The sequence below is a fragment of the Gorilla gorilla genome, chromosome X (genome assembly GCF_029281585.2).
Source record: "Gorilla gorilla gorilla isolate KB3781 chromosome X, NHGRI_mGorGor1-v2.1_pri, whole genome shotgun sequence".
Lineage (NCBI taxonomy): Eukaryota > Metazoa > Chordata > Mammalia > Primates > Hominidae > Gorilla > Gorilla gorilla.
In genome coordinates this window covers 158,821,490-158,965,668 of record NC_073247.2, presented here as the reverse complement: position 1 = coordinate 158,965,668, position 144,179 = coordinate 158,821,490, and the positions used below count along the sequence as shown (strand labels likewise).

At 38.7% G+C, this 144,179-nt stretch overlaps 1 long non-coding RNA gene and 2 other non-coding genes across 4 annotated transcripts; 2 read left to right on the top strand and 1 right to left on the bottom strand.

The window, feature by feature from the left end:
- Window positions 1-51,560: 51,560 nt before the first annotated feature.
- Window positions 51,561-139,036, bottom strand: LOC109024697 (uncharacterized). 2 transcript variants are annotated; one of them, XR_002004185.4, is made up of 6 exons: window positions 138,762-139,036; window positions 106,023-106,230; window positions 101,577-101,651; window positions 94,943-95,100; window positions 54,444-54,544; window positions 51,561-52,655 (listed from the first exon to the last, which is right to left on the bottom strand). It is a non-coding gene; the product is annotated as an uncharacterized lncRNA (long non-coding RNA). The 2 variants fall into 2 exon arrangements; XR_008675442.2 differs by lacking the exon at window positions 94,943-95,100.
- MIR509 (microRNA mir-509) lies at window positions 63,847-63,958 on the top strand. The gene has a single exon (NR_106447.1). It is a non-coding gene; the product is annotated as a microRNA mir-509 (primary transcript).
- Window positions 86,527-86,637, top strand: MIR508 (microRNA mir-508). Its single transcript, NR_106498.2, has one exon. It is a non-coding gene; the product is annotated as a microRNA mir-508 (primary transcript).
- Window positions 139,037-144,179: the final 5,143 nt, after the last annotated feature.

The following is a 144,179-nucleotide window of genomic DNA, read 5'->3' as shown; positions in this document are numbered from 1 at the left end:
GAGAGAATATTACAGGAATGTATTATTTAAAAATAGAGGCTGGGCACAGTGGCTCACGCCTGTAATCCTAGCACTTGGGGAGGCCAGGGTGAGTGGATCACCTGAGGTCAGGAGATTGAGACCAGCCTGGCCAATACGGCAAAACCCCGTCTCTACTAGAAATACTAAAATTAGCTGGGCGTGGTAGCACATGCCTGTAATCCCAGCTACTTGGGAGGCTGAGGCAGGAGAATTCGCTTGAACCCAGGAGGCGGAGGTTGCAGTGAGCCGAGATGGTGCCACTGCACTCTAGCCTGGGTGACAGAGTGAGACTCTGTCTCAAAAACAAAAAAAAAATAATAAGAATAGAATAATACATTTATGTGTAATACATAAACAGAATAATATCAGTATAGGCAATAAAAGCTTTCATAGAAAGGCACATCCACAAAACAAATATGTTACCTAAGATTTCAAAACAAGGTAAAAGGAATTAACAAAATAATATAAGATACATAACGTAAATGTGAATTGCACAAATTTAGAATGATGTGATTATACCGTGAAAATAATTATTAAGTAATTTTAGAAATAAAGATTATATTAAAAGGATTACAAGATTAATTAAACATGGAATAATGCTTCTTAAGGAAAATAAAATTTGAAAAGAATAAACTTTAAAACGAAGCAAAGAAAAAGATAAAAAAGATTCAGAAGAAAGTTCAGCTGGTTAGTTTGGAGAGTTAATAGGACCCTGACTGCTTTATTCATTTCTGACCTTAAAACAAGCTCCTTGAACTTACCCACAAAGTGGATTGTGCAAAAATCCCTTCTAGTTTCAGCTGCTGTTTGCAAATAGACTCTGCATATTTCCCAAGCTACTTCAGGATTTGCCTTTTCTTAGGTATTAGGAAATATGCTTAGCAAAGAGCCCCTCACTTTCTTCTGTCTCCTTTGACTCGATATAAAATTCTTGATTCATATTTCTTGAGTTTTTAAAATTAGTTGCTCCATTGTCTTCTGATATAAAATTTTGCTACTGAAAATATACATACAATAAAATCCCAAAGGAAAAATTAAAATTGCAGGCCAGGCGAGGTGGCTCATGCCTGTAATTCCAGCACTTTGGGAGGCTGAGGCAGGCGGATCACTTAAGGTCAGGAGTTTGAGACCGCTTATACTTACTAAGTAACATAAAAGACCTAAGCTATGTTATCAATAGAGTAGAAATTCATTTATATATAGCACTTAGAACTCCATTAACAGGAGTTCACTTTACTTTCAACTAATGTAGACATTGTCTACAACTGACTATATCTGAAGCCAAAAAGAAAACCCCAATAAATTAAAAAATATATATAAATTATATATCATAATTCTCTCACCATAATGCAATAGAATTAGAAATTAATAACAAATCAGAAAATAATCCATCTGGAAATTTTAAAACATATTCCTAAATTACTAAGTATCAAAAACAATGTTAAATAGTAGTGTAGATAGTGGGCTTCTCATCTTGTTCCTGACTTTAGTGAAAAAGTTTCTGATTTTTTTCCCCAGTGATAAGTAAGATGTTGGACAAATATGTATATGTACATGTATTATATGAGTGTTATGCACACACACGTATATATATACACATATATACATATATGCATGTCTGTATGTATATATACACATAGGTATCGTTGATATATATGAAAATATATAGGTTAATGTATAGGTTTCCCTTCTATCTCATCTTTTTTATTGCAATCCCATCCATTGCTCTTTTACTGACAGCTTTCAAAATGAATGGGTGTATCAAAACCATTCATGTATCTATGGTGATTATATATTTTTTTCATTAGCTGTTTTAAAATGCTGTGTTCTCTTAATGTATTTTCTAATATTGAATTATTAATATATTTACATATCTGCAATAATACCTGTTTGGAAATGATGTATTTTTTTAATGTGCAGAACTAGTGAATTCTTTGTTGTGTTATTTGCCTGGCTAATGTTAAAACACATCAGAAAACAAATTTGGAAGTTTTTCTTCTTTTATAAACTCCGGAATATTTTTAATAATGTTGGAATAATCTAACCATTAAATGTTTGATAGAATTTCCCTGTAAAAACATCTTGTTTTCATGCTGGAGAAACTCTTTTGATACTTTCTCCATTTCCTCTGTGGTAGTTGGTTTGTTTAGATTTTCTGTTCCTACTGAGACCAATTTTAAAAACTTTCATTTTCCTAGAAACATACCCACATAATCTAGTTTTTCGAATTATTTGCACAGGGTTTTTCAAAGTAGCCTCTTAGGATCTTTAAAATGTCCTCCATTTCAACACCCTTGTAATTGTTCTCAGATGGCAAGTTGATGTGAATTAGTCAGCCATTACCAGATTCCCAGCCAGTAGATGCTATTTTCTAAAGGAAAGTGTAAAGGATGTAAATCGATACAACCCTTTTGGAAATTTGTACATTTCCCTTTTGGAAAGGCTCGTATTGATTTAAATAATTGTAGTTATATAATGTATAACTATAATTATGTATGTAACTTAAAGTTATATAAATTAACGTATATAACTTCAAATTTTATTTTTATTATAGAACGCTTTAAACATACACAAAAATAAAGAGAATAATAGAATGAACTCAAATGCAACCATAACCCAGCTTCAATGCGTAACAGTTTATGACCAATCTTGTTTAATCTATAATCTCACCTATTTCTCTGCCCCACATGGTATTTTGAAGAAAAATCTCTAAATTGTATAATGTTACCCATAAGTGTCTCAGTAAATGCCTTTATGGAGATAAACCCTCCTTTTCTTAGTAAACTTTTTTATTTTGCAATAATTTTTGATTTACAAAAAAGATGACAAATAGTACATAGATTTTCTGTATACTAACTCAGTTTCTTACATTGTTAACATTTTATATTACCGTAACGCAGTTGTCAAAACTGAGAAGCTAACATTAATACATTACTCCTAAACTCCGGACTTTGGATTCGACTAGATTTTTACTTTTGTGTTCCACGATGCCACATCACATTTAGTTAACACTTTTTATAAACATAACTGCAATACGATTATCATACTTTAAAGTAATAATTCCTTAATATCATTAAATACCCACTTAGGATCCAAATTGAAACTTTTCTCACAAATGGCATGTGTTTTTGAAGTGTTTATTTGAATCAGGATCCAAAGAAGATCCGCAACTGTGGTTGGCTAATACCTCTTACGTGTGCTTTAATGTATAAGTTTCACTTCCATCTCCTTTTTATTGTAATGTATTTATTTTAAAAATTGAGTCATTTGTCCTGCAGAGTTTCTTAAAATTTGAGTATTGCTGATGTATTCTCCATGGAGACATGGAGTCCCTCTGTCATACATGTTATGACAGAGGAGATCCCTCTGTCATACATGTTTACATATAGAAGTCTGACCCACGATTAAAAATACCCACACATTTGAGGGCAAAATTTTGAAATAAAAAAGTGTAAAAAATCAAGAGAAAATGAAAGACATTAGATCATTGGAGAATCCAGAGGAAAACACAAAGATGCTCCTCACAATTGTCTGGCCACGTTTTCTTAGAGCATCTGCGATGTGCTAGGGCTCCACGTCGGCCCCCAGTTGCCTCGGAAACTCTGAAGCCAGAAGGCTGTTATGGTTAAGTCGTGCAAACAGCCAAGATGGCAGCCCACCCCTCCCTCTGGGAGCTCTGTCCCAGGGAATCCTGAAACCTTTGTCAACGGGTGAACACTGGTGGGGTTAGCCGGAGACCCCAGTTGGGATGCTGCACCCAGTGATGAGGAAGGAGATCAGGAATCTGCTTCAAAAGGCTGTCTGGCCACGTTTCATAGGGCAGTTTTGCTGTGCTGGGGTACCACTTCTGCCCCCAGTCTGCTTGGACTCTCCAGAGCCCAAAGGCTAGAACAGCTAAGTCGCCCAAACAGCAAAGCTGGCAGCCCGCCATCTGATAAAATTCTGAGCTCTGTTCCATGGAGTTTTCATACAACCGACGGGTGGAGAACACTGGTAGGGTGGCTAGAGGCTCTGTTTGGGATGTTCTGCCCAGTGAGGAGGAACGGGATCAGGGACTCACTTAAAGAAGTAGTCTCACCACGTTTTTGTAGAGTAGCTGTGCTATGCTGGGGGATTGCTTTCACCCCCAATTGGTTAGGACTCTCCCAAACAGCAGAGGTGGTGGTCTGCCCCTCTCCCCAGCAGCTTTGTCCCAGGAAGGTGCAACACTGCTACTGGTTACTGGCTGGAATTCGAAGCCAGTGGTTCTTATCCTGTGAGATGCCATGAAAGTGGGGCCCAGAGATCGTCACTGCTCAGCCCTCTGGATTCAGCCTTTTTCATAGGGGTATGGACAGGGATCTAACCTCCCGCTTCTCCAGAGTTGCAGTTACTTTTGCTAGGACTCCCAGAAAGCCAGGGTATCTAAAGCTCCTGGATCTCTGTGCACTCCTGAGCAGCTGCTCTGTGAAGACTCCGTGTAGCTCTGTGTGTCAGACTGAAGGCCCTCGTGGAATGGGTTCATGAGGCGATCTCCTGACCCAAGGTTGTAAAAATCTATTGGGAAAGCGTGGGATCCTGGAGTCACACATTCTCTCACAGGTTCTATGGGTGGAGGAGCTTCCCTTGGCTCCGTGTCACTCTTGGGTGGGCTGTCATCCTGCCTTGCTTTTCTCCTTTCTTCATGGTTTGAGTTGTTTCCTTGATTAGTCCAAATGTGAGTACCTGGATGTTTTAGTTGAAGGTGCTGTATTTACTCGCCCCTTCGCTTCCTCTCTGTAAGAACCATGCATATTAGCTGCTTCTAGTCAGCAATCTTGGCCGCTCTTCGCATGCTTAGTTTTAAAAGAAATTGCCAAACTGTTTTCCAGAGTGGCTGTAACATTTTATATTTCTTCCAATTTATTGGCATGCTGTTGCTCATAGTAGCCACTAATGATCTTTTCAGTTTCTTCAATATCAGTTGTAATGTCTCTTTTTTAATTTCTGATTTTATTTATGTGAGTCTTCTCTCTTTTTTTTTTCTTAGTCTGGCTAAGGGTTTGTCAATTTTATTTATCTTTTCAAAAAGCCAACTATTGTTTCATTGATCTTTTGTATCATTCATTTGAAATTTACTTATTTCTGATCTGATCCTTATTATTTCTTTTCTTCTCTTAACGTTGGGTTCGGTTTGCTCTTGCTTTTCTGTTTCTTTAAGATGCATCATGAGGTCATTTATTTGAGGTTTTTCTTCTTTTATAATGTAGACAATAATAGCTATACATTTCCTTAGTACTGCTTTCACTGTATACCACAAGTTGATACATACTGTGTTTTCATTATCATTTGTTTCAAGTCGTTTTTCAATTTTCTTCTTGATTCCCTCATTGACCCTCTGCTTTTTGGTAGTCTTTTTTGGGTTGAGTCTGCTTGATGTTCTATAACCTCCTCGTCCTTGAATGTTGATGCCTGAAGATGTTTCTTGGTATCTGGGCATTGAAGAGTTAAGTATTTATTACAGTCTTCACAGCCTGGGCTTGTTTGTGCCTGTCCTTCTTGAGAAGGTTTTCCAGGTATTTGAAGGGAGTTGGGCCTCAAGCCTAATATCTCTGTGGGTTTTGCAGACTCATAGATGTACCACCTTGGTGGTCTCGAATTAGATCCAAAAGAATTCTTTGAATTATCAGCATATACTCTTGTTCTTTTCTCTTACTTCTCTTAAACAAATGACGTATCTTTCTCTGTGCTGAGCCACCTGGAGTTGGAAGTGTGGTGACGCAAGCAACACTGTGGCCACCACAACTGGGACTGTACTGGGTCAGACCTGAAGCCAGCACAACACTGGGTCTTGCCCAAGGCCCTTGCCTTTAGGATGTCAGTTTCCCTCATTCCCCAGGCATGTCCAGAGATGCTGTCTGGGAGCCAGTGATTGGAGTAAAAAAACCACAGCAGTTTACCTGATGTTCTATTCTACTGTGGCTAAGCTGACACACACCACAATACAAAGTCTTTCCTGCTCTTCCCTCCACATTTCACAGGCAGAAGAACCTCTCTCTTTGGCAACTACCACCACCAGTCCACAGGTTTTCTGCCAGGCCACTTCTGATGTTCACTTAAAGTCCAAGAGTTCTTCTGTCAGCTCGTGGTGGATGCTGCCAGGCCTAGGACTTACCCTTTAAGGCAGTGTGCTCCCCTCTGGCCCAGGGCAGGTGCAGAAATGCTATCCAAGGGCCTAGGCTTGGACTCATGGACCCTACGGGCCTGCTTGTTGCTCTACCCTACTGTGGTTGAGCTGTGACATAGTTTGGATATTTGTCCCCAGCCAAATATCATGTTGAATTGTAATCTCCAATGTTGGAAGTTTCAGTAATGGGGGCAGATCCTTCATGGCTTGGTACTATCTTTGTGATAGTGAGTGAGTTCTCAGGATGTTACAGGACCCCACCACTTACCCATAGGTAGCTGTTGGGTCAGGGTTTTCACACTATAGTCCCTTCTGTTGTTTGCCAGAGATATGTTACAGGAAAGGGGTCCTGATCAAGACCCCAAGGGTGGGTTCTTGGATCTCACGCAAGAATGAATTCAGGGAGAGTCTGCAGTGCAAAGTAAAAGCAAGTTTATTAAGAGTAAAGTAGTGAAACAATAGCTACTCCATAGACAGAGTAGGACGTTCCCGAAAGTAAGAGGAGGAACGCGTCCACCCTAGGTACAATGCTTGTACATATTGGGAGTTGTGCTCTGCTACAAGGGTTTGTGATAAAGCATAAATTTTCTTAATTACTATATTTTGCAAGAATTGATATTATTATCTTTACGGCAAAATGAGGAATGCCTTTGTTCTCCAGATATCAGAATATCTGGACACTCCCAAGTCTGGGTCTGTTGAGTAAACATTTTTAATTTGTTCCCTTAACCATAAACATCTAGAGGCTAAGAATGCCTGCCTTTCTGAGAATGCAGCCAGGCAAGTCCCAGCCTCATTTTCCTAGCCCTCACTCAGGATGGAGTCGCTCTGGTTCAGACACCTCTGACAATGAGCTTTGGTGTTTAAAAGTGTGTGGCGCCTCCCCTTCACCCAACTCTTTCTCTCACTTGCTCCTGCTTTGCTGATTTACCGTGTAACATGGTTTTTCCCTCTTTGCCTTGCCCCATGATTGAAAGCTCACTGAGGCTTCACCAGAAACCAGGCAGATGCCAGCAGCATGGCTTCCTATAAAGCCTGAAGACCTGTGAGCCAGTTAAACCACCTATCTTTTTAAATTACCCAGTCTTAGGTATTTCTTTATAACAATGCAAAAATGGCCTAATACAAAAAAATTGGTACCAGTAGTGGAGTATTGCTGTAAAGTTACCTGAAAATGAGGAAGCAACTTTGGAACCAGGTAATGAGCAGAGTTTGGAAGAGTTTGGAGGGGTCAGAAGCAGACATGAAGATAAAGGAAAGTTTAGATTTTCTTCAAGACTGCTGAAATGGTTGTGTCCAACATGCACATACTGATATAGACAGTGAAGTCCAGGCTGAAGAGATCTCAGATGGAAATAAGGGACCCATTGGGAACTGGAGAAAAGGTCACGTGTTTTATACAGACAAAGTGCTTGGCTGCATTCTGTTCATGCCCTAGGGGTTTGTGGAAGTATGAACTTTATAATGTTAATTTAGAGTATCTGATAGAAGAAATTTCTAGACAGCAAAGCATTGAAGATGTGGTCTGGCAACTTCTAACAGCCTACACTCAGATGTGAGAGCATCTCACTTAATGACTTAAGTTTGGAACTTATAATTAAAAGAGAAGCAGAGCATAAAAGTTTGAAAAATTTGCAACCTAGCCATATGGCAGAGAAAGAAAAAGCTTTTTGGGGAGAGGAATTCAAGCAAGCTATGGAGCAACCAGTTGCTAGATAAATTTGAATAATAAAAAAGAACTAAGTGCTAATATCCAAGACAATAGGGAAAAAGCCTCCTAGGTGTTTCAGAGACCTTCACAGCAGCCACTCCCATCACAGACGTGGAGGCCTATGAGGGAAGAATGGTTTCATGGCCCAGGCTCAGGTCCCCACTGTTCTGCACAGCCTTGGAAGACTGCTCCCCACATCCCAGCAACTCTGGCTCCAGCCTTAGCTCAAGGGCCCCAGATACTGCTCATGCCACCACATTGGTGGTCACAAGCTGTAAGCCTTGGCAGCTTCCACATGGTGTTAAGCCTGTAGGTACACAGAAGACAAGAGTGAATGAGGCTTGGCAGCCAATGCCTAAATTTCAGAGGATGTATGAGAAGGCCTGAGTTCCCAAGCAGAAGGGAACTCTCTTGCTTCTTTCTGCTTTCACTATGTGACGTGCCTGTTCTCTCTTCACTTTCTGTCATGACTGAAATCTCCCTGATGCTTCCCCAGGGAAGGCTGTGAAGAGGGGATTTGTGGGTTTGGAGCCCCCACATAGAGTCCTTATTTGGGACAGTTCCTCATGGAGCTGTGAGAAGGGAGACACCATTCTCCAGACCCCAGAATGGTAGATCCACCAGACTTGCAACCTCAGTGTGGAAAAGCCACAAACTCTCAACCTGCAAGAGCAGCCATGGAACCTGAACCCTGAAAAGCTGTAAGAGTGGAGCTGCCCAAGGCCTTGGGAGCCCACCCCTTGCACCAGTGTGTCCTGGATGTGGGACATGGAAACAAAAGTGATTATATTTTGAAGATTTAATATGTAATGACTGCCCTGCTGAGATTCAGACATGCATGGGGCCTGTATCCCCCCCCCCCCCCCAACTTCTTTTTATCCAATTTATCCCTTTCAGAATGAGAATCCTTACCCAATGCTAATACCCCCATAAACAACTTGTTTTGATTTTATAGGCTCATAGGTGAAATAACTCATTTCCAGATATGACTTCAGATTTGGAACTTGGGACTTTTGAGTTAATGCTGGAATGAGTTAAGACTTTAAAGGGACTGTTGAGAAAGCATGATTGTATTTTTTTAATGTGAGAGGGGAATGAGATTTAGGAGCAGCCAGGGCAGAATGATATAGTGTGGATATCTGTCACTGCCCAAATCCCGTGATGAATTCTAATCCTCAGTGTTGGAGGTGGGACTTGGTGGTAGATGTTAGGGTCATGGGGGAGGATCTCTAACGGTTTGGTACTGTTTTTGTGATAGTGAATGAGTTTTTGCAAGACTGGGTCATTTAAAAGTGTGAGGCACCTTCCCCCTCAACTCTCTCTTGCTTGTTTCTGCTTTCGCTATGTGACGTGCCTGTTTTCTCTTCACTGTCTGCCATGACTGAAAGCTCTCTGAGGCTTCACCAGAAACCAAGCAGATGCCAGCTCCATGCTTCCTGTAAAGTCCGCAGAACCATGAGCCAATTAAACTGTATTTTCTTTATAAATTACCTAGTCTCACACATTTTTTTTATAGCAACGCAAGAACAGCCTAATACAAGCTGGTAACTAAGGTACAAGACAAATCTTCTTTACTTTTTCCTGTGCTTTTCTCAATCAGATGGAGTCTTTGACCATAACTTCCTCAGCTGGGAATGTGCTTGGTCATACTTGAAGCTACCATGCTTCAGAAGCCAAGGTCCACAGAATGCTCCTTGGGTATCACTCCTGGTTATTAGGGCCTAAGGGCCCTTCAGTTAGCAGGTGAGGAATGCTGGCAGGACTGGGTCTTTTCCTTCAAGGCAGTAGGTTCCCTTCTGGCCCAGGGTGCGTCTAGAAATGTCATCTTCGAGGTAGAGCTCAGAATGGGGCCCTCACAACTCTGCCCAGTGCCCTATCCTACTGTGGCTGAGCTGGCATCCAAGATGCAAGACAAAGTCCTCTTTATTCTTCCCTCTCCTCTCTTCAAGTAGAAGGAAAGGGTAACTTTTTTATTGCTGTGAGCGTCACTGCCTGGGGTTGGGGAAGGGATGGCACAAGAACTCCCTCAGCTGCCTATCTGGTGTCTCCCTAGGTCAAATGCCACCCTGGCTCTTAGCCCAACTCAGCACTAGGATTTTCCTAAGAGTTGCAACCCTTGTGTCCTAGGCTGTCTTTCAAGTTTACCTAGAACCCAAGAACACTTCAGCCCACTGTGGCAAGGCATCCTGAGAAATTTGAGTTCTGACTGATGGGGGTGGGCTATTCTCCTCTGGCTAGGTCTGGTCCAAATGCTTCTTTTGTACATGGGCCCTGGCTGCATCCAGCATGGCTTTATTCTCGGCTGTGACAGGGAAGCACTGAGTTCACTGTAAAGGCCCCAAGTCACTGCACTATCCTTCCCCAAGTGCACAGCTGTTGCTGGAGGATGAGGGAGGGGTGGCATCAGCAATTCAAGACTGTCTCTCCTACCCTCCTTAATGCCTTTTTCTGTGATACAGATTTAAAACTAGGTACTGTGATTGCTCATCTGATTTTTGGTTCTTGTGATGGTGCTTTCCTACATGCAGATAGGTGTTAAAATGTGGTGTTCGGCAGGGGGGATGAACAGTGTAAGCTTCTATTCCATCATCTTGCTCCACCTCCTTCTGTTGATTTTTGATAATTCTTTATATATTCTATACACAGGTATTTGTTGAATATACAGTTTGCAGGTATTTTCTCCCAGTTTCTAGCTTGCGTTTTCATCCTCTTCAAATAAACTTTCAGAGAGAAAAATATGCTTTTTAAAAATTTTTGATAAGTTCCAATTTATTTACTTTGCATTTTATGAATTACTCTTTTGACATCAAGCCTATTAACTCTTTTGCCTTGTCTTAAATCTCAAAGATTTTCTCCTAAGTTAGATATATATATTTTAAATATGGTTTTGCGTGGTATATTGAAGGCTGTGATCTATTGTAGGTTAAATATGTGAGGTACTGCTCAGCTAATCCTTGGGAGGTGGTTTGTGGGTGTCCAATTACTCCAGCATCATTTGTTGAAAAGACTTCCTCAGTTGAATTGCCCTTGCAACTTTGTCTAAAATTTGTGGGGTACATTTGTGTGAGCCTACTTCTGGGTTCTCTATTCTGCTCTATTGATCTATGTGTCTATCCCTCTGCCAATACCACACTGTCTTGGTTAATGTATCTGTAAAATAATCTTTAATATGATAGACTGATTCTTCTCAGTTTATGCTGCTTTATTAGATAGCTATTGGAGGACCTATGTTTTCTCACATTAATTTTAGAATATGCTTATAGATATCTACAACAGGGGTGTCCAATCTTTTGGCTTCCCTGGGCCACATTGAAAGAATTGTCTTGGGCCACACATAAAATACACTAATGCTAACAATAGCTGATGAACTAAAAAAAAAAAAAAAAAAAAAAAAAAAAAAAAAATCACCAATCTCATAATGTTTTTAAAAAGCTTATAAATTTGTGTTGGGCCACATTCAAAGCTGTCCCGGGCTGCCTGTGGCCTGTGGCCTGTGGCCTGTGGCCTGTGGGTTGGACAAGGTTGATCTACAGCAAACCTTGCTTTGATTTGGATAGAAATTTAAGCCTTTAAGTAAATGTGGAGAAAGGTAATGTCCTTACTTGGTTGTCTTACAATTCATAAACACAGTGTACCACCTCTCCACTTGTTCATGTTTTCTTTGACTTCTTTCATTAACATATGTAATTTTTAGCATTCAGATGTGCACGTTTGCTAAATGTCATTGTAAAAGATACCATGTTTTACATTTCAGCTTATAAATATTCCTTGTTAGTATATAGAAAAATGATTGATCCTTAGGTGTTGAACTTGTATCCTGCAACCCTGCTGAACTAATTTTTTACATTTAGGATTTTTAAATTTTATTTTCTTTTTGTTTTGTTTTGTAGATTCCCTAGGATTTTCTACCTTGGCAATCATGTTATCTGTGAATAGAAATCATTTCATTTATTCCTTTCCAGTTTGTATGCCTTTTGTTTATTTTTCTTGCCTTATTGCAATGGCAGAATCTTTTAGAGCTATGTTGAGTACGAGTGGTGAGAGTTGACATCTTTGCCTTGTTCCCAATTTTAAAGTGTTTACTTTCTCACCATTAAGTATGAAATTAGGTAGAAGATTTTTGAAGATGCTTTTGTATCAAGTTGAGGTAATTCCTCTTTACCCCTAGCTTGATAAGAGTCTTTATCATGAGCATGTATTGGATTTTTAAAAAAAATTTTTCTGTATAAATTCATATGATTATATTATTTTTGTTTAATTGTTAATGCAGTATATTATATTAATTTTAAAATATTGAACCAGACAAATCTGGAATGAAACCACTTAGTCATGATCATACTGTATAATTATTTTTGTACATTGATTTTATTTGCTAAAATTAGGTAAAGGGTTTTCTAATCCAAGTTCATGAGATTTATTGGTCTCCAGTCTTATCCCTTTATGCATTGCATTGGTCTGGATTAGGTATCAGAGTAATACTGATCTCATAAAATGAGTTGGGAAGAAAATTGTAGTTTTTTTTTTTAAAGTGAGAAATGACATTATCTGATCTTTGAAGTAACAATTCTGGAAACAAGGTAGAAGTTGGAACAAAAGGGCTAGATGTTGTTAAGGAATCCAAATGGAAACTATTAGATAAAAGCAATAAATGATGGCATTACATAAATAGCACCAAAATTAGGAAGAGAAAACTAGATCTGTGAGGTGTGTAAATTTGGAACATGTATATTTAAAGAAAGTATGAAGAAAAGTAGAGCTGATGAAAAATGCTAAAATGGAAGAGTTGGTGCATTAGTTATTTACTGTTATGCAACAGTGTTACCACAAACTTGGTGACTAAAATATCACACTTCTGTAATGTTTGGATGGCACATGGCAGAGTACATGTATAAGTGCCCAAGGCAAAGCCTTGCACACAGTAGGTGCTCAGTAATTATTTGATGCAGAAATGGATGAAAATGAATAAGCAAATGAATAAAATTATAAAAGTCTAGAGTTCAGGAAAGAAGCAGGACTGGTATTTGTCAGTAAATATATATGAGAATCAGGCCTATGACATAAGAAAGAATTTTTTATCTTCACAAGAGAATGCTTTCTTCTGAGAGAAAACTAGTCAAAGGATCAAGTCTTCTTAAAAAAAGATATTGGCTGGGTGCGGTGGCTCATGCCTGTAATCCCAGCACTTTAGGAGGCCAAGACAGGTGGATCATGAGGTCAGGAGTTTGAGACCAGCCTGGCCAACATGGTGAAAACCCGTCTCTACTAAAAACACACACACACACAAAAATTAGCTGGACATGGTGGCGGGTGCCTATAATCCCAGCTACTCAGGAGGCTGAGACAGGAGAATCACTTGAACCCAGGAAGGCAGAGGTTGCACTGAGCCAAGATTGCCCCACTGCACTCCAACCTGGGCAATAAGAGCAAGAATCCATCTCAAAACAACAACAACAACAACAACAACAGAACAGATATGTCAACTACATATCTAGTTGGAAAAATCTGACAGTAGGAATTGCATATCCATGGGGTTGTTAATAATTTCTCATTAATTAGAGGTAATATATTGTAATTTCTTGCATAATTCCAACAAATGAGATGACTATTCCCTATTTCCAAGTACAGGTTTATTCTTAGCTATAATCTAAACTCTTCTAATATGCTGAGATCTGATTGGTGTTGACCTAAAGCCATTTTGTTATTGTTAATGTAAGTTTATTACCGTATTTAGAGTTTGTGTCAAAAAAAACCTTGCAAATAATATTCCTGCTACCTTTGTATCTTGAAGTGCAGAAAAAAAAATAGCCATCATTATTCTTGTGACTTTTCTCAGTGGCTTCAATATATACTACATAACAGGCACATGAGCCATGTCATTGGTTAGGTTAAGTAAACTTTCATTTAATCAAATCAACAAATATTTAGTGAGAGTCTGCCATGTGTAATGCACTGTAACAGCTTTGTGTAATTTTTTCTTCAATTTTCTAATACTCTCCTCTCTTCTAAATGGTGTTCTAGTTTGATCTGGGGAAACTTAGCAGGACAAATAAGGCTTTATGTAAAGCTTTGAGTTAATTTGCATGTATCTACAATAGTGTTCCCATGATGTACCTCAAAAAGGATTTATCATCTCTTAAAAAATGGAAAAAATAAATTCCACCATGATATATATGATGTAAACCAGGTATCTAAATATAATGTATATTGCTATTACAAGTCTGCATAAAGTATAAAACCAAACAAAAACAATTGCAGATGAAAATAAGATAAATAAAAGGATAATTTTAGAATAGTAATATGTAGAGAATAATTCCTCAATTCAAATTGTTAGTTTATTATATTTTCTTGTCTGCATATATGCACTGGCATTAACTATGTGTCCACTTTTATCAGTGAATTATAACTGAAATGAATTTCAGATAATAAAGTCAGAAACATCTGGATTTTGCAGCACACGGTCTGCTGGATTTTGAATATGAAATGATCTTGATTTGATTTCCAGTAATAAAAGGAAACAGGATAGAATGAGATAATTTCTGGTATTGTACTGCTGAGAAATGGTCTCACTTACACAATTGTTTACAATCTCCTTTATGGTCACATACTGTTCCATGTCTTCAGTGCCCTTGAGAACTGAGTTATATCAGTTTCTATAGGACAGTGGTTGGCACACAATAGGCACTCAATAATATTTTTACGAATGAAAGAATAAATTGCAATGTGTAACATTTCAGCATCAAATTTGAGAACCTACTTCAGGCAAATATTGAGAATTCATCAACATCATCTTAACATCATTTTCATAGTCACAGACTTATAAAATAAGTAAAGCGACAAAACTGCCAACAATACTTACCCTTACCCACAGACAGATACAGACCAGCCAAAGATAAAAACATACTAAATGTTTACAATTCTAGTGCCGGTGACCGAGAGTGCAGGTGAGTGAGAAGGCCCAGATCATAGTGGTATAGCCTAGATCTAGTTCACACAGCTGTTAAAGTACTGGAATAGTGGATGGCAGGATAGGAAAGATAGAATCCCTGCTCTTCCAAAGCTGCCAGCAATATCAATAAATAATTTCAAGAACCCTCCTTCTGTATGTAATTTGTATAGCCTTGCTGTATCATCAGTGTTTTGCATGCCGTAGGCACTCAATGAAAATTTGCCAAGAAATACATAAATCAGAGGAGTTTGACAGAGTTATGAAGGCCAAGAGCAGCAATGACAGGAATCCTAGATTTCAAGGATGGCCAAAATGGCATGACACAATTGGTATGCAAAAACAGGTTCAAAATGTCTATTGAGGGATGAAAGGACATAGGAAGTGGATTCCTGGCAAACGAAGGGGAACGTTTCAGAGAGGATCAAAATTGCCCCAATTACTGGGGTTCCCAGTGAGGTGAGGAGAGAATTAGGTTTGAATTGCAAAGGAATATTTAGTCCCAAATTTTGTTAATGGATGATGATTTGCACATAGATACCTACTAGGAATTGCATGTCTATTTGCTGTCTACATGCTTAAGGCTGAATCGGTGTCATATACTATGTTAATTAAAATTATAAAAATAACATCATTTTTTCCTGTTTTACATATTGCTAGAGGTTTAAGAAATGAAAACATAACTCCTTAATGCAATTTACCTAAGAAAATTCGTGAAAATATGCACAAGGGGATATACTACATATACACATTCCTATTTTTTCTTTATTGCATTTTAATCTAAACAGTTATTTTCTGTCTATACTTTTGGGATATTTCACTTTAATTAGTAGTAACTCTAATAAGTACATGTAAGAAAATATTCGATACTGGTCAAACCAATAGAATTTTGACCATACAGACAATATTTTAAATCTTTTATGTGCCACTTACTTGAGAAAAATGGTCCCCTGCTATCAAGAAACTTAAAAGCTGGTGGAGGGAAGACATAAAGTGTACGATACATAACATCATCCACATAAAGATATATTATAAAGATAATAAGAGTTCTATGATACTGAGTTATGGAGAAATGAGATGCTTTAAATAAAGATGATCAAGGGATATCTCCCTAAGGAGTGAATATTTGAGTTGAGATTTGAATGACCTGAGGGGACAGCCGTGCTGAAGTCTGAGGAGAGCATTCCAAGCAGAGGGAAAGATAGTATAATTGCCTTGAAACAGAAATTGTTTGTCATATTCTAGGAACAATAACAAAAAGGGGGCCAGTGTGGTTAGAACAGGGTGAACAAGGGGTATAGTACAAGATGACATGGAAAAAAGCATTGACAGGAAAAAAAAAGAGAGAGAGAACTCATAGAGCCATTGTAGGCCAGAGTTAGTGTTTTCAATTTTGTTCCATGTGTAAAAAAAAGTTGGTGAGGAGTGATATGTTTTGATTTTTGTTTGTAAAAGATTACTCTGTTTATTCTGTGGATATGAGTAGAAAGAGAAAACATGGTAAGTAAGATACCTTGTTTAGAGGGTGTTGTAGAAGTTCAGGTAACAGACAGCACCTCCTTGAATGAGAATGGTAGTGGTGGAGATGGAGAGAAGTAGATACATTGAGCTTTAATTTGGAAATAGAGATAAAAGAACTTGCTTATGGATTGGATATGTCTGTCAGTCAAGGTGACACAAATAGAAGATTCAAGAATGACTCCTAGTTTCTCTGAATGACTGAATAATGTTGTTGCCATTTACTGCAGCTGGGAAAGTGGGTAGGGAACATGTTTTAGTAGAACGTGAGGTGGAGGGGATAGACTAAAAGTTTTCTTTGGAAATAACTCCCAGAGCAGACATCATGATGGAGATCTGGGAAAGGAACAAGAAAATTAAAAAAAAACAGGAAGACAGCATATAGTATCTAAAGAGGATTTATATAACATTTTAAAACATGCTAAGAACTCCAAAAATGATTGGAGGTTTCTTTTGTATGTGAAGAGCTGTGGTCTCATAATAGTGGGTAATAGACCTCTCTTTCCCCAATTCTGTTCTGTGTGTGTGTATATATAGTATATACATAGTTTTTGAGACAGGGTCTCACTGTCACCCAGGCTGGAGTGCAGTGGCACAATCATGGCTCACTGCAGCCTCAACCTCCCTGGGTTCAGGTGATTCGCCCACCTCAGCCTCCCAAGTAGTTGGGACCATAGGCATGTGTTGCCTCACCTGCCTAATTTTTTGCTTTTTTGTGTGTGTATGTGTGTGTATAGAGATGGGATTTTACCATGTTGTCCAGGCTGGCCTTGAACTCCTGAGCCCAAGTGATTCTCCTGCCTCGACCTCCCAAAGTCCTGGGATTACAGGTATGAGCTACCACACCCAGCAGAATTAATATTTGAAATAGTAGTAGCAGACAAATGAAATAACGAAGTGAAAACATTTTACACAGGTATATACTTGGAGACAATAAAAAGTAGGACAGGTTTAACAAATATAGACAATATGCATTCTGTGTCCTTTACAGACATAACTAATCAAAAAAGTACCTTTTTGAAGTCATTATATGAAAAAGATACTTGCACACATGTGTTTATAGCAGCACAATTCACAATTGCTCAGATGTGGAACCAACCTAAGTGCCCATCAAGTAATGAGTGGCTAAAGAAAATGTGGTGTGTGTATACCGTGGAATACTACTTATCCTTTAAAAGGAACAAAATAATGTATTTTTGCAGCAACTTGGATGGAGCTAAAGGCCATTATTTTAAGTGAAGTAGCACAGGAGTGTAAAACCAAAAGCTGTATTTTCTCACTTGTAAGTGGGAGTTAAGCTATGAGTATGCAAAGGCATAGAGAATGATATACTAGACTTTAGAGACTTTGGGGGAGGGTGGGAGGGAGACTCTGGATAAAAAAACTACACATTATATACAATGTATACTACTCAGGTGACAGGTGCACTAAGATCTCAGAATTCCCCACCATAGAATTCATTTATAACAACAATCTACTTGTACCCCAAAAGCGATTGAAATAAGAATTTTAAAAATAAAAAATACTTTTTTTTTCTTCTAAGTTTGAACACATCATCAGATATTTTGAACTGAACATTGCAGAGAAGCAGTTTAAAATCACTGGGGGACTTTGGAGTTAAGTAGTTGTAGTGGAACCGTGGGAAGAAACCTAATTGAAGTCAGTAGTTTTGAATAAAATGGAGACAGCAAATATAGACAATGTTTTCAAGAAGTTTGGCTATCAAGGCTGGGAGAAATAGAGACATATACTGGAGGATGACTTGTGTTGTCTTTTTCTGATTTGGTTTTAAGGCCTCTGTCTGCGAAGGGAGTATAAATTCTAGCCCTTCCCTGACAGGACTCCAGAGGATTTGGGCGTAGATGCTTACACTGTGACTTCCATGGAATAATTCTTTATCCTGGTATATCGTCTAATGCTTAAGTGTCCAACGTGTTTCCCTCTTGCAGGCAACTTGTTTACACTGGCAGATGCTCTCGTGTCTCTTGTCTGACACACGACCAGGTTAATCCTGCCAAGATAGGCGCTCTCTTTGCCGGGGAGGAAAGTTAGGTCTGGGTGTGTCAGTTGGGTAAGTCACAAAAAAGACAACACAACAAAAACACAGGAAATAACAGGAGCACTTCATTTCTCGTAGATCCAAAACAGGGGGTACCGATGAGGGCTGATGTGAAGGTTGCAGGGGCTATGTGCTTAACCCACAGGTGGGCAGCCAGAGAAAGGGATGGTCCTGTGGCCTCAGGCTTTGATTGGGGTCCAGGATGTTACCCAAGCAGGTTTCCCGTAGGGAATTCTAATTGATGGGGTTAGAGGAAGCAGGTGTGACTTCTGTGGGGTCACTCTGTGACTGAGAGGTGGTCATTGGAGCATATCTCTACCATATCCGCAACATCCATGCAGGATGAGGGGGTCACTGGGGTGAGTCAAGTAGGTTGTATTTATATGTCCCAAAGAGAGCTCGTCATCAGAATGCAGTTTTATAAGGCAGATGCCTGGAGAGACCACATTGAGAAACTGGGAGGAGATGGAGAACTGGAAACGGGGGCAAAGGGGCCTAAGCCTTGCTTCTGATTTTGGAAAGTTAAACTTATATTCAAAAAGAACGGTGAGGCAACATAAAATTTTAAGAATAACTACAACATTAGATCAATTACAATTTATTAGATAGGAAATTCGAACATACAAGTTTTCAGAAATGAGTCATTAAAACGTGACAATTATTGAACGTTCACTCGGTGATAAACACTGTCCTTTGTAGTTTATATATATGTGCTGATTAGTTCAACTCATAATAAGGGCATGAGCATCTTACTTCAGACGAGAAAAATGAGGAAGTTGGAACAGGGCAAGAGGGTTATAGAATTTGTCCAAAATCTTTCAGCTAGTAAATAGCTGAATGTGTACAAGTTTATGAGTCCATCCTCTAAATCACTGCACTGTCATACGGCTTCTTACTAAGCATTGAGCTAAAGGGTGGAAATAGTGGAAAGAGAAAAGAGCATGTATAACATGCAGTTGCTGGGGACCTAGGTGAATTCTGAATGGTCTCTGATCATGAGAGCTTTAGTACATGGCAGAAAAAGTAGTTTCCACTGCAAAAGATATGGGGGTAAGATAATCCTTGGAGGAAAGCCAGGTATCAGTTATTATGGGAATAAGAGGCAGCGACTGGTAAAATGGAACAGGATCTAGAGAATTTTACTGCTAACAGAGAAGAAACAGAGGGCACAGGGGTTAGGAGAGAGATGATAATCATCAGTTGGGTACAAGGAAAGGAATTACAGATAATTATACTAATAAAAATGTGCAAGAGGAAAGATAACCAATGTAATGTTCTTGGACCTGTGTGTTAGAACATGTGGCTTTGAGGCATGGTTAGACTAATGAGTGGTAAGTTGGTGGGGACTTACTTCTTAAGATATCAGCCATAAGACTAGGAGGTGATACAGAGAAGGAGGTTTCAGCGTGGTGTAAATAATGCCCAAAATGTCTCCCAGAAGCTAGTTGAAGAATTTCTTCATCCTGTATTTCTTTTGATTCTGATTCTCTGTTTTCTTTATGCTACCTGTGTCTTCATAGCGACCGTAATTTATTGAGCCCATAGTAGGTATCAACACTATACTAGGCACTGTATGTCTTATTGAATCCTATATATTATTTCTTGAAATAATGATTCCCTGTATATTATGAGGTATATTAATTTTCTTTTTCGGGAAGTTTCCTTTTCCTTTATTTTTATTGCAATAAAAACACAAGTTATTCCATAACTTTTACCATGCTGTATTATTTTGTTTCATATTAATATAATATAAATGGTCATGATTTAAAGAGCTACTGTTATTCCCTCCTTCTTGACAAGTACTTTCCTTTTTCATTTGAATTAGAAATCTCTAGCTTTATTGAAAGTCAACAGAGTTAAATGCAAAGAAAGCTGTCATTCACTGGCTTCTTTGATTTTTACTGTTTGGCAGACATTGTGGTAGGATCTATAAATACAGCAGTGAAGAAAATCAAGTCACTGCCCTCATGAGATTCACATTCTGCACACTATTAAATATTTCAGTAGAAAGCATCTCATCCACTCAAATCTTGGTGGCAAAGACTTTGATGAAACATGCAAAAGTGTCCTATTTTATACATAATTATTTTCAGAAGACTGTTGATATTTTGTTTTTAATTACTTTCCCATAGTATATTAATATTGATTCAAGGACCTTAACTCAGTTTGCTCAGAAAGGCAAAACAATCATATGAATATAGCTCTGGTAAACAGATGATTTCATAAACCTTCTTTGAGATGATAGAATTACCTATAATTTTACATAAAAGTCGTTAAAGAAGCATTTGAATTTCTCTTTTTCTTGAGTGTATGAGCTCAAAGTCAGGTAAACACCGCACTTAGGTTTGAACCCCACTAAGTCTGTACATATTAATAAATGTCAGTAATTTTCATTTAACTGAATTGTACTGAAGGTCAAAAATATACTTCTTCTGACTAATGGTTAATGAAAGGCTTAGAGAGTAAAAAGTATGTGTAAGGCAATGTTTATAAGGCATGAGGTTAACAATAAGTTTATATTTTCCTCAAATGTAAAGACAGGAAAACTTCAAGATTAATTTCCTAGGAAAAGGTATAACAAAAGTATATCCCTATTTGAACCAAAATATAATAGCTAAAGTAGCCTAAACACTGCCCATTTTTGGGTGCTATTGTAAGTGGCCTTATTTTTCACATTTTCAACTGTTCATTGCCAGCACGGAAGAATGCAAGTGATTTTTCTATACTTTCTATTCTGCAAACACGATAAAGTCACTTGCTAGTTCTAGTAACTTTTTGGTACATGCCCTAGGTTTTCCACGTGGACTATTCATGCCATCTCCAAATACAGCTTTACTTCCTCCTCAATCATTTATGTACCTTTATTAATAAATTTATTTATTTTGAATTATTACTCTAGCTAAGACCTACAGTATAATATTAAATGTAATCAACCAGTCTGGCCAACATGGTGAAAACCCATCTCTATTGAAAATACAAAAAATTAGCTGGGCATGGTGGCATGCACCTGTAATCCCAGCTACTCAGGAGGTTCAGGCAGGAGAATTCTTGAACCCGGGAGGTGGAGGTTGCAGTGAGCCAAGATCGTGACACTGGACTCCAGCCTGGGCAACAGAGTGAGACTCCATTTCAAAAAAATAATAATAAGTACATAAAAAATAAATGTAATCAATGAGTGCAGGTGTCTTTATTTTCTCTCAAATACTAAGGAAGAGAACATTTTTTTTCTACCACAAAGTAGGATATTTGCATTGTTTTGTTGTTAGTTTTGTTTTTTGTTGTTCTCCTTTATCAGGAAGAAGTTACCTCTTATAGTTTACTGAGGAATTTATTCATAGGGGCTGATTTTTTCAAATACTTTTCCGTATCATTCAAGATGATTATCTGGCTTTTGTCATTTTTTTAATGAGGTAAATTGCATCAGTATTTGGATGTTATACCTGCCCTACATTCCTGGAACAAACCTCATTGGACTATAATGCATTATCCTTTTATATATTGCTTGATTGGTTTGCTATAAATTGTTTTTAAAAAGATGTGTGCTGATATTTATGGAAAATATCAATTTGTGGTTCACTTTTCTTTTGAGTCAGTTGTCTGGTTTCAGAAACAAGATAATAGAAGCTTCAAAAATGAGTTGAAAATGTTATTTCTCTTTATTGTCTGTAAGAGATTGAGTAGATTTGATATTATTTCTTTAATGTATGGTAGAATATTGCTAGTGGAGCTATATGGGTCCTGTAGGACATATATATTATATTAATAAAATTGTTTCAGGGAATATAAGTAGTGTGTGTGTGTGTGTGTGTGTGTGTGTGTGCGCGTGTGTGTGTGTGTGTTGCAAAGAATTGACTTATGCAGTAGCTGGAGATAATTAGACAAGTCTGAAATTCATAGGCCGAGTCATCAGGAAGGGCATGCTGTAACCCTTGGACCCAAGCTGAAGCTAATATCCATAGGTAGAATTTCTTCTTCTTCATGCAGTCATCGGCTCTGCTCTTAAAAAATTCTATTGATGCATCTAGTCCATCCAGATTACTTAGGATAATCTCCCTTACTAAACTCAACTCTTACAAACTTTAGTCACATCTACAAAATATTTTCAAAACAATGCCTAGATTAGCATATGAATATCTGGAAACTGTAAGCTAGCCAAGTTTATACATCAAAAAGACCATCATAGGCAAAAAGTTTGTTTTGTTGGAAGGTTACCTTTTTCCCCAAAGACTCTATATCTTTAATAAAAAAGAACTATTCAGATTATCTTTTTTTCCTGATCTTTGGTTTTTATTTCAAAGAATTTGTATATTTTATGCAAGATGTCAAATTTAATAGCATATTCATAAAATCATTGTATTATCTTTTTAAGTAAAAATATATGTGTATGCTAACCCATGTACATACAGGTGTCTATATGTTGTTTACAATAGATCTTTTACTTTTTCTTATGAAGTTTAAAATCAATTTGGTGATACATGCAAGATAGTTTCTATATGTGATTATCTCTTTCCATGTTAAGCTAAACACAAGTTCATAGTGATATCTCCATCTCTGGAAATATGGAGAATGGACACCAACACTGAGATGAATCCTATGTTACCTGAGGGTTAATGGCTACTATGTATAATTTTACATGATGTTATGTCTGCTATTATATATCTGGTATTACTGTATTTTAAAAAAAATTATCATTACTTTGTGCTAGACAATCCTTATTACTTGAATCTCCACGTTCAGTTAATAATTCATTGTATCAGATATTTCCTATTCAAATGACTGTGTTGTTTCTCTCCTCTGGTTGGATCCTGCATATTATGGAAATGGAGAATAGTTGTGTTTTGGGGGCTTCTCTGAGCCCTTAGGTTCAGCACCCTCTTATGTATACCATGCTGTGGTCATGATTCCTTTGAAGTTAATCAAAAGAGGAGACAGGGGAAGAGAAGAAGAACTAGCACTTGGGTTGGTGGTTGACAGATAGAGACATTTGTTTTATTATTGGGTATTTGGATTTAATTGGGGTGATTGATGTGGTAGTTGAAGGAAGAACTTTGGCATGTTCTTGTATATCCTGCATGTCCCTCAACATTGACAGTGTTGGGATATTGATTGAATCGCCATGGTGAAAGGGGTTGGAGTTTGGGTTCTTAGTATAGTAGAACAAACCTCTCAAGTCACCCATCATATCTACATATTGCAGGCCAGAAAAAGCTCTACCGGAAGACAGCTGAACAGAATTCTCTGCTTATTCCCAACTTGAATATTCCTCATACTATTACATGGGCCTGACTTGGGCATCCTCTGGCCATGTGCTTCATTTAAGAGAGCAAGAAAATTTCTCTCTTCTATTCATTCCCATGTCCATGTTTACAATGTTGGGTTATACAGGATTTACAAGAATTGCATGTTTGGCATGTTTGGGTTCTTCTTTCAATAGAAAGAGAAGGTAGTATATTTAAATGTTATGGTATAATGCAACTTTGATTCCTTTAATTAATATTAAGAAATTCAACTGAAGGATTTGAAATTTTTGAATAATTTTATTGGCTAGACAACGTTTACTTGACAATGTTTTAATTCTAAATTCTATTTTGAAGTTGTCAAAGCAACCTGCTGGACTGATGGAGTCTGGACATGGGAATGAATAGAAGAGAGAAACTTTCTTGCTCTCTTAAATGAAGTACATGGCCAGAGGATGCCCAAGTCAGGCCCATGTAATAGTATGAGGAATATTCAAGTTGGGAATAAGCAGAGGAGAACTCTGTTCAGCTGTCTTCCGGTAGAGCTTTTTCTGGCCTACAATATGTAGATGTGATGGATGAGTTGAGAGGTTTGTTCTACTTAATAACTGACTTCTGGGAAATGCAAACTAGTTTTTCATGTGTCAGCTATATTAAGTTTAAACTTAATAGAATAATGTAGGCAGATACTGTAAGTACCAAAGGAAGAAGGAAGTTGAGGAAAGTTTATTCTCTTTAAGTCCTAAAATCTGTCTCATTACATACACAGCAGGTAGAAGGTACACACTCAGGAAATGGTGAAAGATAGAGGGAAGTGGGATGATTGTTTTCCGTGTGGTTTGAGTATATCCTGCAGATCCCTCACACATTGGCAGTCTTGGGATATTGATTGAAACGGCATGGTGAAGGGTGTTGGGGTTTGGGTAGGACTGATATTTTAGCCATGCTGTATGCATTACCTCATCCCAGCAAGTGCCAACTGTGTGGCTAAAAAACATAATATGCACCTCTTAGAGTGAGGTAATGTGCAACAGGTACAACATCAGTAGTGGCCCTGGGGGAAGAAGTATGGCAATCTCCTCACAGCTGCCCTTCCTTGAGTCAAGGCGCCAAACTTTTAGTGCTGACACACATCAGGGGACCCTAATAAGTGCCTTCTAAGGAATTAGGTATAGAGAATGAGGGCCCATAGGAAAATGTTTATGTACATGTTCTTCAGGGATTTATATCACTTTTTGAAAAGGGGTCTGAGCAGGTGAGACTACAGCATGAGGTTTGGTTAACATGCCTCTGTCTGTCTTCCCACTGATTTTCCTCTGTTTAGCACCAAAATTTCCTCTTTTTAAGACTCACCTTGAATCATGTTTTAAGTCATCAAATTATTAAGAGTTAAGCATGGTTAAGCTAGATGATACTCTTACACAGTTTCAATTCCTATTTATTAATGTATTATTAGCCTGTATTACCTATCACTTACTTTTTAGTTATTATGTCAATGATGCATGGGCAAGAAGAACCACAGTTCAGAACTTTGGGTAATGATAAAATATTATATTGCCTTTTCCCCCCCCCTTATTTACCTTTGGATTTTTATTCTTAACTCCGTACACTGAAGGACAGAGAGAAGATAGCCAACTGTTGAAGATTTTCTGAGGAACTGAAGCAGTGCTTGGGAAGCAAGCTGTAAGTTTTGCATTCTTTTGTGGGAACTAGGCAGAATCGTATTGCTCCCACCAGGAAAGCCCCCTTTAACCAAATTATTGATTGTGGAAAATTAGGCTTTCTGGTATTCCTTCATCTCAGACCATCACAGATTACATCCCTACTTCAATCCTTGGTGAAAATTTCAGTTGTGATCAAAACAAAGGAAGTTTCTATTTTATCTCCAAACATTACTTGTCATGAACAGTCTGTGTCTACTGCACAGGTTGTCTTCTCTCCTTCTTCATAAGCTCTAATGTTTGCACTGGACAAAAGGTCTCACTACTCCAGATATGCATAGCCAATAGCAGTGACATCATTAAAGATCGTTCTCAAATTTAATTGTATATTTAATTCTGAAAAGGTGGAGAGAGAGAGAGAGAGAGAGAGTGAGAGAGTGTGTGTGTGTGTGTGTGTGTGTGTGTGTGTGTGTAATTATTCTGGAATATGTTGAGATTCTGATTTGAGGCCAATGTGGCCTTAGATGGTTTTCAGGAGACTTTGTCTCATGAAAGATATGTGGAGAAAGCTGACGTACATGATATACTCATTCCAAGCATGGCTACAGTACAGCTTCTAAGTAGAATTATGTGCCAGGCAATGAGAAAAATTTACTGCTGAACATTGCTTTTCGATATGATCATGGACCACAATATCTTAGAAATCATCTCAGTTTGATTGGAAGTAGGTTCTGGAGGCAATAACCCATTTTAAAGGACCCATTGAGAAAAGGATCCAATTTTAATTATTTAAAAAATATTTTAGAGACTTAGCTATCGAGTGGCCTCTGTGATTCATTTAGGGGCAGCAGAGGGATCATTTGAGAGGAAGAGTAAGTGAGCACATAGGGAAGGAGTAGGGAATGGATTTCTCATGAGTGAAAGGGCAATGGGGATGTGTGTTTAGGGAAATGCTACTTAGTTCTACATTTACCACATCATAAAGACATTAAACCACAAGTGAGGCGTATAACAGACATAGTCTGGTTCTTGTGGACACCATTTCAGAAAAGTCAAAGATGAGAGCTAGCTAGGGTCAACAGTGGGTTTGAGAGGTACAGGTAGGCACCCTTTGACTCCACAAAGACGAGGGGAATAGTTAGTCCAGGGACTTAGAAACCCATCAATGTATTACTTTAGTCTTTCATCCTATGTCTTTAAAAGACCCCAAGCAACCAAGTCTATGATACAGTTGAGTTTAGTTCTTAACTGCCCACTTCAAGTAACCCTCTGAGTTCATACTTTGCTTCCTAAAGGCAAACATGAAGAGATACAACTGTCTTTTTCTTTGTTCTCCAGGTAGGAGATTTCTCTCTGCCCCATTACACTTCCATACAATTGGCTGCAGGATACAGCTGAAGTAGAAATGAGTACCAGTCAGAAGACTGTCAGACTAAAAAAAAAAAAAAAAAAAAAAAAAAAAAAAAAAAAAGTATGAAGATTTTGCCCATAGCAAACTTCTTATAGATTAGATACTTGGATCACAGATGGCTCAGGCATACTTACTGAATTGGTGAAAGTTCTAACAGTTTTATGAGATGAGAACTTTACTTGTTTTTTTTTTAGCCTATTGAAAGAAAAAATGACTTAGGGAAGTCTGGTTTAAACGTTTCAACCTTGAGCCTTTCTTTCTCCATGGCAAGTAACATAGCCAAGACGTGTGTTTCCAAATCCATTTTTTTTTCTCTCTCTGCAGAATTTTGCATAATCCTGTTCCTATTCTGCTTGACTATGACTGATTTGTAACCTCTATCTCCTTCGCACACTCTCTTTCATCTTCTATCAGGTTCAGCTGGTCATAGAAAAGTTAGACTGTTGATGGCCAGTGTCGCAGAGTGGAAAAACATATTGTCAACAGCTAGACTTCTGATCAAGGGCTGAGAGGAGAAAAAGAAGACAACTCTTGGATTTAAGCTCATCTCTCTCTCTCTCTTGGAATTGAACAGTCATAAATTTAAAAGTTAGTTTCCTTTCGATAGATTCAGGAAATGGGGTTTATGCCCACTCAATATTTGCACCCTTTGACTAATCTTTCTTCTTAAATGTCTTAGTGTGTTTTGACTACTTTTATGTAGATTTGAAATGAATGAATTTTGGAGTACTAAGTATGGGATTATGTTGGAAATATTTTGTTGTTGCTGTTTTGTTTTCTTTTGGTTGGGTTTGGTTTACTTTGTGGTAAAGCAAATATTTTCAATGCTTACTTCCTAATAATTTGTAAAACAACAAGTTAGAGAGGAAGAATATATTTATTACATGAGGAAGAAGAAACAGAAAGAGGTTTATTCTTTCTTGGGCATGAAAATTGTACAAGAATTCAAAGAGCAAGCGAGGGGACTTTTACTCAGGGACAAGTGAAAGTGGGAGGGCAATAGAGTGGGCAATGCCATGTCTTAAGAAAAAATGATGAATGTCATGCCACGGATTGGGGGGATTGGGTAGGAACAAGAAGTAGCTTGGATTGGCCAGAGAAGCAACCTTGGTTATGCTGTGTGCAGTGTCCTAACTTAGGAAAGTACCATTCACATACACTGAGTTACGAACTGTACTTTTCTGAGTATAGTAATGCTCAACAAGTAAAACTTTTGTAGTGATTGAAGTCCTTAAGGAAAATTTGTCCCAAATAATACCTTTAGTGGTCTATAACACTTTAGTCTAAGGAGGTGTGGCCAAAGAGTGGCAGACTTGCACTGGAGATACAGCCTTTCTTAAATTTGGCAAAGTGAAACTCCAATTTAGACAATATTGAGACTCTGTCAAGTTAGCACTTTCTATACTCAGCAAGTTGAATCCCATGTGCTTCACAGGAGCATCAGAGTTCCATCGTGGACTCTGTTGGGATTTCAACATGATTTTAGACAGGTCGTCTGAAAACTCCAGATTATACATGAAACTAACAGCTGAGAGTAGATGAAATATCCACTGATTCGTTCAACAGAAAATCATGAAGCACATCATACTGTATATCAGTGCCGCAAATACAGTAGTGTAACGGGAGAGGCAAAACTTTCTGTCTTCAAAAAGCTGATATGCTATTGGTACAAATATACGAGAAGTAATAACTGAATAGAATGTTAACTGTGTGTTATAGCTTTAAGTACTATAGAGAAACAAGAAAACGAATTGAGGTTTGAGCAGTACGGCAGAGACGAAGAGGTGTGCAATTTCAAACGAGGTGGTCAGAGAAGACTACTCTAGGAAAGCACTATGGAGCAAAGTTTTGTATTAAGTTAAGGAGTCGAACCAATCTCTAATCTCTCAATGCTTCTAAGACATTCCTTCTTCCCTGGCAATGAAAGGGAATCTCAGTTTTTCCTGTCTATCTTTTTTGATGTCCATACCCATCCGCAGCCCACTACAGTGGCATCCTGTTCCAAGGGATTTTATGTCACAAATTCAGGGGACTGTTGAGGCACTTTGGTTTTAGAGGTGAAAAGGAAAGAACAACATACAGACCAAGACTCTGTCAAGCTGTGTAGTATAATCCCAAGGCAGTGGAATATGAGGTGAAGAGAATAAGAAGACAATGGCTGTTGCCATGATGTTTTAGGTGGAGGGGGTTTTCTCTCCCTGGGAGGTTTCCAAAAAATGCCAGTAAGAAATTGAAGATACTTTAATGTATTCTTTTGCCAGCACTGAATATCCTTGACCACGAGGAAAACGGATCAGAGACTGAAACATGAGTTTCTTGTCTTAAAAAGTTGCAGCTGCCTGTTAAACTGATTGTGGCTGTGCACAGGTATGTCTGAAAGGATGAATCTAAATTCTTGTCCTCTATCAGCCTAAAGCCAGCACATGGCTATGATGACTGATGTATGTGCTTCTGCATGTTTACTGGATGGAATAGAGAATGGCCCAGCACAAGACAACGTGGTGGCAAGAGAAGAGAGAAGGGTGAATTGGACAGGCAGATTACAGTCAAGCTCTCTGATAACAAAACTTATCAGTGTCCACAGGAGATTGGGGCTTCCTCTACTATAACCTGTTTTCTCTCCCTTGAGAAATGGAGGGGAAGGTGGTGTTTCTTCATTTTTGGTAAGCTTCACAGAGAAAATAGAGGCAAAAAGTGGCCAGTGGGCCTTAAGGCATTCAGTTAAGGTGAGGAATATGGGGGTTAATAATGCTGAGAAGAGTTGACATCTTCTTAGAAATACTAGTACTTTTTGGAAAAATGCTGGGCTTCCTGCAGCTATAAATATAGGCTTCGTATTTTTCATATTAAAGAAGGAAGATTTCAAGATGTTCAGGCATTGAGATGATTTCCTTTAGTATTCATTGTTGTTTCAATAAAAACTTATAAACTAGGGATGATGTTTCTCAAACTTTCCCACTTCCATATTTAAAAATACTTTCAGCCTGTAGCTGCTAAGTTCTAAAACAAACTCCAATTTAAGGCTGTGAATCTTTTTACTTGAATTTCCTTCTGACCCCTTAATGCCAATTACATATATACATGTAGTTAACATGTAAATACATATGCATATACATAACATAGATGTAATTACATATATATGTAATTAACATGCATATACATAATACAGCTCCTTTTTGGTGCACACTTGTGTGAGTTTAGATGCATATGAAATTTGTATAACAATAAAAATTCAATTTTTAATAAGCCTACAGGATGTGCTGGAGTTAAAACTTCTTCCAGTCCCTGGAGTCTAGAAATATTTGTTCTTCTGTAATTTGTTGTACCAGGTTCAGCAGTCCTAGGGAAATGCAGACACCAAATAGCATGTGTGTTAGATAAAAAAAATGCAAAACCATGCTCTAAACAACCTTGCTCCAGGAATAGACTAAGAAAATTTCTAAGTTGCGAGTTATATAAGGGCATCTCTAGACCACAAGCTCATATCTGTCTTATAGATCACTTCCAGTAAGTAAAATGGGCTTCTTTTTACTCCAGAGTCTAAGAAAGAAAATAAATTTCTATTATCTCCACCACAGCAATCACAGATTATTTTCCTTCTTTTTGCTTTCAGGATCTTGTGTGTTTTCACCACTTACTTTGTGGTTCCAGAGTAGAGGTAAGTAACTTAGGTAAAGGGCCTCAGATCTTTTAAGACTGCAGTTAAGCATTTTCTGCTTAACTATTGGATCTGAGGACTGCATACTGCTGATTCATTGCAAGAAAAGCATGCAAGAATACTTCTTTCATGAGCAAGAGAACCTAGACAAAAAGTTCTGAAAACTGCCATGTAAAACCCATGACACATGAGGGGATAGCACTCAAGAGGGATGAATGAAGAAAGACAAGTGGAGTGGGTATTGCATAGGTTATTTGGACAACTGTCAGCATCTACTCACAGCCTGAAAGCATTGAGAAGTTGTTTCAAAAGTGCACAAATGGGTGCTTAGGGAGGGCTTCCATCCTTAAACATGTTGTCTGTGGTACCCTACTCTGGAAAGTGACAATCACGTATAATTAAATTTGATTGACACTTCTGTGAGTAGAGTAACGCATGACACGTACGACAGACAATGGCACTGTGGGTGCATTGAGGGTGTTTTATTGTACACAGAGGGAAGCTTTCTCTAAAGTGCAGGTAGAACACCTCTTCAAACCCCTAGTGCTGGCCTCCCTCAAGGGAAGCCTCTTAAGTGCCTTTCAGAGGCCACCGATTTGTTCAACAGAAAATCATGAAGCACATCATACTGTATATCAGTGCCGCAAATACAGTAGCGTAACGGGAGAGGCAAAACTTTCTGTCTTCAAAAAGCTGATATGCTATTGGTACAAATATACGAGAAGTAATAACTGAATAGAATGTTAACTGTGTGTTATAGCTTTAAGTACTATAGAGAAACAAGAAAACGAATTGAGGTTTGAGCAGTACGGCAGAGAGGAAGAGGTGTGCAATTTCAAATGAGGTGGTCAGAGAAGACTACTCTAGGAAAGCACTATGGAGCAAAGTTTTGTATTAAGTTAAGGAGTCGAACCAATCTCTAATCTCTCAATGCTTCTAAGACATTCCTTCTTCCCTGGCAATGAAAGGGAATCTCAGTTTTTCCTGTCTATCTTTCTTGATGTCCATACCCATCCGCAGCCCACTACAGTTGCATCCTGTTCCAAGGGATTTTATGTCACAAATTCAGGGGACTGTTGAGGCACTTTGGTTTTAGTGGTGAAAAGGAAAGAACAACATACAGACCAAGACTCTGTCAAGGTGAGTAGTATAATCCCAAGACAGTGGAATATGAGGTGAAGGGAATAAGAAGATAATGGCTGTTGCCATGATGTTTTAGGTGGAGGGGGTTTTCTCTCCCTGGGAGGTTTCCAAAAAATGCCAGTAAGAAATTGAAGATACTTTAATGTATTCTTTTGCCAGCACTGAATATCCTTGACCACGAGGAAAACGGATCAGAGACTGAAACATGAGTTTCTTGTCTTAAAAAGTTGCAGCTGCCTGTTAAACTGATTGTGGCTGTGCACAGGTATGTCTGAAAGGATGAATCTAAATTCTTGTCCTCTATCAGCCTAAAGCCAGCACATGGCTATGATGACTGATGTATGTGCTTCTGCATGTTTACTGGATGGAATAGAGAATGGCCCAGCACAAGACAACGTGGTGGCAAGAGAAGAGAGAAGGGTGAATTGGACAGGCAGATTACAGTCAAGCTCTCTGATAACAAAACTTATCAGTGTCCACAGGAGATTGGGGCTTCCTCTACTATAACCTGTTTTCTCTCCCTTGAGAAATGGAGGGGAAGGTGGTGTTTCTTCATTTTTGGTAAGCTTCACAGAGAAAATAGAGGCAAAAAGTGGCCAGTGGGCCTTAAGGCATTCAGTTAAGGTGAGGAATATGGGGGTTAATAATGCTGAGAAGAGTTGACATCTTCTTAGAAATACTAGTACTTTTTGGAAAAATGCTGGGCTTCCTGCAGCTATAAATATAGGCTTCGTATTTTTCATATTAAAGAAGGAAGATTTCAAGATGTTCAGGCATTGAGATGATTTCCTTTAGTATTCATTGTTGTTTCAATAAAAACTTATAAACTAGGGATGATGTTTCTCAAACTTTCCCACTTCCATATTTAAAAATACTTTCAGCCTGTAGCTGCTAAGTTCTAAAACAAACTCCAATTTAAGGCTGTGAATCTTTTTACTTGAATTTCCTTCTGACCCCTTAATGCCAATTACATATATACATGTAGTTAACATGTAAATACATATGCATATACATAACATAGATGTAATTACATATATATGTAATTAACATGCATATACATAATACAGCTCCTTTTTGGTGCACACTTGTGTGAGTTTAGATGCATATGAAATTTGTATAACAATAAAAATTCAATTTTTAATAAGCCTACAGGATGTGCTGGAGTTAAAACTTCTTCCAGTCCCTGGAGTCTAGAAATATTTGTTCTTCTGTAATTTGTTGTACCAGGTTCAGCAGTCCTAGGGAAATGCAGACACCAAATAGCATGTGTGTTAGATAAAAAAAATGCAAAACCATGCTCTAAACAACCTTGCTCCAGGAATAGACTAAGAAAATTTCTAAGTTGCGAGTTATATAAGGGCATCTCTAGACCACAAGCTCATATCTGTCTTATAGATCACTTCCAGTAAGTAAAATGGGCTTCTTTTTACTCCAGAGTCTAAGAAAGAAAATAAATTTCTATTATCTCCACCACAGCAATCACAGATTATTTTCCTTCTTTTTGCTTTCAGGATCTTGTGTGTTTTCACCACTTACTTTGTGGTTCCAGAGTAGAGGTAAGTAACTTAGGTAAAGGGCCTCAGATCTTTTAAGACTGCAGTTAAGCATTTTCTGCTTAACTATTGGATCTGAGGACTGCATACTGCTGATTCATTGCAAGAAAAGCATGCAAGAATACTTCTTTCATGAGCAAGAGAACCTAGACAAAAAGTTCTGAAAACTGCCATGTAAAACCCATGACACATGAGGGGATAGCACTCAAGAGGGATGAATGAAGAAAGACAAGTGGAGTGGGTATTGCATAGGTTATTTGGACAACTGTCAGCATCTACTCACAGCCTGAAAGCATTGAGAAGTTGTTTCAAAAGTGCACAAATGGGTGCTTAGGGAGGGCTTCCATCCTTAAACATGTTGTCTGTGGTACCCTACTCTGGAAAGTGACAATCACGTATAATTAAATTTGATTGACACTTCTGTGAGTAGAGTAACGCATGACACGTACGACAGACAATGGCACTGTGGGTGCATTGAGGGTGTTTTATTGTACACAGAGGGAAGCTTTCTCTAAAGTGCAGGTAGAACACCTCTTCAAACCCCTAGTGCTGGCCTCCCTCAAGGGAAGCCTCTTAAGTGCCTTTCAGAGGCCACCGATTTGTTCAACAGAAAATCATGAAGCACATCATACTGTATATCAGTGCCGCAAATACAGTAGCGTAACGGGAGAGGCAAAACTTTCTGTCTTCAAAAAGCTGATATGCTATTGGTACAAATATACGAGAAGTAATAACTGAATAGAATGTTAACTGTGTGTTATAGCTTTAAGTACTATAGAGAAACAAGAAAACGAATTGAGGTTTGAGCAGTACGGCAGAGACGAAGAGGTGTGCAGTTTCAAATGAGGTGGTCAGAGAAGACTACTCTAGGAAAGCACTATGGAGCAAAGTTTTGTATTAAGTTAAGGAGTCGAACCAATCTCTAATCTCTCAATGCTTCTAAGACATTCCTTCTTCCCTGGCAATGAAAGGGAATCTCAGTTTTTCCTGTCTATCTTTCTTGATGTCCATACCCATCCGCAGCCCACTACAGTTGCATCCTGTTCCAAGGGATTTTATGTCACAAATTCAGGGGACTGTTGAGGCACTTTGGTTTTAGTGGTGAAAAGGAAAGAACAACATACAGACCAAGACTCTGTCAAGGTGAGTAGTATAATCCCAAGACAGTGGAATATGAGGTGAAGGGAATAAGAAGATAATGGCTGTTGCCATGATGTTTTAGGTGGAGGGGGTTTTCTCTCCCTGGGAGGTTTCCAAAAAATGCCAGTAAGAAATTGAAGATACTTTAATGTATTCTTTTGCCAGCACTGAATATCCTTGACCACGAGGAAAACGGATCAGAGACTGAAACATGAGTTTCTTGTCTTAAAAAGTTGCAGCTGCCTGTTAAACTGATTGTGGCTGTGCACAGGTATGTCTGAAAGGATGAATCTAAATTCTTGTCCTCTATCAGCCTAAAGCCAGCACATGGCTATGATGACTGATGTATGTGCTTCTGCATGTTTACTGGATGGAATAGAGAATGGCCCAGCACAAGACAACGTGGTGGCAAGAGAAGAGAGAAGGGTGAATTGGACAGGCAGATTACAGTCAAGCTCTCTGATAACAAAACTTATCAGTGTCCACAGGAGATTGGGGCTTCCTCTACTATAACCTGTTTTCTCTCCCTTGAGAAATGGAGGGGAAGGTGGTGTTTCTTCATTTTTGGTAAGCTTCACAGAGAAAATAGAGGCAAAAAGTGGCCAGTGGGCCTTAAGGCATTCAGTTAAGGTGAGGAATATGGGGGTTAATAATGCTGAGAAGAGTTGACATCTTCTTAGAAATACTAGTACTTTTTGGAAAAATGCTGGGCTTCCTGCAGCTATAAATATAGGCTTCGTATTTTTCATATTAAAGAAGGAAGATTTCAAGATGTTCAGGCATTGAGATGATTTCCTTTAGTATTCATTGTTGTTTCAATAAAAACTTATAAACTAGGGATGATGTTTCTCAAACTTTCCCACTTCCATATTTAAAAATACTTTCAGCCTGTAGCTGCTAAGTTCTAAAACAAACTCCAATTTAAGGCTGTGAATCTTTTTACTTGAATTTCCTTCTGACCCCTTAATGCCAATTACATATATACATGTAGTTAACATGTAAATACATATGCATATACATAACATAGATGTAATTACATATATATGTAATTAACATGCATATACATAATACAGCTCCTTTTTGGTGCACACTTGTGTGAGTTTAGATGCATATGAAATTTGTATAACAATAAAAATTCAATTTTTAATAAGCCTACAGGATGTGCTGGAGTTAAAACTTCTTCCAGTCCCTGGAGTCTAGAAATATTTGTTCTTCTGTAATTTGTTGTACCAGGTTCAGCAGTCCTAGGGAAATGCAGACACCAAATAGCATGTGTGTTAGATAAAAAAAAAGCAAAACCATGCTCTAAACAACCTTGCTCCAGGAATAGACTAAGAAAATTTCTAAGTTGCGAGTTATATAAGGGCATCTCTAGACCACAAGCTCATATCTGTCTTATAGATCACTTCCAGTAAGTAAAATGGGCTTCTTTTTACTCCAGAGTCTAAGAAAGAAAATAAATTTCTATTATCTCCACCACAGCAATCACAGATTATTTTCCTTCTTTTTGCTTTCAGGATCTTGTGTGTTTTCACCACTTACTTTGTGGTTCCAGAGTAGAGGTAAGTAACTTAGGTAAAGGGCCTCAGATCTTTTAAGACTGCAGTTAAGCATTTTCTGCTTAACTATTGGATCTGAGGACTGCATACTGCTGATTCATTGCAAGAAAAGCATGCAAGAATACTTCTTTCATGAGCAAGAGAACCTAGACAAAAAGTTCTGAAAACTGCCATGTAAAACCCATGACACATGAGGGGATAGCACTCAAGAGGGATGAATGAAGAAAGACAAGTGGAGTGGGTATTGCATAGGTTATTTGGACAACTGTCAGCATCTACTCACAGCCTGAAAGCATTGAGAAGTTGTTTCAAAAGTGCACAAATGGGTGCTTAGGGAGGGCTTCCATCCTTAAACATGTTGTCTGTGGTACCCTACTCTGGAAAGTGACAATCACGTATAATTAAATTTGATTGACACTTCTGTGAGTAGAGTAACGCATGACACGTACGACAGACAATGGCACTGTGGGTGCATTGAGGGTGTTTTATTGTACACAGAGGGAAGCTTTCTCTAAAGTGCAGGTAGAACACCTCTTCAAACCCCTAGTGCTGGCCTCCCTCAAGGGAAGCCTCTTAAGTGCCTTTCAGAGGCCACCGATTTGTTCAACAGAAAATCATGAAGCACATCATACTGTATATCAGTGCCGCAAATACAGTAGCGTAACGGGAGAGGCAAAACTTTCTGTCTTCAAAAAGCTGATATGCTATTGGTACAAATATACGAGAAGTAATAACTGAATAGAATGTTAACTGTGTGTTATAGCTTTAAGTACTATAGAGAAACAAGAAAACGAATTGAGGTTTGAGCAGTACGGCAGAGACGAAGAGGTGTGCAGTTTCAAATGAGGTGGTCAGAGAAGACTACTCTAGGAAAGCACTATGGAGCAAAGTTTTGTATTAAGTTAAGGAGTCGAACCAATCTCTAATCTCTCAATGCTTCTAAGACATTCCTTCTTCCCTGGCAATGAAAGGGAATCTCAGTTTTTCCTGTCTATCTTTCTTGATGTCCATACCCATCCGCAGCCCACTACAGTTGCATCCTGTTCCAAGGGATTTTATGTCACAAATTCAGGGGACTGTTGAGGCACTTTGGTTTTAGTGGTGAAAAGGAAAGAACAACATACAGACCAAGACTCTGTCAAGGTGAGTAGTATAATCCCAAGACAGTGGAATATGAGGTGAAGGGAATAAGAAGATAATGGCTGTTGCCATGATGTTTTAGGTGGAGGGGGTTTTCTCTCCCTGGGAGGTTTCCAAAAAATGCCAGTAAGAAATTGAAGATACTTTAATGTATTCTTTTGCCAGCACTGAATATCCTTGACCACGAGGAAAACGGATCAGAGACTGAAACATGAGTTTCTTGTCTTAAAAAGTTGCAGCTGCCTGTTAAACTGATTGTGGCTGTGCACAGGTATGTCTGAAAGGATGAATCTAAATTCTTGTCCTCTATCAGCCTAAAGCCAGCACATGGCTATGATGACTGATGTATGTGCTTCTGCATGTTTACTGGATGGAATAGAGAATGGCCCAGCACAAGACAACGTGGTGGCAAGAGAAGAGAGAAGGGTGAATTGGACAGGCAGATTACAGTCAAGCTCTCTGATAACAAAACTTATCAGTGTCCACAGGAGATTGGGGCTTCCTCTACTATAACCTGTTTTCTCTCCCTTGAGAAATGGAGGGGAAGGTGGTGTTTCTTCATTTTTGGTAAGCTTCACAGAGAAAATAGAGGCAAAAAGTGGCCAGTGGGCCTTAAGGCATTCAGTTAAGGTGAGGAATATGGGGGTTAATAATGCTGAGAAGAGTTGACATCTTCTTAGAAATACTAGTACTTTTTGGAAAAATGCTGGGCTTCCTGCAGCTATAAATATAGGCTTCGTATTTTTCATATTAAAGAAGGAAGATTTCAAGATGTTCAGGCATTGAGATGATTTCCTTTAGTATTCATTGTTGTTTCAATAAAAACTTATAAACTAGGGATGATGTTTCTCAAACTTTCCCACTTCCATATTTAAAAATACTTTCAGCCTGTAGCTGCTAAGTTCTAAAACAAACTCCAATTTAAGGCTGTGAATCTTTTTACTTGAATTTCCTTCTGACCCCTTAATGCCAATTACATATATACATGTAGTTAACATGTAAATACATATGCATATACATAACATAGATGTAATTACATATATATGTAATTAACATGCATATACATAATACAGCTCCTTTTTGGTGCACACTTGTGTGAGTTTAGATGCATATGAAATTTGTATAACAATAAAAATTCAATTTTTAATAAGCCTACAGGATGTGCTGGAGTTAAAACTTCTTCCAGTCCCTGGAGTCTAGAAATATTTGTTCTTCTGTAATTTGTTGTACCAGGTTCAGCAGTCCTAGGGAAATGCAGACACCAAATAGCATGTGTGTTAGATAAAAAAAATGCAAAACCATGCTCTAAACAACCTTGCTCCAGGAATAGACTAAGAAAATTTCTAAGTTGCGAGTTATATAAGGGCATCTCTAGACCACAAGCTCATATCTGTCTTATAGATCACTTCCAGTAAGTAAAATGGGCTTCTTTTTACTCCAGAGTCTAAGAAAGAAAATAAATTTCTATTATCTCCACCACAGCAATCACAGATTATTTTCCTTCTTTTTGCTTTCAGGATCTTGTGTGTTTTCACCACTTACTTTGTGGTTCCAGAGTAGAGGTAAGTAACTTAGGTAAAGGGCCTCAGATCTTTTAAGACTGCAGTTAAGCATTTTCTGCTTAACTATTGGATCTGAGGACTGCATACTGCTGATTCATTGCAAGAAAAGCATGCAAGAATACTTCTTTCATGAGCAAGAGAACCTAGACAAAAAGTTCTGAAAACTGCCATGTAAAACCCATGACACATGAGGGGATAGCACTCAAGAGGGATGAATGAAGAAAGACAAGTGGAGTGGGTATTGCATAGGTTATTTGGACAACTGTCAGCATCTACTCACAGCCTGAAAGCATTGAGAAGTTGTTTCAAAAGTGCACAAATGGGTGCTTAGGGAGGGCTTCCATCCTTAAACATGTTGTCTGTGGTACCCTACTCTGGAAAGTGACAATCACGTATAATTAAATTTGATTGACACTTCTGTGAGTAGAGTAACGCATGACACGTACGACAGACAATGGCACTGTGGGTGCATTGAGGGTGTTTTATTGTACACAGAGGGAAGCTTTCTCTAAAGTGCAGGTAGAACACCTCTTCAAACCCCTAGTGCTGGCCTCCCTCAAGGGAAGCCTCTTAAGTGCCTTTCAGAGGCCACCGATTTGTTCAACAGAAAATCATGAAGCACATCATACTGTATATCAGTGCCGCAAATACAGTAGTGTAACGGGAGAGGCAAAACTTTCTGTCTTCAAAAAGCTGATATGCTATTGGTACAAATATACGAGAAGTAATAACTGAATAGAATGTTAACTGTGTGTTATAGCTTTAAGTACTATAGAGAAACAAGAAAACGAATTGAGGTTTGAGCAGTACGGCAGAGAGGAAGAGGTGTGCAGTTTCAAATGAGGTGGTCAGAGAAGACTACTCTAGGAAAGCACTATGGAGCAAAGTTTTGTATTAAGTTAAGGAGTCGAACCAATCTCTAATCTCTCAATGTTTCTAAGACATTCCTTCTTCCCTGGCAATGAAAGGGAATCTCAGTTTTTCCTGTCTATCTTTCTTGATGTCCATACCCATCCGCAGCCCACTACAGTTGCATCCTGTTCCAAGGGATTTTATGTCACAAATTCAGGGGACTGTTGAGGCACTTTGGTTTTAGAGGTGAAAAGGAAAGAACAACATACAGACCAAGACTCTGTCAAGGTGAGTAGTATAATCCCAAGGCAGTGGAATATGAGGTGAAGAGAATAAGAAGACAATGGCTGTTGCCATGATGTTTTAGGTGGAGGGGGTTTTCTCTCCCTGGGAGGTTTCCAAAAAATGCCAGTAAGAAATTGAAGATACTTTAATGTATTCTTTTGCCAGCACTGAATATCCTTGACCACGAGGAAAACGGATCAGAGACTGAAACATGAGTTTCTTGTCTTAAAAAGTTGCAGCTGCCTGTTAAACTGATTGTGGCTGTGCACAGGTATGTCTGAAAGGATGAATCTAAATTCTTGTCCTCTATCAGCCTAAAGCCAGCACATGGCTATGATGACTGATGTATGTGCTTCTGCATGTTTACTGGATGGAATAGAGAATGGCCCAGCACAAGACAACGTGGTGGCAAGAGAAGAGAGAAGGGTGAATTGGACAGGCAGATTACAGTCAAGCTCTCTGATAACAAAACTTATCAGTGTCCACAGGAGATTGGGGCTTCCTCTACTATAACCTGTTTTCTCTCCCTTGAGAAATGGAGGGGAAGGTGGTGTTTCTTCATTTTTGGTAAGCTTCACAGAGAAAATAGAGGCAAAAAGTGGCCAGTGGGCCTTAAGGCATTCAGTTAAGGTGAGGAATATGGGGGTTAATAATGCTGAGAAGAGTTGACATCTTCTTAGAAATACTAGTACTTTTTGGAAAAATGCTGGGCTTCCTGCAGCTATAAATATAGGCTTCGTATTTTTCATATTAAAGAAGGAAGATTTCAAGATGTTCAGGCATTGAGATGATTTCCTTTAGTATTCATTGTTGTTTCAATAAAAACTTATAAACTAGGGATGATGTTTCTCAAACTTTCCCACTTCCATATTTAAAAATACTTTCAGCCTGTAGCTGCTAAGTTCTAAAACAAACTCCAATTTAAGGCTGTGAATCTTTTTACTTGAATTTCCTTCTGACCCCTTAATGCCAATTACATATATACATGTAGTTAACATGTAAATACATATGCATATACATAACATAGATGTAATTACATATATATGTAATTAACATGCATATACATAATACAGCTCCTTTTTGGTGCACACTTGTGTGAGTTTAGATGCATATGAAATTTGTATAACAATAAAAATTCAATTTTTAATAAGCCTACAGGATGTGCTGGAGTTAAAACTTCTTCCAGTCCCTGGAGTCTAGAAATATTTGTTCTTCTGTAATTTGTTGTACCAGGTTCAGCAGTCCTAGGGAAATGCAGACACCAAATAGCATGTGTGTTAGATAAAAAAAAAGCAAAACCATGCTCTAAACAACCTTGCTCCAGGAATAGACTAAGAAAATTTCTAAGTTGCGAGTTATATAAGGGCATCTCTAGACCACAAGCTCATATCTGTCTTATAGATCACTTCCAGTAAGTAAAATGGGCTTCTTTTTACTCCAGAGTCTAAGAAAGAAAATAAATTTCTATTATCTCCACCACAGCAATCACAGATTATTTTCCTTCTTTTTGCTTTCAGGATCTTGTGTGTTTTCATCACTTACTTTGTGGTTCCAGAGTAGAGGTAAGTAACTTAGGTAAAGGGCCTCAGATCTTTTAAGACTGCAGTTAAGCATTTTCTGCTTAACTATTGGATCTGAGGACTGCATACTGCTGATTCATTGCAAGAAAAGCATGCAAGAATACTTCTTTCATGAGCAAGAGAACCTAGACAAAAAGTTCTGAAAACTGCCATGTAAAACCCATGACACATGAGGGGATAGCACTCAAGAGGGATGAATGAAGAAAGACAAGTGGAGTGGGTATTGCATAGGTTATTTGGACAACTGTCAGCATCTACTCACAGCCTGAAAGCATTGAGAAGTTGTTTCAAAAGTGCACAAATGGGTGCTTAGGGAGGGCTTCCATCCTTAAACATGTTGTCTGTGGTACCCTACTCTGGAAAGTGACAATCACGTATAATTAAATTTGATTGACACTTCTGTGAGTAGAGTAACGCATGACACGTACGACAGACAATGGCACTGTGGGTGCATTGAGGGTGTTTTATTGTACACAGAGGGAAGCTTTCTCTAAAGTGCAGGTAGAACACCTCTTCAAACCCCTGGTGCTGGCCTCCCTCAAGGGAAGCCTCTTAAGTGCCTTTCAGAGGCCACCGATTTGTTCAACAGAAAATCATGAAGCACATCATACTGTATATCAGTGCCGCAAATACAGTAGTGTAACGGGAGAGGCAAAACTTTCTGTCTTCAAAAAGCTGATATGCTATTGGTACAAATATACGAGAAGTAATAACTGAATAGAATGTTAACTGTGTGTTATAGCTTTAAGTACTATAGAGAAACAAGAAAACGAATTGAGGTTTGAGCAGTACGGCAGAGACGAAGAGGTGTGCAGTTTCAAATGAGGTGGTCAGAGAAGACTACTCTAGGAAAGCACTATGGAGCAAAGTTTTGTATTAAGTTAAGGAGTCGAACCAATCTCTAATCTCTCAATGCTTCTAAGACATTCCTTCTTCCCTGGCAATGAAAGGGAATCTCAGTTTTTCCTGTCTATCTTTCTTGATGTCCATACCCATCCGCAGCCCACTACAGTTGCATCCTGTTCCAAGGGATTTTATGTCACAAATTCAGGGGACTGTTGAGGCACTTTGGTTTTAGTGGTGAAAAGGAAAGAACAACATACAGACCAAGACTCTGTCAAGGTGAGTAGTATAATCCCAAGACAGTGGAATATGAGGTGAAGGGAATAAGAAGATAATGGCTGTTGCCATGATGTTTTAGGTGGAGGGGGTTTTCTCTCCCTGGGAGGTTTCCAAAAAATGCCAGTAAGAAATTGAAGATACTTTAATGTATTCTTTTGCCAGCACTGAATATCCTTGACCACGAGGAAAACGGATCAGAGACTGAAACATGAGTTTCTTGTCTTAAAAAGTTGCAGCTGCCTGTTAAACTGATTGTGGCTGTGCACAGGTATGTCTGAAAGGATGAATCTAAATTCTTGTCCTCTATCAGCCTAAAGCCAGCACATGGCTATGATGACTGATGTATGTGCTTCTGCATGTTTACTGGATGGAATAGAGAATGGCCCAGCACAAGACAACGTGGTGGCAAGAGAAGAGAGAAGGGTGAATTGGACAGGCAGATTACAGTCAAGCTCTCTGATAACAAAACTTATCAGTGTCCACAGGAGATTGGGGCTTCCTCTACTATAACCTGTTTTCTCTCCCTTGAGAAATGGAGGGGAAGGTGGTGTTTCTTCATTTTTGGTAAGCTTCACAGAGAAAATAGAGGCAAAAAGTGGCCAGTGGGCCTTAAGGCATTCAGTTAAGGTGAGGAATATGGGGGTTAATAATGCTGAGAAGAGTTGACATCTTCTTAGAAATACTAGTACTTTTTGGAAAAATGCTGGGCTTCCTGCAGCTATAAATATAGGCTTCGTATTTTTCATATTAAAGAAGGAAGATTTCAAGATGTTCAGGCATTGAGATGATTTCCTTTAGTATTCATTGTTGTTTCAATAAAAACTTATAAACTAGGGATGATGTTTCTCAAACTTTCCCACTTCCATATTTAAAAATACTTTCAGCCTGTAGCTGCTAAGTTCTAAAACAAACTCCAATTTAAGGCTGTGAATCTTTTTACTTGAATTTCCTTCTGACCCCTTAATGCCAATTACATATATACATGTAGTTAACATGTAAATACATATGCATATACATAACATAGATGTAATTACATATATATGTAATTAACATGCATATACATAATACAGCTCCTTTTTGGTGCACACTTGTGTGAGTTTAGATGCATATGAAATTTGTATAACAATAAAAATTCAATTTTTAATAAGCCTACAGGATGTGCTGGAGTTAAAACTTCTTCCAGTCCCTGGAGTCTAGAAATATTTGTTCTTCTGTAATTTGTTGTACCAGGTTCAGTAGTCCTAGGGAAATGCAGACACCAAATAGCATGTGTGTTAGATAAAAAAAAAGCAAAACCATGCTCTAAACAACCTTGCTCCAGGAATAGACTAAGAAAATTTCTAAGCTGCGAGTTATATAAGGGCATCTCTAGACCACAAGCTCATATCTGTCTTATAGATCACTTCCAGTAAGTAAAATGGGCTTCTTTTTACTCCAGAGTCTAAGAAAGAAAATAAATTTCTATTATCTCCACCACAGCAATCACAGATTATTTTCCTTCTTTTTGCTTTCAGGATCTTGTGTGTTTTCACCACTTACTTTGTGGTTCCAGAGTAGAGGTAAGTAACTTAGGTAAAGGGCCTCAGATCTTTTAAGACTGCAGTTAAGCATTTTCTGCTTAACTATTGGATCTGAGGACTGCATACTGCTGATTCATTGCAAGAAAAGCATGCAAGAATACTTCTTTCATGAGCAAGAGAACCTAGACAAAAAGTTCTGAAAACTGCCATGTAAAACCCATGACACATGAGGGGATAGCACTCAAGAGGGATGAATGAAGAAAGACAAGTGGAGTGGGTATTGCATAGGTTATTTGGACAACTGTCAGCATCTACTCACAGCCTGAAAGCATTGAGAAGTTGTTTCAAAAGTGCACAAATGGGTGCTTAGGGAGGGCTTCCATCCTTAAACATGTTGTCTGTGGTACCCTACTCTGGAAAGTGACAATCACGTATAATTAAATTTGATTGACACTTCTGTGAGTAGAGTAACGCATGACACGTACGACAGACAATGGCACTGTGGGTGCATTGAGGGTGTTTTATTGTACACAGAGGGAAGCTTTCTCTAAAGTGCAGGTAGAACACCTCTTCAAACCCCTGGTGCTGGCCTCCCTCAAGGGAAGCCTCTTAAGTGCCTTTCAGAGGCAAGTCCTAGGAACTCCCATGGTTCTTTTGTGAGTCATATTCCTTTTCCCAAGTTGCTTGATGGAAATGAGAAAAAGACTTTCAGTGTGATGACAGTGTGCCTCGTTGCCTTTGTGGTAGATTTTTGTTTTTGTTTTTCTTTTTCTTTTTGTAAAAGCTTTTGCCTATGTTATCCCTCAAATCCTTTAACCTGTTCTCCCATAACAGTTCCCCTGATGATTTTAAAGTCTTCTCCTTTAGCCCTCCCCAAATGGCCTCCCACTTTTTAGTTTTCTACTCTGCCGAAGCTCAGTTTTTTGACTTTCTGATGTTGAATCTGCTTTCTGTGTGGGCCCAAAAGATGGTAGTTTTTTCGAAAATATCTTTGAATCCTCTACAGGTCATCAGTTTATTAGGGCTTATGCATAGTACCCAAATAATTTTGCTGTTTGATATAATTTTATTTATTTCTTCACAAAAAGTTCAATATCTTTTGGTTTTCTACAGAGAGAGTTGGGGATGCTAAGTACCATAGGCTTGGGTGCTGTTAGCTGGACTGGAAAAGTGTCTAAGGATCAAGACACAAGTCTTACTTTTTCGTGTTGGACAAAAGAAAATAAGGTGGTGTATCTTTCCTTTAATTCTGATCAGGGAGTTGAGTTGGAAATGGCTCTTTGTGATATTTTGTCTGCATCAATAAGGCATATGTATCACCATACTTCAATCCTTTGTGAACATTTACTTACCAAGACAGGATAAATTTCTCTTTAATTTCTTATCATGGCCACACTGCAAATATCTTCTGATCACTGTTCATTAATTGTGATCAGATTTTGTGTTGTTTTCTTTCATTTATTGTCTTCTGATTTATTTTTTGCTATGTGTTATTGGGGACACAAAGTTTTTTGGGTGTTTTATGTATGGCTTTTGGTGAAATTTTTAAAATGTGTTTTTTTTATTTAGTTGCTGTTGATTTCTCTGATCTTTAAAACATGTAGGACATAAAATGTCCCATGCCCTGATGCTATCCCTGAATTCCAGAGCGTGTCAGAGAGAGAATTCTGTTCTTGGGACACTGATTGTGAGAAATAAGCATTTAAAAAAAATAAGACTCTTCAGTGGTCGTGGGGTGTTCTATGGGTTTTAAAAAAATACTTGTAGTTCTGTATCTATTACTATGATCATGATAGAGAAAAGTTACATTGCCCCAAAAATTACCTCATTCTGCCTTTTGGGTAGTAAATCCCCAGCCCAGCCTAACATCTGGTAACCACTGCTCTGTTTTCCACCTTTATAGTCTGTCTTTTTCCAGACTGCATAATTGCAGTCTCATGCTGTGTTGGTCTTTGGTCTGGTTCCTTTCACTTAAAATGCATTCAAAATTCATCCATGTTTCTGTAGGAACTAATATTCTGTTGTAATTGCTAAGTAGTATTACAGTCAAATGTGAATGAAATGAGTTGTTTCCAGTTGTTGCTGATTATGCATAAAGCTACTGTAAAGTTTGCATACAGACATATGTGAGAAGACAAGTTTCATTTCACATTTATAAATAGCTAGAGTGGGATTGCTAGGTCTATGAAAAGTTTGTTTAAACTGATTTTTTTAAAAAACATAAAAAGACTATTTTCCAGAATTGCTTTACGTTTTGTGTTTCTGTGAACAATGCATCATAGTTACAGTTGCCCAAATCATCAGCAAAACTTGGTATTGACAAATATTCATAACCATTCTCTATGGCTTATTGACTTATTATATTGTTGTTCAAACTTGCATTTTTTTATTATACTTTAAGTTTTAGGGTACATGTGCACAACGTGCAGGTTTGTTACATATGTATACATGTGCCATGTTGGTGTGCTGCACCCATTAACTCATCATTTAACATTAGGTATATCTCCTAATGCTACTTGCATTTTTTTAATTGACTAATGATGTTGATAAATTTTTCATGTGCTTATTGGCCATCCACAGTCTTCTATGATTAAGTGTCTATTCAGATTTTTTTTTTATTTTATTGGATTTTTTGATTTCTTATTGTGGAATTTTTTGTTTATTGTGTATTCTGATTACAAATCCTTTGGCAGAAATGTGATTTGTATATATTTTCTCCCAGTCTCTAATTTCTTGTTTGAATTCTCTCAAGTTTGTCTTTATTTACAGAGCAAATACTTTCAATACTGGTAGTGAAATGCTGTGTATGGTACCTTGCTCCAGACAGTGATAATCATGCATAATTAAATATGATTGACACCTCTACAAGTGGAGTAATACACATCATGTACAACATACGTGATGACACTGTGGGTGAATTTAGAGGTATTTAGTTGCATGCAGAGAGATGGTTTCCCTAGAGTACATATATGCCACCCCATATACCTCTCTGTCCCTCTTGCTGGTCTACTTTAGATAAACCAGTTAAGTGAATTCTCTGAGGCAAGTCTGAGGACTACAAGAAACTGAGAAAAAATTCTCCTGTTGAGGTTTGTTGTTGTTGTTGTTGTTGTTTTGCTTGTTTTTTTTTGTTTGTTTTTATTTCCGCCCCCCGGGATTTGTACACATTTTTCCAAAATTGCCTGACTAAAATAGGAACAGTCTTTCAGTGTGGTTATGTGATTCTTCTCTTCATAAAGAGTACGATTAATTTTGCACAACCTATTTCCTGCGCCTACATCCAGGTCTGTTAACCCATTCTCACTTTTCAGTTGCCCTCATTATCTTCAAAGCTTCTCCATGGTTCTTCCCAAATTCCTTCCTGCTTCCCAGGTCCTAATCTGCTTGAAGCCCAGTGTCTTTTATTGGGCTTTTTCAGGGACCTGGAAAATGCTCATTCTTTTGAAAGCATGCTTGAATATAATGAAAATTACCAATTTATTACAGTTTGTGTATCACACTGAGAAATTTATACTCTTTGATTTTGTCACTTTTTGTTTTAAAAGGGTTGTAGTTATATTTTCCTTTTGGTGTCCCTTCCTAGTGCAGTGAGGTGAGAGAGAGATGGAGTCAAACAGAGACAGAGAGACATACATAGAGGGAGAAGGACATAGAGAAAGACAGAAAAACAGAGGGAGGAGTCAGGAAGAGAATCAATAGCCTGCTTATTTTTATTACTGAATAGAATATTAGTCATAAGTGAAGGACATCTGGGTTGTTTCCAATTGTTAGTGATTATGAATAATGCTAGGGTATATGTTTGCATACAGATATATGTGCAAACACAAGTTTTATTTTGTGTTAATAGCTCAAAGTGGGATTTATGTTAAGTATGTTAACTCTAAGTTAAATTTAAGAGAAATAGAAAAAATCTCTTCAAGAATGGCATTAATTACTATGTTGTACTGTCATGAACAATGTATCAGTGATCCACTTACCCAAATACTTATCTGCACTTGGTATGAGCATGGTTTTTGAGTGTTTTTATTTTTATGGGCTATTCTAATACGTGTGTTTTGTCAATATAGTTTCAGCTTGCATCTCTTTGTTGACTGAAATGTTAAGCATCTCTTCATATACTTATTTGCCATTCATATATCTGCTTTGTTGAATTGTCTGTTAAGGTATTTTCCCCATATTTATTGAGTGGAGAGTTTTTATGCATTCTGAATTCAATTTATTTGTCAGATATGTGATTTTTTTCTTTCTTTCTTTCTTTCTTTTTTTTCTGAGACGGAGTCTCACTCTGTCACCAGGCTGGAGTGCAGTGGAACGATCTCAGCTCACTGCAACCTCTGACTCCCTGGTTCAAGTGAGTCTCCTGCCTCAGCCTCCCGACTAGCTGGGATTACAGGCACGTGCCACCATGCACAGCTAATTTTTTGTATTTTTAGTAGAGACAGGGTTTCACCATGTTGGCCAGGATGGTCTCAATCTCCTGACCTCATGATCCGCCTGCCTTGGCCTCCCAACGTGCTGGGATTACAGGCGTGAGCCACCGTCCCCGGCCCAGATATGTGATTTTCAAATATTTTTTCTTAGTCTGTGGTTTACTTTTGCATTCCCTTAACCATGTGTTGTACAGAGCAAACTTTTTTTTTTGTATTTTCATAAAGGATGATTCACCATTTGTTATTTTATGGTTTACATTTTAATGCCATATCTTAAGAGTGTCTAAATTTAGGTACGTGATTCTTGGTTGACTGTTTTCCTTTTAGCACTATAAATGTTATTCCAGTGTCTTCTGGCCTCTATGGTTTCTAATGAAAAGTCAGCAAAATATATTGTAGAGGATCCCTTGTATGCATTAAGTTTATTTTTTCTAGTAGATTTCAATATTCTCTTTTTTTGTCACCAAAAAGTAGATATGTCTCTCAGCTTGGGTTTCTTTTATGCTACCAGTAGTGTTTTGCACTTCTTAGGTATAATAAAAAATGTTTTCCATCAAATTTAGATATTCACAGCCATTTTTAAAAAATACTTTTTTGCTCCTTTCTGTCTTTCACTTCTGCTACCCTATTATGCGTATTTTGGTGTGCATGCTGGTGTTCTGCCTTTCTCTGAGGCACTGTTCATTTTCTTCACTCATTTTATTCTTTTATTTTTATAGAATTATCACTTTCAAGGCATCTTAAAGTTCACTGATTCTTTTTTCTCCTGAGCCCTTCTAGTGAATTTTTCACTTCAATTATTTTACTTTTATACTCCATAAATTCCTTTTCTTTAAATATTTCTACCTCTTTATTGCTAGACTCTTTTGATGAGGCATTGTCAACATAGCTGCCTTTACTCTTCCAAGCACCATTTGTTTAGTGTTTTGAAAATACAGTGGATGCTTTAAGGTTGTTGTTAAGTATAACATTAGGCTCTGTTGCCAGCATTTTCTGTAATCTACTTTTGTCCTGTGTGTTATATTTTTATTTTCTCTGTATGTCTGAGAATGTCCAGTTGAGAACTGGATATTTTATTAATATATTATAGAAATTTCGGATGCAGATCTTGCTTCTGGGGATTGTTGGTGTCTGATTTTTTTATCTGTTGATTTACTTGGCTGTGCTGTTTTAGTAAAATCTATATTCTTTTTATTGTGAAAACCTAATGTTGTTCCTTGCAAGGCATAACTTTGGATATGTACACAGTCACTCTAAACTGTCGTGATTTTAGTAGAGTTCTTTGTTCTTTTGCTGATCTTTCTGTTAAGCTGCCTGCCTCTGCGGTATCACACACAGGTAATAAGCTTCAGTGTTTGCAGGTGGATTATTTTGTAGCTTTTGAGAATACCATGGGCAAAAATTGCTTTAGAGTCTGATCCGAATACTTTGCAGGTAGTTTTTGGGGCAGGTCTCTAAAGGCTGTTCTCCTACCAGAAAGGCTCTTATTAGCTGTCTGTTTCCTGATTCCAGTTCCATCCTAATTACTTGGCACCACAATCTACATTATTTGTGAGACCTTTCTCATCTTCTGTTACAACCGAAGTCATTTTCTTTTGAGAAGGAAAGCTTTTATGCTTTTTCTCTTAGGGCTAGCCTCTCTCAATGGACAAATCCCTGAGCAATTGCCCCAAGCTGAGAATAAGGCAGTGTCCTGCTTCTTGTACACTGACACCCCTGCTTTACAACCAGGGTGATGAGTGAGAGCAGTGGATTCTAGTGTTCTGGTTTGCCTCACCCAAAGTGGAAGCTCCCCCTGATGATTGAGCTGAGATGAGGAGTATTACGTACTGAATTATCTCCGCCAGCCAGCTGCACCTGGTATAGAGCCCAAACCCTATGATGAAGAATGGCTATAGTAGCAGGCCCCTGACCTCTAACCTCACAAGCCTAGTATTTAGCCTCTCAAACACTAAACTGGGTTTGTGGAGTGGATGAGAAATTCTGGAGGCTTCTTAAACCCACAAGTATATTGTTGCTCTTGATTAGGAGATAGGGGAACAGGTAATTTTGTAAGCCACAGTCACCTTAAATTCTCAGTTCTCAGTCTCTGAAATCCAGTCACCAAAATTGTGTCCATATTTTTTTGTGTGCTAATTTTAGTTTTGCAGGGAAACACAGTCACCTAGTAGCATGTGTCTCAGATTGGAAAAATGCAAACACATGCTAAAAAGAACCTTGCTCCCAGAAAAGACGAAGAAAACCCAGAAACTGAAAAATCTCTAGGAGTGTCTGGGTGCCTAGCACAATTTCTGTTTTGTAGATCACTCCTGGTAAGTAAAATGGGATTTTTTTTTTCACTTCAAAATTTGATGAGGATAAAAGAAATTCTACTCTCTCCATCTTACCACTCACTGATTATTCTCTCTTCTTTGCTTCCAGGATCCTGTGTGATGTCCTTGCTTATTCTGTAGTGAGAAGTTGTAGTAAGGAACTCAGGTAGAAGAACTCAGATCTTTGGATGACAGGCACAGATTGGTGAGATAGAGTGTAATGTCTGGGTAGCTACTGAATCTGGGGAATGCAATCTACTCATTAATGCTTTATATAAAACAATGGGAAAAGAAATAGAATAAGGCATCCAATGAGATTTTTCCCGTTAGCAGGAGAGCCTAGCAGGAAGGTTCTTAGTCCTGAAAACTGCCATGTGAAAACTCCAAACCATGAGTGGACAACACTCAAGGGGGAATGAGTGAATAAAAAATGATGTAGGTTCTTCAGGAATCATTTAAATAAATGCCAATGGCCACTTACAGACTGAAAACATTTGAGAGGTTGTTTAAAAAGTGTGTGATTGAGTATTTAGGCTGTGCTCCAATTTTCAGGAATGCTGTGTATGTGTGTGGTGTCCTACTCAGGAGAGTGGCAATCACATATAATTAGGTGTGATTGAAACCTCTAAGAGTGGAGTAACACATGTACTACATATGCAATGATATTGCAGATATTTAGTTGCATGCACTGGTATGCTTTTCTTAGCACATAGATAGTCCATCTGGTACCCTCCTCAATACTAAACTAGCTGGGGAGTTTCTAGATAAACTTCTGAAGACAAGACATAGGAAATAAAGGTTTTGGGAAAAAGTGTTTCACTGATTTCTTATGGGCTTCATATCCTTCTTTACAAACTTGCAAGACTAAAATGGGAAAAAAGCCTTTTAGTATGGTCATGGTGTTCCTATCTGCCTGTGAATTTTTTTTTTCTTTTTTTCTTTTTTTTTTTTTGATAACCCTTACCTGCCGGGTCCATCCCACAGACCCTGGCCAAGCAACGGATGAAAGGAGTACTCAGACACAAGCATGCAGTGTAAGAGCAGCTACAGGAATGCCCAGCACTAATGGCTGAAGAGTGAGCAGTCTCGAACAGCTGGAGCTGCTTGCTTTTATTCAGTACAGACAAAATAATGAAAGCCTGGAGCCAACACAATCTGTGGGTAATTAACATTATTATTCCCCCTTTCAGGGAGCAGTCTCCTGCGCTGATGATCAAAGGTCGGTTTCGGGACAATGTAAGTAAACAAGCCTGTTTATGCCAAATTCCCCTACACTTCCTTGTACCTACCCCTTGCCCTCTGCCTCAGGGTAAGAGAACAGCTGCCTTCAGCTTATTCATCCCTGAAGCTATCCAGAGCCTTCCCACCTTTCAGGAGGTCTGTTCCTTTCCCTATGCCTTCTCCTACCACTCTGACCAATCTCCCGCGTCTCCCCCTTTTCTGTTTTTAGCATCGGGTTTTGTTGATTGAATAGTACAGATGTGTGCAGTGACAGGTTTGACAGACGCAGCGGTTACAGCTCGTGTTCCGGCTTTGCATCCTAGAATTAGTAAATAACATAAGTCAAACATTAGTATAGTCACTATTATTCTTTTCCAATCAAGGAGAGAGATGTAGTGTTACTTGGCACCTCAGTTCAATGTGTGCCATTATTAAGGAACCCCACTGGGGGCATGTCAACCCCTCCCAGCTAAGCAGTTACATTATTAGAGGATGGGAAGGGGGTGTCTGCCAAGGTAACAGGTTGGAAGAAAGGCAGATCTAGAAGATGGGCCCAATAGAATGTAGCAGGTATGAGTTGCAGGCAAAGTGAGAGAATAAGAAAGGTGAATACCCTATGAGAGTTGCAAGGTACAGCAGAGAGCATAGCAAGGAACAGATTATCTGGAGTGAATGGTGGCTGTGTCCAGAGAAGGATTCACTCAGCCTCCTGAGTTGTCTTCTTCAGCTTCCCCCAGGTAATGTCTGGGGCCTGTGTCATCGGAGGAAGCCACATCATCTGGGGCTGCGGGTCCTGCAGCGTCGTTTCCTTTATTTTTGATACCAGCTTGGGTCTTAGCCACGCCATGGTATGGTTTGATGTGTCTGTCACACTGGAATACAAAGAGGACCTGAGGGGGTGTGAACACAAGCATATTCTCCTCCCCAGGTCAGCAAATCATTTGGACCACACCATACATTACTATTAACATCTTTCCATAAAACCATGGGTTTTATGTCTTGAGGGGCTTTTGCAAAATGCTTTTCTATGGCTGATTGAAATGTATCTAAATTAAAAAAATTAAGGGTAAATAAGGCTTATGCTAGTAGTGTTGCAGCATCCTTACTCATATTCCCCCTTGTTTTCTGAGCATATTTTTAAGGGTGGAATGGGCATGTTCTACTATGACTTGTCCTTGGGATTTGTACGGGATGCCTGTGGATGTCACACATTGGACATCCATGTGTGACAAAATTGGTGAAATTGTGAGCTGGTGTAAGCTGGACCATTATTGGTTTTAATTTTTGTGGGCCGCCCCATAAACGCAAAACTTAAGAGAATATGTTTAATGACATACTGGGCAAACTCTCCGGGAAGAGCATGAGTGCTAATTAGGTGGGAATTGGTATCAATGGATATATGTACATATTTTAGTTTTCCAAATTCAGGGATGTGCATAACGTCTGTTTGCCATAACTGATTAGGTTCTAGTCCTCTAGGGTTAACACGTGTTGATGGAGGGGACATGCCTCTGAGCTGGCCTTTCATTAATGATAGCTGGTATTGTAAATGCAAATTTTTCTCTGTCCTGTTTTGCAAGGGGAATAGTGTAAAAGCACTCTTTAAAGTCAATAAAGCAGTCTTTTGAGTCAATATGGGCCAACCTTGAGGAATCACCACGGGGGAAGGGATCCCCTGTTGAAGGGGCCCCATAGGTTGCAAATTAGCATTGATAGCATGTAAGTCATGCAAAAGTTTCCATCTAGCAGACCTTTTGGGAATGATGAAAATGAGTGATTCCAAGGGCCGTTTGATGGTTCTATATGGCCGGCTTTTAATTGTTCTTCAACTAATTCATGGGCTGTTTGTGATTTCTCTCCCTTTAAAGGCCACTGTTCAACCCAAATAGGATCTTGAAAGAGCCATGTCAGGGGTAGGGGAAGAATAACAACAGTGGCCATTATTAGAAAGGGGCCATATGGAAGTTGTTTGCTATGGCCTCAATTAATCCTCTTGTAAATGGGCTAGCGGCTCTGTTTTCTCTAATGCTTTTTTGTTATTTCTTTATAAGTGTTGAAACTAATGGGTTCACGTACCCAGTTGCCTTGTTGATCTTGCATCACCGGGCAGGCCAAGAGTTCCCCTTCTAATGCCACTTGCCTAGGACTGTAGTGTATCCTTTGTCGTTTTTGCAATTTATTGGGGTGGGGGTGGGGGGTGCTCAGGGAAAATCTGTGTCTCCTCTCTGGCAGCTTTACCTGGTAATAGTGGGGCTGAGGGAGGAGGAGGAGGCGGTAAGTTAGGTGATGGTTCCTCCTCCCTTCCCTTTTTAGGCTCTTCTGTGCAGAGAGGGGTCAAAGCAGCCCTGACTAAGGCCCATAATGTTAAAGATGTTACTGGGACCCGTTGCCCTTGTGCGTGATGTTGTTTATGATTTCCCCCAACTTGTTCCCAGAGCTCTATGTCTAGTGTGCCTTCTTCCAGGAACCATGGGTTATGGGAAGCAGCAGTTTGCATTAGGTCCCTTAACTGAGCCTATGAAACCAAGGCTCTGCTAGCTTTAAGCAGCTGTTTCAATACTTTTATATACTGTTGAGCTGATAACTGTTGTCCCATGATGAAACCCTAGCTTGAAAATTCCCTCGAACTTGGAAATCCCGAGGGGGCACCAATGACTTACTGACTGCACAGTCTCTTCACCTTCGTTTTCGAGGGTTCTGTCGCAATCTGTTGCAGCGTTCCTCACACAGGGCACCAGCTGCCGAGTCCATCCTGCAGACCCTGGCCAAGCAACGGATGAAAGGAGTACTCAGACACAGGTATGCAGTATAAGAGCAGCTAGGGACTGCCCTAATGGCTGAAGAGTGAGCAGTCTCGAACAGTTGGAGCTGCTTGCTTTTATTTAGTACAGACAAAATAATGAAAGCCTGGAGCCAACACAGTCTGTGGGTAATTAACATTGTTCCCAGTTTCAGGGAGCAGTCTCCTGTCCTGATGATCAAAGGTCGGTTCCAGACAACATAAGTAAACCAGCCTGTTTAAGCCAAATTCCCCTACACTTCCTTGTACCAACTCCTTGCCCTCTGCCTCAGGGTAAGAGAAGAGCTGCCTTCAGCTTATTCATTCCTGAAGCAATACAGAGCCTTCTGATCTTTCAGAAGGCCTGCTCCTTTCCCTATACCTTCTCCCACAACTCTGACTGATCTCCCACCACTCTGACTGATCTCCCACACTTACCTTACCCCAGACTCCAAATGTGATAAAACGTTCTCACATATTAGCTCCTCTCACCATTTTCAAGGCTTCTTCATTAGGCCTTCTCAAATACCCTCCTAAATCTCTTACCATAATGAATTTCAAATGTTTTACTCTCATTTATTGAAGGCCTTTCTTTTATTCACTGACCTAGAAGGTATTCATTCTTTAGGAAAATAGTTTTCTCATTCTTCAGTTGTGTTTTTGCCCAGTTGATTGTTTCCTTTGCTGTGCAGAAAGTTTTTATTTTGATGTAATCTAATTTGTCTATTTCTGCTTTTGCTGCCCATGCTTTTGAGGTGATATCTAAATATGTTTTTGCCCAAAACAATGTAATGGAGCTTTCCCTCTATGCTTTCTTCTAGTAGTTTCATAGTTTGGGGTCTTACCTTTAAGCCTTTAATCCATTTTGAGTTGATTTTTGTATATGGCATGAAATAAGGGTCCAATTTCATTCCTCTGCATGTAGGTATTCAGTTTTCCTACTACTATTGAAGAGTCTGTCTTTAACCCATTGTGTCTTCTTGACACCTTTGTTAGAAATCAGTTGGGTATAGATATGTGGATTTATTTCTGGTCTCTCTAGTCTGTTTTACTAGTCTATACTTCTGTTTTTATTCCAGTACCATGCTATTTTAATTCCTATTGCTTTGTAATATATTTTGTAATGAGGTAGTGCTGTGCCTCCAGCTTCATTCTTTTTGCTAAAGTTTACTCTGGCTATCTGAGGTCATTTGTATTTCCATATGAATTTTAAGATCATTTTTTCTATTTCCTTTTGTTTTAGAGTGAGGCAGGGTCTCACTCTGTCATCCAGGATGGAATGCAGTGGTGCAATCATAGTTCACTGAAGCCTTGACCTCCTGGGCTCAAGTGATCCTCCCACCTCAGCCTCACAAATAGCTGGGACTACAGGCATGAGCCACCATGCCTGGCTAATTTTCTAAGTTTTTTTTTTTTTTTCTTTTTTTTGGTAAAGCAGAAGTCTCCTGATGTTGCCCAGGCTGGTCTCAAGCTTTTGGGCTCAAGCAATCCTCAGGCCTCTGCCTCCCAAAGTGCTAGGATTACAAAAGTGTGATCCACCTGTTTTTGGATTTATATGAAGAATGTCATTGGCATTTTGATAAGGATTGCATGGAACCTGTAAATTGTTTTTGGGAAGCATGGAAATGTTAAATATATATTCATTGAGACAGAGTCTGGTTCTGTTGCCCAAGCTGTAGTGCAGTGGGGCAATCTCAGCTTACTGCAACTTCTGCCTCCCAGGCTCAAGCCATGCTCCCACTTCAGCCTCATGAGTTGCTGGGACTACAGGTGCATGCCACTACATGCGGCTAATTTTTGTATTAATGTTTTTTGTAGTGATGTGATGGGGTCTCACTTTGTTGCCCAGGCTGGTCTCATACTTGTGAGTGCAAGTAATTCACCCACCTCAGCCTCCCAAAGTGCTGGGACTACAGGCATGAGCCACCACATGCAAAAACAATGTATTTCTTAAAATTCATGAACACGGGATGTCTTTCCATTTATTTGTGTCTTTTTCAATTTCTTTCATCAGTATTTCATGATCTCACTCATATGTGGAATCTAAAAATGTTGATCTCATAGAAATAGAGAATAGAATGGGGATTACCAGAGGCTGAGGTGTTCAGGGTGAATGAAAGGATAAGGAAATGTTGGTCAAATAATACATAATTAGAGATAGATAGTAGTAATAAGTTCAAGAGATCTATTGCACAGCATGGTGACTATAATTAATAATGATATATTGTATTCTTGAAAAATCCAAAGATGGTAAATGTTTAGTGTTCTCACTACAAAAAAAGATAACTATGTGAGGTAACACATTTGTTAATTAGCTAGATTTAACTATTGCACTATGTATATATTCTTCAAAACATCATGTTGTACATGGTAAGTACATACCATTTTATCTACTAGTTTTAAAGACAACTAAATACAAAAGAAAGGAAAAAAAAAGACATTTATAAGAACTGTTTTCCAGAATGGCTTTAATATTTTATGCTGCCATGAACAATGTGGCAGAGTTCCAGTTAACCAAATCCCTACCAGCACTTGGTATCAGCAGTTTTGTGGCTTATTTTTTATTAGCTGTTTTAGTACACACAGTCGTGGTTTTAGTTTGCATCTCCTCATTGTCTGAAAATGTTGGAAATTGCCTCATATACTTACTTGCCATTCACATATCTTCTCTGGCAAACTGTCCGTGGAGATGTGGATACTTTTTCCATTTTTATTGAGTTGTTTGATTTACTATTATTGAGTTTAAGAGTTTTTATTGTATTCATACTTTCAATCATTTTACAGAAATGTCAATCGCATATATTTTCATAGGGTGTCTTTGTTTTTCACTCTATTAGCATTGTGCTACACAGAACAAAGGTTATTACATTTATTTTGATATATTGTGATTGGTAATTCTTTTTCCTTTCTGAATTGTGCTTTTAATGTCTCATCTAAGAGCTTTTAGTCTTAGATATAAGAATCTTGGTTGACATATTATTTTTTGAGCACTTTGAATATGTCATCTCACTGTCTTCTGGCCTCCATGGTTTCTGATGAAATGTTCAGTGTTAATCTTAGTGAGGATTTATTTTATGCAATGAACTGTTTTTCTGTTATAGCTTTCAAAATTCCTTTTATCATCACCTACAGATTAAATATAATATCTGTCCATTTGGACCTCCTTATGTTTATTCTACTTTGAATTTGTTGCATGTCTTTGATGTGTAGGTTACTGTTTTTTATTACATTTGGGAAATTTTTAACCATTATTTTAAAGATTTTTTACTGCTCTTTTTCCTTTTCTCTCTCCTTCTGTTACTCCCAATACATATTTTATTGTTTCTTCTCCTGTTCCACTTTTATCTAAGGCTCTGCTTTTTACTCTCATTCATTTTATTGTATGTTCTTTGTAAAGAATAATCATTATCAATCTGTTTTCTAGTCTTTCTTCTGCTAGTTCAAATCTACTGTTGAACCTCTCTGTTGATTTTTTTCATTTCAGATATTGTGCTTTTAAACTCCAGAATATTCTATTTAAAACATTTTCTACCTCTTTTTTGATATATGTTTCTGATGAGACATTGTCACAATAACTTCCTTTATTTCTCAAATAATGGTTTATATCTTTGTAAATATTTATACTTGCTTTAACGTATTTATCCATGACTGTGATATTTGGACCTCATCACAGGAATACTTTGGATTCTAGTGTCTGTTTTTCTCCTGTGTATAGGATACATTTTCCTTTTCTTTTCATGTCTTAGAAATTTTATTGAAAGCTAGACATTTTAGATGATTTACTGTAGCAATTCCAGATAATATTCTCCCCTCCTAGAGATTGTTTTGTTTTTGTCTTTTGTTTAATGGCATATTAAATTTAAAATACTGTACTAGTAAAGATTTGTCTGCAGCATGAAGCCTCTTATGTTGCTCTTCGTAGGGCATAGCCTTCAATATGCACTCAGTCATTCAAAGAAGACAGCAGGGGTTTTTCGTTTGCTTTTTTGTGTGTATTTATTTTGTAGAGATGGGGCCTTACTGTGTTGCCCAGGCTGGTCTTGAACTCCTAGCCTCAAGCAATCCTCCCACCTCAGCCTCTCAATGTACTGGGATTATAGGTGAGAGCCATCATGCCCAACCAAAGACAGCAGTTTTATTGGGGTTCTTTTTGACTGTTTTTGTTCCTGCTCTCTTTGTCAAGCTGTCTGCCTTTGGGTGGATTACACAGAGCCCTTAGGCTCCCTAATTTTAGATAATTATTATATATTTCTTAAATGCTATGGACAAAAACTGTTCCAGAGTTTTATTCAAATAATTTAGGTGCTTTTCCATAGGTAGTTTTTGAGGAATGTTTTTAAGTTTTTACGGAAACCAACAGGGCTTTCATTATTTATCTCTTTCCCTGGTTCGCTCTGGTTTCTTGCTCTCAGGGAGCATCATCTTATTTGCTAATCACCAAAATCTACATTGCTTTTGAGAATGTATTAGGATTGACCTTTCCCATACTCTGTTACAAAAAAAGTCAGATTCTTTAGGGCAGTGGTCGCCAACCTTCCTGGCACCAGGGACTGGTTTTGTGGAAAAATTGTCTTCCATGAAGACAATTCATGGAAGACAATTTTTCCACAGACCAGGTTGGAGGGGATGGTTTTGGGATGAGACTGTTTCATCTCAGATCATCAGGCATTAGATTCTCATAAGCAGTGTGCAACCTAGATCTTTGACATGGGCAGGTCACAATAGGGTTCTTGCTTCTATGAGAATCTAATGCTACCACTGAACTGACAGTAGGTGGAGGTCAGGCAGTAATGCTGGCTTGCTTGCCCACCACTCACCTCCTGCAGTGTGGCCTGGTTCCTAACAGGTCATGGACTGGTACTGGTCCACAGCCTGGGGGTTGGGAACCCCTACTTTAGGGAGAGCTTTAATATTCTATATTAGGCCAGCATCTCACACTAGGCAAAATCTTAGAATCACTGAGCTGGAGCTGGCATTAAGGGCAGTGGCTTCCTTCCCTCACAGGGACACTTCTGCTTTATGAGCATGTTGCTTATCAGTGGTTGTAGACCACGTTTTCATATGCTGCATCTGCAGTACACTCTAGAATAGTGGTCTGAGCATTGGAAGAGTGCCCCTGACTTCTTACCACATACACATGGTGTTTTGTCTCCGAGCCATTAAGCTGGGTGTGTGGGATGCTTGAGAAATGCCGAAGGCCTATAACTTCCATGAATATACCATAGCACTTATTGGGTGCTGGAGAGGAAATTCCTTTTGTAGGCCACAGTCACCTAAAGTCCTCAATCCTCATCCTCTGGCATTCATTCATCATATTTGTATACCCATAGCTTGATGTACCAGGTTCAGTTTTTCCAGGGAGATGCATACACTATGTAGTATATCTCAGAATGGAAAAATACAATAGCATGCTCAAAACAAACTTGTTCCAAGAAGAGACCCTGAAAACCTAGGAAAGAATTTGAGGGCATCCTTAGGCAACAGGTATAGTTTTAATCTTGTAGATTACTCCCGATAAGTAAAATGGGCTTTTTACACATTACTTGCTGAGGAAGAAAGGAAACTTCTGCTCTCTTTATCTCATCATTCACTGATTATTCTCCTATTCTTTAATTCCAGGATCATGTGTGTTTTTCTTGTTTATTCTGTGTCTCAGTAGTTGAGGTGCATAACTCAAGACTTAGAGGGACTCATATCTTCAGGTGACAGATATGGTGTATTAATCAGTTTTCACGCTGCTGATAAAGACATACCCAAGACTAAGCAATTTACAAAGGAAAGAGGTTTAATGGAGAACTCACAGTTCCATGTGGCTGGGGGAACCTCACAATCATGGCAGAAGGCAAGGAGGAACAAGTCACATCTTACATGGATGGTGGCAGGCCAAGAGAGAGAGAGCTTGCACTAGAATACTCCCATTTTTAAAACCATCAGATCTTGTGAAACTTAGTCACAGTCACAAGAACGGCACAGGGAAGACCCGCCCCCATGATTCAGTCTTCCACTGGGTCCCTCCCACAACACATGGGAAGCATGGGAGCTACAAGATGAGATCTGGGTGGGGACACAGAGCCAAACCATATCATTCCACTCAGACCCCTCCAAAATCTCATGTTCTCATATTTCAAAACACAATCATTCCTTCCCAACAGTCCCCCAAAGTCTTAACTCATTTCAGCATTAACTAAAAAGTCCACAATCCAAGGTCTTGTCTGAGACAAGGCAAGTCCCTTCAACCTAAGAGCCTGTAAAATCAAAAGCAGGTTAGTTACTTCCTACATAGAGTTGGGGGTACAGGCACTGGGAAGATACAGCCAATTCAAATGGAAGAAATTGGCCAAAACAAACGGGCTACAGGCCCCATGCAAGTCCAAAATCTGGTGGGGCAGTCAAATCTTAAAGCCCCAAAGTGATCTCCTTTGACTCCATTTCTCACATCCAGGTCATGCTGATGCAAGAGGTAGGTTCCCAAGGTCTTGGGCAACTCTTCCCCTGTGGCTTTGCAGGGTACAGCCTCCTTCTTGGCTGTCTTCATGGGCCAGTGTTGAGTGTCTGTGGCTTTTGTAGGCACACAGTACAAGCTGTCAGTGGATCTACCATTCTGGGGTCTGGTGGATGGTGGCCTTCTCACAGCTCTACTAGGCAGTGCCTCAGTAGGGACTCTGTGTCGGGGCTGTGGTCTCAGATTTTCCTTCTGCACTGCCCTAGCAGAGGTTCTCCGTGAGATCCTTGCCTTTCCAGCAAACTTCTGCCTGGAGATCCAGGCATTTCTATTCATCCTCTGAAATCTAGGTGGAGGTTCCCAAACCTCAGTTCTTGACTTCTGTGAACCCACAGGCTCAACAGCTTATGGAAGCTGCCAAGGCTTGGGGCTTGCACCCTCCAAAGCCACAGCCTGAGCTATACCTTGACCCCTTTTAGCCACAGTTGGAGTGGATGGGACACAGGGCACCAAGTCCCTAGACTGCACACAGCACAGGAACCCTGGGCCTGGCCCTCAAAGCAACATTATCCCCCTAGGCCTCCAGGCCTGTGATGGGAGGGGCTGCCACGAAGACCTCCAACATGCCATGGAGATACTTTCCCCATTGTCTTGGGGACTAACATTTGGCTCTTCATTACTTACGCAAATTTCTGCAGCTGGCTTGGATTTTCCTCAGAAAGTGGGTTTTTCTTTTCTATAGCATTGTCAGGCTGCACATTTTCCAAACTTTTATGCTCTGCCTCCCTTATAAAATGGAATGCCTTTAACTGCATGCAAGTTATCTCTTGAATGCTTTGCTGCTTAGAAATTTCTTCTGCCAGGTACCCTAAATCATCTCTCTCAAGTTCAAAGTTCCACAGATCTCTAGGGCAGGGGCAAGATGCTGCCAGTCTCTTTGCTAAAACATAAAGAGTCACCTTTGCTGCAGTTTCTAACAAGTTCCTCATCTCCATCTGAGACTACCTTAACCTGGATTTCATTGTCCATATCATTATCAGCATTTTGGGCAAAGCCATTCAACAAGTCAAGTCTCTAGGGAGTTCCAAACTTTCCTACATTTTCCTGTCTTCTTCTGAGCTCTCCAAAGTGTTTCAACCCGTGCCTGTTACCCAGTTCCAAAGTTGCTTCCACATTTTCAGGTATCTTTTCAGCAGTGTCCCACTCTACTGGTACCAATTTACTGTATTAGTCCATTTTCACACTGCTGATAAAGACATACCCAAGACTGGGCAATTTACAAAGGAAAGAGGTTTAATGGAGAACTCATAGTTCCATGTGGCTCGGGAAGCCTCACAATCATGTTAGAAGGCAAGGAGGAGCATGTCACATCTTACATGGATGGCGACAGGCAAAGATAGAGAGCTTGTGCGGGAAAACGCCCATATTTAAAACCATCAGATCTCATGAGACTTAGTCACTATTATGAGAACAGCACAGGAAAGACCTGCCCCCATGATTCAATCATCTTCCACTGGGTCCCTCCCACAGCATATGGGAATCATGGGAGCTACAAGATGAAATTTAGGTGGGGACACAGAGCCAAACCTTATCATATGAGATTGATGAGATGGAGGATTATTTACTACTTAATTAATGGATATGGAGAATGCAAACTGGTAGTTAATGCTTTGCAAGTAGCAATGTGAAAAGGAACAGGATAAGACATGCAAGGATATTTCTTCTGTGAGTAACAGAACCTAACAGAAATGTTTAATATTTCTCAGTTCTGAAAACTGTCATGTGAAAGCTGCAACATGGGAGTGGACAGCACTCAAAGCAGGAAACATAAGGAAAGATAGTGGATTGGATTCTACAGAAGTCCTTTGTCCAAATTCCAATGGCCACCCACAGCTTGTAAATATTGAATGGCTGTTTTAAAGGTGAATGGGTGGGTATTAAGGCAAGGCTGCCATCCTCAGACATGCTGTGTGTGGTACCCTACTGCAGACAGTGGGAATCATGTATAATTAAAAATGATTGGTACGTCTGTGGGTAGAGTACTGCATGACACATGCAACATACATGATGACACTGTGTGTGTGTTGGAGGCATTTAGTTGCATGCAGAGGGATGCTTTCCTTACAGTGCAGGTATTTTACCCTCACAAACCCTCCACTTCCATGCTGGACTACCTCAGAAAACTCTCTCAGGTGCCTGACCAGACGCGTGATCTAGAAATTTAAGGTCCTTGCAACAAGCCTCCCACTGAGTTCTTCTGAGATTGATTTCCATTTCTATGATGTTGCCTGATTGAATCAAGGTTTATCTTGCCATTTTATAGTTTCTTTCTGCCTTAAGAGTATTATTCATTTTGCAGAAACTATTTCGTACTCCAACATCCAAATCTATTAACGGTTAGCTTCCTTTGTAATTTTCAAGTCTTCTTAAGCCTTCCAAAATTCCCTCCTGCTTCTTAAACACTTAACTTTCTGAAAATCAAAATATTTTCTGTCTCAGATATACAAAGTCCTCTTTCTTCATGTGCTAATAAAGTACATATTCATTCTTTTGTAAATATATTTTAATATAAGGAACAGGATAAGACATGCAAGGATATTTCTTCTGTGAGTAACAGAAACTAGCAGAAATGTTTGATATTTCTCAGTTCTGAAAACTGTCATGTGAAAGCTGCAACATGGGAGTGGACAGCACTCAAAGCAGGAAACATAAGGAAAGATAGTGGATTGGATTCTACAGAAGTCCTTTGTCCAAATTCCAATGGTCACTCACAGGTTGTAAATATTGAATGGTTGTTTCAAAGGTGAATGGGTGGGTATTAAGGCAAGGCTGCCATCCTCAGACATGCTGTGTGTGGTACCCTACTGCAGACGTGGCAATCATGTATAATTAAAAATGATTGGTACGTCTGTGGGTAGAGTACTGCATGACACATGCAACATACATGATGACACTGTGTGTGTGTTGGAGGCATTTAGTTGCATGCAGAGGGATGCTTTCCCTATAGTGCAGGTATTTTAACCTCGCAAACCCTCCACTTCCATGCTGGACTACCTCAAAAAACTCTCTTAGGTGCCTAATCAGACACATGGTCTAGAAATTTAAGGTCCTTGCAACAAGCCTCCCACTGAGTTCTTCTGAGATTGATTTCCATTTCTATGATGCTGCCTGATTGAATCAAGGTTTATTGTGCTATTATACAGTTTCTTTCCGCCTTAAGAGTATTATTCATTTTGCAGAAACTGTTTCCTGCTCCAACATCCAAATCTATTAATGGTTAGCTTCCTTTCTCATTTTCAAGTCTTCTTAAGCCTTCCAAAATTCTCTCCTGCTTCTTAAACACTTAACTTTTCTGAAAATCAAAATATTTTCTATCTCAGATATGCAAAGTCCTCTTTCTTCATGTGCTAATAAAGTGCATATTCGTTCTTTTGTAAATACATTTTAATCTATTATAAGGAACAGGATAAGACATGCAAGGATATTTCTTCTGTGAGTAACAGAACCTAACAGAAATGTTTAATATTTCTCAGTTCTGAAAACTGTCATGTGTAAGATGCAACGTGGGAGTGGACAGCACTCAAAGCGGGAAATATAAGGAAAGCTAGTGGATTGAATTCTGCAGAAGTCCTTTGTCCAAATTCCAATGGCCACGCACAGCTTGTAAATATTGAATGGTTGTTTTAAAGGTGAATGGGTGGGTATTAAGGCAAGGCTGCCATCCTCAGACATGCTGTGTGTGGTACCCTACTGCAGACAGTGGCAATCATGTATAATTAAAAATGATTGGTACGTCTGTGGGTAGAGTACTGCATGACACATGCAGCATACATGATGACACTGTGTGTGTGTTGGAGGCGTTTAGTTGCATGCAGAGGGATGCTTTCCTTATAGTGCAGGTATTTTACCCTCGCAAACCCTCCACTTCCATGCTGGACTACCTCAGAAAACTCTCCCAGTGCCTGACCAGACGCATGATCTAGGAATTTAAGGTCCTCGCAACAAGCCTCCCATTGAGTGTTTTGAGATTGATTTCCATTTCTGTAATGTTGCCTGATTGAATCAAGGTTTATCTTGCCATTTTACAGTTTCTTTCTGCCTTAAGAGTATTATTCTTTCTGCAGAAACTATTGCCTACTCCAACATCCAAATCTGTTAACTGTTAGCTTCCTTTCTCACTTTCAAGTCTTCTTAAGCTTTCCAAAATTCCCTCCTGCTTCTTAAACACTTAACCTTCTGAAAATCAAAATATATTCTATCTCAGATATAAAATGTCCTCTTTCTTCATGTGCTAATAAAGTACATATTCGTTCTTTTGTAAATATATTTTAATCTATTATTAGTAAGTAATATATCAGGAGTTGTGAATAATGCTGAGAATTTTTTATTGTTTGATTTTTTTGCGTTTACTTAAAAACATTTTTTATCTCTAGTTTTTCATTTACTTCCTTTATGTTGTTTCTTTCTCATTCATTGATGAGAGAGGGTGGATGGAAGCAGAAAATGAGTAAAGGAGAGAATGAGAGTCAGAATTAGAGCAAGATCAAGAGCAAGAATAATCTGTGTTTTTTTTTTTTAATCAAGTAGGGTAGAAGTCACAGGTGGACATCTAGGTTTTATTCCAGTTATTCATGGCTAAAAATAAAGCTACTTTGTATATTTTCATACAGATGTATATATGAACACAAGTTTCATTTTCCTTGTGTAAACTGCTACTAGTAGGATTTGAAGGTCACATGGCAAGTGTAAGTTTACATTTAAAATTAATTAAAAAATAATTTCCAGAATCGTTTTACCATTTTGTGCTGCGTTAAGCAATGTATTAGTGATCCAATTACCCAGCTTCTTATCAGCATTTTGTATTGAAAAGCTTTTGTTTTGTTTTTATTAGCAATTTTAATATGTGTATAGTTCCCTTGTCAGTTGTGGTTTTAATTTGCATCACCTTACTGACGGAAAATGTTGAGCACCTGTGCATGTACTTACTTACCATTCATGTATCTTCTTTGGTGAAGTGCCTTTGGGATTTTTCTCACCTTTACCGAGTTGTTCACTTATCTTTGAGGTTTACTATATATATATAGATAGAGATATATAGGTATACTGCATACAATTTCCTGGCCAGAATTATGATTTACATATATTATCTCTCAATCTGTTTTGTTTTTTTCATTTTCGACAGTATTTTGTGCAGAGCAAATGTTTTCAATTTTGATAAAGTACGACTTAACAGTTTTTCAGTGTATGCATTATGCTTTTAATGCTGTATCTAACAACTTTTAGACTTAGATGTGAGGTTCATGGTTAATTATGGTTTTCTTTCAGCATTTTGAATATGTTCTACAACTGATTCCAGCTTCCATGGTTTCTCAAAAGAAGTCAGTGTTAAATCTTGTAAGAATCACTTGTATGAAATATGCTCCCTTTCTCTTGCAGCTATAAAGGTATTCTTTCTTGTACACATTCTCTTTCTCTCTCTCTCTCTCTCTCTCTCTCTCTCTCTCTCCATTAACAGATTGAATACAATGTCTTTAAGTCTGGATATCTTCATGCTTATCTCACTTTTTTGATGTGTACATTTATGTTTTTTATGAAATTTGAAGTTTTTAGCATTATTTCTTTCAACACTATTTTTTTCTGGTTTTCTCTCTCCTGTCCTAATGCTATTTCCATTAGGCATATTTTGGTATGACTCTGGTGTTTCACCTTTCTGAGGCCATGCTCATGCTATGTTACTCAATGGAAAAGTATAAAAAAAATAAAAATAAAAATAAAAAAGCTTTAAACTATCTTGTTCCAGGAAAATGCTCAGAAAACTCAGGAACAAAAAGAAATATAAGAACATCCCAAGATACCAAGACCATTTTCTGTCTCGTTGATCACTGCTGGTATGTAAAATGAGCTTTTTCAATTACGGAGTCTGGAAAGAAAAATGAGTTTTTACTCTTTCCATTCCACTACCTACTGAACCTACTGATTATTATCTTGTTATTTACTTAGTTGATCTGGTCTTTTTTTTTTTTTCCATTTTTTTTGAGATGGAGTCTTGCTCCGTCACCCAGGCTAGAGTACAGTGGCGCGATCTTGGCTCACTGCAAGCTCCACCTCCTGGGTTCACGCCATTCTCCTGCCTCAGCCTCCCCAGCAGCTGGGACTACAGGTAGCTGCCACCACACTAATTTTTTTTTTTTTTTTTTTTTGAGACCGAGTCTCGCTCTGCCACCCAGGCTGGAGTGCAGTGGCACGATCTCGGCTCACTGCAAGCTCCATCTCCTGGGTTGACATCATTCTCCTGCCTCAGCTTCCTGAGTAGCTGGGACTACAGGTGCCCCCCACCACGCCTGGCTCATTTTTTTGTATTTTTAGTAGAGACTGGGTTTCACCGTGTTAGCCAGGATGGTCTCGATCTCCTGACCACGTGATCCGCCCACCTCGGCCTCCCGAAGTGCTGGGATTACAGGCGTGAGCCACCGCGCCCGGCCGATCTGGTCTTTTTTATCTGCTCATTCTGTGATTCAGAAATTGAGGAACATAACTCAGATAAAAGGACTCAGATCTTTGGGTGACAAGGCAAGAGTGGTGAGATGGAGTGTATTTACTGCTTAATTATTGGGTGTAAAGAAGACAAATGATTTGTTAATGCTTTATATATAATAACGGATAAAAAAAACCAGGACAAGACACACAGGGGTACCTCTTATATATGCAAAAGAACTTAAGAGAAAGGCTTAATGATCCCAGCACTTTGGGAGGCAAAGGCGGGAGATCACTTGAGGTCAGGAGTTGGACACCAGCCTAACCAACATAGTGAAACCCCGTCTCTACTAAAAATACAAAAATTAGCTGGGTGTGGTGGTGGGCACCTGTAATCCCAGCCACTCAGGAGGCTGAGGCAGGAGAATTGCTTGAACCTGGGAGGCGGAGGTTGCTGTGGGCCAAGATTGCACCACCACATTCCAGCCTGGGCAACAGAGTGAGACTCCGTCTCAAACAACCAACCAAACAAAGAGGCTTATTGCTCCTCAGTTCTGAAAACTGCCATGTGAAAACTTCAACACACAAGTGGACAACACTTCAGGGAAGAATGGATGAGGAAAAAAAACAGTGGAATGTTCAGTGTAGAGGTACTTTGAACCAATACTGGTAGCCACTCACAGCCTGAAAACACTGAGTAGCTTTTTAAAAGGTACATGAATGGGTGTTTAAGCAGGGCTTCCATCCTTAGACATGCTGTCTGTGGTGCCTTACTCGAGACAGTAGCAATCACATATGGTAATGACATATGATTGAAACCTCTACGAGTAGTGTAACACGTGACATATGCAGCATATGTAATATAACTATGGGTGCACTTGAGGGAAGATTAGTTGCATGCAGAGAGCTGTTTTCCATAGAGTACATCTATGCTGTTCACACACCTCCGCCACCCTGCTGGACTATCTCGTGGAATCATCTTATGTAAATTTGCAGAGGCAAGTCCTAGGAACTAAAGGTCCTGGAAAAACGCCTTTTCTTGTTTTTATTTTTTCCTGGGATATCTTTTCCTGGGATTGATACCTATTTTTACAAAGTTGCCTGACAAAAATGAAAACCAGGTTTCCAGTGTGGCTATGTTTTTATTCTCTGCTGCAGAGTATTAAGTTTTCACAGAACCTTTTTCTTTCTTGATGCTTATATCAGTTTACAAGTTATTATTTATTATTCCCTCCTCCTCATTTTCAAGCCTTCTTTTTAGGCCTTTCCAAATCCCCTCCTACTACTCAGATCCCAACCTGCTGACAACATATTTTCTGTCTCAAATATGAAAGCTCATTTTTTTCTTCATTGGCTGAAGAGGTACTCATTCTTTGAAAAGCATTTGAATCCTTTATAAGCCACCAATTTATAAGAGGTTGTGCAGAGCACACAGAAACTTGTACTCTTTGATTTATTTCATTTTGTTTTGCTATTACTATTTATTTTAACTTACATATCTTTCGTTTTCCTTTTATTTTTCATGTGGTGTCACTTCCTAACACTGTGATGAGTGAGAGAGTGAGTGTGAAAAAAAGACACACAGAGAGAGAGAAACAGAGACAGGGAGAGAGAATGCAAGAAAAGGAGACAAGACTCAATTGCTTCAGTGTTGTTTTTATTACTGAGTTGGGTACAAGTCAGGTGATGGACAATCTTGTTTTTTTTTTCAAGTTGCTTTTTTTTTTTTCAATAATTGTACCGTGCACAGTTGCATACAGATATGTGTGTAAACACAAGTTTTATTTTACTTGTGTAAACTTGTAGGTCTTACGGTAAATGTAATTTTAAATTTAAAAGCAATAGAAAAATAACTTATTCCAGAACTGCTTTAAACTTTTTTGCTGCCATGAAAAATGTCTAACATCTCCAGTTACTCATATTCTTATCAGTGTATTTTATTGGCAATTTTTGTGTTGTTTTGTGTTTTTATTAGCCACTGTAATATTTGTATAGATTTTTGTCATTGTAGTTTTAATTCGCACATTCATATTGACTACAAGTATTGAGTGTCTCTTAATATATTTATTTGCCATTCATACATCTTCTTAATGAAGTATCCATTGAGGAATTTTTACAAATTTTATTGCACTGAGTTATTATTAATGATATTTAAGAGTTCTTATATGTTCTGAATACAACTCCTTTAAAAATGTGATTTGCATGCGTATCTCAGTCCACAATCTGTTTTTTCATTCTCTTAACTGTTTCATACAAAGCAAGTGTTTACAATTTTAATAAAGTGCAATTTATTGATATATTTATGTTACGAGTTGTGCTTTTAGTGCTATAGTGAACAGCGGTTAGCCTTAAATATATTATTCTTGTTTGACTGTTTTTGTTTTGGCATGTTGAATATAACCTCCCACTGCTTTCTGGTCTGTATACTTTCTTATGAAAAGTCAGCTATTAATCTTACAAAAATCCCCGTATGCAATGAGTTGCTTTTCTCCTGCAGCAGTCAATATTAACTATTTTCCATAGGTATCAACAGATTGCATGTAATGTCTGTTAATCTGAGTTTCTTTGTATTTGTTCTACTTGAAATTTGTTTTACTTCTTGGATGTGTAACATTTTTCATCAAATTTAGGAAGTGTTCCTTCCTAAGAATATTTGAGCAGGTTTCTTTTTTCCTTTTCTCTCTCTTCTTATTCTGGTAATTCCATAATGCAAATCTTTTGCCCTTTCTGGTGTTTTACTTCCCTGATGCTCTGTTCATTTTTCCTCATTCATTTTACTCTGCGTTCTTCATAAGGCATTAGTACTATTAATGTGCGATGTATTATTTATTCTGATAGTTGAAATATACTGTTGAGATTCTCTATTGAACTTTTATATTTAAGTTATTGAACTTTTAAAATCCATATTTTCCTTTTTAATAAGTGTTTTCCCCAGCACTTTGGGAGGCCGAGACAGGCAGATCATCTGAGGTCAGGAGTTCAAGACCAGCCTGGCCAACATAGTGAAACCCCATATCTACAAAAATACAAAAATTAGCCGGGCATGATGGTAGGTGCCTGTAGTCCTCGCTACTTGGGAGGCTGAGGCAGGAGAATCACTTGAACCTGGGAGGTGGAGGTTGTAGTGAGTCAAGATCGTACCACTGCGCTCCAGCCTGGGCGACAGAGGAGACACCGTCTCAAAAAAAAAAAAGTGTTTTCTACATTTTTATTATTATAAACTTTAGATGAGACATTGCCATCATAACTTCCTTTACATCTAAATTTTTTTTTATTTCTTTGAAATCTTTAATTGTTGCGATAAAGTCTTTAACTGTTAGCATGATTTCTGTGCCCTCTCATGGGCATTTTCTGTCATATATTTTTGTTATCTGTAAAGACTACACTATCTTTTTTTGTACATATTATGATTTTCTGTAAAACAGGATAGTTAATAAATATTGTATTCTGGATAATAACCACTTCCTCTGAGGAATTATATTTTTTTTGTTTCTTTGTTTTGTTTTTGAGATGGAGTCTCGCTCTATCACCCAGGTTGGAGTGCAGTGGCGTGATCGCGGCTCACTGCAACCTCTGCCTCCTGGGTTCAGGCGATTCTCCTGCCTCAGCCTCCTGAGTACCTGGGACTACAGGCGCCCGCCACCGCGCCCAGCTAATTTTTGTATTTTTAGTAGAGACGGGGTTTCACCATGTTGGCCAGGATGGTCTCAATCTCCTGACCTGGTGATCTACCCACCTCAGCCTCCCAAAGTGCTGGGATTTACAGACGTGAGCCACCGCACCCGGCTTTTACTGTTGTTGTTTTGTTGTCTGTTTTTAATTTGTTTATTGAATTGGCTGGAGTTTATTTACTTATCTGCTGTGAATTTTCTTATACTGTTCTTTAGAGAGCACAGCCTATGTATGCACATAGTAACTCTAAGATGACAGTGATTTTAGTAGCATTCTTTTTGTTTCTTTTCCTGATCTCTCTGTCCAGCTAGTGGTCTCTGTGTATCACACAGAGATGTTAGGTTTTCTCACTGAATGCTGACTTTCTCTATCGTTTTTTTTGAATTTTAAGGGAAAAACGTATCAGAGTTTGATCAAAATAATTTGAGCCACTTTGAACACATTGTTTTAAAGGCAAGTCTTTCAGGTTTGTTCTGATACAGGAAGGCTCTTATTAGCTGTCAGCTTATCGGATACTCTGGTAAATAAGCTGGCCTGTGGTTTAGCTTGTTGCTCTCATACAGCTACCAAATCCATCTTACTTACTCACCTCCAAAATCTGTGTTGTTACCTGGAGCATCGCTAAGCCTGAGCTTTCCCTGACTCTGCTATAAATAAAGTCCTATTTTTTTTTTTTAGGAGAGCTATAATACCATCTTTTATTCAAACTCACTTCTCACACTGGGAAAAAGAATCTCTGACTCACTGCTCTCAAGCTTTGGGTAGGTGCAGCGACCTGCTTCTTTCGCAACACTCCTGCTTTATGTATAGAGTGAAGATTGGTAGTCGTAGATTTTGGTCTTCTCAGCCTGCTCATTCCAGGGTTGAAACTCTGTTTTATAATTATTCTGGGGTGAGGATGATCAGAGACCCCATATTCTCAACCTGCCAAAACCACACTAAAGCCTCCACCCTACAAAAGTGAGCTGAGTGTACGAACAGTGCCCCTAACATCTGCACCTGTTGCTTAGCCACAGCAACACAAAATTAAGGGTAGGGTACATGAGAAAGGCTGGGAACTTGTTTCTTCCATTAAGATACCATAATTTTTGACTGATAGCCACTTCACATTTTAGGCTACTTACAATCACCTCTTTCTTCCATCCCAGTTCTCTGACATCCATTTACCATATTTGTGTTACTATATTTTGGTGTCCCAGATTTAGTTCATCCAGGAAAATGAAGACACATAGTTGCATGTTTCCAAATGGAGAAAAATGCAAACAAAAATGCTTGAAAAGACCACGCTCGAGGGAAAGACTCAGAAATCTCACAAACTGGAAGAAGTTTAATGGCATCCGTAGATGCCAAGAACATTTTCTGTTTTGCAGTTCATTCCTGGTAAGTAAAATATTTTTATTTTTGCTCTAGGATTTAAGGAGAAACAGACATTTCTACTCTCCATCACATCAGTGAGTACCATCCTATCCTAGAATCTTGTGTGTTTTCCCTGCTTATTCTGTGGTTCAGGAGTTGAGGGATGTAACTCAGGTAGAGCGACTCATCTTCAGGTGACAAGCGTAGATGACATAGAGTATATTTTCCTGTTAACTATTAGACCTGAGGAATGTAAACTGCTTTCTAACACTTTATAATAATGGAAAAAATAAACAGGATAAGACATGCAAGGATTTTTCTTCCGTGCACAAGAGAGTCTAGCAGAAAAGCTTAATGGTTCATAGTTCTGAAAATTGCCATGTCATAACTCCAAACCATGATTGGACAACACAGGAAAGGATGGATGAAGAAAGACAGTGTAGTGCATGCTACAGAGCCCCTTTGTATGAACACCAGTCACCAATCAGATTGAAAACAGTGATGTGTTTTTGAAAGATGCATGTTGGTCAAAGAGTACAAACTTTGAGTTATGTAATAAAATAAGCTCTGGCTATCTAATGTGTAGCATAGTGATAATAATGCTGTAATTGTTTACTGGAAATTTGATAAGAGAGCAGATTTTAAGTGTCCTCACCACACCCCCACAACACACACACAAATGGTAACTAAGAGTGGTGAATGATGTGTTAATTAATTTTACTATGGTAATCAGTACACGATGTATATATATATATCAAATCACATTGCACACCTTGAATATATACAAATTTTGTTTGTCAATTACATATTTTTAAAATATAAAAAGAAAGGTGCATGAGTCAGTCATTAGGCTGGGCTGCCATCCTTAAATGTTCTATTCTTCATGTGGTACTCTTCTCAAGAGGGAGGCAATCATGTGTAATTAGATATGATTGACACCTCTGTGAGTGGAGTAACACATGATATATACATCATATGACATGGCACGGTGGATACATGGGGGGTGTTAAGTTGCAAGCAGTATAATACTTTCCCTAGAATGCAGATATTTCTACTGACACCCTCCCTGCTCTGGACTAGCTCAGTTAATTCTCTAAATTAATTATCAGACGTAAGACCTAGAAGCTGAAAGTCTGAGGAAAAACTTCCCATTGAGTTTCTTCTGAGATTCAGATCCCTTTTGCCAAAGTTGCTTGACCAAAATGGTAACAAGCCTTTCAGTGTCTTCATGGTGTTCCTGTCACCTATAAAGTGTTTTTTCTTTTGTAAGAACCTATTCCCAACCGTAGCCTGCAAATCTCTTAACTTACCACCTATCGACATTCCTCTTCATTTTTAAGATTTTCCCCTTAGGCATCCATCAGTTCCCTCCCTTCTCAGATCCTTACCCTACTAAAGACCAAAGTATTTTTTTTCTCCCAGGTATTAAACCTCCTTTTTTTTTTTTTTTTTGGTAATTATTTCTGGTCTTTTCTGGTCTTTTTTTTAACTTTTATTTTAAATTCAGTTGTACATATGCAGGATGTGCAGGTTTGTTATATAGGTAAACATGTGTCATGCAGGTTTGTTGTACAGATTATTTTATCATCCAGGTATTAAGCCTAGTATCCATTAGTTATTTTTCCGGATCCTACCCTTCCTCCCACCTTCCACCCTTTGATAGGCCCCAGTGTGTGTCGTTCCCCTCTATGTGTCCATGTGTTCTCATCATTTAGCTCCCACTTATGCATGAGAACATGCCATATTTGGTTTTCTGGTCCTGTGCTAGTTTACTGAAGGTAATGGTCTCCAGCTCCATCTGTTTCCCTGTAAAGGACATGATCTCATTCTTTTTTTATGGCTGCATAGTATTTCATGGTGCATATGTACCACATTTTCTTTATCCAGTCTACCGTTTATGGGCATTTAGGTGAATTCCATGTCTTTGCCATTGTGACTAGTGCTGCAGTGAACATACTCATGCATGTATCTTTATAATAGAACAGTTGATATTCCTTTGGGTATATACCCAGTAATGGGATTGCTGGGTCAAATGCTATTTCTGGTTCTAGGTCTTTGAGGAATTGCCACACTGTCTTCCACAATGGTTGAACTAATTTACACTCCCACCAGCAGCGTAGAAGCGTTCATGTAGTTTTTGTTTTTATTCTGTTTATGTGATGAATTCTAAGCTCTTAATGTACAGAAATTCAGTGAATCTTTACAAGAACCTTATGAAGTAGGAGCTGTTATATCCACTCTCATTTTACTAATAAGACAAGAAAAATAATTTTAATAAATGCCTTATGATCACACAGCTATCAAGAAGCAGAGCTTGTATTTGAACCCAGGCAGCCACTCTACAGTGTCCCCTTTTTTACATCAACTCACTGCCCTCCCTTAGTTTCTTTTCTTCTAAATCCAGCACTAGAATGTATTAAACATTTGATTCAGCTCACAGCTCACAGTTCCTTTTGTAGAGCTTTGATAATGGCCCTGCTCACAAAACAAAGGGGCTCTGACAAAACACACAAGTATTCACATCGGAAGGGTGAAAAGGATCTGGATTGGAATCCACTGCACTTGCATCCAGGATCTTCAGCCCTCATCAGAGGACATCACGATGTCTGGTTATGTTTGTCTACTAATGTCTCCTTGAGGTTGAGCCACTGGGTATGATAAAATTAGATAGCAGGTTTAAATTTTTGTACGTACATATAGATACTTAAATTATTTTCATTTACTGGACCACATCCAGGTTTGAGGCTAAAGTATATCCTCATTTTTACATGGTTACATTATTATGAGGGTTAAAACCAGCATTACATTCTAGTTGTTGGTTGACATTAAGTAGCAGTCCTCATCTCAAAAAATAGGAAGACCCCACCTTTCTCTGCATTGCTAGAGAGGGAGGCCTGCCTTCAACCCTGCCTTCTTTCCTTTTACAGTCAGTGATGAAAGCTATACCTAGGTATTAGTTATTGAAACCACCATCATCGTGCCATTACTTATGTATTTGATGATGGATAAAGATAAATCCAGTTTTTGCCGTGTTTTATCTTTTTTAATGAAAATATCCATCCCTGTTCCTAACAAATTAGATGAATAAGCTATGCTTATATGTAGAATGTAAAGAAGGGTTGAGTGGGGATGGGTGGGAAGGGCTAATGTCAAATTCTCTACCTACCAGCTCTTTCAGATCTGAAATGTCTATAGATACTGGAGAAATTTCTTGTCTGCTCTGTTTTTCCTGTTAATATTCCTACTGGAAATAAAGGATGACGGACAGTGACCACAAAGGGGAGTCAATTTGAGGACCAAAGATGATTTGGTGAATGTAAATATTTGGAGTCCTCTATTTGTGGATGATGTGAGACTTCTTATAGTTCTGTGAGATGCAGACTTGACTCATTTTAGGTTACTAGAGGCAAGATAGGACCCTAAATTCTGGAGAACTTAGCGAAGTCCAGTTGAAGTGCCACTGACCTCTTAAACATTCTTCACCGTGCATAACTTGGAGAGGTACATATTTTTCCAAATTTCCCAACTTCACAAACCACAAAATTTTCCATAATCTGGTTTTTGTGTTCTTAAACCAAGAATGTTTTTTGGTCTTGGAATCAGTTTACCTTCTTCCTTCCGTGTTATCTGGGGGCATTTGTCAAGGCCAGAAAAATAAAAACACATGAAGGCCTGTGACTCAGAATGAATAGTTGGATAGATTCTCTCTATAACCAGACCTGTGAAAAAAGGCTTAAAAATCCAGGGTGAGAGGAGAAACAGGACATCTCTAGGCTGTCAGCCCATTTTCTCTTTTGAAGATCAATCCAAGTAAGCTTTATATTTTGTTTCCTTTCTAGAGAAGGAAGAGGTACAGGGGTCTCTGCCCTTTATCTGTTGGCAACTCCTGACTACTACTTCTCTCGCATGAGATTCCTGCACGTTTTCTATGCTTCTTAGCAGTTTGTTCTTTCATTAAGGTATGAAACTCCAAGGGTGTATTAATTTTCAATATATGCATAACAAATTACTTCAAATTTAAGCAGCTTAAAACAGTACACATTTATCATCCCACAGTTGCCATGAGTCAGGGGTCTGTACATAGTTTAGCAGGGTCCTTGGCTTAAGGTCTTGAAAGATTGAAATCAAGATTTCAACTAGGGTTGTGATCTCATCTGGGGCTCAAGGACTTCTTCAAAATTGGCAAAAAGGTATTTCTTTGCAGCTCTAAGACTGAGGCTCTCAGCTCCAAGAATGCCACTTGCCATTGCTTATCATGTCAGTCTATCCACAATATGGCAATTTGATTCTTCAAGGCTGCTTTTTCTTATTGCTGGTCTCTATATCCTCTTTTAAACAGCTTATGTGATTAGGTCAGGGCCACTCAAGATACTCTGTCTTTGATTAAATCTAACTCAGAAGCCCAGTGACCTTAATTACATCTGTAACTTTCCATTGGCTGTACAGCATAACATAATCATGGGAGTGAAATTCTGTGAACGTCAAAGCTCCTGCTCTCCCTAAAGGGGAGATTATACAGGGCATGTGCATGGGGCTCATCTTCAGGACTATCTTAGAACTCTGCCTTTCACAAAAGGTTTTGGAAATTTCAGGTGGAAGTTTGGAATAGAGAAGGATGATGTAGGTATGTTGATGAGTCCTTTCAACTTTGGAGGAAAGTAAATAATACATAAATATCACTTATAATGAAATTCAACAGATTAACACAGATAAGAATATACCTAATCTGAGTGAGAGAAGAAAAAATAATTATTCTCTCTCAGCCAGAAAATCTGCAAATCATGCATGCAGCAGGTGAGGAGATACTAATGCAGGGAGGGATGACAGAGTGAGGGTAACAGGGGTGTATGTTTCATAGGTCTTTTATATAATCTGAAGGGCTACATATGTGCTGGAAGCATAAAGCAACTGTATGAAAGTAATATGATTGGGGAGCATTTGGGTAGGGCTGCTACATTTAATCCTGCTTTGTGCAGTACTGTGCTCCAAAAGGTGCTATCAGGTGTACTAAAATATGATAGTCACTTTAATTCACAACATGTACAAGTACATGTGGCGGCCCTGTGGGGAGGTGGTGTGGCTGTCGTCTACACATAGATGTACTCATTTTGGCCAAATTGCTATCCTTGCAGAAGACTCTTAAGTGCCTCTGGAGAGTCCAGACCTAGGATTTGAGGGCCCCTCTAATCCCTCTAGGTGTTTCAGGATTCATATTTTTTTTGGTCCAAAAAAATATTTTTTTTTGTTTGGTTTTCTTTCACTGTGTTAGTTTGCTGAGGATAACGGCTTCCAGCTCCATCCATGTCCCTGAAAAGGACATGATCTCATTCCTTTTTATGACTGCATAGTATTCCATGGTGTATATGTACCGTATTTTCTTTATTCAGTCTATCATTGATAGGCATTTAGGTTGACTCTATGTCTTTGCTATTGTGAATAGTGCTGCAGTGAACATACGAGTGCATGTGTCTTTATAATAGAATGATTTACATGAATATATTCCTCTGGGTGTATACCCAGTATTGGGATTGCTGGGTCAAATGGTATCTCTGTCTCTAGATCTTTGAGGAATCACCACACTGTCTTCCACAATGGTTGAACTAATTTACACTCCCACCAACAGTGTAGAAGCATTCCTTTTTCTCTGCAACCTTGCCAGCATCTGTTATTTTTGGACTTTTTAGTAATAGCCATTCTGACTGGTCTGAAATGGTATCTCATTGTGGTTTTGATGTGCATTTTTTGAATGATGGGTGATGTTGAGCTTTTTTTCATATGTCTGTTGGCCACACGTGTGTCCTCTTTTGAGAAGTGTCTGTTCATGTCCTTTGGTCACTTCTTAATGGGGCTGTTTGGTTTTTTCTTGTGAACTTGTTTAAGTTCCTTGTAGACTCTGGATATTAGATCTTTGTCAGATGTATAGATTGCAGAAAGTTTCTTCCATTCTGTAGGCTGTCTGTTCACCTGGTGATAGTTTCTTTTGCTTTGCCAAAGCTCTTTAGTTTAATTAGATCCCATTTGTTAATTTTTGCTTTTGTTGCAATTGCTTCTGGCATCTTCATCATGAAATCTTTGCCTGTACCTATGTCCCAAATGGTATTGCCTAGAATTTCTTCTAAGGTTTTTATAGTTTTGGGTTTTACATTTAAGTCTTTAAACTATCTTGAGTTAACTTCTGTATACGGTGTAAGGTAGGGGTCCAGTTTTAGTTTTCTGCATATGGCTAGCCAGTTCTCCCAGCACCATTTACTAAATAGGGAATCCTTTCCCCATTGCTGTTTTTGTCAGGTTTGTCGAAGATCAGATAGTTGTAGGTGTGCTGAGTTATTTCTGAGTTCTCTATTGTGTTAACTTTTTTTGAGTACATTTTGTGTCAAACATAATTTGTTGAAGTGATGAGAGGTTTTACTTCTCAGACTTTTGGAACTGAATAAATATTTCATAGACTTTTATTTCTCTTCTTAAGGAATCCTATCTTAATTCAGCTTCCTCTAAGAGACTAGCAAAGAGAGAAAAACACAGATAACAGACAGCAAACATTTCGCTGTCCCGGACACCATTGCAGGATTGAAGAAGTTAGTGGGAAGTACTTTGTGTATTGTGTGTTCTCATACCGGGAAATTAGGTATATCCTGACGTACCCAGCCTTTAAATCACAAAAGAGCATTGAGTTGGCAACTGATGTTTGTCACTTTTCCTGTTTATTCCCAGCCACTTGTCTCACTTTATTTTGTGTGTTCGGCTTTTGTTGGTTTGCTATTTTGTTTTCACTGATGTAGGGTTTTATATTTAGAATTTTCAGTATTTTTTTTCTTGTTGTAGTTATAATTGTTTGGGTTTACTGTGTGTGTGCGTGTGTGTGTGTGAAAGAGAGAGAGAGAGATTCTCTGAGTCATTTGTTTTTGTATTTTTAAAATTTTCTTTATGTGTTTTGGGGATTCTTTTCCTTGAGTTTGCTTTTATTCTTTTTATTGTTGATTTTACTTGTTGTTTGCTTGTTTGTGAGTATTTTCTTTAGGGTTTTGCTCAGCAGTGAGTCTCAGATATTCTGGAAATCTATAGAGCTGTTAAAATGAATACTTTGAGGTAAAAGAGAGGATGGAGAAAAAGAAGAAGGAAGGATATTTGGGCTTGGGCTGGTTGAAGCAGAGTAATATTTTTGCATGTTTTTGCCATTATTTTCCTGTGAAGAGTTTTTTTAAAATCAGCTTTTGGAAGTACAACTTACATACGGCAAAGTTCATCATAATTATTTGTACGATTTCATGAGCTTTTACAAACATATTTAATAATGTAGCTGACACTTCAATATTTCTGCCACCCCCCCAAATTCCTTTACGTCCATTTGCATTCAATTGCCTTCCCTCACCTTTAGACCTTAGAAACCACTGATCTGCATTCTACCCATATAGTTTTCTTTCCAATAACTTCAGACAAGTGAAATCATATAGAATGTAGTCTTTTTATATTTGGCTTTCACATAGCATAATGTACTTGATATTCATGAAGTTGTGTGGGCTTCTTGTTATTACTAGATAGTATTCCATTATATGGATGTATCACAAGTGTTGTTTATCTATTCACCAGGTGAAGGATACTTGCATTGCTTCCAATGTGTAGCAATCAAAAATTTAACTGTTATTAACATTTGAGTACACTGAGTTTTTTTGTGTGAACACACATTTTTATTTCTCTACGGTAAATAAATACCTGGGAGTGGGATTGCTGTGCCTTACATAGATGTATGTTGAATTTTATTAGAAGCTGTCAGACATTCAAAGTGGCTGTACTATTTCACACCCTGGAAATATGTGATATCTCTAGCTAATCCACAACCAACATTTTCACTGTATTTTTGTGGGTCTATATCTGGACTCCTTATTCTGTTCCATTAATCTCTTTCTTTCTCTCTCTCCTTTTGCCAATACCACATTGTCTTGATTACTATAGCTAAGTCTTGAATCAAAATATTAGTCCATCTTTGTCCCTATTTTTTTTTTTTTTTTTTGAGATGGAGTCTCGCACTCTCGCCCAGGCTGCTGGAGTGCAGTGGCGCAATCTCGGCTCACTGCAAGGTCCGCCTCCCGGGTCCACGCCATTCTCCTGCCTCAGCCTCCCGAGTAACTGGGACTGCAGGCGCCCACCACCACACCCGGCTAATTAATTTTTTATATTTTTAGTAGAGACGGGGTTTCACTGTGTTAGCCAGGATGGTCTCGATCTCCTAACCTTGTGATCTGCCCGCCTCGGCCTCCCAAAGTGCTGGGATTACAGGCGTGAGGCACCGCGCCCGGCCTTGTACCTATTTCTTAAATTGATTAGGCTATTCTTATTTTTTTGTCTTTCCATAAACATTTTAGAGTGTTCTTGCCACAAAAAGCCAACTGTGTGAGATATTATAAATTGTTTGCATGTGGTAATCATTTTACTTTATATATATCTATACCAAAACATTTTAATTATACCTTAAACTTACATAATAAAAATATAAATTTTCAAATAAAGTTGCTGATATTTACAAACATTTCTAGTTAGAATTTGATTAACGTTGTGCTGAGTCTCTGGATCCCCATGGGAAGATTTGATATATTACAACACTGTTTCTTCCAATCCATAAGCACAGTATATTTCTCCATTTATTTATAGCTAACTATGTAATTTTTGTTCTAGATTAAGTGGTATTATTTAAAAATTATTACAATTGTTCATTGCTAATATGTACAAATAATATTTATAGTTTATTTTCCATCTCTCAGGAATTGCTGTCCTTCACTGCCTGATTTCTGGTAAAGTCTTATAAACTGTTGTTCCCTATATTTTGTCAGTTTTTTAATTGGTTCAGGTCTGAGGATAATTAGTTTCCTATAACCCCATTTTGGCTGTAAATGCACAACAAATACACATGGATGGTAGCACTGAGACTGGGTGGTGTTTATTAGCATGCGGAGAGCTGCTTTCTTTGGAGCCTAGGCACCCTTCCTCCACTTCAATACTGGTCTATCTCAAAAAACTTTCTTAGGTGCCTTCTAAGGTGCAAAACATCAAGACTAAGATCCCATAGTTGAAGCCTCCGAAGTAGGTGATTTGGTGATTCACATTTCTTTCTTCAAAAATGGCCTGACCAAATAGAAACAAATAAGACTTGTTAAGGCCAGGTGCGGTGGCCCACGCCTATAATCCCAGTACTTTGGGAGGCCAAGGTGGGTGGATCACGTGAGGTCAGGAGTTCGAGACCAGCCTGGCCAACATGGTGAAACCCTGTCTCTACTAAAAATACAAACATTAGCTGGGCGTAATGGTGGGCTCCTGTAATCCCAGCTACTTGGGAGGCTGAGGTGGGAGGATCGCTTGAACCCAGGAGGTTGAGGGTGCAGTGAGCTGAGATCACGCCACTGCACTCCAGCCTGGGTGACAGGAGTGAAACTCCATCTCAAAAAAAAAAAAAAAAAAACTTGTTAAGAGGGCCAGTCATGATGGGTCATGCCTGTAAGCCCGGCGCTTTGGGAAGCTGAGGCTAGAGGATCACTTGAGGCCAGGAGTTTGTGACCAGCGTGGGCAACATAGCGAGACCCCACCTCTACAAAAAAATAAAAAATAAATAAAAATTAGCCAGTCATGGCACACATGTCTGTAGTCCCAGCTACTTGGTAGGCTAAGATGAGAGGATCGCTTGAGCCGAGGAGTTTGAGTCTCCAGTGAGCTATGATCATGCCACTCAGTCCATCCTGGGTGACAGAGCAAGACCCTGTCCCTTAAAAAAGAAAAAGAAAAAGAAAAAAAGACCTGCTAGGAGAACATAGCTCCCCTGTTTTATCACTGTTTGTCTTCTCTGTAGAACCCAATTTTCTCTTTCCCCCCAAACTCTTAACCATTGGTCACCTGACAATTCCTTTCACTCTTTTCAAAACTTTCCTTTCTTTCTAAATTTTCTCCAGCTGCTCAGCTTCCTCCACATCTACACCAAAACTCCGAATTATTTCATGTAGCCTAATATCCTCCAGATTCATTCATGTAGTTGCAAATGGTAGAACTGACTTGTTTACTAAGGCTGAATAATATTTAATTTGTATGTATGTACCACATTTTCTTTATCTGCTCATCTGTTGATGGAAATTTGGGTTGCTTTTATATTTTGCTTATTGTTAATGATGCTGTAATAAATATAAGAATGCAAACATCTCTTCAAGATTCTGATTTTAATTATTTTGGATATATACCTAGGAGCTGGATTGTTGGTTGGTTGGTATAGTTGCGCTGTTTTTAATTTTTTGAAGAACTTCCATAGTGTTTTTTAAAATGACTATACTAATTTACATTACCACCAGCAGTGTACAAGTGATATGGTTAGGCTTTGTGTCCCCACCCAAATATCATCTTGAATTATAATCCCCATAATCCCACTATGTCAAGGGAGAGACCAGGAAGGGGTAATTTAATCATGGGGGTGGTTTCCCCCATGCTGTTCTCATGATAGTTCTCACGAGATCTGCTGGTGGGATAAGTGTTTGGTAGTTCCTCGTGCATTCATTCTCCTTCTTGCCGTCTTGTGAAGAACGTGTCTTGCTTCCCCTTCGCCTTCCACCATAATTGTGGAAGGCAAAGTGGAAACAGCCTCCCCAGCCATGCGGATCTGTTAGTCAATTAAACCTCTTTCTTTTATACATTACCTAGTTCGGGCAGTTCTTTATAGCAGTATGAAAATGGACTAACACAACAAGGATTACTTTTTCTCCACACCCACCAACATTTATCTTTTTTGAATTACAGCCATTTTAACAGGTGCAGTATGATTCGTCATTACGGTTTTGATTTGCATTCCCTAATGATTCCTAATACTGAGTATGTTTTCATATACCTGTTGGACATTTGTGTGTCTTTTTTGGAGAAATTTCTATTCATGTACCTTGTCCATTTTTGAATCAACTTATTAAGCCAGTCACAGATGGACAAGTACTGTATGATTCCAGTTATATGAGGCATCTGAAATAGTCAAGCACATAGAAATAGAGAATAGAATGGTGGTTGCCAGACACTGGGAGAAGAGGGAAATGAGTAATTGTTTTTCAGTGGATATAGAGTTTTGCTTATGCAAGATTAAAAAAGTTATAGAAATCTGCTGTATAACACAGGACCTATAATTAATTATATTGTATTGTGTTCTTACAATTATGTTAAGGTGTAGATCTCATGTTATATTCTTACCACGGAAAAACAAAATCAAAATCAAAGGGACAGAAGGAAACTTTTGGAGATGATGAATGTATCTATCTATTACCTTGATTGCAGTGATGGTTTCATTGGTGTGTCCAAACTTATCAACTGTATATACTAAATATATACAGTTTTCAATCTATCAGTGATACTGCAATAAAGTTGTTGTTTTAAAAATTCTATTGAATCTCTGGGTTGAAGCCACTTCTTTCTTCATAGACCTACGAGCGTTCAGTTCCTTTGGATATACTTTGGATCTTATATGATATTACCAAATAATTCAATTTTCCCAAAACGGTTATTCTTTTCTGACACTTGTACTTTTGTTACTTTTTCCCTCAGGTTTATATGTGAGAAGAATAATGTCAAGGTGGGATCAGTCCTTAGAGAGTCTTATAATGATGAAGTGCTAAGTGAGTTTTTGTATCACATTTTCTGTTTGATGTCTCCACTTAACCTCGTGGATGGGACAGAAAGGAGAAGAGAGAGAAAGAGAGAGAGAGAGAGAGAGAGAGTACAAAGAGCACAAAAGAGAGCTGTAAGCTTTAAGTCTCAGAGGCCTGGTGACCATAAGCAAGATAGGAACCTTGTCTGGGAATCGGGTTATATATTTTACCTTCCTGTGTTAGGAAATGGGGCTTTCTGATGCATCTCTTCTTTTAATCCACACCAGGGGGTTTACTTGATAACTTCTTTTAAAGGAAATTTGTTGCCCACCTTAAATGGGAATTTAGGTTAATATCAAGAGGAGGAAATATCTTCTATTTTATCTACTAGTGTTGCTAACACTGTACAACACGTATCTACTTAGAGTGGTTTTATTTTGCTTCGTGGCCGTATTTTTTTGCTTTATTACTGATTGATTGTTTTAGTTTTGGTATCTGTTTTGGGGGTGGGTTCTTATATTTTCATAGGTATTTGGAATTATTTGGAGGTTAATTTTTTTTAAATTGTAAAATGTATATAACATAAAATTTACCATTTTAATCATTTTAAGTGTAAAATTCAGTGGAATTAAGTAAATCCTCAGTGGTGTGCAATGATCACCACAATCCATCTCCAGAAATGATTCATTATCCCAAACTAAACCTCTGTGACCATTAAACACTGACTCCCCATTCCCAGCTCTTGGTAACCTCTATTCCACTTTCTGTCTCTCCTAGTTTGCCTATTCCAGGGACTGAATAGAATAAAATCATACAGTAGTTTTCCTTTGTGACTGGTTTATTTTACTCAGCATATTGTCTTCAAGGTTAATCCATGTTATAGCATGTGTCAGAATTTTATTTCTAAGCTGGACATGGATGCACATGACTGTAGTCCCAGCTACTCAAGAGGCTGAGGCAGGAAGATCGCTTGAGTCCAAGAGTTAGATTCTAGCCTGAACAACATAAGGAAACCCAGTTTAAAAAGAAAATTATTTCCTTTTGTAGGGCAAATAACATTTCCTTGTATGCATATACCACAGTTTGCATATCACTTTATCTGTTGATGAACACTTGTATTGCTTCTACCTTTTGTCTATTATAAATAATGCTGCTTTGAACATGGGGGCACTATGTCCCTTGGAAATACTGATTTCAGTTCTTTTGGGTATATACCCAATACTGCAATTGCTGAAATATGGTAATTCTATCTTTAATTTTTTGAAGAACCACCATACTGTTTTCTGTAGTGACTGTGCCATTTTACTTTCCTACCAGCAATGCACGGGGTTATAATTTCTTCACTTGTCAACACTTGTTATTTTCTGTTTGTTTGCTTGTTGATAATATTGATTCTAATGGGTGTGAAGTGGTATCACATTGTGGTTTTGGTTGCATTTCCCTAATTAGTGATATTGAGCATTGTTTCACTTATTTATGAGGTAGAATTGATTTTAGAAATATTTTTGTTTGAGTTTTGATATACTGGTGTGTAGATGTAGACTTGGGTCATTTTGGACTATTGACACTGGTGGAGGTTCCTGAATGCTGGGAGACTTGGACATGTCCAGATTAAACGTCCCACACCATAGTCTCCCTTTCTCTTGCTCCATGGCAAGTAATTTAGCTAATGCTTTAATTTATTCAGTACACCTCCCTCTCTCTTTACAGTCTTTTGTTTAACTTGGCTCCCTAGCTCTTAAAGTATAACTAGTTTGGGGTCTGTGGATCTCTTACTCCTACTTGCTTCCACCTTTCTTCAGCCTCAGTATTGAAAGGAAAAAATAGATTCCTGGGAGGCCTGTGTCTCCAAATGAAAATTTTGAAAGAGACCCTCTTGACAAGAACTCTAGGAAATGTTGAGAAAGTCCAGGGCTGAGAAGGAAGAATAAGATATAACTAGGTTCTAAGGCAATTGCTCTCTTGGAAATGATTCCAGGCAAGGTAAATGATCTGTATAATCGCCAAGAATGGTGGAGAAAATGAGATTTTTGTCCTATGAATCCTGGCACTGCCTAAATGATGTATCTCTTTTGCTTGAGTTCTCTGCATGTTTACCTTGTTCTCTCTGTTGTTTTGGTGTTAAGTTAAATAACTCTGAACCAAGGGACTAGGAATTTGGGGGCACAGAGGGTGGGGAGACCTTTAACATTGGCAGAAGACAAATCATTTTTAATATGCCATTCCTAATGACTTGAAAGTAAATAGGAAAATGTTGGTGAGATTATTTGTTGCCGACTGAAGAGAAAAAGGCCTCAAGATCAGCACATGAAATATGCAGCAAGTAAGAGTATCCTCACTAAAGGATGGTTAGAGAATGGGAGTGGAGTGGCAAACATACTAGAAATTCTTCATCGTATCTAAAGTTCACGTATATATTTGGGTAGAGCCACCACCTTCAGCTGAGTGTAGTGCTCTACTCCAGAGGGCGTCACTCATGTAAACTAAAACATGACTGTAGCCTTTCTGAGTAGAGTAATACACATCCCGTAAGGCATATTTGGTGGCCATGGGTGTGAGTGTATACAGCCGCATGCACAGAGCTGCCCTCCCTTGTGTCCAAGCACCACCCTCCCCTTGCTGGGCTAACTCAATGGACTCCCATAGGCAGGTCTTGAAAGGCAAATCCTAGGGACTGAGGGCTCCCAGGAAAAATCACCCATGTAGGCTTTCCAGGGATTTATATACCCTTGTCCAAAGGAGGCATGCCCACACAGGTAAGAAAATTTGTAGTGAGGATGTGGCTTTTCCTCTTTTTATATTCAGAGCTTCTACTGCTACAGAGCCCAACTATTCATTTTGCCTCGAAAAACCTCCAACCTATTTTTCCTCACAACATTTCTTTTAGCTTCCAAGCCTTTTCATTTCCCAGTGGGCTCTTCAAATTCCCTCCTGCCTCAGAAGCATCCCTCTGCACCAAAAAGCTCTTGCTCTTTCAGGATTGAAGACAAGCCTTTCCTGAAGAGTTTGTGTGTTCTTCCTCACTTGGAAAAATACATTATTTCCAAAATTATCTATCTGTTGGTTAAAAAATAATATATATATAGATATAAAATATTTATGTATATATTTTTTAAAAATATTTATATGTATATTTTAAAAAATATTTATTGAAAATATGTGTATATCAGTCCTTTCTAAATTCAACATATCTATAAAAGGTTAAGAAGTTGCCTAGAATCTTTGTTTTGTTAGTTTTCTTTGAATTATATTTAACATTTTATTTTTAAAATTATATGAAGGAATAAAAAGAAGTGAAGGTATTCATCTCAGATTATTGAGAATGATAACATATATATTTGTCTTTTCCCTTCCACTTTCCTTCAGTTGCTCCTTCTTAACCTAAGGTCTTCAGAAAGAAAACTTGAGAATCACAGACAAAAGATGGCCAGCGCCGGATCCCTGGAGAACATCTTCAGGACTGGAGCAGTGACTAGGAAGCAGGTTGTACACGCTACAGTGCTGGAAAAATGGAGGTGGCGTGGGGTTGGAGGGTAATCATCCTGGTAACCCCTTCCAGATTAATTCTCATAAAGCACCTTAAGTGGGCAAGTTGAAGTTTATGGAATTTTGTTGTCATCTCGAGTCAGTGACATGTCTCACTCCGTTCCAAATCTTGGCAAAAATTTAGATTGTAATCAAGAGGAAGGGTATTCTTCTTTTATATCACTAATACTACTACATTATCGCCTGTGTACAACCAGTGTCTACTGCTCATGGTATCTTCTTCCCTATTTCATGAGCTCTAAGAGTTTTCCTGGGCAGAAAGTCTCACCACCCTAGATGTGTGTCTGGGGCAGTGACAGTGGCACCACTGCAAACTGTTCTCAAATTTGTGCTTATTTTTGAGAAGGTGTGAGTTTGTGTGTGAGTATGTGTGTGTTGGTTTTTACAAATGAGTTAATTTAGTTAGTTGATTCGTTCATGTGCATATTGTGGTTGGGTTTGGTGGGACTTTTCCAATTGTTTTTGCTTAGTAATATTGTTTATCCAGACATTGGTAACTGATTTTGGTTTTGTTTTTCTTTTTTGTGATATTATTTTGTTTATAATTAATTGTCCTTTCATTTCCACAGTCTCTGTGCATTTATTTTTCAACGTTGGTTCTTGCTTTTTAGGTTTATTTGTTTATTTTGTTTGCTTGTATTATTATTTTTAACTGACACATAATCATTGTACATATTTTGGGGGTACAGTGTGATTTTTTATTGTTTGCAATTCAGTGTTCATGGCACCTCTGCTTGTTGTTGTTTCGTTGATACTTGAAGAAGTTTGTTTTTTTTTTTTTTAAGTTAGAATTGTGGTTTGTGTTTCAGCAAATGTTTTATTCCTATTTCAGGGGGAGGGGGCTGTCATGATTTAATTATTGGTTTTTGGTTCCAATCTGAGTTTTCTTCTTTGGTTTTGATTTGGTTTTAATTTATGCGTTTGGTTTGATTTGTACTGAGAGGTGCTTGGGAGTTTTAGTTGTAGTTTCCTTTGTGTATTTAGACATGTTTGTTTCTTTCCTGCTGTTTTGCTATATCTTTCTTTGTTTTATTCTCTAGTGTATTTCTGTTTGCTTTTCAGCTTGACTTTTTGTGTGCGTATATGTGAGTGGGTGGGTGGGTGGATGGATGTGGGTGTGTATGCGTGCATTTCTGTGATTGTTTTACTTTTGAATGATGTTGACTTTTTTAAAGTATTTTGTTATTTTCCATGTATTTTTAGTTTCAGTTTGTGTTTATTGTTTTATTTTGTGTGTGTGTGTGTGTGGAGGGGGGGGGGGTTTCTTCATTTCCCTTGTGTTTTGGGATATTTAAATTTGTATGAATTTTGTTTTTTTGCTGTAGTTATTTTTTCCCCTTTAATTGTGTGGGGCTCAGAAAGTTTTCACTTTATTGGGGATGTGTTTTTTTTTTTTATGTTGTGGGAGTTTGCTTGGATTTTAAATGTTTTGCCTCAGTATCTGTGTGTATGCTTACATGGTTTGGTATTTGCAACATGCTTTCTAATTGATAAGTTCATGTATTGATTCTGTTTGGAATTTGTTGTAGTTGATTTATTTATTTATTTTAATCCTGTTTGTTGAGCTTTTCTAATTTGGGATGATTGTTGATAGGGGTTTAAAAATATATTATTGGTTTACTTAGTTTTTATTTATTTGTGCCCTGTTTTTCTGATTCATTACTTTTTAAAAAATCATTTATAGAAGTTTTGGTACATAAGGCTAAAATTTCTTTCTTTTGTTAGGGATAATTTGCATTGTTTGTTGATTGATTTTTTTTAGCTTATATGGTTTTTTTGAATTGTGTGTATGAGCATGTGTTTGTTAGTTATTTTGAGATTTTTGTATTGTGATAGCTTTAGCTCTTAAAAAGCGTCGTTGATATATGACTGACATAAAGTTTGCGCTTTGACATATTCTGTGTATACACCCATGAAATCATCCCCTAAATTAAAATAGGGAATATTATACATCCTCCCTGAAAGATTCCTCCTGCCCCTTTGTGATCCTCATTTTCCGTCTTCTGCACATAACCACAGAGCCATGCAGCCACTAATCTGTTTTTATTCACTATGGATTAGATTTTATTTTCCAGATTCTTATTTTTTATTTTTTGAGATGGAGTCTCTCTCTGTCACTCAGGCTGGAGTGTAGTGGCGTGATTTCGGCTCACTGTAAATTCTGCATCCCAGGTTCAAGCAATTCTCCTACCTCAGCCTCCCGAGTACCTGGGACTACAGGCGCACACCACCATGCTGAGCTAATTTTTGTATTCTTAGTAGAGACGAGATTTCACCATGTTGGCCAGGCTGGTCTCAAACTCCTGACCTCAACTGATCCTCCCACCTCAGCCTCCCAAAGCTCTGGAATTACAGGTATGAACCACGGTGCCTGGCCAAAAGTTTTTATTAAAATGGAATCATACTGTATATACTGTTTATTTTGGCCTAGCTTATTTCTCCTGGCATAATTATTTTGAAATTTGTCCACATTGTTATTTGCATCAATAATTTAATTGTTTTTATGGATGAGTAGTATTCCACTGTATGGGTATTCCAGTTTTTTAAAAATGCATTCACCTGTTAATGGCCATTTGTCTCCAGTTTATATCTATTTTGGCTTTGACTACTAGAAAAGAAGTAGCTATGAACCTTGATATAAAAATATCTGTATGGAAAGGCAGAAGGAGGGGAGGGGAAGAGGAGAAAGGGGAGAAGGGAGAGGGTGGAAGAGGGAGAGAGAAGGAGAAGGGGAGGGAGGGGGAGGAGAAAGTAGAGGGGGAGGGAGAACCAATTCCCGGAGCCCACAGGAAGCACGACCTGGGAAGCAAGGTGTAAATGTTACGTGTCCATATCAGAGGATGGGATAGAATTTGATAGTCTGCTGCTACCTTATCTCCCAGGAAAGCTCTTTCAAATCATGTCTTGGTGTCTAGTTGGTAACTGATGTGTGTGGATTTTGTTTTTGCAGTGGCCAAATACCTCACTTCACCCAAAGTCATGAGGAAATACAGGCTGTAGTGAAGAGGTGGGAAACTGTTCTACTTTGTTTTCTATCATTGTTTATTATGATACCTCATCTGCTTACTTCTCAGTGTCCACTGCTCTCCTTCCTACACTCGCAGCATTTCTCAGTGCAGTGTCGTCTATCCCTGATACGTGCTAGATTTCCTTTGAACTTCGTTCTCTGTTTTGTTTGGGATTATTGGAAAGTAAAGTTACATTTTAGTGTATTTGTTTTTATGTTTTGGGGGGGTTTTGTATTGTGTATGTTCTTTTTGTTTTTTGTTATTGTATTGCTTGTTTGCTTTTTTAGGGTTTTTGTTTCCTGTAGAATTTTGTATATTTGGATGTGTTTTGTATATTTTGTGTGTTTTTTTAATTCCGATTTTGAATGGTGTTTTTAAATGTGTGTTAATTAGAATTTTCAGTAGTAGTTTTACATTCTTAAAAATTGTTACTCCCGGCTGGGCACGGTGGCTCATGCCTGTAATCCCAGCACTTTGGGAGGCCAAGGCCAGTGGATCACCTGAGGCCAGGAGTTCAAGACCAGCCTGGTCAACACGGTGAAACCCTGCTTCTACAGAAAATACAGAAAATTAGCTGGGTCTGGTGGCACATGCCTGTAATCCCAGCTACGTGGGAGGCTGAGGCAGGAGAATCGCTTGAACCCGGGAGGCGGAGGTTGCAGTGAGCTGAGATTGTGCCATTGCCCTCCAGCCTGGGCAACAAAAGCAAAACTCTGTCTCAAAAAAAAAAAAATTGTTACTCCTTTATTGTTTTTTTAGTTGACACATAATAATTTGTAAATATTGATGAGCTATAGTGAGATATTTTGATACATACATGCATTGTGTAATAATCAAATCAGGGATTTAGCATTTTCATTACCTCAAACGTCCATCACTTCTTTGTGGGAAGAACATTCAAAACCCTCTCTTCTAGTGATTTTGGAATATACCATAAAATATTGTTAACTAACTATAATCACTCTTCTGCACAATAACACATCAGAACTTACTTATCCCTCCTAACTGTGACTCTGTACCCATAAACCAATTTTTCCCCAACCCCCCTTTCCCTTCCCTTCCCCAGACTCTGGTAACCATCATTCTACTCTCTACTCCTATGAGATCAACTTTCTTAGACTCTGCATATGAGTCAGATCATGCAGTGTTTGTCTTTGTGTTTGCATTGCCCTATTTTGTGAGCATTCGTTTTGGGGTCGTTGGTTTCATTGTTCACATGTTTATTTGCATGTGTGGCATGCATGTGTTCACATGTGTTGCAGATATTTCTTGGTCTAAACACTGGTTTGCAAGTGCATGACTGTGGTGACTACTGCTTCTGCTGCTGTAGGCCTTCATCTCTGAACAGAGGATGCCAAACCAAGGCCCAAATGATATAAAGAAGATTCAAATTGGAAAGAAGAGAACTCTCCAGCACTGTTTCAACTGAGCTCTATCTGGCCTGCAATCGCTAGATATGATGAGTCACTTGAGTGGTCCTTTCTATGTAATGACTGGCTTTTGAGGCATACGAAGTAGTTGTTCATGTGCCAACTATATTAAATTGAGAATTAGCAGAACAATTTAGTGAAGTATGCGAAGGCTGGGAGGAAGAGGGAAAATTTTCTCTGTCCTAAAAATCTGTCTCATTAAATGTGCAGCAGGTGAAGTAATAAGCATTCAGCGAAAGACATAGGAGACAAAAGGGAGAGGAAAAAGGGTTTGTTTTTTCTTTAATCTATTGAGTATATTCTGCTTATTCCTAGTGGACTGAGAGTGTTGGGATTCTGACTGAAATGGCGGAGTGAGGGACATTTTCCGCTGTGCTGTGTGTAGTGCTTCACTTCAAGAAGTGCCATGCATGTGTCTAGAAATATGTTTTGCACCTTTTGGAGTGAAATAATGCACAACAGATACAAGTCAGAACTACCCACTCAGTGATGGGCCAACTCATACAACGCTTTAAAGAGAATTCTGTGGGGTAAAACCTAGAGAATGAGGTTCTCTGGGAATAGCCTCATCTGTAGTTTCCCCGTGTTACTATTAAGATGGTCAGTGCCACCACCATCAGCCATGCTATGTGTAGTGCCTTATTCAGGAAGGTGTTACTTAATAGATTAATATTTGTAAGGCACCCTTCTGAGTAGAGTAATGTGCAACACGGACAACATTTGTGGTGGCATTGGTAATGATGAGTGGAATTTCAGTGACAATACTGCCCTCCCTTGAGCCTTGGTACCCAGCCTTTAGTGATGAGCCATTTCCAGGTACTCTCTGAAGTACCTCTTGAGAGATCTGCTCCAGAATCTGAGGGTGCCAGGGAAAAGTCTCTCATGTAGGTTTTTTCAATTATTTATTGCTTTTTCTCCACAAAGTGACTGACTACACTGGAAACAAGATTTGAGGTAGGAACATGATACTTTTTCTCTTGTACCTCTTAGCCTTTTCTCTCTATACAACCCAAATACACTTCTTGCCTTATAAACCCCTGAAAAGTTTACACTGATCTTCTTTCCTCACAATATTTAAGCCTTCTTTTTAGGGAGCACAAATATCCTCCTGCCCTTCCCTGCTGAACTCCAAACTCCATGAACCATCTTACGAAGTGATCTCCTCAAGGCTTAGATACACTCAAATTCCCTTTAATATTCCTGTGTATCCGTGACGATAATCTCATATCAGTAGAGTTTGATATGATACCCCAAATTTGCTTTCATTTGAACTATTTATATGTTTTTAGCTGGTCTTAACTATTATGTGAACGGATTGAAGTGATGAGAACATATATGTATGAACATGTGTGTACATATACTTGTGGAAACTTTACGTATACAAAGAGATTTATGTAGCCCTTTATATATATACATAAATACACACACACACACACACACACATATGACATTCACAGAAAAAGGAAAAGGATGCAGAAAAAGGATCATGTTCCTACCTCAAATCTTGTTCCCAGTGTTGTAGTCCTTTTGTGGAGAAAAAGGAATAAATGCTTAAAAAACCTACAGGACATACTTTTCACAGGTACCCCAGGCACCCTCAGATTCTGGATCAGGTCTTATAAGACCTTCAAAGAAACACCCAGAACAATGATTGAGCAAATATATATGTAGATAATTATTATAGAAGTCTATTTTTAAAATAAATCCCTTAAGATATTTATTATAAGGATACTGCAAGGAATAACCTCAGGCAATTATGGAGGCTGGTGAGTTCCTAGATCTGCAGGGGGATGGGTCAGCAAGCTGGGGACCCAGGAGAACTGATTGATGGTATAGTTGCAGTCCAAGTCCAGAGGCCAAAGAAGCAGTAGAACAAACCATTTTGTAGTTCCAGTCCAAAGGCCAGCAGGTTTGAGACCCAGGAAGAGCTAATGTTTTAATTTGAGTACAATGCCAGAAAAAAAATGAGATGCCCCAGTTTGGAGGCAGTCAGGCAGGAGGAATTCTCTCTAACTCAGGGGAGAGTCAGCCTTTTTGTTCCATTTAAACCTTCATCTGTTGGTGCAGGCCCATCCATCCGCATTAGTGAGGGTGGTCTGCTTTACTCATTCGACTGATTTAAATGCTAATGTCATCCAAAAAGACCTTCACAGAAACACCCAGAAAAATGACTGACCAAATGTCTGGGCACTCCATGACCCAGTCAGGTTGAAATATAGAATTAATCATCACAAGTTCACTCCTTGTCATGTTGTCACTTATACACATCTCCTTAAATTACATTTAATCATCAAATGAGAAAAATACGAAGGTCATAATTTCAGTTAATATGATACAACTACCATTTATACAACCCAGAATGCATGAACCACTTCACCAGAAGAGGAGATAAAGTCCTGGAGTGTTGTTTACTCTTCTCCTTGGTGTTCCATAACATCAATACTATGATTATTTAAAGTTAACAACGGTTAATAACTATGATATACTATCAGTACACCTTACGTTACATGATAAGGGGATAAGAGAGACAAGAAAACACAGAAGTATATTAATAAAAATATAAGTAGAAAATACTCATGAGAACTACAATTCTCATTTCTGTAACTGTCATCTGGTGGTAGCTGGTATTTACAACTACTTTTCTTCACTACCCATTTTGTATTCCCTTTGCCTTCAGCAAGCACCTCAGCCATTATATTTTACCTGGTAGAGTGACCCAAACTTTCATTTCTGAAGGGTCTGGGCCATTAGTAGTCCTGCCAGGATTGGGTTGTTGTAGTTTTCTACTGACCTTAATCACAAGGCATAGTAATAGTAAGAGACATCTTATGTATTTCAGAAATATTCTTCCTTACCTCCACTGTGGAGTAGTACTCCAATTTTCCCTTGGTAGTCAGAATCACCTGCTCCAGGCCACGCGGTAACTCCCTTCTCTGACCTCTTAAAAAATTAGGAAATATCGTATTGACTTTTCTCTTTCCGTGTTTTCAAGATATCTCTTCTTAAACTATGGCTGTTACGAGAGAAAGAGGAAGACAATCAGACCCAGACTGAAAGAGACAGACAGACACGACTGGAGCAGTGAGTCTTTTACACTTCTGTGCTGAAAAATGTGAGAGAGCTTGATGCCTCCTTTCAGGTAAACCCTATCAAATTATAGTCAAGTGTTGGCAAATATGGATTGTGTAATTTGAATTTGTTTCCCGTCTCCAAACAACCACATGCCCCTCCCCAACTCAAGAACTTGATGGGAAATGTAGGTTATAAGGAAATAGAAGAAAACTAAACTACTCTACTTTCTTTCCTAATAGTATTACCATTCAACTACATGTGGCTACCCTTCATCGTATCTATTTCCATCCTTCTTGCACTCATAGGATTTCCTTGGGCTTTGAGTCTCAGATACCCTGATATATTTGTTGGTGATTGTGACTTTTTAACATTTGTTCTAGCACATTTGTTTGTGTTTATATGGTGATGGGGGGAGTCATACATGTATCTGTGTGCACTTTGGTGTATGTGCCCATACATTTGTGTGTGCACGGGGCATGTAGCATGAGGATTTTGTTATGTTGTTTTTGTTTGAGGCTGGATCTCTGTTTGGTTTTTGTTTTGCTTTTGCTATTCTTATCAGTTTATTTCATGTGTATGGTTTTGCTTTGTTTGTTTGACTTTGTCTCCTTTGGGATTATATGTGTTTGAATTTGTTTTCAGATTTGCCATGCTCTTGGTCATTGGTGTTTTGATTGGTATTTCTTTATGTACATTGCTTGCAATCTTGTATTTTCTTTTTGTTGTTATTTGGATTTCACTGTGTGATTTCTGTTATAGTTTTATCTGCATATTAATTTGTGCATATGTTGTTGGAACTTTGCATTGTGTATTGCTAGGGTTCTTTTGATGGCTTATCGATTCTGTTTATGGTCAGGTTTCTTGTATTTATATTTTGTTGTATTCTCATTCTTTTTAATATTGTTTACTTGGGCGTATATGTGTCTGTGTATGTGGTTTCATGGAGCAGTGGGTCTTAGAATCTCCTGCTATGTGCCAGGTTGCTGGAAAGACTCCTTTGAAGCTACTGAGGGGTGGGTGATGCAGAGGAAGAGAAGTAGTACTTGTACTGGTGTTTGAAGGAGGGAGTATTGTGTCTGTGTATTTTTTTCCCCTTGAGAACTTTTTGGGGAGATAGCTCAAGGGCCCAAATACTTAAGAGAAAAGCTAAATTGATTGATTGATATATATAAATATGTCTGTAGAATCTAACTTTGGTTGCTTTTCATGGAATTCAAAAAATTCAGTAAAAGGCTTGAGATATTTAGAATCATTCTGTTCAGTGAACTATGGCTCCTTGACCGTGACTCAGCACTAACACTGAGCTATGTGCTTCTCTGTCTTTCAGGGGTTATGTTTGTTTAGTAGATGAATGAGAATGGTACATAGAAACACTCGGTCTTGATGATCATGTGGTCTGACCTCTACATGCTATTATCAAGGGCCAGAGCTAGAAGAATCCAGGTGTTTTAATTTGCCTCAGCTCATGATTATTTGTGTACACACACACACACACACACACACACACATATATATATATATATATATAGTTTTTTGTTTTTTTTTTTGAGAAAGAGTCTAACTAACTCTGTTGCCCAGGCTGGGGTGCAGTGGCATGATCTCCGCTCACTGCAACCTCCACCTCCCGGGTTCAAGTGATTCTCCTGCCTCAGCAGCTGCGGTTACAGTTGCCTACCACCACACACGGCTAATTTTTTGTATTTGTAGTAGAGATGGAATTTTGCCACGTTGTCCAGGCTGGTCTCAAAATCCTGACCTCAGATGATCCACCAGCCTCAGCCTACCAGAGTGATGAGATTATATGTGTGAGCCACTGCACCTGGCCTGATATTGAGGAGTTTTAATGAGACAAGCAAATTAATGCGAAAACTAATGGGATAATCCAGACAAGGATTACACATCTCTGGGGAAGAGATGAAGTGAAATGTTATATTCTGGCTAAGCCTAAAATTTGTGTGTTAATTAGCCATTCGCGGTGGTATGTGCCTTTAATCCCAGCTACTTGGGAGGCTGAGGCAGGAGAAGTGCTTAGATACAGAAGGGGGAGGTTGCAGTGAGCCGAGATCACACCAGTGCATGCCAGTCTGGGCGACAGAGCCAGACTTCATCTGAAAACAAAAACAAAAATGAAACAAAAATCTGCATGTTAAAATCTCACTTGGGGCAGGATGAAAAGGGGAGCGCTGGGGGCTACAAGTTGCATTGTCCCTTGGCCTAAATCTTGGTGGCCATGCGAAGGCATACACCTATAGGGACTTGAATAAAAACAGCATGAATAGGGAGCGTTTGTTCTTGGATGCCACATTCAGCCATTCAGTGTACAGTGCCTTTCACAGGGAGGTGTCATTTATGTGAACTAAAATATAAATTTCACCTTTCTGAGAAGGGTAATGTACAGCATGCACTGCATATGTGGTGTCCCTAGGGATGGGGTTGTAGCTGCGAGCATGGTGATGCCTGTTTTGCATCCTGTGCACCCACTCCTCAGTGCTGGGCTACACTTCAGGGAACTTTTTGTGCCTTCTAGATGACTATACATAGGAACTGTGGACTCCTGAGAAAACGCATACACTTAGGTTCCTTAAGAATTTATTTTTGCCAAATGAGGCTTGGCTCAAATAAGAAATACACTGGATAGAGGCCACACTCATTCTTCGTCAGCTGGAAGGCTATATTCCAGATTCCTAAACTTTTCTCACTTATCAAGAAGTCATCATTTGCAAGGATTCTCCTTTAGCGCTCCCAAAAGACTCTCCTGCCTCTCAGGTCCCTTCATTGCTGATCCACAGTGTCCATTTTCTGTCAAAGACTGAAACATTTTCTCATTGACTTTTAAAATACCTTTCAAAGCCTGAAGTCACCAATTTATGAAGGGTTAAGCATAGTCCACCCAAGAATATTTCACCCTTTTCCATTATCTTTTTTCCCTGTTTTTTATGTTTGAACAATGGAAGCGTATGATAGAGTTGTTACTCAAGAGATATCTCCTAGTCTTCTCTCCCCATTTTCTGTCTTTTTTTTGAGATGGAGTCTTTCTCACTCTTTCACACAGGCTGGAGTGCAGTGGCGCCATCTCAGCTCACTGCAACCTCTGTCTCCCGGGTTCAAGCGATTCTCCTGCCTCAGCCTCCCAAGTAGCTGGGATTACAGGCATGCGCCAACACACCTGGCTAATTTTTGTATTTTTAGTAGAGACCAGGTTTCACCATGTTGGTCAGACTGGTGTCGAACTGCTGACCTCGTGATCCACCCACCTCACCCTCCCAAATTGCTGGGATTACAGGCGTGAGCCACCATGCCCAGCCCCATTTTCTTGTGTTGACACTTCTTAACTCAAACTAATGGAGAGAGAAAGAGGCAAATATGCACGTGCACAAGAGTAAGACAAGTGCCAGATGGTGTGAGGCCATCTGCAGCATGAAACTAGTATGCATTTTTGAGAAGTAGGTTATATATAAATAAGCTACTTATATTGGGGAAATGTGTTAAAAAATGTTATAAATAGTAAGTGATTAATACAATTTTGATTCCAACGGAAATAGAGGTTACAGCATATACACCGAAAGAGAGAAACTATAAAAAAACAATTACTATATGGTTACAGGCAGGATTTTATGTTTTTTTAGGTTCAGAATGGATGAATATGTATAAGACCATTAATGTCTGGAAGTAAAAAATCAGTTGTATCTTTTTCAATATTAAAACAATTGTACTAATAGAATATATAGAACTTTTTCATTGGAGGCGGGGGGCATTCTGAATAATAAAAAAACATTCTGTCCGTTGGAAATACTGTATGTGTGTAGAAATTTCCAAAGTGATAACTCTTTTTAGTATATAATTTCTAAAACTGTATTAGAGAGAATTCATGTGTACTTAAATAAGTGATATCGTAAAATGAAAGAAAGAAAGAGAATTTAGTTATATCTCTTTTACGATTTCTCAAAAAGAGTACTATATTCACTGGTATTTATGGTTTTTCTTTCAGTGAAATACTTTTTTGTATCATTCATCCGTGTTTCTACCAACTTATTAAGGTTTAACTGACATAAAAATTGTATATATTTAAGGTGTACAACATGATACAACATGATGTTTGGATATATGTATATATTATACAATGATTAAATCAACCTAATTCAAACACAACATAAACATAGAATATTTAGGTGAAACTCTGAATACAAATTACAGGATCTCTGTGGTATGCAGAATAACAGTCCCCCTCCAAAAGATGTTTACAGAGTAACCCCTGAACTCAAAAACATCACATTTTATGGTAGAAAGCAATTTGTAGATATGATTAAATATTTTGAGATTGGGATTATCCTAGATTATCTAGGTGAGCCCAACATAATCACAGGGTTCCTTATAAGTAGAAGGAAGGTGGTTAGAATAAGAGAAACATTGGAAAAGGCTATAGTATTGACTAGGGGTGGAGGTAAAGGCCATGAGCCAAAGAATGGAGGAAGCAAGTAGAATCTTCTAAAGACAATCAAGTAGATTCTCCTCTAGAGGAGCCAAAGCCCTGCCAATGCCTTCATTTTAGCCGAGGTAAAGCTAATTTATATTTCTGACCTTTAGACTCTAATATAATAAATTTGTGTTGTTGTAAACAACTAAATTTGTGGCAATTTCTTACAGTATCAGTAGAAAACCAAAACCATCTGTAAATATACTAAGAAAATCAAATAATTACTAAGTGGAGAGGAGTATCATATTTATGGATTGAAGGATTCAAATCTATAAATTTACAGAGTTCTATTGCTCTGTAGAGTTAATGAAATTCCAGCCAATGTCCTAGAAGAACATTTGTAGACATTAGCATGATGATTCTAAAGCTGATATAAAAGGCGAATAAACTAGAATATCCAAAACAATCTGAAAGAGAATCACAAAGCTGGAGAATTTACACTTGTAGTTTTCAGTGTGGTACTGAAGGACGGATAAATTGAATGGAAAGACCAGAAATATCATCTATATATGTCACCAATTCATTCTAAGTTGTAAAGTCAATCTAATGAAGAAATGAAATAATAATATTAATATTTAAACGATGAGATGCTGGGAAATGTGATATATATGAAGAATATGAATCTTGATCCATATTTCAAACCATATACAGAAATTAACACAATCTTAGGCCAAAAGGTCAAACTATCATATTTCATTAAAATAAATGAGAGAAAATATTTTTGGCCATTAAATTATTATCTATGATATCAAAATATAAAAATAAAATGGATTAAAAATAGACTTTTTTAAAAAGTTAAACTTTGTCTTCAAATAAGACCACTGAGATAACAAAAATGCAAACTACAGAATACTAAAAATGCATGTAATTTAATAATATAATAAATAACATATATCAGCATAAATAAGAACATATAATTTAACACTCTTGTGTATACCAAGAATTTTTCTACTTACTTTTTAAAAATTATCTGTTTTTCAATAAAATGTCAGTTCTGTTAGCATGTGTTGAGGTTGTTTTGATCTGTGTTGTCCCAACACATGAACAAATCTGGTTTAATGGTTACATATTCACTCTGGACCTTCCTTGCTCTACTATAATTGTGTCACATCGTTAATGTGAATATATTAGTTTATCCTCATAATTTATAATAAATTAACATTTATTTTGGTTAGTAGGAACATGGAAAGGCAAGAACTGTAACTGAACAGGCTGAGTATATAGATTTAGGGAACTCAAAAGAGGAAAAATGACTGCCAAAAACAAATTTTACATCTTTCCAAGTTATATCAGAATTCTGTCAGAGCAAATTATATTTTTATTGATATCTTTCTTTTTCTGACCATGAGGGTAATTCCTGTTTATCGAAGAACAACTTGGAAAACACATACAAGGTATGAAAAACATGAAAAGCAGTAATGAAATAATAGCATAATACCATTAACATCATAATGTGGATACAGTGTTTGATAAAATTAAGATGTGGATCTTTCCATATATTTATCTGTATTTATACTTATGTTTTAGGTATGGTCAACAATTTTGTGCTATTTTCCTATAAATGATTTCAAATAATGCATCATGAATATTTTATGAAAAATGATTTTATGTACCACGTTTCATTATATCATACAATTTTTTCTGATTGATTGATTTCTGACTTTTATAGCATTTTAAATATTTTAAATGTTTGTTTTCTAAGTCTTTTCTACTTTTTCTCAGATTGACTAAACAATTCCATTTTAGTGTTTTTTTTTTCCAGTATTTAATTCCACCAGAATTCCACCCCCATGGTCCAACCACCTCCCACCAGGCCCCACCTCCAACACTGGGGATTACACACAGAGGCAAACCTTATAATAATGCCCTGGCCTCTCCCAAATCTCATGTCCTTCTCACATTGCAAAATACAATTCTAACAGTCCCTCAAAGCTTTAACTCACTCATTGAAGGATTAATTCAAAAGTCCAAGTCCAAAATCTCATCTGAGATAAGGCTAAACCCTTCTGTCTGTGGGCCTGTAAAAAAGAAAAAAAAAAACAGTTAATTAATTACTTCTAACACACAATGTAGTTAAATAATTGGGAGAAATCAGCCAATAGAAAGGGGCTACAGGTCCTGTGCAAGTCTGAGACCCAGCAGGGAAGTCATTAAATCTTAAAGCTCCAAAATGATCTCCTTCAATTTCACATCCCACATCCAGGGCACACTGGCACAAGGAGTGGGCTCCCAAAGCCTTGGGCAGCTCCAATCCTGTCACTTTGCAGGGTTCAACCCTCAATGGGCTGGCATTGAGTTCCTATGCTTTTTCCAGGCCCAATTACAAGCTGTCAGTGGATCTACCCTTCTGGGGTCTAGAGGATGGTGGTCCTCTTCTCACAATTCCACTAGGCAGTGCTCCAGTGTGGACTCAGCATGGGGGCTCCAACCCCACATTTCCCCTCTGCACTGCCCTAGTGAAGGTTCTCCATGAGGGCATCACCTCTGCCTGGACATCCTTGCTTTTTCATACATCCTCTAAAATCTAGGCCGAGGCTCCCAAGTCTCAACTCTTTACTGTGCACCACAGGCTTAACACCAGGTGGAAGCCACCAAGGATCATGGTTGGCACCCTCTGAACTAGTGGCTGAAGCTGTATCAGGGACACTTTGGGCTGAGGCTGGCGCTTGAGCACCCAGGATATGGGGAGCAGTGTTCCGAGGCTACACGGGGCAGTGGGGCCCTGGGTGTGGCCCATGAAAGCATTTTCCCCTCCAAGGCTTATTGCCCTGTGATGAGAGGAAGGGCTACTGCAGAGGTCTCTGAAATGCCTCAGTGACTTCCCCATTGTCCTGGGTATTAACATTCGGCTCTTTGTCCTGGGTATTAACATTCGGCTCTTCGTTACTTATGCAGATTTCCGCAGCTGGCTCCAATGCCTCACAAGAAAATGAGTTTTTATTTTCTACCATGTGGCCAGGCTGCAAATTTTCAAAAGTTTTACACTCTGCTTTCCTTTGAAGTGCCAGTTGTTTTACATCATTTTTTTGTTGACATAATTGAGCATAGGCTATTAGAAGGAACCAGGCCCCATCTTGAATGCTATGCTGCTTAGAAATTTCTTCTACCAGAAACCCTAAATCATCACTCTCAAGTTCAAAAGTTCCACTGATCCCTAGGGCAGGGGCACAATGCCACCAGTTTCTTGGCTAATCCATAACAAAGGTGACCTTTAATCCACTTCCAAACAAGTTCCTCATTTCCATCTGTGACCTCCTCAGCCTGGCCTTTAGTGTCCATATCACTATCAGCAATTTAATGACTGCCATTTAACAATTCTTTAGGAAATTTCAACTTTTCCTTCATCTTCCTGTCTCCCTCCGAGCCTTCCAAACTGTGTCAACTTTTGCCCGTTACCCAATTCAAAAGCTGTTTCCACATTTTTAGGTATCTTTATTTGGCTCATGGTTCTTTAGGCTGTACAGGAAGCATGGCTGGGAGGCCTCAGGAAACTTTCAACCATGGCAGATTCAGAAGAGGAGCTAACACCTCACATGGCTAGAACAGGAGGAAAAGAGAGGTTGGGTAGTTGCTACACACTTTTTTTTTTTTTTTTTTTTTTTTGAGACAGAGTCTCACTCTGTCGCCAGGCTGGAGTGCAGTGGTGCGATCTCGGCTCACTGCAACCTCCACCTCCCAGGCTCAAGTGGTTCTCCTGCCTCAGGCTCCTGAGTAGCTAGGACTACAGGCGCACACCACCACACCCAGCTAATATTTTTGTTATTTTTAGTAGAGAGGGGGTTTCAAGATGTTGGTCAGGATGGTCTCGATGTTCTGACCTCATGATCTGCCTGCCTTGGCCTCTCAAAGTGCTGGGATTACAGGCGTGAGCCACTGCACCCAGCTGTTACACAGTTTTTAACAAGCAGATCTCGTGAGAACTCACTATCATGAGAACAGCACCAAAGGGATGGTGCTAGACCATTCATGAGAATTTCACCCCCATGATCCAAACAACTCCCACAAGGCGCCACTTCAAACATTAGTCAATTACAAGCAAATGAGGAAATTTAGCACAGAGATAGGAACTGTAAATTTCTTAGAAATTTACAATTAGAAAAAAGCAAAACAAACTATTTTGAGAGATAGATAAATAAATATTTCATTTGATGGGCTCACAATTATCATCTCTATAATAAACACAAAAATGACAAGATAATTTTTTTGGACAAAGGAAATTTAGATTATTCACCCCATTATAAATACAACAATGTTTGTTAACACATTTCCTCAGGCAGATAAAATACCAGGCAGAAACATGAATCACCACATAAAAATTCGAAACCCAGAAAATGGTAAAGATGAAGATATGGATGTGAAAGGGAAATATCTCAGTCCCAAAATCGCTAAGTTAAAGGGAAAATTCAAGCTGCCTCCCATTTTATTCAGTCTTCCCTCTGCTCACAGAGATAAATGTGTATCTGATTGCCTTCTTTGGAAAGCTTCATCAGTAAACTCAAAAGAACGCAACCATTTCTCTCTCATCTACCTGTGACCTGGAAGCCTCCTCCCTACTTTGAATTGTCCCACCTTTTTGGACCGGACCAAACCAACATTCATTTTACATATTTTGACTGATGTCTCCCTAAAATATTTAAAACCAAACTGTGCTCTGACCACCTTGGGCACACGCCATCAGGACCTCCTGAGGCTGGGTAATGGGTGTGCATCCTCAACCTTGGAAAAATTAACTTTTGAAATTAACTGAGACCTGTCTCAAATGTTCAATCAGTCAATAACAAATAACAGTGTAAATAATAACAGTGTAAACAAATATGTGTGTGCATTAATAAAAGTAACAAATATATTACAAAAGATGGGATGAATTGTAAGTATACTATCATAAGGTTTTTAAACTATACATAAACTAGTATAATATTCTTTGAAGATAGACTGTGATGAATTAAATATGAACACTGAAAACTCCAGAGCAACCGCTATTCTTTTAAAGTGACCAACTAATAAGCCAAGAGTACAGAAAATATAACTGAATGATAAAAATACTATATCTACCATCAGGCAGAAAAACAGGAAAATTAGGAATTACAAAAGGATGAAGTACAGAAAACAACTAGAAAGCCAGTAGATTTAAATGCATGTACATAAATAATTATAATAAATGATATAAATGCTTCAATTAAGAGAGACACTGTCAAATTATGTAAAAATAAGAAACAGCTGTATACTTTCTAAAACGAAACCATTTTAAATATGAAGACCTATGTGAAAGTTGGGTAAAAGGATGGAAAATATATTAATGCAAACAGTAAATATTAAAGCTAAAAAATCCTAGCACTATTAATTGTTAATCACAGAGAGAGAGAGAGAGAGAGACCGAGCCCAAATAAATGAACTATAAAGAACCATGGAACTAAGAAAAATTAAATAGCATTTCTTGTCTTCCAGCCCATTATCTGTCTTGTCTGTCTCTCGTATTAATTTCTATGGGTTCTTCCCACTGCATAGCCTGAAGAAGAAATTAAATTTCTGCTCTCTCCAACCTGGTACCGTCTGACTCTTCTCTAGTAGTTTGGATCCAGGTGGTTGTACTCTGTGGTTTTTCCGTTGGAATTAGGGTCTGTGCAGCACAGCTGGAGTTTTAGGACAATAGAGAGCTTTGGTGAGCGGTTGGCCCTGTCTACTTAACTGTAATTTTAAAAGTTTTTGGGTTTTTTTTTTGTTTGTTGTTTTTTTTTTGAGACAGGGTCTCACTCTGTAACCCAGGCTGGAGTATATTGGCGCCATCTCCGCTCACTGCAACCTCTGCCTCCCAGGTTCAAGTGATCATCCTGAGTAGCTGTGATTACAGGCGCGAGCCACCACACCCTGCTAAGTTTGTATTATTAGTAGAGATGGTGTTTGACCATGTTGGCCAGGGTGGTCTCAAACTCCTGGCCGTAAGTGATATGCACACCTGGACCACCCAAAGTACTGGGATTACAGGCATGAGCCACCATGCCCGGCTGACTCTGAAGATTTTTTTTTTTTTTTAGATGGATTTTCACTTTTGTTGCCCAGGCTGGAGTACAATGGCACAACCTCGGCTCACTGCAACCTCTGTCTCCTGGGTTCAAATGATTCTCCTGCCTCAGCATCCAGATTAGCTGGGGTTACAGTCACTCACCACCACACCCGGCTGATTTTTTGTATTTGTAGTTGAGATGGAGTTTCACCACGTTGTCCAGGCTGGTCTCAAACTCCTGACCTCAGATGATCTACCAGCCTTGGCCTACCAAAGTGCTGGGATAACAGGCATGAGCCACTGTGCCTGGCCTGATTTTGAGGATTTTTAATGAGACAAGCAAATTAACGTGAAAACTAATGGGATAATCCAGACAAGGATTACTCACCTTTGGGGAAGAGATGAAGTGAAAAGCTCTATTCTTGATCAGTCTAAAAATCTGCGTGTTAATTAGCCATTCGAGGTGGTGTGTGCCTTTAACCTAAGCTACTCAGGAGGCTGAGGCAGGAGAAGTGCTTGAACCCAGGAAGCGGAGGTTGCAGTGAGCTGAGATCACGCCAATGCATGCCAGTCTGGGTGACACAGCCAGACTTCATCTGAAAACAAAAACAAAACAAAAATCTGCATGTCAAAATCTCACTCGGGGCAGGATGAAAAGGGGAGTGCTGGGGGTTACAAGTTGCATTGTCCCTTGGCATAAATCTTGGTGGCCATGAGAAGGCATACACCTATAGGGACTTGAATAAAAACGGCATGAATAGGGAACATTTGGTCTGGGATGCCACATTCAGCCATTCAGTGTACAGTGCCTTTCTCAAGGAGGTGTCATTTATGTGAACTAAAATATAAATTTCACCTTTCTGAGAAGAGTAATGTACAGCATGCACTGCATATGTGGTGTCCCTAGGGATGGGGTTGTAGCTGCAAGCATGGTGATGCCTGTTTTGCATCCTGTGCACCCACTCCTCAGTGCTAGGCTACACTTCAAGGAACTTTTTGTGCCTTCTAGACGACTGTACATAGGAACTGTGGACTCCTGAGAAAACGCATGCACTTAGGTTCCTTAAGAATTTATTTTTGCCAAATGAGGCTTGGCTCAAATAAGAAATACATTGTATAGAGGCCACAGCCATTCTTCGTCAGCTGGAAGGCTTTACTCCAGATTCCTAAATTCTCTAAACTTTTTTCACTTATCAACTAGACATCATTTGCAAGGATTCTCCTTTAGCGCTCCCAAAAGACTCTCCTGCCTCTCAGGTCCCTTCATTGCTGATCCACAGTGTCCATTTTCTGTCAAAGACTAAAACATTTTCTCATTGACTTTTAAAATACCTTTCAAAGCCTTAAGTCACCAATTTATGAAGGATTAAGCATAGTCCACCCAAGAATATTTCATCCTTTTCCATTATCTTTTTTCCCCGTTTTTTAAGAATATGTATGAACAATGGAAGGGTATGATAGAATTGATACTCAAGAGATATCTCCTAGTCTTCTCTCCCCATTTTCTTTGTGTGTGTGTGTGTGTGTGTGTGACAGAGTCTTGCTCTTTCGCCCAGGCTGGAGTGCAGCGGTGTGATCTGGGCTCACTGCAACCTCTATCTCCCAGGTTCAAGGGATTCTCCTTCCTCAGCCTCCCGAGTAGTTGGGATTACAGGTGCGCACCAACACACCTGGCTAATTTTTGTATTTTTAGTAGAGACGGGGTTTCACCATGTTGATGAGGCTGGTCTCGAACTGCTGACCTCCTGATCCACCCACCTAAGCCTCCCACATGGCTGAGATTACAGGCGTGAGCCACCACGCCTGGTCCCATTTTCTTGTGTTGACACTTCTTAACTCTTAACCTAATGGAGAGAGATAGAGGGAAATACACACACACACAAACACACAAAAAAAGAGAGAGAGCAAAAGAGTAAGACAAGTGCCGGATGGTGTGAGGCCATCTGCAGCATGAAACTAGTATGCATTTTGAGAAGTAGGTTATAAATAAGCTACTTATATTGCAGAAATGTGTTAAAAATGTTATAAATAGTAAGTTATTAATACAAATTTGATTCCAATGGAAATAGAGGTTATAGCATACACATCAAAAGGGAGAAAGTATAAAAAAACAATTACTATATGGTTACAGGCAGGATTTTAGTTTGTTTTGTTACGTTCAGAAAGGATGAATATGTATAAGACCATTAATGTCTGGAAGTAAAAAAACAATCAGTTGAAGTATCTTTTTCAATATTAAAACAATTGCTCTAATAGATTACATAGTATCTTTTTCATTGGGGGTGGGGGAACATTCTGAACAGTAAAAAAATTCTGTCAGTTGGAAATACTGTATGTACACACAAATTTCCAAAGTGATAACACTTTTTAGTATATAATTTCTAAAACTGTATTATAGTGAATGCATGTGTACTTATATAATTTTAAGTCATATCCTAAAATGAAAGAAAAGTAAGAGAATTTAGTTATTATCATATCTCTTTTATGATTTCTCAAAAGAGTACTCTATTCACTGTTATTTGTGGTTTTTCTTTCAGTGAAATACTTTTTTGTATCATTCATCCGTGTTTCTACCAATTTATTAAGGTTTAACTGACATAACTTTTGTATATATTTAAGGTGTACAACATGATGTTTGGATATATGTATATATTATACAATGATTAAATCAACCTAATTAAAACATAAAATAATATAAACATAACATATTTAGGTGAAACTCTAAATACAAATTATAAGATCTCTGTGGTATGCAGAATAACAGTCCCCCTCCAAAAGATGTTTACAGAGCAACCCCTGAACTCAAAAACATCACATTTTATGGTAGAAGGAAATTTGCAGATGTGACTAAAGATTTTGAGATTGGGATTATCCTAGATTATCTAGGTGAGTCCAACATAATCACAAGGGTCCTTATAAGTAGAAGGAAGGTGGTTAGAATAAGAGAAACATTGGAAAATGCTACAGTATTCAATAGAGGTGGAGGTAAAGTCCATGAGCCAAAGAATGATCTTCTAAAGACAATCAGGTAGATTCTCCTCTAGAGCCAACAGAAGGAACAAAGCCCTGCCAATGCCTTCATTTTAGCTGAGATAAACCTAATTTAGATTTCTGACCTTTAGACTCTAATATAATAAATTTGTGTTGTGTAAACAACTAAATTTGTGGCAGTTTGTTACAGTTATCAATTAAAAACCAAAAATATCTGTATGCTAAGAGTGCAAGTAAACACACTTAAAAAGTAAATAATTATTAAGTGGAGAGGAGTATCATATTTATGGATTGAAGGATTCAAATCTATAGATTTATAGAGTCTTATTGATCTATAGAGTTAACGCAATTCCAACCAACGTCCCAGAAAAATATTTGTAGACATTAGCATGATGATTATAAAAGGTGAATAAACTAGAATATGCAAAACAATCTGAAAGAGAATCTCAAAGTTGGAGAATCTACACTGGTAATTTCCAGATTTACTCTGTAACTAGTTTAGCCAATGTAGTGTGAGTCTCAAGAAAGGATGGACGAATAGAAATAGAAGGACCAGAATTACCCATACATGTCACCAATTCATTTTGACTAAATTGTAAAGTCAATCTAATAAAGAAATAATAGTATTTAAACAATATGATGCTGGGAAAGTGTGATACACATATGAAAAACATGAACTTTGATCCATATTTCAAACCATATACAGAAATTAACACACTCTTAGGCCAAAATGTCAAGCTATAAAATTTTATGGAAAAAAATGACAGAAAATATTTTTGACCATTAAATTATTATATGATATCAAAATATAAACATAAAATTGATTAAAAATAAGTTGATAAAATAGACTTTGAAAAAATTAAAATTGGTCTTCAAAGAAGACCATTGAGATAATAAAAGTCAGTCTATAGAAGACTAAAAAATATATGTTATTTAATAATATGGTAAATAACATTTAATATATAATGTAATAAATAACATATATCAGCATAAATACATATAATTTAGCACTCCTGTGTACGCTAAGAATTTTACTAGTTGCTTTTAAAAAATTATCTGTGTTTTTCAATAAAATGTCAGTTCTGTTAGCATGTGTTGAGGCTGTTTTGATCTGTATTGTAGTCCCTGCACATGAAAAAAATCTCATTTAATGCTTATGGATTCATTCTGGACCTTCCTTGCTATACTATAATCTGTCACATCGTTAATGTGAATATATCTGTTTATCCTCATAATTTATAATAAATTAACGTTTATTATGGTTAGTAGTCAGGAACATGGAAAGGCAAGAAGTGTAACTGAACAGGCTGAGTATATATAGATTTAGGGAGTCAAGAGAGGAAAAATAACTGCCAAAAACAAATTTTACACTTTTCCAAGTTATCCTTTTATCAGAATTCTGCCAAAGAAAAATACATTTTTGTTGATATCTTTTTTTTTCTGACCATGAGCATAATTCCTATTTATTGCAGAATAACTTGGAAAACACATAAAAGGTATGAAAAACTTGAATAGCAGTAATGAAATAATACCATAATACCAGTAACATCATAATGTGGATACAGTACTTGATAAAATTTATAGGTGGATCTTTCCACACATTTATCTGTATTTATACTTAGGTTTTAGGTTGAGGTCAATAATTTTGTGCCATTCTCTTATAAATGATTTCAAATAATGCATCATGAATATTTTGTAAAAACATGCAATAGCCTAGTAAATAATTTTGAAACATAATTTTACATGCCATGTTTCATTCTAGCATACAATTTTTTTCTGATTTTTGACTTGCTTTTATAGCATTTTAAATATTTGAAATGTTTTCTAAGTGTTTTCTACTTTCTCTCAGATTTACTAAAATATTCCATTTTAAATAGTCATTGTTTTCCACTATTTAATTCCACCCCCATGATCCAATCACCTCCCACCGGGCCTTACCTCCAACATTGGGGAACAATCCAACCTGACATTGGGGTGGGGACACAGATCCAAACCTTATAATTCTGCTCTGGCCCCTCCCAAATCTCATGTCCTTCTTACGTTGCAAAATACAATCCCAACAGTCCCCCAATGTCTTAATTCACTGAAGCATTAACCTAAAAGTCCGCAATCCAAAGTCTCATCTGAGACAAGGCTAATCCCTTCTGCCCATCAGCATGTAAAATTAAAAAAAAAAACAGTTAATTACTTCTAAAATACAATGGAGGCATAAGTTTTGGGTAAATACTTGGGAGAAATCAGCAATAGAAAGGGGCTACAGGTCCTGTGCAAGTCTGAAACTCAGCAGGGAAGTCATTAAATCTTAAAGCTCCAAAATGATTTCCATCGATTTCATGTCCCACATCCAGGGCACACTGCTGCAAGGCTTGGGCTCCCAAAGCCTTGGGCAGCTCCAACCCTGTGACTTTACATGGTTTAGCCCCCAATGGGCTGGCATTGAGTGCTTATGCGTTTTCCAGGCCTAACTACAAGCGGTCAGTGGATCTATGATTCTGGGGTCTGGAGGATGGTGGCACTCTTCTCAGAGCTCCACTAGGCAGTGCTCAGGGTGGACTCTGTGTGGGGGTGCCAATCACACATTTCCCCTCTGCACTGCCCTAGTAAAGGTTCTCCATGAAGACTCCACCCCTGCAGCAGGCTTCTGCCTGGACATCTATGCTTTTTTATACATCCTCTGAAATCTAGGCCGAGGCTCCGAGGCCTCAACACTTTCTCTGTGCACCCACAGGCTTAACACCAAGTGGTAGCTACCAAAGCTCATGGTTTGCACCCTCTGAACCAGTGGCTCAAGCTATATTGGGGTCCTTTGGGCCAAGGCTGGCACTGGAGCACCCAGGCTATCGGGAGCAGTGTCCAGACACTGCACAGGGCAGTGGGGCCCTGGGTGTGGTCCATGAAAGCATTCTCCCCTCCTAGTCTTCTCGGCCTGTGATGGGAGGAGGGATTACTGCAGAGGTCTCTGAGATGACTTTGAGGCCTCCCCATTCTCTTGGATATTAACATTCAGCTCCTTGTTGCTTAAGAAGATTTGCACAGCTGGCTTGAAGTCCTCACCACAAAATGAGTTTGTATTTTCTACCATGTGGCCAGGCTACAAATTTTCAAAACTTTTATACTCTGCTTTTCTTTTAAATATAAGCGCCAGTGTTACATAATTTTTTTGTTGTTGACACACATGAGCATAGGCTATTAGAAGCCACCAGGCCCCATCTTGAAAGCTATGATGCTTAGAAATTTCTTCTACTAAAAATCCTAAACCATCGCTCTCAATTTCAAAAGTTCCACAGATCCCTAGAGCAGGGGCAAAATGCCACCAGTTTTTTGCTAATCCATAACAAGGGTGACCTTTACTCCACTTCCCCATAAGTTCCTCATTTCCATCTGAGACCTCCTCAACCTGTTCTTCAGTGTCCATATCACTATTAGCAATCTAGTGACAACCCATTAAACACTTATTTAGGAAATTTTAACTCTTCCTTCATCTTCCTGTCTTCCTTTGAGCCTTCCAAACTGTTTCAACCTCTGCCTGTTACCCAATGCAAAAGCTGGTTGCACACTTTTAGGTAACTTTAAATGGCTCATGGTTCTGTAGGCTGTACAGGAAGCATAGCTAGGTGGCCTTAGGAAACTTCCAATCATCGAATAGGCAAGGGAGAATCTAGCTCCTCACATGGCCAATACAAGAGGAAGAGAGATGGGGGAGCTGCTACATTCTTTTTAACAACCACATCTCCTGAGAACTCACTATCATGAGAACAGCACCAAAGGGATGGTGCTAGACCATTCATGAATGTTCCACCCCCATGATCCAATCACTTCCCACTGGGGCCCACCTCCAACACTGAGGATTACAATTCAACTTGAGATTTAGGTGGGAACACAGATCCAAACAATATCACTATTGGAAAAAGGAGACATTACGGATGATCAAATGAGGAATTTTAGCGCAGAGATAGGAACTGTAAGAAATGGTTGTGTTAGAAAACAGCAAACTATTTTGAGAGATGAATTTTTCTTTTAATGGGCTCACAATTATCTCTATAATAAACACAAAAATGACATAATTTTTTCAGACAAAGAACATTTAGATTATTCATCACAGTAAAAATGCATTACAAGACATCATAACACATTTCCTCAGGCAGAGAAAATACCAAGCAGAAACATGAATCTGCACAAACAAAAATCCAGAAAATGGTAAAGATGAAGATAAGGATGTGACAAGGAAATATCTCAGGGCCCGAAAAACACTAAGCTAAAGGAAATATTCAAGCTGGGCACTGCTTAGGGCAAACCTGCCTCCCATTCTATTCATAGTCATCCCTCTGCTCAGAGATAAATGCGTATCTGACTGCCTCCTTTGGAAAGGTGAATCAGTAACTCAAAAGAATGCAATCGTTTGTCTCTCACCTACCTGTGGCCTGGAAGCCTCCTCCCCACTTTGAGTTGTCTCACTTTTGCTTTGAGTTGTTCCTCCTTTCTGGAGCAGACTGAACAAATGTTTATCTTACATATGTTGACCGATGTATCATGTCTCCCCAAATGTATAAAACCATCCTGTGCTCTCACCACCTTGGACACATGTCACCAGGACCTCCTGAGTCTGTGTCATGGATGCGCATCCTCAACCTTAGCAAAATTAACTTTTTAAATTACCTGAGACCTGTCTCAAATTTGGGGGCTTCACACAGAGGGTATTTTATTATTTTATTAATCAGTCAATAATAACAGTGTAAACAAATATGTGTGTGGGGATTAGAACATTAATAAATGTAATTAAAAATATGACAAAGGATGGGGTGAATTGTATGCATATTATAAGATTTTTAAACTGTACATAAACTAGTATAATATTCTTTTTTTTGTAACGCCCACACAAGACACTACAATCAATGAGGTTTTTTTTGTTTTTTCATTGTATTTTTTTATTATACTTTAAGTTCTAGGGTACATGTGCACAATGTGCAGGTTTGATACACAGGTATACATGTGCCATGTTGGTTTGCTGCACACATCAACTCATCATTTACATGAGGTATTTCTCCTAATGCTATCCTTCCCCCAGCCCCCCAACCCCTGACAGGCCCTGGTGTGTGATGTTCCCTGCCATGTGTCCAAGTGATCTCATTGTTCAATTCCCACCTACGAGTCAGAACATGCAGTGCTTGGTTTTCTGTCCTTGGGATAGTTTGCTGAGAATGATGGTTTCCAGCTTCATCCGTGTCCCTGCAAAAGACATGAACTCATCCTTTTTTAGGGCTGCACAGTAGTCCATGGTGTATATGTGCCACATTTTCTTAATTCAGTCTATCATTGATGGACATTTGGGTTGGTTCCAAGTCTTTGCTATTGTGAATAGTGCCACAATAAACATACATGTGCATGTATCTTTATAGTGGCATGATTTATAATCCTTTGGGTATATACCCAGTAATGGGATTGCTGGGTCAAATGGTATTTCTAGTTCTAGATCCTTGAGGATTCACCACACTGTCTTCCACAATCGTTGAACTAATTTACACTCCCACCAATAGTGTAAAAGCATTCCTATTTCTCCACAACCTCTCCAGCATCTGTTGTTTCCTGACTTTTTAATGATTGCCATTCTAACTGTCGTGGGATGGACTTTTTAATGATCACCATTCTCATTGGCCTGAGATGGTATCTCATTGTGGTTTTGATTTGCATTTCTCTGATGAACAGTGATGATGAGCATTTTTTCATGTGTCTGTTGGCTGCATAAATGTCTTCTTTTGAGAAGTGTCTGTTCATATCCTTTGCCCACTTTTTGTTGGGGTTGTTTTTTTCTTGTAAACTTGTTTGAGTTCTTTGTAGATTCTGGATATTAGCCCTTTGTCAGATGAGTAGATTGCAGAAATTTTCTCCCACTCTGTAGGTTGCCTGTTCACTCTGATGGTAGTTTCTTTTGCCATGCAGAAACTTTCTAGTTTAATTAGATCCCGTTTGTCTATTTTGGCTTTTGTTGCCATTGCTTTCAGTGTTTTAGTCACAAAGTCCTTGCCCATGCCTATATCCTGAATGGTATTGCCTAGGTGTTCTTCTAGGGTTTTCATGGTTTTAGGTCTAAAACTTAAGTCTTTAATCCATCTTGAATTAATTTTTGTATAAGGTGTAAGGAAGGGATCCAGTTTCAGCTTTCTATATATGGCTAGCCAGTTTTCCCAGCACCATTATTAAATAGGGAATACTTTCCCCATTTCTGGTTTTTGTCAGGTTTGTCAAAGATCAGATGGTTGTAGCTGTGTGGTGTTATTTCTGAGGCGTCTGCTCTGTTCCATTGGTCTATATCTCTGTTTTGGTAACAGTACCATGCTGTTTTGGTTACTGTAGCCTTGTAGTATAGTTTGAAGTCAGGTAGCATGATGCCTCCAGCTTTGTTCTTTTGGCTTAGGATTGTCTTGGCAATGTGGGCTCTTTTTTGGTTCCAAATGAACTTTAAAGTAGTTTTTCCCAATTCTGTGAAGAAAGTCATTGGTAGCTTGATGGGGATGACATTGAATCTATAAATTACCTTGGGCAGTATGGCCATTTTCATGATATTGATTCTTCCTATCCATGAGCATGGAATATTCTTCCATTTGTTTGTGTCCTCTTTTATTTCATTGAGCAGTGGTTTGTAGTCCTACTTGAAGAGGTCCTTCACATCCCTTGTAAGTTGGATTCCTAGGTATTTTATTCCCTTTGTAGCAATTGTGAATGGGAGTTCACTCATGATTTGGCTCTCTGTTTGTCTTTTATTGGTGTATAGGAATGGTTGTGATTTTGGCACATTGATTCTGTATCCTGAGACTTTGCTGAAGTTGCTTATCAGCTTAAAGAGATTTAGGGTTGAGACGATGGGGTTTTCTAAATATACAATTATGTCATCTGCGAACAGGGACAATTTGACATCCTCATTTCCTAATTGAATACCCTTTATTTCTTTCTCTTATCTGAATGCCCTGACCAGAACTTCCAACACTATGTTGAATAGGAGTGGTGAGAGTGGGCATGCTTGTCTTGTGCCAGTTTTCAAAGGGAATGCTTCCAGTTTTTGCCCATTCAGTATGATATTGGTTGTGGGTTTGTCATAAATAGCTCTTATTATTTTGAGATATGTTCCATCAATACCTAGTTTATTGAGTGTTTTTTAGCATGGAGGGCTGTTAAATTTTATTGAAGGCCTTTTCTGCATCTATTCAGATAATCATATGGTTTTTGTCCTTGGTTCTGTTTATGTGGTTATTACATTTATTGATTTGCATATGTTGAACAAGCCTTGCATCCCAGGGATGAAGCTGACTTGATTTTGGTGGATAAGCTTTCTGATGTGCTGACAGATTTAGTTTACCAGTATTTTATTGAGGATTTTTGCATTGATGTTCATCAGGGATATTGGTCTAAAATTCTCTTTGTGTGTGTGTCTCTGCAAGGCTTTGATATCAGGATGATACTGGCCTCATAAAATGAGTTAGGGAGGATTCCCTCCTTTTCTATTGATTGGAATACTTTCAGAAGGAATGGTACCAGCTCCTGTTTGTACCTCTGGTAGAATTCGGCTGTGAATCCATCTGGTCCTGGACATTTTTTGGTTGGTAGGCTATTAATTATTGCCTCAATTTCAGAGCCTGTTATTGGTCTATTCAGAGGTTCAACTTCTTCCTGGTTTAGTCTTGGGAGAGTGTATGTGTCCAGGAATTTATCCATTTCTTCTAGATTTTCTAGTTTATTTGTGTACCTGTGTTTATAGTATTCTCTGATGGTGGTTTGTATTTCTGTGGGATCAGTGGTGATATCCCCTTTATCATTTTTTATTGTGTCTATTTGATTCTTCTCTCTTTTCTTCTTTATTAGTCTTGCTAGTGGTCTATCAACTTTGCTGATCTTTTCAAAAAAGCAGCTCCTGGATTCATTGATTTTTTGAAGGGGTTTTTCTGTCTCTATCTCTTTTAGTTCTGCTCTGATCTTAGTTATTTCTTGCCTTCTGCTAGCTTTTGAATGTGTTTGCTCTTGCTTCTCTAGTTCTTTTGTGATGTTAGGGTGTCGATTTTAGACCTTTCCTGCTTTCTCTTATGGTCTTTTAGTGCTATAAATTTCCCTCTACACACTGGTTTAAATGTGTCCCAGAGATTCTGGTACATTGTGTTTTGTTCTCATTGGTTTCAAAGAACATCTTTATTTCTGCCTTCATTTCATTATTTACCCAGTAGTCATTCAGGAGCAAGTTGTTCAGTTTCCATGTACTTGTGCGGTTTTGAGTGAGTTTCTTAATGCTAAGTTCTAATTTGATTGCACTGTGTTCTGAGAGACAGTTTGTTGTGATTTCTGTTCTTTTACATTTGCTGAGGAGTGCTTTACTTCCAACTATGTGGTCAATTTTAGAATAAGTACAATGTGGTGCTGAGAAAAATGTATATTCTGTTGATTTGGGGTGGAGAGTTTTGTAGATGTCTATTAGGTCTCCTTGTTGCAGAGCTGAGTTCAAGTCCTGGATATCCTTGTTAACTTTCTGTCTCCTTGATCTGTCTAATATGGACAGTGGGGTGTTAAAGTCTCCCATTATTATTGTGTGGGAGTCTAAGTCTCTTTGTAGGTCTCTCAGTACTTGTTTTATGAATCTGGGTGCTCCTGTATTGGGTGCATATATATTTAGGATAGTTAGCTCTTCTCATTGAATTGATCCCTTTACCACTATGTAATGGCCTTCTTTGTCTCTTTTGATCTTTGTTGGTTTAAAGTCTGTTTTATCAGAGACTAGGATTGCAACCCCTGCTTTTTTTGTGTGTGTTTTTTTTTTTTTTTTTGTGCTTGGTAGATCTTCCTCCAGTCCTTTATTTTGAGCCTATGTGTGTCTTTGCACATGAGGTGGGTCTCCTGAATACAGCACACTGATGGGTCTTGACTCTTTATCCAATTTGCCAGTCTGTGCCTTTTAATTGGGGCATTTAGTCCATTTACATTTAAGCTTAATATTGTTATGCGTGAATTTGATCCTGTCATTATGATGTTAGCTGGTTATTTTGCCCGTTAATAGATGCAGCTTCTTCATAGCATCGATGGTCTTTACAATTAGGCATGCTTTTGCTGTGGCTGGTACCAGTTGTATCTTTCCATGTTTAGTGCTTCCTTCAGGAGCTCTTGTAAGGCAGGCCTGGTAGTGACAAAATCTCTCAGCATTTGCTGGTCTGTAAAGGATTTTATTTCTCCTTCACTTATGAAGCTTAGTTTGGCTGGATATGAAATTCTGGGTTGAAAATTCTTTTCTTTAAGAATATTGAATATTGGTCCCCACTCCCTTCTGTCTTGTAAGGTTTCTGCTGAGAGATCCGCTGTTAGTTTCATGGGCTTCCCTTTGTGGTAACTCGACCTTTCTCTCTGGCTGCCCTTAACACTTTTTCCTTCATTTCAACCTTGGTGAATCTGACAATTATGTGTCTTGTGGTTGCTCTTTTCGAGGAATATCTTTGTGGTGTTCTCTGTATTTCCTGAATTTGAATGTTGGCCTGCCTTGCTATATTGGGGAAGTTCTCCTGGCTAATATCCTGAAGAGTGTTTTCCAACTTGGTTCCATTCTCCCCATCACTTTCAGGTACACCGATCAAACGTCGATTTGGTCTATTCACATAATCCCATATTTCTTGGATGCTTTGTTTGTTTCTTTTTACTCTTCTTTCTCTAACCTTGTCTTCTTGCTTTATTTCATTAATTTGATCTTCAATCACTGATACCCTTTCTTCCACTTGATCGAATTGGCTACTGAAGCTTGTGCATGCATCATGTAGTTCTCGGGCCATGGTTTTCAGCTCCATCAGGTCATTGAAGTCTTCTCTACACTGTTTATTCTAGTTAGCCATTTGTCTAATATTTTTTCAAGGTTTTTAGCTTCCTTGCGATGGGTTCAAACATCATCCTTTAGCTCGGAGGAGTTTGTTATTACCGACTGTCTGAAGCCTACTTCTGTCAACTCGTCAAAGTCATTCTCCATCCAGCTTTGTTCTGTTGCTGGCAAGGAGCTGCGATCCTTTGGAGCAGAAGAGGTGCTCTGGTTTCTCCCCATCTTTGTGGTTTTATCTACCTTTGGTCTTTGATGTTGGTGATCTACAGATGGGGTTTTGGTGCAGATGACCTTTTTGTTGATGTTGATGCTATTTCTTTCTGTTTGTTAGTTTTCCTTATAACAGTCAGGTCCCTCAGCTGCAGATCTGCTGGAGTTTGCTGGAGTTCCACTACAGACCATGTTTGCCTGGGTATCACCAGTGGAGGCTGCAGAATAGCAAATATTGCAGAACAGCAAATATTGCTGCCTGATCCTTCCTCTGGAAGCTTCGTCCCAGAGAGGCAGCCACCTATATGAGGTGTCTGTTGGCCCCTACTGGGAGGTGTCTCCCAGTTAGGCTACATGCGGGGGTCAGGGACCCACTTGAGGAGGCAATCTGTCCTTTCTCAGAGCTCAAACGCCATGCTGGGAGAACCACTGCTCTCTTCAGAGCTGTCAGACAGGGATGTTTAAGTCTGCAGAAGTTGTCTGCAGCCTTTCATTCAGCTATGCCCAGTCCACCGAGGTGGAGTTTAGAGGCAGTAGGCCTTGTTGATCTGCTGTGGGCTCCACCCAGTTTGAGCTTCCTGGCTGCTTTGTTTACCTACTCAAGCCTCAGCAATGGCGGATGCGCCTCCCCAAGCCAGGCTGCTGCCTCACAGATCGATCTCAGATTGCTGTGCTAGCAGTGAGCAAGGCTCCGTGGGCATGGGACCTGCTGAGCCAGACACAGGAGAGAATCACCTTGTCTGCCGGTTGCTAAGACCTTGGGAAAATCATAGTATTTAGGCGGAAGTGTCCGTTTTTCCAGGTAGTCTGTCACGGCTTCCCTTCGCTAGTAAAGGGAAATCCCCCAAACCCTTGTGTTTCCCGGGTAAGGCGACACCCCACCCTGCTTCAGCTCACCCTCCATTGGCTGCAGCCACTGTCCAACCAGTCCCAATGAGATGAACCAGGTACCTCAGTTGGAAATGCAGAAATCACCCGTCTTCTGCATTGATCACACTGGGAGCTGCAGACTGGAGCTGTTCCTATTCAGCCAAAAAGTAGTATAATATTCTTTGAAGATAGACTGTGATGAATTAAATATGAACTTTGTAAACCCTAGAGCAACCACTATATTTTTTAAAGTGACCTAACTAATATGCCAAGAGTAGAGAAAATATAACTGAATGCTAAAAATACTAAATCCACCATCAGGCAGAAAACAGGAAAATTTGGAATAAGAAAAGGATGAAACATAGAAAACATTCAGAAAGCCAGTAGATTTAAATGCATGTATATAAATAATTGTATTAATATAAATGATATAAGTGCTTCTATTAAGACAGAGATTGTCAATTTATATAAAAATAAGAAACAACTATATACTTTCTAAAAGAAACCCATTTTAAATATGAAGACCTACATGAAAGTTGGGTAAAAGTAAAAGGATGGAAAATATATTAATGCAAACAATCTTAGAACTAAAAATCTTACAGCTATTACTATTTAATAACACACACACACACACACACACAGAGCGAGTGAGCAGGCACTCAAATAAATGAACTATAAAGCACCATGGAGCTAAGAGAAATAAAATAGCATTTCCTGTCTTCCAGCCCATTATCTGTCTTGTGTGTATCTTGTATTAATTTCTATGGGTTCTTACTGCTCCATAGCCTGAAGAAGAAATGAAATGAAATTTCTACTCTCTCCAACCTGGTACCCTCTGACTCTTCTCCACTTCTTTGCATCCAGGTTGTTGTATTCTGTGGTTTTTCTGTTGGACTTTAGGTGTGTGCAGCACGGCTGGCGTTTAGGACAACAGAAGGCTTTGGTGAGTGGTTGGTCCTTTCTACTTAACCAGTAATTTTACGTTTTTTTTTTTTTTTCTATTACATTTTGTTTTTGTTTTGAGACAGGGTCTCACTCTGTAACCCAGGCTTGAGTACAGTGGCCTGATCTCCTCTCACTGAAACCTGACTCCCAGGATCAAGGTGTACTCCTGCCTCAGCTCCTGGGTGGCTGGGATGATAACGAAACAAAACAAAATAAAACAAAAATCTGCATGTTAAAATCTCACTCAGGGCAGGATGAAAGGGGAGCACTGGGGGCTAGAATTTGCATAATTCCTTGGCATAAATCTTGGTGGCCATGCTAATGTATACACCTATATAGGGACTTGAATAAAAATGGCATGAATAGGGAGCATTTGGTCTGGGATGCCACATTCAGCCATTCAGTGTACAGTGCCTTTCACAAGGAGGTGTCATTTATGTGAACTAAAATATAAATGTCACCTTTTTGAGAGGAGTAATGTACAGCATGCACTGCATATGTGGTGTCCCTAGGGATGGGGCTGTAGCTGCGAGCATGGTGATGCCTGTTTTGGATCCTGTGCACCCACTCCTCAGTGCTGGGCTACTTCGAGGAACTTTTTGTGCCTTCTAGATGACTAGACATAGGAACTGTGGACTCCTGAGAAAACACATGCACTTTGGTTCCTTAAGAATTTATCTACTTTTGCCAAATGAGGCTTGGCTCAAATAAGAAATACGTTGTATAGAGGCCACAGCCATTCTTCGTCAGCTGGAAGGTTGTACTCCAGATTCCTAAATTCTCTAAACTTTTCTCTCTTGTCAACTAGTCATCATTTGCAAGGCTTCTCCTTTAGAGCTCCCAAAAGACTCTCCTGCCTCTCAGGTCCCTTCATTGTTGATCCACAGTGTCCATTTGTCTCTCAAAGACTAAAATATTTTTCATTGACTTTTAAATTACCTTTCAAAGCTATATGTCACCAGTTTACAATGGGTTAAGCATAGTCCATCCAAGAATATTTCACTCTTTTTCATTATCTTTTTTCCCCCATTTTTTAAGAATACATTTGAAGAATGAAAGGGTGTGACAGAACTGATACTCAGGAGATGTCTCCCAGGCTTCTCTCTCCATTTTCTTGTGGTGACACTTCTTAACTTTTAACCCAATGGAGAGAGAGAGAGGGAAATAAATACACACACACACACACACACACAGAGAGAGAGAGAAAAGGAGGGAGAGGGAGAGAGAGAGAGACAAGCGCCAGACTGTGTGATGCCATCTGCAGCATGAAACCAGTATGCATGTTTGGGAAGTAGGTTATAAATAAGCTACTTATATTGTGGAAATGTGTAAAAAATGTTTTATAAATAGTAAGTGATTAATACAATTTTGATTCCAACTGAAATAGAGGCTACAGCATACACACTGAAAGGGAAAAACTGTTAAAAAATTAATATATGGGTACAGGGAGGATTTTAGTTTATGTTTTTTTAGATTCAGAATGGATGAATATGTGTAAGACCATTAGTATCTGAAAGTAAAAAAAATCTGTTGATGTATCTTTTCCATAATGAAACAATTGTACTAATAGAATACAAAGAATCTTTGTATGTGTGTGTGGGTAGGGGGGACATTCTGAACAGTAAAAAAATTCTGTCAGTTTGAAATACTGTATGTACGTAGAATTTTCCAAAGTGATAACTCCTTTTAGTATATAGTTTCTAAAACTGTGTTATAGTGAAAGCATGTTACTTATATAACTTTAAGTGATATGCTAAAATGAAAGTAAGAAAATTTAGTTGTTATCGTATCTCTTTTATGATTTACTCAAAAAGAATAGTATATTCACTGGTATTTATGTTTTCTTTCAGAGAAATTCTGTTTTGTATTATTCATCCATGTTTCTACCAATTTATTAAGGTTTAACTGACATAAAAGTTGCATATATTTAAGGTATACAACATGATGTTTTGATATATGTGTACATTAGGAAATGATTAAATCAAGCTAATTGAAAAATAAAATAATATGAACATAAAATATAATAATATGAACATAAAATATTTAGGTGAAATTCTAAGAAAAAATTACAAGATCTCTGTGGTAGGCAGAATAACAGCCCCCTCAAAACAATGTTTACAGAGTAACCCCGGAACTTGTAAACAACACATTTTATTGTAGAAGAAAATTTGTACATGTGATTAAATTAAATATTTTGAGATTGGGCTTATTCTAGATTGTCTAGGTGAACCCAACATTATCACAAGGGTCCTTATAAGTAGGAGAAAGGCGGTTAGAATAAGAGAAACATTGGAAAAGGCTATAGTATTGACTAGAGGTGGAGGTAAAGTCCATGAGCCAAAGAACGGAGAAAGCAAGTAGCATCTTCTTCTAAAGACAATCAAGTAGATTCTCCTCTAGAGCCAACAGAAGGAACAAAGCCCTGCCAATGCCTTCATTTTAGCCAAGAGAAACCTAATTTAGATTTCTGACCTTTAGACCCTAATATAATAAATTTGTGTTGTTGTAAACAACTAAATTTGTGGCATTTTGATTCAGTATCAATAGAAAACCAAAAACATCTGTATGCTAAAAGTGTAAATACACTAGGAAATCAAATAACTACTAATTAAGTGGAGAGGAGTATCATATTTATGGATCGAAGGATTCAAATCTATAGACTTATAGAGTTCTATTGATCTCTAGAGGTAATGCAATTCCAACCAATGTCCCAGAAAAATATTTGTAGACATTACCATGATGATTCTGAAACTGATATAAAAGGCAAATAAACTAGAATATCCAAAACAGTCAGAGAATCACAAAGTTGGAGAATTTACACTTGTAATTTCCAGATTTACTGTCTAACTAGATTAGCCAATATAGTGTGGTACTGAAGAAAGGATGGACAAATAGAAGGACCAGAAATATCCATATATGTCGCCAATATTCTACATTTTAGTGACATATTTAGTGAATATGTCACCAATATTCATTTAGACTAAGCTGTAAAGTCAGTCTAATGAAGAAATAATAGTATTTAAACAAGATGCTGGAAAATGTGATATATATATATATATATATGAAAAATATGAACCTCAATCCATATTTCAAACCATATACGGAAAATAACACAATTTTAGGCCAAAATGTCCAACTATAAAAAAAATTTTATGAATAAAAGGCAGAATATATATATATATATTTTATTTATATAGATATTTATTTTTAATCTTCTTTACCTTTCAGTAACTTTTTTCCCCCGATAATATACCATAGGCATCCTATCAGTTATTATATATGATATCAATGTATAAAAGTAAAATTAAAAATAAGTTGATAAAATAGACTTTGAAAAAATTAAAATTTGTCTTCAAATCAGACCACTGAGATAATAAAAAGGCAATCTATAGAATACTAAAAATATATGTAATTTAATAAAGTGATAAATAACATATATCCAGCATAAATAACTACATATAATTTAACACTCCTGTGTATACCAAGAATTTTACTAGTTACTTTTTAAAAATTGTCTGTGTTTTTCAATAAAATGTCAGTTCTATGAGGATGTTTTGAGGCTGTTTTGATCTGTGTTGTAGTCCTAGCACATGAAAAAACCTGGTTTAATGGCTACGTAATCATTCTGGACCTTCCTTGCTATACTATAATTTTGTCACATCATTAATGTGAATATATTAGTTTATCCTCATAATTTATAATGCATTAACATTTATTAGAGTTAGGAGTCAGGAACATGGAAAGGCAAGAACTCTAACTGAATAGGCTGAGTATATATAGATTTAGGGAGCTCAAAAGAGGGAAAGTAACTGCCAAAAACAAATTTTACATTTTTCCAAGTTATTCTTATATCAGAATTCTGTCAAAGAAAACTACATTTTTATTGATATCTATCTTTCCTTTTTGGACCACGAGCACAATTCCTGTTTATTGTAGAACAACTTGGAAAACACATAAAAGGTATGAAAAACTTGAATAGCAGTAATGAAATAATACCATAATACCAGTAACATCATAATATGGATACAATTGTTGATAAAATTTAGATGTAGATCTTTCCACACATTTATCTATATTTACACTTACTTAGGTTTCAGGTTGGGCTCCACAATTTTGTAATGCATCATGAATATTTTACAAAAACATTGAGTTACCAGGTAAATAATTTTGAAAAATCATTTTATATGCCATGTTTCATTCTATCATCATACAATTTTTTTTTCTGATTGATTTCTGAATTGCTTTTATAGCATTTTAAATATTTTAAATGTTTTCTAAGTCTTGTCTAGTTTCTCTCAGATTTACTACAATATTCCATTTTAAATAGTGGGCTTTTTTGCTATTTATTTCTACCAGAATTCCACCTCCATGATCCAATCACCTCCCACCAGGCCCCACCTCCAACACTGGAGATTAGAGTTCAACCTGAGATTGTGGTGGGGACACAGATCCAAACCTTATAATACTGCCCTTCCCTTTCCCAAATCTTATGTCTTTCTCACTTTGCAAACTACAATCCCAGCATTCCCCCAAAGTCTTAACTCACTGAAGCATTAACTCAAAAGTCCACAGTACAAAGTCTCATCTGAGACATGGCTAATTCCTTCCGCCTATGGGCCTGTAAAATAAAAAACAAGTTAACTTCTTCTTCTAAGATACAATGGAGGTATAAACATTGGGTAAATACTTGGGAGAAATCAGCCAAAAGAAAGGGGCTACAGGTCCTTCACAAGTCTGAAACCCAGCAAGGAAGTCATTAAATCTTAAAGCTCCAAAATAATCTCCTTCAATACATGTCCCACATCCAGGGCACACTGGCAGAAGGGGAGTGCTCCCAAAGCCTTGGGTAGCTCAAACCCTGTGACTTTGAAGGGTTCAACCCCCAATGGGCTGGCATTGAGTACCTATGCTTTTTCCAGGCCCTATTACAAGCTGTCAGTGGATCTACCATTCTGGGGTCTGGAGGATGGTGGCCCTCTTCTCACAACTCCACTAGGCAGTACTTCATTGTGGACTCTGCATGGGGGCTCCAACCCCACATTTCCCCTCTGAACTGCCCTAGTAAAGGTTCTCCATGAGGACTCCACCCCTGCAGCAGGCTTCTGCCTGGACATCCATGCTTTTTTATACATCCTTTGAAATCTAGGCCAAGGCTCCCAAGACTCAACTCTTGCTCTGTGCACCCACAGGCTTAACACCAAGTGGAAACCACCAAGGCTCATGGTTTGCACCCTCTGAACCAGTGGCTCAAGCTGTATTGGGCGCTCTTTGGGCAGAGGCTGACACTGGAGCACCCAGGCTATCGGAAGCAATGTCCAGACATTGCACAGGGCAGTGGGACCCTGGGTGTGGCCCACGAAAGCATTCTCCCCTCCAAACCTCTCAGACCGTGATGGGAGGAGGGGTTACTGCAGAGGTGTCTGAAATGCCTTTCAGGCCTCCCCATTGTCTTGGCTATTAACATTCAGCTCCTTGTAACTTCAGGAGATTTCTGCAGCTGGCTTGAATTCCTCCCCAGAAAATGGGTTTTTATTTTCTACCATTTGGCCAGGCTGCAAATTTTCAAAAGCTTTACACTCGCTTTCCTTTTAAATATAAGTGCCAGTTTTATATCTTTTTTTGTTGACACACATGAGCATAGGTTATTCGAAGGAACCAGGCCCCATCTTGAATGCCATACTGCTTAGAAATTTCTTCTACCAGAAACCCTAAATCATCACTCTCAAATTCAGAGTTCCACAGATCCCTAGGGCAGGGGCACAATTCCACTAGTTTCTTTGCTAATCCATAACAAAGGTGACCTTTACCACTTCCCCATAAGTTCCTCATTTCCATCTGAGACCTCCTCAGCCTGGCCCTCAGTGTCCATATCACTATCAGCAATTTAATGACAACCATTTAACAATTCTTTAGGAAATTTCAACTTTTCCTTCATCTTCCTGTCTTCCTCTGAGCCCTCCAAACTGTTTCAACTTCTGCCTCTTACCCAATGCAAAGGCTGTTTCCACATTTTTAGGTATCTTTATTTGGCTCATGCTTCTTTAGGCTGTACAGGAAGCATGGCTGGGAGGCCTCAGGAAACTTTCAACTATGGCAGATTCAGAGGAGGAGCTAGCACCTCACATGGCTAGAACAGGAGGAAGAGAGAGGTTGGGGAGGTGCTACACACGTTTTAACAACCAGACCTCGTGAGAACTCACTATCATGAGAACAGCACCAAAGGGATGGTGCTAGACCATTCATGAGAATTTCACCCCCATGATCCAAACAACTCCCACCAGGCCCTACCTCCAACATTAGGGATTATAATTCAACATGAGATTTAGGCAGGAGCGCCGATCCAAACCACATCCCTATTGGAAAAAGTAGACATCATGGATGAGCAAATGAGGAATTTTAGCACAGAGATAGGAAGTGTAAATTTCTTAGAAATTTACAGTTAGAAAAAAGCAAACAATTTTGAGAGATAAATACTTATTTTGATGGACTCACATTATCTCTATAATAAACACAAAAAAAATGACAATTTTTTCAGACAAAGAAAATTTAGATTATTCACCCCAGTAGAAATGCATTACATGACATGTTAACACATATCCTCAGGCAGAAAGAAATACCAAGCAGAAACATGAATCTACACGAACAAACTAAAAACCCAGAAAATGATAAAGATGAAGATATGGATGTGAAACAGAAATATCTTGGGCCCCAAAATCACTAAGTTAAAGGGAAAATTCAAGCTGGGAACTGCTTAGGACAAACCTGCTTCCCATTTTACTCATAGTCACCCCTCTGCTCACTGAGATAAATGTGTATCTGAGTGCCTCCTTTGGAAAGGTTAGTAAGTCAGAAGAATGCAACCGTTTGTCTCTCACCTACTTGTGACCTGGAAGCCTCCTCCCTACTTTGAGTTGTCCCACTTTTACTTCGAGTTTTCCCACCTTTTCGGACCAGACCAAACCAACGTTCATTTTACATATTTTTATCACTGTCTCATTTCTCCCTAAAATATATAAAACCAAACTGTGCTCTGATCACCTCGGGCACATGCCATCAGGACCTCCTGAGGCTGGATCACGGGTGCGCATCTTCAACCTTGGAAAAATTAACTTTCTAAATTAACTGAGACCTGTCCTCAAATTTTTGGGGTTCATACAGGGGTTATTTTATTATTTTCAATCAGTCAGTAACAGATAACAGTGTAAATAAATATGTATGTGGGAATTAGAACATTAATGAAAGTAATTAACATATATATTACAAAGGATGGGGTGAATTGTAAGTATACCATCATAAGATTTTTAAACTATACAAAAAGCAGTATCATATTCTTTGAAGATAGACTGTGATGAATTAAATATGAACACTGGAAACTCCAGAGCAACCACTATCTTTTTTTAAGTGAGCAACTAATAAGTCAAGAGTGCAGAAAATATAACTGAATGATACAAATACTGAGTCCACCATCAGGCAGAAAAACAGGAAAATAGGAATTAGAAAAGGATGAAACATAGAAAACAACTAGAAAACCGGTAGATTTAAATGCACATATATAAATAATTGTATTAATATAAATGATATAAATGCTTCTATTAAGACAGAGATTGTCAAATTACATAAAAATAAGAAACCACTAATATACTATGTAAAGCAAACCCATTTTAAATATGAAGACCTATGTGAAAGTTGGGTAAAAGTAAAAGGATGGAAAATATATTAATGCAAACACTAAATATTAAAGCTAAAAAATCTTAATTATTAATAACACCACCCCACCCACACAGAGAGAGAGAGAGAGAGCACCCCAATAAATGAACTATAAAGAACCATGGAGCTAAGAGAAATAGAATAGCATTTCCTGTCTTCCAGCCCATTATCTGTCTCGTCTCTCTCTCGTATTAATTTCTATGGGTTCTTCCCCCTGCATAGCCTGAAGAAGAAATGAAATTTCTGCTCTCTCCAACCTAGTTTTCTCTGACTCTTCTGCACTTCTCTGCATCCAGGTGGTTGTATTCTGTGGTTTTTCTGTTGGAATTTAGGTCTGTGCAGCACAGCTGGAGTTTTAGGACAACAGAAAGCTTTAGTGAGTGGTTGGTCCTTTGTACTTAACTGTAATTTTAAGGGTTTTTTGTTTTTGTTTTTTTGAGACAGGGTCTCGCTCTGTAACCCAGGCTAGAGTACATTGGCACCATCTCTGCTCACTGTAACCTCTGCCTTCCTGGTTCAAGTGATTCTCCTGCCTCAGCTTAGAGTAGCTGTGATTACAGGTGCAAGCCACTACACCTGGCTACTTTTGTATTTCTAGTAGAGATGGTGTTTTACCATGTTTGTTTGACCATGTTGGTCAGGATTGTCTCAAACTTCTGGCTTCAAGTGATCTCCCCACCTGGGCCACCCTAAGAGCTGGGATTTCAGGCGTGAGCCACCATGCCCGGCTGAGTCTGAAGATTTTTTTGAGACAGATTTTCACTCTTGTTGCCCAGGCTGGAGTGCAAAGGCGCAACCTTGGCTCACTACAACCTTTGCCTCTTGGGTTCAAGTGATTCTTCTGCCTCAGCCTCCAGAGTAGCTGGGATTACAGGCGCCCACCACTACGCCGGGCTAATTTTTTGTATTTGTAGTAGAGATGGGAGTTTTCCCATGTTGTCCAGGATGGTCTCGAACTCCTAACCTCAGATGATCTGCCCACCTTGGCCTCCCAAATTGCTGGGATTACAGGCGTGAGCCACCGAGCCTAGCCTGACTTTGAGGTTTTTTTTTTTTTTTATTACACTTTAAGTTTTAGGGTACATGTGCACATTGTGCAGGTTAGTTACATATGTATACATGTGCCATGCTGGTGCGCTGCACCCACTAACTCATCATCTAGCATTAGGTATATCTCCCAATGCTATCCCTCCCCCCTCCCCCCACCCCACCACAGTCCCCAGAGTGTGATATTCCCCTTCCTGTGTCCATGTGATCTCATTGTTCAATTCCCACCTATGAGTGAGAATATGCGGTGTTTGGTTTTTTGTTCTTGCGATAGTTTACTGAGAATGATGATTTCCAATTTCATCCATGTCCCTACAAAGGACATGAACTCATCATTTTTTATGGCTGCATAGTATTCCATGGTGTATATGTGCCACATTTTCTTAATCCAGTCTATCATTGTTGGACATTTGGGTTGGTTCCAACCATTGTGGAAGTCAGTGTGGCGATTCTTCAGGGATCTAGAACTAGAAATACCATCTGACCCAGCCATCCCATTACTGGGTATATACCCAAATGACTATAAATCATGCTGCTATAAAGACACATGCACATGTATGTTTATTGTGGCACTATTCACAATAGCAAAGACTGAGGATTTTTAATGAGACAAGCAAAATAACAGGAAAACCAATGGGATAATTCAGACAAGGATAACTCACCTCTGAAAAAGAGGCGAAGTGAAAAGCTCTATCATTGCTCAGCCTAAAAAATCGGCGTGTTAATTAGCTGTTCATGGTGGTGCACAGCTTTAATTCCAGCTACTCAGGAGGCTGAGGCAGAATCACCTGAACCCGGGAGGCGGAGGTTGCAGTGAGCCAAGATCACGCCAATGCATGCCAGTCTGGGCCAGATTCCGTCTCAAAACAAAACAAAAATCTGCATGTTAAAATCTCACTCAGGGCAGGGTGAAAAGGGGAGCACTAGGGGCTAGAAGTTGCATTGTTCCTTGGCATAAATCTTGGTGGCCATGCGAAGGCATACACCTATAGGGACTTGAATAAAAACGGCATGAATAGGGAACATTTGGTCTGGGATGCCACATTCAGCCATTCAGTGTACAGTGCCTTTCTCAAGGAGGTGTCATTTATGTGAACTAAAATATAAATTTCACCTTTCTGAGAAGAGTAATGTACAGCATGCACTGCATATGTGGTGTCCCTAGGGATGGGGTTGTAGCTGCGAGCATGGTGATGCCTGTTTTGCATCCTGTGCACCCACTCCTCAGTGCTGGGCTACTTCAAGGAACTTTTTGTGCCTTCTAGACGACTACACATAAGAACTGTGGACTCCTGAGAAAACGCATGCACTTTGGTTCCTTAAGAATTTATCTACTTTTGCCAAATGAGGCTTGGCTCAAATAAGAAATACGTTGTATAGACGCCACAGCCATTCTTCGTCAGCTGAGACATTTTACTCCAGATTCCTAAATTCTCTAAACTCTTTTCACTTATCAACTAGTCATCATTTGCAAGGATTCTCCTTTAGCGCTCCCAAAAGACTCTCCTGCCTCTCAGGTCCCTTCATTGCTGATCCACAGTGTCCATTTTCTGTCAAAGACTAAAACATTTTCTCATTGACTTTTAAAATACCTTTCAAAGCCTTAAGTCACCAATTTATGAAGGGTTAAGCATAGTCCACCCAAGAATATTTCACCCTTTTTAATTATCTTTTTTTCCCCATTTTTAAAGAGTATATTTGAAGAATGGAAGGGTATGACAGAATTGATACTCAAGAGATATCTCCTAGGCTTCTCTCCCCATTTTCTTTTGGTGACGCTTAACTCTTAACCTAATGGAGCGAAATAGAGGGAAATAAACACACACACACACACACACACACACACACACACACACACAGAGAGAGAGAGAGAGGAGAGAGAGAGGAGAGAGAGAGAGAGAGAACATGCAAGAGAAAGACAAGCACCAGACTATGTAATGCCATCTGCAGCATTAATCTAGTATACATGTTTGGGAAGTAGGTTATAAATAAGCTACTTATATTGTGGAAATGTGTAAAAAATGTTATAAATAGTAAGTGATTAATACAATTTTGATTCCAACTGAAACAGAGGCTACAGCATAAACACTGAAAGGGAAAAACTATAAAAAACAATTACTATATGGTTACAGGCAGGATTTTACTTTATGTTTTTTTAGATTCAGAATGTATGAATATGTATAAGACCATTAATGTCTGAAAGTAAAAAACACAGTTGAAGTATCTTTTCCATAATGAAAACCATTGTAATAATAGAATACATACAATCTTTTTGGGGTGGGGGCAGCATTCTGAACAGTAAAAAAATTTTGTCACTTTGCAATACTGTATGTACATAGAATTTTCCAAAGTGATAACTGTTTTTAGTATATAATTTCTAAAACTGTATTATAGTGATGCATGTTTACTTATATAACTTTAAGTGATATCTTAAAACGAAAGAAAAGAGAATTTAGTTGTTATCATACCTCTGTTATGATTTCTCAAAAGAATAGTATATTTACTGGTATTTGTGTTTTTTTTCAGTGAAATACTGTTTTGTATTACTCAACCTTTTTTCTTCCAATTTATTAAGGTTTAACTGACATAAAAATCATATTTAAGGTGTACAACATGACGTTTTGATATATGTGTACATTATGCAATGATTAAATCAAGCTAATTGAAAAATAAAATATGAACATAAAATATTTATGTGAAACTCTAAGAAAAAATTACAAGATCTCTGTGGTAGGCAGAGTAACAGCCCCCACCCAAACAATGTTCCCAATGTAACCCCTGAACTCGTAAGCATCATATTTTATTGTAGAAGAAAATTTGTAGATGTTATTAAATATTTTGAGATTGGGATTATCCTAGATTATCTAAGTGAGCCCAACATTATCACAAGGGCCCTTAAAAGTTGGAGAAAGGTGGTTAGAATAAGAGAAACATTGGAAAATACTATAGTATTGACTAGAGGTAGAGGTAAAGGCCATGAGCCAAAGAATGGAGAAAGTAACTAGAATCTTCTAAAGACAATCAAGTAGATTCTCCTCTAGAGCCAACAGAAGGAACAAAGCCCTGCCAATGCCTTCATTTTAGCCAAGAGAAACCTAATTTAGATTTTTGACCTTTAGACTCTAATAAAATAAATTTGTATTGTTGTAAACAACTAAATCTGTGGCAATTTATTACAGTATCAATAGAAACCCCAAAACATCTGTATGCTAAAACTGTAAATACACTAAAAAAAAATTACTAATTAAGTGGCGAGGACTATCATCTTTATGGATTGAAGGATTCAAATCTATAGACTTTTAGACTTCTATTAATCTCTAGAAGTAATACAATTCCAACCAATGTCCCAGAAAAATATTTGTAGACATTAGCAAGATGATTCTAAAACTGATATAAAAGGCGAATAAACTAGAATATCCAAAACAATCTGAAAGAGAATCACAAAGCTGGAAAATTTACACTTGTAATTTCCAGATTTACTGTCTAATTAGATTACCCAATGTACTGTGGTACTGAAGAAAAGATGGACAAGTAGAAGGACCAGAAATATCCATATATGTCACCAATTCATTTTGACTGAGCTGTAAAGTCAATCTAATGAAGAAATGATAGTATTTAAACAGTAAGATGCTGGGAAATGTGAGATATATAAAAAATATGAACCTTGATCGTATTTCAAACCACATACAGAAATTAACACAATCTTAAGCCAAAATGTCAAACTATCAAATTGCATGAAAAAAATGACAGAAAATATTTTTGACCATTAAATTATTACATATGATATCAAAATATAAAAATAAAATTTATTAAAAATAAATTGATAAAATAGACTTTGAAAAAATTAAGACTTGTCTTCCAATAAGACCACTGAGATAATAAAAAGGCAAATTACAGAATAAAAATGTTTATCACATTATTGAATTACATATAACATATATCCAGCATAAATAACTACATATAATTTAGCACTCCTGTGTATACTAAGTATTTTACTAGTTACTTTGTAAAAATTATCTGTGTTTTAAAATGTCACTTCTGTTAGCATGTGTTGAAGCTGTTTTGATCTGTGTTGTAGTCCTAGCACATGAAAAAACCCTGGTTTAATGTTTACGTATTCATTCTGGACCTTCCTTGCTATACTATAATTTCGTCACCTCGTTAATGTGAATATATTAGTTTATCCTCGTAATTTATAATAAATTAAAATGTATTCGGCTTAGGAGTCAGGAACATGGAAAGGCAAGAAGTCTAACTGAACAGGCTGAGTATATATAGATTCAGGAAGCTCAAAAGAGGAAAAATAACAGCCAAAAACAACTTTTACATCTGTCCGAGTTATTCTTATATCAGAATTCTGCCAAAGAAAACTAAATTTTTATTGATATATTTCTTTTTCAGACCATGAGGATAATTCCTATTTATTACAGAACGATGTGGAAAGCACATCCAAGGTGTGAAAAACATGAATAGCAGTAATGAAATAATTCCAGTAACATCATAATGTGGATACAGTGTTTGATAAAATTTAGATGTGGATCTTTCCACATATTTATCTGTATTTATACTTAGGTTTTAGGTTGGGGTCAACAATTTTGTGTGATTTTCTTATAAATGATTTCAAATAATGCATCATGAATATATTTTTTAAAACACTGAATAGCCTAGTAAATAATTCTGAAACGTAGTTTTATGTGCCATGTTTCATTCTATCATATAATTTTTTCTGATTGATTTCTGACTTGCTTTTATGGAATTTTAAATATTTTAAAAGTTTTCTAAGTGTTTTCTACTTTATATCAGATTTACTAAAATATTCCATTTTAAATAGTGTTTTCTTTTTCTTAGATTTTGTTCCATAATTTTTTTCATTAAGAACATACATGTATTATCACATTTAATCCACTCAAAACCCTCAGAAGGCAGTATTTATTTTTATCATGAATTTACAGATAAAGAATGAAGCTTAGAGAAGTTAAATAAGTTGTTTAATGCTATGAACCAAGTCCATAGTCTGATCCTAGGGTTATACTGTAACACGAAAGGATACTTACACCGCAAGACTAAAGAGGATCAGACCTGATACTCGACCTATGGCTGCATTCCATCCTGAACCACAGTGCCTGAAAACAGTGATTACAGTTTTCTATGATTCGGTGAGTTCACTGGGAGTTTCTTCTGCTTAGGCTCACCTGGGCTCAAACATGGAACTACAGACAGCTACTCTGGGGTAGTCTAGGATGCCCCCTCACAAGGATGCAGTTCCAACTGGAGTGGCAGGAACAGCTAGCATGGCTGGGCCTCTCCCTCCAGCTGGCCTTTCATTCTGGAATTGTTCTCAGCGTGGGGAGCTCAAGACTCCAAAAGGGCAAAGACAGAAACTGTGAAGCATCTTAGGACTCAGCCTAGGAAAGTGAGTAATGTCACATCAGAAACATTTCACTGATCAAAATAAGTTAAAAAACCAGCCAGCATCACTGCACAGGGAAATGAACTCAAACCCTGAAAGGAGAGAGACAGAAAGTCTCATTGCCAAATGGTGTTTTCACAGGAACACCTGACTCATTGGGAGTCATTGTTACCAAAGCGCACACAAAATCTATATAGTATTTTCATTCTAGTTTACGGGATATGTCTTTGTTGTTATTTGTAAAGTGAAACTTCACAGGGTTACATTGATAAAAGGTGGGGGCTCTCTGACAAATACCAAGAATTATTAAGAATTTTTGTACTTGTGTTAGCCTGGATGGAGAACCTTTAACATCGCTGGCACAAGTGATATGTTTCACTTCTTTAAGCGCATTTTTTGCTTAGAGTTGGAAGGAGCCCAGGTGGTTTGCTGACCCAATAGTGCTAGATTCCTGAGATACTTCAGAGCTGACTGCTTGGGAACATGGAATTGTTCATTTATGTGTACCCATTCTGGGTCAAGAGACTGCTGATTGCTTGGGAACACTGAGAGATTCCTTTATGTGTGCCCATTCTGGGTCAAGAGAGACCACTTGTCCTGTGAACCATCTGGTCCAATCTCTCCCTGTTCTCTGTGACCTTCATGGGTAGAGAGGAACAAAGCAACTAAGGCTCCTGTCATTAACCACAATTGTCAGGTTTCCTTTTATTGACAAATTTGGAGTTGGAATGGTTTTGAGGAGAGGAGCCTGAGCTGCCTGACTCAAACCTTGCAGCAACTTCCTGGCTGCTCTGAGACATCTTCTCCCTGCAGCCTGCATCAGAGGGTACATTTCAGAACAGAGGCTTAAACAATGGGAAGGAAAAGAACAAAAAGATAATCAGGAATGAGTAGTAAGAATAATCGGCTGCCATGCTAGTCATGGGACTCAGAACACAGGAGGTGAAGGGTATCCCACATGCCTTCATCCCCCACCCCAGCCTACACCACTGCCAGCCTTGCCCCTGCTCTGTCCCCCTCAGAAGGACGCCAAGAGACGGAGGGTGGCAAAAAACCAACGCGTTATTCTTTTCTGACCCCCTGCCCCACTCTCACCAGATGCCTCCGAAAATCAACTGGAAGATGGGAGGAATCAAGAATGACTGCCGTCACCATGGAAACTCCTTGATGGCGAGATTGCTTTGAGAACCAGGAGGGGATGAGATAAGCACCAGAGGAACACTGGGCAGTCAGGGCCCAACATCCACCAACCCTTTCTTCCAGATAACTCCTTTGTTCTCTGGGCTGGTCTCCCTCTTGCTCCTATAGGGGCCCTTTCTGACTCTTCACCTGTTTTGATTCTTCCAGTGGTGCCCTTCCCGGGTCTGGGAGGAAAGGGCCCGAGGCCCACTCCGGGCTGCCCCAGGATGGCCACTTCTCACTGCAGCCCAGACACCCTGGTCTATAAGACACACTATCCTTGCCACTGAGAAGGAAGGGACGTCAACACTTTTGAGCCAAGCCCTGTGTTCCCTGCATCCTGCAAGGAAGAAGAAAAATAAAGACCTCACTATTTTTTACAGGTGCAACAGGTGACTAAAGACAGAAAGAGAGTTGTGTGGTTTTCACTTCATCTTGTTGAGAAGCCAGGGCCTGAAGTCCAGAGATCCCCATTCACATGCACCCTCTTGGGTGGGAAGGGGAGGAACTCTTACCTCCCTCTCTGCCATGTTCTCCTCTCGTTGCCCATTTGTGTACTATCCTCTCCGTCCCCTACCTGACTGCATGTGCCTTCAATGCAAAGGTCTTACTGCTCATCAGCTTTACGTCTGCATCATAGTCACAATTCCTGCACCTTACAGGCCTGTATCAAATTCTTGTGAATGAGCAAAATCATCTATAAAGGTCACCAATGCCCTGCTTGTCTCAATCCTAGCCAGATACTAGGCTATAATGCTCATTATAAATGTGAAAATAAGGAAGGAGACCACCTCTCCCATTGTCTCCTGTTTCAAAAAGGAAGCAGAAAGTTAAAAAGAAGCAGAAGTGAGATCAATAGCCAGACAGCTTGGCACCAAAAACCAGGCCTCATAGTTAAACATCAACTCCTAACCTAACTAACTGCTTGTGTTATCTGTAGATTCCAGACATCGTATGAGGAAGCGCTGTGAAACTTTCTGTTCTGTTCTGCTAGCCCTCGTTACTGATGCATGTAGCCCTCAATCCCGTAGCCCCCGCTTGCACAATGTATCACGACCCTTTCATGTGGACCCCTTAGAGTTGTAAGCCCTTAAAAGGGACAGGAATCTTCACTTTGGGGAGCTCAGACCTTGAGATGCGAGTCTACTGATGCTCCCAGCTGATTAAAGCCTCTTCCTTCCTAAAACTGGTGTCCGAGAGGTTTTGTCTGTGACCGGTCCTGCTACAAAAGAAGCTGTGTGCGTTTTTTTTGCAGTGTATAAACAGACTGGCCTATGATCCATGCCTTTCCTTAAGTAATATCTATCATTACACCAAAAATGAAAATAAAGCCTGTGGGGATTATCACGCCTTCCAAATACCTGGGCTGCCTCTGGAGGAAACTATTGCTAAATGCCCAAAGTGAAGAAAATAAAAAATGTCTGGAGGGTAGCTCCCCCCAAAATACTAAGAACTCCTAAATAACATAAATTGTGGATAAATGAAACATCTATAATCACAGGAAATAGAATAAAATGCTATTGCAAACCCATGATTTTGGTGTATGGATAGTGTGTTCATGTCACTTATTAAAACCATGAAACCTCTGGGCCTGGGGAAAGGGAAGCCGTGCATCCCACTTGACCAGCTCACACCTCCTTCCTTCTGCACTCAGAATCAACTGCCCTTTACCTGCTTTCATGCCTTGATCACTACTGTTTGGTTCTGAGATGGTGCTTTTTTCTGGGTGGAAATTCTGCCTGACGGGAGCAGGGAATTTGGCGTTCTAAATCCAGAACCAGCAAAACTCAATGAGAGGGGCCTCATCCCAATGAACCCAGTACAAACAAACATGCAACAGTCAGGCCTATTTTAAAAACTTTTCATCTCTGAACAAATGATACCACATTTTATGAAACTCAATGACCTGCACAGTTCTTTGGAGACCCTGAGGCTCCTGAGCCTTCTCCAACTATCCTAGGCCATCAGATTACCCTACTTACACTCTTTAGGAAATCTGAAGTTTTAGTTTGCTTCCATCACCTGACTGAGGTCCCAAGAAGGTGGCTATATGACAAAAAGGATCCAGCCTCTGCAACTCCCTATTCTCCTGGCAGGCCTCACCTGGTGAGGCCATAAAGCATACGAGTTAAAAGAACACAGTTCCTAGGGACGGTGGCTTTGGTCGGAGTTCTCATGCTGACACATAATAGCTACATGGCCTGAACTGGTTTTCTAAAACGGGAAAGGTTCAGAGCTCAAGCAAGATATGAGCAGACCCCATGAAAGGTAAACAAATGCTGGATATGGCTAGACATGTAAGGACACAACTCAGAGCCATTTCCTTTTCTCAGGTTGTAAAACACATTTTGAGGCTGGAGTTGGGGAGGTGTGTAGCTATTTTGAGATTGGCAATAAAACTCCATAAACACCATTTACCCATGAAATTCCTTGACATGTTATAAGGACACTCACCTGAGTAGGAGGAATCAGGATAACCCCCCATTCAAAACTCAAGGATGTAAAATGTATCATCTGCTGCCCAGACACAGAGGACTGCTATTGCTATTTAGCAGAATGTCTGCACATACTGTACTTGTATCTTTCTCTCTCTCTCTCTCTTCCCTGTGTAAGGAAATGCACACAAAAACAGTTGAAAAAGGAAAGTCAAAATGGCATTTCTCCATTCTCACTAAGCCTGACCTGTCTCTCCTCCTTTCATTCCTTCACACAATTATGTAGAGAAAAATTTAAAAACATTTTTAAAAAATGAGCAAAGTGGCAGCTACTCACCAAGTTGTGTCCTAGGCAATCCATTGAACCTTGATTGTGTGGTGACGAGTGTGCTGCTGCTATCAGCCTGTAAGCTGACATCAAAATGTCTACGAAAACCTGGCCAGGCCCCCTCTCCTGCCCTCCCTCTTCCACCTTACCCAGAATGAGTGTCCCCTCACCTGAGCAGAGTTGTCTAAGTCCATATTCAATTGATAAGGAGAAATGACACTCCAAGCAGCATCCTGTTTTCCAGGCAACTTTTTCCAAAAGTTCCTTTTCCAGAATTACTTCCCTGAACTTCTAACCACAGAGTGAGTAATGCAAACACACAGAGCCAGAAGAGAGGAAAGGCAGGGGACTCTGAGCTTGCTGGGGTAGAGAGGTCAGAAACCCAGTTTCTTACTCAGCCTTTGTTAGGAAGAGTCCTGATCTTGTTCTCCTCTGCAAATAACTTTCCTCCCAGCCCCAGGGATGATCAGCCTGGGAGTGGTCACAGCCTTTTGTGCAATAACTTGGACTTCACCCTCCCCTTTGCCCTTTCTCCTCTGCTCGGTGAGCACGCCCTTCACGTGTTGAGGTGAAGGCATTGGTGTTCAGGCCTAAGAGATGATACAAACCCTCAGATTCACTCACCACAGCCTCTGTGCCACTCACCTCTCTGCTTCTTTCCCAGAGACACCCACCTCTTCTCCAGATCCAGATAATCTTCTGTGAAGCTGTGCAGATACCTGAAGACAGAAGACAGTGTTACAGAATGTTACATCTTCCTTTAGACACCCACAGAGAAAACAGCCAAACTGAGTCACCTTCAGTGGTTTAGGGGAAAGATGCATCTACACTGGATAGTTTTCTCAGGGAATTCACACCAACCTCTCTCTTTTGTTGTTGTTGTTGTTTGTTTGTTTTTTGAAACATGATCTTGCTCTGTTGCCCAGGCTGGAGTGCAGTGGCACGATCTCGGCTCACTGCAACCTCCACCTCCTGGATTCAAGCGATTCTCCTGCCTCAGCCTCCAGAGTAGCTGGGATTATAGGCGCATGCCACCATGCCCAGCTAATTTTTGCATTTTTTTAGTAGAGATGAGGTTTCTCCATGTTGGCCAGGCTGGTCTCAAACTCCTAACCTCAGGCGATCCACCCACCTCAGCCTCCCAAAGTGCTGGGATTACAGGCGTGAGCCACCGCGCCTGGCCCCAACCTCGTAACTCCCAGAAGAGATTGAAGCATATTCCCTCAGGTGGCACAGCTACCACTGAGGGTGTCCTGAAGTAAAGGGAACCCCTTTCTTCTTGATGCAGATTTTCTTTCAGAGGTCTATTCATTAAGAGGAACTTTTCATTACAATGTACCTGCTTCCTTTTCTGTGTTATAGAAAAATATAACTAGGTAATATGTAAGAAAATGGGAGATGATGTACTAAGGAGATGATTACCAAGTCCTAAAGAGGGATTGATGTAGAAGCCACTTTTATGCAGCTGACATTCTGCCCAGAGAGCTCTTCTGAAATGGGTGGCACAATCTCAGCAGCATTTCCCACCACCAGGTCAACCCCTTGAGAGGGGCATGAAGGGACTCCCACTTCCCTCCAGAGCAGGCTATTCCCTCCTTTCCTCTTCCTCTCCCTCTCATTTCTCAGGTTGTCTGCTGTCTGCCCACTTGTTCTCCATTTGTGCTGCCCAATCCTCAACTTCAGGCTTCTCCACATTCCTTGGTGCTTGCATCACACAAGCTAGAGATCAGGTGGAACTGTGGAAGTATGGAATGGGAAGGTGAAAGGTTTCAACGGCAAGGCTGGATGGTGTCGCTCATTCAACCAATACTGAATGCCCCGTTCTCTCTAGAAAAGGGACCGTGCTAGGTGCTGCACGTTCATTCTCATAGGGCATTATGGGAAAGTATTACTTGTTAATATGAAGTGAGCCACTGGCTGGGGATGGGTGGATCCTGATAGGCCTTAATTTCCTTATTTTTTTATTGAATTAAACATATTTATAGCAGTGTGCATAAATGTTAATTGTACTCAGAGTATTTCCAACACCAAAGAAGGTAACTTCATGCCTCTCCAAGCTAATATATTCCAAAATTAACCATTATTCTGAACTCTATCAGGATAGACTAGTTTACCTGCTTTTGACATTCATGTAAGTGGAGCCACATACTAGATACTTTTTTGAGTCTGGTATCTTTCTCGTTACATTGTCTGTGATATGTTACACGTTGTTATAAGTTGTTGTATGTAACAGTAATCTGCTCTTGTTCATTGCTCTGCAGTATTTCGTTATATGAATATAGCAGAAATTATTCATTCAAAGCTTGGTGTACCTTAGTTCATTCCAGTTTTTAGCCATTATGAGTAAATGTGAAATTGACATTCTTGTGCATGTGTTTTGTTGAATGCAAACACTCATTTCTCACTTTGGGAGGCCAAGGTGGGAGAATCACTTGAGGCTAAGAGTTTGAGACCAGCCTGGGAAACATAGAGAGACTCTATCTCTATGAAAACATTAAAAAATCGGCTGGATGTGGTACTGTACATATGTAAACACTCACTTCTGTTATATAACCAGGAGTGTAATTATTGGTCTCATAGCGTATCTTAGTCAGCTTAGGCTGCCACAACAAAATACCATAGACTAGTTGACTTAAATGACAAAATTTTATTACCTCACAGTTATGGATTCTAGAAGTCTATGATCAAGGTTCCAGCATTGTCTCTTTCTGATGAGAGCACTCTTCCTGGCTTATAGATTGCTGCCCCCTTCCATGTTCTTACAAGGCATGGAGAGACAAGCAGCAAGCTTTCTAGTGCCTGTTCTTATTAGACCACTAATCCCATCACCGGGGCCCACCCTTGTGACCTCATATATACCTAATTATCTCCCAAGGTCCCACATCCAATAAAATCACATTGAAGATTAAGGCTTCAACAGATGAATTTTGATCATATAGGATTTGGTCTGTAGCATTCTGCCTGACCCCTCAAAATGTATGTCCTTTTTGCATGCTAAATACATCCAATCCATCCCAACAACACAAAGAGTCTTAACTTTTTCTATCATCAACTCCAAAGTCTAAAATCCAAAGGCTCATGTAAATAATATTTAAGTTAGATGTGGGTGAGACTTGAGGTATGATTCATCCTGAGACAAATTTCCTCTCCAGCTGTGAACCTGTCAAGCCAGACAACATGTGTGCTTCCAGCATACAATCATGGGACATGTATGCGATAGACATTTCCATCCTGAAAATGAGAACTGGTAGGGAAGGAAGGGGCAGTGGGTTCCAAGCAAGTCCTAAACTAACCAAGGCAAATTCCGTTAGAACGTGAGGTCTTAGAATAATCTTTTTTAGTTTGTTGCTCTGTCTTCCACATTATGGTAAATGAAAGATGCAAAAGATCACATATTGTATCATTTCATGCATAGAAAATGTCCAGAATTGACAAATATGTAGAGACCGAAACTACATTAGTGTATTTCTAGGACTCGAGGATTGTGTTGGGGTGATTGAGAATAGACTGATAATTTTTTTTTTTTTTTGAGACAGAGTTTTACTCTTGTTGCCCAGGCTGGAGTGCAATGGCGCAATCTCGGCTCACCACAACCTCCGCCTCGCAGGTTCAAGGGTTCTCCGGCCTCAGCCTCCCAAGTAGCTGGGATTACAGACATGCACCCGGCTAATTTTGTATTTTTAGTAGAGACAGGGTTTCTCCATGTTGGTCAGACTGGTCTCGAACTCCTGACCTCAGGTGATCTGCCTGCCTCAGCCTCCCAAAGTCCTGGGATTACAGTTATGAGCCACCGCGCCCAGCCCTATTTGGGGTGTTTTTATGAGTTGAGTAAAATTTTGTATATTCTATGGATGTTTGCATAAGTCCACGAATATACTAAACATTGTTGAATTGCACTTTAAATTGCTGATTTTATATTCTATAAATTACTTCTCAGGAATGTGTCTTACAAAAAAAAGTTGGTCTTTATATTGTTACAGGTAGTTAGTTAGGCATGAGTGTTGGGGGAGAGCCCTCCCCTGCCCCAAGATCATAGTTCACCCTTTTTGTCTCTTAATATGCATGCTCAGGAAGTTGCTTCTCCCTGGGGCCTGCATTCAGTTAACATTTTGATGTTAACAGGTTTGGACCACCAGGGAATGGCCTCTCCCTGCTGCTGCCCAATTATTATTTTTAGAGAGGCAATGCAATAATTGCCTGAAATCACCAGACACTTCTATTGGATGGAGGGAGAGCCTTCTCCTGCTCTGTTAATGCATAACTAACTACCTGTAACAATATGGTTTAAACATATTGTAGCTTACAGTTATTGGCAATTTACAGGTAAAATCACGGTCTTATTCTTCTCCCAGAACCAAGATTTAGGTCTTATAAATGTCAAAGTTCGTGTTTCTAAAAGATATGTGCTCTATGAACAATAGATAGAAAAACCACTTTTGTGAGGCAGACTGTAAAAATTATATCAGTGTATATCTAATGAAAGTGCTTTGTGAATATAGTCATTGAGTCTGAGTGTGAGCATTCACAGAAAGAGTTCACCTTAGATACCAGATGTAAGTAAAACCTAAACATATAGTGGTAAATGTACTTTGATTTTTTTTTTTCCGCCCAGGGTGGAGTTCAGTGGTGCAATCTCAGCTCACTGCAGCCTCTGCCTCCCAGGTTCCAATGATTCTGCTGCCTCAGCCTCCTGAGTTGCTGGGATTACAGGCACACGCCACCACGCCTAATTTTTGTATTTTTAATAGAGACGGGTTTCACCATGTTGTCCAGGCTGGTCTTGAACTCCTGACTTCAGGTGATCCACCCGCCTCGGCCTCCCAAAGTGCTGGGATTATAGGCATGAGCCACCACACCTGGCTAAATATAGTTTAATTTTTTTATGTTTAGCATTGAGTCAGAACTATTTTACAAAACCTAGATTAAATCTATTTCTATATCTATCTACCTATATATTAGTTTGAATAAATATATTTAGACAAGTTCTGATCAAAAGTTGTTATTCTGATTTTTAATAAAGATGAAATGTTAACATTTCCCACAGGTAGCTACTCTATCTTCACCCCATTGCATGTAAAGTGCTAATTTACTGAGCATGAGATGAATATGACTATTCCCCTACCTGCTCATTTTCTCTTGCAACATGTGGATTACCATACCCTTCCTCTTTCCCCTCCAGCATGCTTTTCCTCTTTAAATATTGAAGCCCTCAATTCATCTTTGGAGAAAGGCCCAGACAACAGACTGTTTCTGTGATTGTGTATTTTTCTCCTGGTTATTTTCCTTAACCTTGGCAAAACAAACATCCAAAGTGATTGAGACCAGTCTCAGATACATTTTGGTTTACACTACAAAGTAACAAAAATGATACGAAAGTATAATGAACATAAATACCAATAATTATGGACCACTATGAAGAGAATCAGCAATACATTGTAAACTGATTGCCTATCATGGGCAAGTGAATAAATCCTTGTCTCAAGAGTCTCTGTGTTCTATTATTTGAAGGTATGGAAGAATTGAAGCCATGCAAGGTGTACGGTTTAAGTCAAATCAAAGAAAGATAATTAGTTGGATCGGGAAGTTAA